Source organism: Bactrocera neohumeralis, chromosome 5, assembly GCF_024586455.1.
Source record: "Bactrocera neohumeralis isolate Rockhampton chromosome 5, APGP_CSIRO_Bneo_wtdbg2-racon-allhic-juicebox.fasta_v2, whole genome shotgun sequence".
NCBI classification, from domain to species: domain Eukaryota; kingdom Metazoa; phylum Arthropoda; class Insecta; order Diptera; family Tephritidae; genus Bactrocera; species Bactrocera neohumeralis.
Window position 1 is genome coordinate 21,150,836 of NC_065922.1, and position 144,179 is coordinate 21,295,014.

The 144,179-nt window shown below is 33.3% G+C and overlaps 1 protein-coding gene and 1 long non-coding RNA gene across 14 annotated transcripts; one reads left to right on the forward strand and one right to left on the reverse strand.

Moving 5' to 3' along the window:
* The first annotated feature begins 61,993 nt into the window (after positions 1-61,993).
* On the forward strand, positions 61,994-111,247 carry LOC126759726 (uncharacterized). 11 transcript variants are annotated; one of them, XR_007667058.1, is made up of 6 exons: positions 62,279-62,460; positions 83,752-83,937; positions 93,452-93,563; positions 102,940-103,326; positions 107,944-108,230; positions 110,986-111,247. XR_007667058.1 is itself a non-coding variant. In XM_050474768.1 (4 exons), exons 2-4 carry the CDS (start codon positions 77,835-77,837, stop codon positions 111,002-111,004), a joined length of 372 nt encoding a protein of 123 aa, XP_050330725.1. In that variant the 5' UTR covers positions 62,279-62,460; positions 77,484-77,834; the 3' UTR covers positions 111,005-111,247. The 11 variants fall into 11 exon arrangements, 1 of the variants encoding a protein (XP_050330725.1); XR_007667055.1 differs by lacking the exon at positions 102,940-103,326 and having other exon boundaries at positions 108,321-111,247; XR_007667057.1 differs by lacking the exon at positions 102,940-103,326 and having other exon boundaries at positions 108,326-111,247.
* Positions 101,305-120,750, reverse strand: LOC126759731 (uncharacterized). Of its 3 annotated transcripts, none has more exons than XR_007667068.1 (3): positions 120,660-120,750; positions 118,721-118,985; positions 101,612-102,790 (listed from the first exon to the last, which is right to left on the reverse strand). It is a non-coding gene; the product is annotated as an uncharacterized LOC126759731 (long non-coding RNA). The 3 variants fall into 3 exon arrangements; XR_007667067.1 differs by lacking the exon at positions 120,660-120,750 and having other exon boundaries at positions 101,612-102,358; positions 102,521-102,790; positions 118,721-119,027; XR_007667066.1 differs by lacking the exons at positions 101,612-102,790; positions 120,660-120,750 and adding an exon at positions 101,305-101,562 and having other exon boundaries at positions 118,721-119,027.
* Positions 120,751-144,179: the final 23,429 nt, after the last annotated feature.

Below are 144,179 nucleotides of genomic sequence, written 5' to 3' on the forward strand. Positions count from 1 at the left end.
AATTCAGAAGTTCTCTCAAACCGTTATTTGCAATAAAATGGCTATCTCTAGTTGTATTCATAACACCTTTAAGAGTTACTGAACCAATTTTAAACTTGAAAGAGTTTTTAATTTGCTTGGCCTTGAAGATGTAAATTTCTGTCTTTTACACTGTTGTAAGAATAACCTACATTACTAATTGTGTGCTTAAGATTGAAACTTTTTTTAAGCTCTAACGTCTTCGCCAGACATTCCGCTATTTTCGCGAGCAGCAATTCTTTGTATTTGTGTCTACCTGACTATGCCTACAGTTCTCCTCTTGTTTGTATATGTTGTGCAAATGCTTTCTGTTTGTTTTCAACACTATTCATGCGCGGCTGTATATTATTTGTTGTGATGAGCCACTAGGCGTATACGTAACATTAACGCTTACAGTATAAATGGCGCGTAGAAATTAAAAAATACAAACACAAAGCATAATTACAGCATGACGTTGCCATAATAGATGAAGTGATTGTCAGTGGAAATAATGCTTAAGAACTTAGTAAGCAAAAACCCACGAAACAAGTGTGAGGGAGATTTGTAAACGATTGTTAGAGATCTAAATATGAAAAATATGAATGGGTAAAGAATCTTAAGAACATTCTTATAAATATAATATTTGTATAGCTTTAATAAGGTAAAACCATATGAAATCGCGGAAAGTTGAAAAACTCCTGGACATAACACCATTAAAACACAAAATTCTCTTTTACCAAATTTTGATTCTAAAAATCTACGATTACAGTTTGTACAAAATCCAGCTTGCTGATGCGCAAAATTGCTTAATTTATATTACCTCGATGCTTCGTTTTTCTTAATATATAAAGCAGTATTTTTTATGGTGTATTACTGCTTATTCCGACTCATTTATTTTGTGTACATGAATCGCAAAAAATAAAAGAAAATACAGAAGTAATAATTGAAAAGTTGGCCACCCAAAAGCGAAGAAAGTAATTGCTAAACTTTCGATGAAATGAACATGTGGAATAAAGCACTTAATCTTAAACAATAAGCTCTTAAATTAAAAATATGAAGTGGTAACAAACAAAGTAGAGAGGCATCTAATGGCCTTATGTGAAAGCATAACAAAAGAAATATAAAAGCAAACATATGTAAGAATGTTAAATTAATTTTAAATTTAATATAAGTATATATTATTTAGGGTTAAATTTGTTAATTTTTTTTTCACTCAATCGAACAACGATTACCCATCAGGCACTTCCATTAATTTTTACAAACAACCGTGGAATCTCAGAATCTATAAAAACAAAAATAATATCGCAAGAACATTGCTTATCTTATAAACCAATAACCTTGTTTATCTTATTAAACCTCATGTTTCTGAGTTTAACTAATACCACCTCTGGGCAAAGAGTCAAAGTTTAAGTAAACATTTGTGCTGTGAAAAGCACACGTACAATATAGTATGCAAGGGTTTAATAGAGAAACAACGCGATTTAAAAGGTGAATTGTAATTTAAGCCTAAGGTTAATATAAACAAAAAACTGCAAACAACAACGTACTATAAACAAAAACTGTATTCACACATTGCTCCTGCCCTGCTGTTTTGTCAGAAACAGCAGTTTGTCGGGACCACAAAAACCACCGTAAATGGAAGTGCGAAGTGCGTAAGAAACATAAATGTTGCTTTGAGCTAATTACTCATGAAATCCAACATTTACATTTCGTTGTAAGAGAAGCACTTAAATTGGTAAATATTTGTCTAAGATGTATTATCGTTTTGGTCTTTTTTTGTAAGAATAAAAATTTTAAAATTAAAAATTTTGGAAGCATAAATGTTGGGGTTATGTTATTATTATTATAAACACTTGTGATTAAGAACTAACGCACATAAAAAAGTCGTTTCTTTTCGGTATACTGTCAATATAGTGACACTGTCACACAAAATCTCATTGCAACGCAGTGGTTAAAGACAATATCAAAACTTTCTAAAATTACTAATATTTGCAAAAGTAGGAGAACTCACCAATATTAAAAGAAATGCTAGAAAGCCGATTCTCTTTAATTCGAAAATTGATGGCACATTGGAAAATTGAAGGGAAAAATATAAAACGTATAACCGAAGAAAATTTCCCAAGCACAACCGTAACAAATGATTACAGCTTACGTTGTACAAGCGGAAGGTAGTCAAACATAATAAAGACATTGACAGCAATGTTAAGCTGAAAGTAATATTGCACAACTGCAGTGGCGAATAGTTTCTTGCCTTTCGGCCGTCATACCATCTAAGATAGGCTATAAAAATTGTGCGACTGCTTTAGCCGCAATGCGTTTCTTGCGATGGCGTATAACTTGAAATTTTAACACTAAGTGTGTTATATTTAATTTAACTAACGGAACGTGTTGTTCTTGTCACTTGGAAAATGTTAGATTACAAACTTTATTATGTAATGGTACACTTGCGTCAAAGGTCTTATAAAATTATCTCCCTCTTCTCTCTCAAATTTTTGTTTGTTACATCAGTTTAAAGAAATTCCTTGTATATTTCAAGTATTGTCATCCATTAAAAGAAAAAAGCCATGACCACAGTTTGATGAGGTTGTGTTGTGATAGAAATTATGGAATTGGATGTGAAGAATTGTTTTTAAAATTCTTAAAGACTCTATTAATATAGCTTTAAGTAGTTTACGTTTGCAGCTAAGAGAACTCATTTAATAGAGTTCATACATATATTTCTTACTTACCAAGAACTACATGTATATTAAGCAATTGATTTCAGTAAAATTTATGAATTTTCACAAGATAAAATATTTTCATACAATTAAAAATTAATTTTCCATGGTTAAAAAATCACAATGCACTTTACTGTATTAACTCTCCTGCATGTGTAATTATGTAATAAATAAATTTTCTGTGAACTAAGCAAATTAAATATTAGTTTAAATTCGTCTAGTATACTAAATTAAAGTACATTAGAATATTTAATCGTCATGCATGACCGCCACACACAAAATCCAAAGTTAAGTATACGACATGTCGAACTAGCGAATGCAGCGTGAATTTTATCGAATTCAATAATATAATATCGCTAAGCGCGTGATTTGTTTATACATTTTTATTATTATCAAAGGAAAGGCGATTTATGTGAACTACTACTTCTCACCTTCATCGCAGTTAAGGGGCTCTACCAGTGTAACCCATTAAAAATTAAGAGGATTTCGTGAATTTTTTTAAAAGAAAATTGGGAGGTGCCAAAGAAAAGTTTCCCAACTGCTGACATGATTCCGGCAAAAGTTATTAAAGTTAAAGGTATTTCCTATACAATAACCTTTGAAAAATATCAAAAATTAACAAAATGGCATAGTGTCTTATTTAGCTAAAAAATGGTCGTTTTTTTAATGCCAAATTGACAATTTGAAACCAATCAAAAAGATAGTAGCTCATTGTATAGTAAATATATTTAAGAATACTCAGTTCTCGTTAAGTTATGATGTCAGCAATTTTGAAAAATGTCGTTTCGAGAAAAACGCGTTTAAAGTTTCAACTATCCGATTTATACCTGCGAGCGTTCGCTCTCTAGAACGCTGCCATTCAAAAACTATTCAAGATATGACTTTGCCGATTTCACAAGATATTTATACCCTGAACAGGGTATATTAAGTTTGTCACGAAGTTTGTAACACCCAGAAGGAAGGGTCGGAGACCCTATAAAGTATATATATATAAATGATCAGTGTGTCGAGCTGAGTCGATTGAGCCATGTCCGTCTGTCTGTATATATACGAACTAGTCCCTCAGTTTTTAAGATATCGTTTTGAAATTTTGCAAACGTCATTTTCTTTTCAAGAAGTTGCTCATTTGTCGGAACCACTATAACATATAGCTGCCATACAAACTGAACTATCGGAATCAGGTTCTTGTATGGAAAACTTTCACATTTGACATTTGACAATTCACGATAATATAATAATAAGATATTCACGATATATTCACGAAATTTGGTCAGATTATTTTTAAGACAATCAAATGCTTGGATGGGTAACTTCCTCATTTAACGATATATCTTCACGAAATTTGGCATATATTATTGCCCAAAGCAACACTACAATCTCCGTAAAAATTATTTAGATCGGAACACCATAGCATATAGCTGTCATACAAACCGAACGATCGGAATCAAATGGAAAACTTTCGCATTTGACGTGGTACCTTCACGAAATTCGGCATGGATTACTGCTTAGGGTAACAATATAATCTCCAAAAAAATTGTTCAGAACGGATTACTATAGCATATAGCTTCCATACAAACTGAACACATAGTTACTAACAGAAATGCACCTGTGAAGGGTATTTAGCTTCGGTGCAACCGAAGTTAACGTTTTTTCTTATTTCAAAGATATATAGTACTATAAGCTATCTAAACAAGCAGGAATTTCATAAATGGTGTATGGCTGGATCGCCACAAAAGTGTCAAAATTAACATATTAAATTATAAGACTCGTACGCTTTCCTCGGTGTCTGGCACATGCAGCGCAATGCATACGAAACAAATATAAACTTGTATTGAGAACACTTTACGTACGAAGTAAATAGCCATAAACTCTAGAATGTTTTGATAGAATGGATGACTGGAACTAAACATACACCCACCAATATAACATACGTATAGTATGAAGTATAGAAATTCGATGTTCGAACTTTTATTAAATAATGTTAAATTTCAAACCTTTTTCCACATCATGCTTCTTAAATTAAAAATTAAACAAATTTCATAATTTTCTTCTCCACAGATGGAACATCATTTTTCAAAGCGAACAAAGTTGATGAACACCCGAAAGGTCAAGTAACCCAAACAAATGCACACGGCTATAAAAATTGGGAAAAAGGACGAAGGTTAAAAGACAAATTCAATTTGAACTGAAAAAATACTGTTCCTAACATTTTAAAATTGGTATAAATTAGCTGCTATAGAAAAAAAGGTAGCGAGGAGAAAAACCACGTTCGAATAGATAAAGCCAATCAAAATTTTGTGAAAAGTCATTTGCAATCAAATGAAATCATCACTGTATTCTTGTTAATATTTCTTAGCTGGATTACTATTAAAAATAAGCGCGTAGGTTATAAATTACAACCACAGCGATGTTGCAGTAGGTTTGTGTGGCTTTCATTTTACTTTCAGAAGTCATCACGCTCACTTAGTCCAATATATCATTAAGGTTTAAATTATGTCCGAATGAACCATGAATGCTAAAGGCAAAATGTTGCATATACACCATAGTGAGCAATAATCATGCTGCTATACCGAATATTTCAATTCCCTTAAAACTTACTTTTAAGGTTGATTTTTGGTAATACAAAAATCACTTTGGAACGAAATTAATAAATTCGATTTGCTCAAGAAGAGAAAAGTTTCAAAGCACTGAAAATGCACATAATAAAACTGGTTTCATTAAACTTAAATAAGAGTTAACACCATAGATAAATAAGGATGTACCCACAGATTACACGGGAATGTTCAAATTAAAGGAATATTAATAATAAACGGCTTGAAATAATCCACTTAAACTGTTGTTGTGAATAAGTGTAAGCATTATTATTAAAGTGAACATACTTCGCTTATAGGCACTACCACGCTATTAATAGATAATCTTATAAGAGTATAAGGACTAATGTTGATGAGGGAGGATAGAATTATTAGCTGATTAAACAGGTATTTACTTCAAAACAAATGAATTTAACGGCCCAATATATATAATTTGATATTACTAGTGGCTTTGAATAAGTATTCTAATATGTTTATGTATTCCAAACTTAAAAATAACAAAAGCTCAAGGAAAGCATGCTTGAAGATATGAATTGAACAATTAAGCAAATCAATACTACCTTAAATTGTAGGTATAATAGATATCTTGATTTGTGTTGCAATCAATAAATCCACTAATATATTTACAGTGGTAAAGCCGTGCGTTTTTTGTGGGTTGGGTTTTAACTTGTATAGCTTAGTTCTAAATTAACGTTGGTTATTGAGAGAATTTTCGGCTACTAGAATAAATTAATATTAATGCATATGTTAATCATTGGACTCACAGCTGTCAAGTTCTAGAAATAAAGAAATATATTCTTTATCAAACACAGAATTAAGTGTGAGTTATGTTATATACAAGGATTTAGCTTCATTAAAATTGTGTGTTTGTTATAACTTGAAAAGCTTTTGAAGAAAATTTCAGAGAATAAAGTATCTCCGCTCTAGCATAAAGCAAATAACCCTTATGTCAAACATTACTTCTCCGAACAACTGAGTGCCAATTTTGCACGTAGAAGATCTTTAAATTAATTTAATATTCTCGGTTAAAAGGTTTTTCGATTGTAGCAGCTGTGACCAATCTGAAGGGTATCACAATTTCTGCACATTTGTTTTATAATATTTTTCAACCTGAATACTAAATATGTCTAAATAATTTTCGTCCTGATTATGTATTAAAACGTAAAAGCTTTTTTACACATACTTACAGACATTTGTACATATACCCGACTGTGTATGAATATGGCAGGTGGGTCCTTGTCTACATTTTGAGTCAGGGAAGAGATGTAAAACGATATACGTATTATAGAATTGAAATCACTTAAAATATGTAAATTAGGGCGAGATTAATAAATCTAGAGAAGATTTAGAATAAATAAAATAAGTCTCAGGACCTACATTTTGTAGTGATTGAGTGACCAACACATACATATGATCAGTCTCAATTCGGTCGAAAATTGGTAATCAATCCCAACGATAGCTAAAACAAACTTGGGCAAGCCTGTCAATGAAAAAGAGGAGTAGCCTGGTTTTTCAAATACATTTGTACGGGAATTGATAGAGTATCTACGTAGCAGTATTTTCAATAAATGTCGCTAATTGAACTTTTTCTTACAATAATGTGTTAGAAATTACATGCCATTGAACCATAGAAAATGTAAAACAATGTGCTTTTCACGTAGATCTGTAGACCGTACCTCATACGCAATTCAAAACTCTAGGTGGGAGCTAGTATGCAGTTTTGTTGATCTGGGAGTAACTATGGACCCCAAACTCAATTTTAATCTTCACGCATCTTTCAGGGTTTTTAAACCTAAGGGCGCTCCTAGTTTTGTTAAACTTTGGTCTAAAGAACTTAAAGATCCGCTTACCACAAAAATTCTTTTTGGTTCTTCTTCTTTGGTGAGGGCGATCTTAGAGTATGCTTCTGTGGTTTGGAACCCTAGTTACCAAGTCCATTCGGAGAAGTTAGAGTCCGTTCAAAAACATTTTTTACTTTTTTCCTTAAATCATTTGCATTGGGATTCCAGTTTAAATCTTCCCCCTTGCACTAACCGTTTAAAACTTATAAGTCTCTCTACGCTCGTTAATCGTAGGAAGTTGTTTGGTATAATATTTCTTTAAAAACTGATGGATGGGTCAGTCTGTAGCCTCTCTCTTATCTGATATTAACTTTAACGTTCCCGCTCGCTCTAATAAGCAGTTTAGATCTTTATTTTTAATATTTCCAAGAACAAATTTTGAGTTAAACGAACCATTTCGCTGTATATGTCACGATTTCTATTCTCATTCCAGCACATTTTATCTAACAGACTTGCTCTTTACCATTTACCAAATTTACCAAATGAAACGCCCACAAGCATATTCCGTCGCTGGTTCGTTGTTATGAAAGCGCTACCAAAACTTTAGCCATCAAAGTGACAACTCGAACGTCGAGGAAAAAACTGTAACTCATGCACAACTTTTCATCTATACCAAACAGCCCAGAGGTCCTGCTGCGATTTGCTCACCCGTACGGTTGGTAAATAACGGTAGTGGTTTGAATTGCAGCAGCTTGGTCAACACAAGAAAGCAAGTTTGCTTCCAATATCTGATGCTGCTAGTTGGCCTTTTACACTTCCGTAGGAAAATCTGCTGCATTTCAAATTGGACCCTCTCGAGCGCGTTGTATCCGCCATTTCGCTAGCATATTTGTGACACAGGCCTACTCGGCAATGACTTGTTCATTTTTGGTGAATGCTAAATGAAGGATTCTGACTAATGAGTTTGCATTTACTTCTCCGTAGCGATACTTTGCGACGCCGATTTTATGATGTAACCATTTTATGAGATAATGGGCTACCAATATTTTTAGTTTTTTTGCCGACAAAAATTAACCCTATTCTTACAACAAAGCATAAAAATTAGCATTTACATTTCTATGAAAAGCGATTGAGGTTACTCAGCTTCAACTGAAGAATTTTTCTAAAAGTTTTGTACATGATTCCACATAAGATTGTAGAACTATTCATACCACTGCTCAATCAGTCGATTGTCGTCAAAGTTAAGAATATATAGACCAGTACAAACAGTCGAAGCAAAAGTGGGAGCTTATTTATATGCGAATATGAAGAAAATTTGCTTTCAATGTGGTTAATATGCTTGTTTGAGTGGTCAATGCTGCTGTATATTATATATTACTAAAGTCTTGAGTAAATGAAAATGTTTTCGATACTATATATAATATTCTAACCAAGTTCTTTATATATTCTCTACTAGGTATATGGCATAGATAAATGCAAAAATATTTGCACAAACTTCTCTTGTGTCTCTGTGGTCATCATATTATCTTATATTGACACACATGAATATTATTTTTATTTATGTGATCAAGCTGCATTAAAAGCTGACAAGTGTCCAAATTCAGCTGTGAGTAAATATACAAAAAAAAAAATAAAAAGACATGTGTTCTTTTGAAAATATATAATACTTATATAAACTTTCACAGTCCTGACGATCAATAAACATAGTCGACTGTATTTTCTATAATAAATCCATTAAATCATTTACATATAAAACAAAACCTGCTCGTAATAATCCAAGTGTCTAAATGGAGACAACGGCGGCGGTAGCAATAATCCAAGACTGCAGGTAAGCTACCCATTTTTTAATTTGTCACGCTATTCATAAATCTTGAATTTATTCTTTGTATGCTCAACATTCAAATTCAAAGAGATCACACTCATACAAATGCAAGCAGTTTACAAAGACAAAGTATATGCTAAATGACTCAAACATCTTGGTTTGCTAGCTTCCTGTCTTCACACAAGGTTAGCAGCTGCACATCGGGGATTATTTTGTTTAAGAATGAGTTTCATTGCCTCTTTAACTTTATTATATACTTGTACGTATATTAAGGAAAACGCGAATATAATACATTTCCGGACAGATAGCTCACTCATTAGTAGAAGTTCTATTTAAAGAACTCAAACAGTCAATACGTAAGCGAGTTGATCGATTTTGAAGCAAATGTACTTTTTTAAGTTAAATACTACATGCAAGAGGATACCTGTAACCTATTTAATAGTTTTTCGGCGAGGTTAGTTAGTTATTTCTATGTGTCGTGTGATATTTGTGGCAAGCAACCACATGCTATTTGCTAATTCTGAAGCTGGTTAGTTCGTTTTAACATTTTATCTTTTTAAAGTTTTGTGGCATTTTCTCTTTCATACTTTCCTTTTTTTTCACTTTCAGCGCTAGAAATTAAATGCAAAGTGCTGACAGTGTTTGTGGTTGGCCAAAGTCTCTTTTTTCTTCTTGTACTGTGTAATATGTCAGCCATTTATCATTGCATGTGTACTTGTTATATGTGCATATATTTATATTTGTTTGCTGGAGAAATTTATATGTATGTACATTTTATTGCTTCGAACTAATTTGTTGAAGTGGTCCTTTTCATTACAGTTTTATTGTCCCAATATTTTTCTTATACCATTGGATTTTCCCTCGAGGTACGCAAATACAATTTGGTTTCGGAAGTTGGGAAAGAAATGATGAAAAGTTGCATGTGACCGATGCATTATCCAATTTCAATTAACCAAAGTAAGATTTTAATTATTTATTGGCATACAATGAAGATATATTAAAGCATATAACATTTAAGGTTTAAAGAAAGTGAACAGTGTAGCAAGGTCTTAAATACAACATTTTATTAAAATACATTCTTTGATTGTAATGTAAGGTGAATTTGGATAAAGAATTAGTTTAATTATGAGAAGCGTCTACACCAAAGAGTTACTCATACACCTGGCAGTGCACAGTGCAATAAATACTTTGTTTCAGAGTAAAGCGAAATTATTCTGACAAAACTGAACCAGAATTGTTGTTATCTGCTTTCAGCATGGGCAACCAAGCACATTAGAAAGTACGAAATTTAATGGGGGATAACCATTTTACATTCCTGTAAATATTTTAATGCCTCACAGAGGCATTTAGTTCTGGAAAGTGGAGGAATCGTGTAATTTTTTGAGTTGAGTACAACATTAGAAGCATGGAAAATGTTTACTTAAGTGGGCCTAAAAATACACAGTAAGGGCATTTAGATTGACGTCACTTACGTCAGATTCTTTAATACAGCCCAAATTGAAGAAGAAAATATGTACTCTCTTTTTTGAGTATTGTTTTTAAAAAGATTATATCCCTTCTATTTACAATTAAAAATCAGGCCTTTCGTAATGTTCAATAACATTGATCAGTACTTTACTTTAGCACGCTGATAAGCAGTTTTCTATTGGAAAATATAGACCCAATCGAAACGAACTATGGAAATAATGCAATTTTCACTTTTAGTACGTGACTCAATTCAGCATCAAATATTTCATCAACACATTAAAAATATCAAAAGAACAAGGCAAAACCAAAAACGAGCAATAACAAAAACGCCAACATTTTTTGGTTAACACATTTAACTCCAAACCCACAATTTCGGTCTCGCTTCCAGCACTTTTTCGTCACGCTGACTCAGACTGACTTCAAACCATCAATCAAATGTTCGGTGTAAGAAGCAGAAAATGTCATACCGCTTTTATGGTATTTCCAAGAGCTTGAGCAGCGTTTTTTAAGGTTTGTAGAAAAAGTCAAGCTCAAAAAGGAGGGAAAGCTTTTGAGTATTAAGAGGAGTTATAAGAAAATAAAAAAAAAAAAATTTATTTGAAGACTGCGACATAAGAAAATAAAGCAAAATCATACAAGATGCCAAAAAATATGTGTTTTCTTTACTATATTCGAAGTGTTAGTGAATTTTCTCAAAATGAAATTTTGCAAAGAAAATTTAAAATTTTTCGGAAGAGCTTAAGGCGCACAAAAATTTAACAAGGGAGTGCCGAAAATGTTTTTACTTTAAAACTTTTGCTTAAGGTCAACCTCTTACTTAAACAATATTAAAATTTAATTTCTATTGGAAAAAAATTTGTGAATCTTTACTAAATGCGCTCCCTCCTGCAAAAGTGAAAGAAACGACTCAGCCGTTGGCTTTAACATAATTGTAAATATATTTCTTTCTTCAACGGTTGCCGATTCCATTACAAATTGTAAATACTACTGTGAACAAATGGAAGGGCGAATTTTGTCCATTTCATCTCCTTCAAATTACTCCCTCCCGCTGCAATACACTTATGCCAACGAATTTTGGTGCATTATCGCACTTCTTTGTTCAATAAATTCAGACATAGTAAAAATCGAAGAATTCACTTTTAGAGCCTTATAAAACGACGCGTATCTCAAATACTAAGATATCACTAACAGTACTACCAACTTACAAAAAAAAAAAAATTTACCGTTTCGAAAAACATGCGAAGTATAAATTAAAAATTCACTTTTCAATTTGATCACAGTAGTATGTATATGCATGCAAAAAATATGAAAAAGACAACAACAAGTATTATGCATAACACAACTCATTTTACGCCCCTTTGCGTGAAACAACATTAACCAAATTGAGAACACCATAAAAGAGTATTTGCAAACAACAAAACATGTGTGCTTACTTATACTTTTTACATATGTTGCAGGCATGAATTTTTATAGCAGTATATATGCATATAATTATACTTTAACGGCCTAAACACCAACATGTCGAATGGGGACGGAAATTGCGTAAGCGTGTTAACTTTTAGCACAAAAAACAGATTTCGTTTTGTGTAAGTATATGAGCTTTTGCTGGTTCCGCTCTCGCTATATATGTATTAATAGTATATATATGTATATATACAAATATAAATATAGGGTGATATGTTTCAAACCTCAAATTTAATGGGGAATGTTTATTATCATTCGCAAGAACATTCTTTGAAATTATTTGAAGATTCTCTCTTTCAAATCTTGACGTCTACTATGACTACGTCTCAGATGGCCAATCCGTTGAAGATTCAAAGACTCGTTCAAGCATTTCGACTGGTAACAATCACATGACATGGGTGATGTTTTCCAACAAGACCTGAATCCAAGGGACTGTCCGCATAGACTTTAGTCTTCACATATCCCCATTGGAAAAAGTCCGGCCCACAAACCACACCAAACCGTTATTTTTTCTGGATGAAATGGGTGTGCTTGAATCTCTTCAGGTTACTTTTTGTTACAAATGAGACAATCTTTTTTGCTTACTACCCATTGAGCCATAAATGGGCCTGATTGTTGAACAAAATTTCACTCGAAAACGTCAGATCTTCTTGGAACTTTTCAACATCCCCATCCCATGGAACGAAATGATGTCGCTTGGAAAAGTGCTTCTTGAACAAGCTATATTTTGTACGCTTTCAATTTAAGGTCTCGATGTAAAATTCGGCAAGTCGTTCCATATATCAGTCCGAGTTGCTGCAAACGGCGCCGGACCGATTCTCCACGGTCCTCGTCAATACTCTCAGCTACGGCTGCTATAATTTCTTCACTGCGAGCTGGAGATGGTCTATTCGTTCGAATATCAATAATGAATATTGGGTATCAAGATGGGTGATAGTATTGCGAATAGTATGCACAGAATGCTGATTATGTTGACCATAAGGTGATGAGCGCTAAACACATTCCTTACAGAACGTGAATTTTTCTAATAAAGCTGAAAATTTGTAATCGTTGGTCAAACGTAAGTCTTTCCATAATGAAATGCCAAACAAGCCTGAACAAAAAAACAACACAGTTTGAAACGACTAAATTGCAATATGTCAAAAAGGTCTATTGAAAAAAGTACCTGGATCACCCGTTATAACATAATTTTATTAAATTGATAGGAACTCTCCGATCGCAAACAAAGACTTAATGGTTATCAATCCCTCAACATTAAGATTTGCATCACTTTCTTAACTTTAACGAAAAAATGGTAATAAGTTTAGGTAAAGGTGATTACCATATACTTGATATAAGAATATTAATAGAAATTTAAAATCTACTCAGAGCAATATATAAACTATTATATTTAGATTTTTTTCTATCTATAACAGCTTACGAACCACCAATAACCATAACAGCTGTCACAGTTTCAGGTTTCCCTAAAATTGTAAATTTGAAACCTCAAAAGAAACAATATGTTGAGGCACAGTGCCTTTGCAAAAACAACACAGGAACAAAAACAGAGGCTAAAATGTGTAAATGTAAGTATTTTAGAGACACCTGATATAACAAAAAGAACAGCATTTGCCAGCCGCCAAACGACAATCCGATTAGGAAAGTTGCGTATACGCAGTGGACGCCAGCAACATTTAAAGTGCCACTAACATACAAATGAGCAAAAGCCTTTCGAAGTAGGTGTGAATGAGTCCCATGATAATTTAAAGACGAAACACGAGAAGTTTACATTTCTTTTTACTCAGCAGATTTGTGTGTATACATACAAACATACTACCGCACGACAGACTGATTGTGGCAAATGATTTCATTTAATTTACAATTTATAGACTAACTAAGTCAGATAAAATTGAGCACATGCTGTTCATAAAAAATAAGGTGAGAAATATAACTTGCGTTAATGGAGAGATTATGTGAGAATTTCTACAGAAATAATACCAAGTTCGGTTAATTACTTCCCAGGGAGTACCTCCACGATTGCAGGTAAGTGACATAAATACAAGTGTAATTGTGGAATATTGGTGAAATAATTTGATTGAAACTTGAATTCTAAAAACAAAGTTTACTTTGGAAACTTTTCCTTAAAGACAGTGAATATATATGATAAAAATTATTTCACTAAAATAAACCTTGATGTAGAAGTATGAATAATTTAATTTACTCAACATTTTCTGAACTGAAAGTTTTCAGCCAATAAGAAATTGTCTTTACATATTGAGAAATATCATTTTCACTTTTAGCGACATGTGTAAACAAAGTGTGGATTCAAAAGTAATTTTTCATTTTGACAATATTAATTTGCCATAATTTTCAGGTTTTCTTCAGGCAATAATTTACAAAATTACAATGTTAATAATTAGGGTTACGTATACACGTAAGGGTCACAATTTAATGTACATGTTTATATCAATGGTATGTGATATAAAGTTAAACGTCGACCGAGCTAACAATTTTGCCCATACTTCTTTCTTGTTGCACTTCTGTTTTGACTTTCTTACTTTTCCTAACTAAGTAGGAACTATCGTGGATTATTTAATATCATAATTTTATGATAGATATTTCACTGTGTTGTGAATCACCCATATTATTGAAAAAAGAGGCACGATTATAAATTTGCATATCTATATTATATGTAGTACATGCATTATTCCCATTATTTAAATGTGTCAAATAGATGTGACTGACTTCTAAAACAGTCTACTTCATGGCGAAGATAGATCATAAGTAACTCGTTGATTATAAGCATCTGCAAAATAAATAGAATTTACTCACTCATTTACCCACTCAAATTTATCTTTTCTGTTGCACACGTGCATTTAGCTTGTAGTAATAACATTAAGTAACTCAATCATCTAGTAATAAACATGATTGAAGCTGCCAATAAGCTGGCAGTGAAATTTATAGGCTGGCTAGACGATGATATGAAGAACGAAAAATAAGGTATCGAACAGAATTGGGCCATAATATCATAACCAATAAAAATGTAAGTGAACCAAAGTTCGATTACACCGTTCTGATTTCTTTCATATAAATGATAATATCTAACATGAAAGCAAGTGAGTTTGGTCATCGTTAGATGTAGGTGATTGGTGAACATTAGTTCAATTTCTTATTATTATTTCTCAGACATCAGTGAAGTACCCAGAATAAGCATAATACGGCTACCACGTATAACAAAAATATAAATATTTGTTGACAAAATGCGTAGTTGCAAGTATTCAATTTGCTAATAATATTGTATTATGTTTACATATATTTTATTTAAATTTCTTGTAAACTATAACAAGAGTATGCGGTTGTGTGTTTTAAAGCATAATTATAATTCTCTTTAGAATATTGTGGTCCACCTACAGTTAGAACTTTTAATGAGGTACACAAGAAATGCTTGCGTTTGATAAAGCAACTTAATTGGCAATCAATCCGAAAAAGACATGTTGCCTTGAAATATGTGTGGGTTTAACAAAATTGAAGGTGATAGAGGACGAAAAAAACTTATACAAAAATGTATATTTCATATATATAAATTATTTTCTAAAACATTATTTTCCAATAAAGGTTTGGTCTTATTCAAAATAAATTTTTTTATAATTTTTATGCTTTCTTTATCTAACCGTTTGCATTTTTCAACAAAGAACATTATTTTTACACACATAAAACACTATACAAGAGATTTTTTGAACTATATATATGTACTTATTCATTGTTTTTATTTATTAAACACAAGCGAAAATATCTAACTAAATATAAATAACACTGTATATGTATTTACCATATATATTTATATATGTGCATACTCGTATGTATATATGGATGGTCAATATTAATAAATCAAGTAACAGAAAAGATTCTTCTAGTTATTAATAAAATATTAAGGTAACAGTAGATTTACTGCTCGGAAAAACAGACTACTTTAGTAAAGTGACCATCCACTCAGATAGCAGCGCGGCGATACTAGCCTTGAACTCATTAACAGTCCGTTCAGCGTTGGTCAAGGAGTGCCTAACCTCGCTATCAATAGTATCGAATGTTTTTGTGATAAGACTGATATGAGTGCCAGGCCACAGCGGAATAGCAGGAAATTGTAAAGCTGATGAGGCTAGTAAGGAAAGGCACCCTAGAACCGCTATCAGTAGATTGGTAATTTTATTAACAATATTCTAAAGATGTTTAAGAATTTATTAAGACAATAAAAATTCGATGTTTGAAACCCGTAAACCATGTGACCCCTCGATCTTGTATACTAATTGGCGTACCTTAATATCAAAATGCCTTAATCGTTTTGTACTAATGTTAGTAATTATAGCATCTTAACCACATCGTCAAATATCATATTGGCATACAAGTGCCTCAAATTGTTTGTAATGATATAGCTACCACACTTCTACTCGTATAACCACAATTGCCCTAACCACAAGAAAATGTTTAGGACGACCAATTAGTATCCACATATCACGCATACACATTTATCTCCTACTTTCACTCACATTCACATTTAATATCATTAGTACTTCAGATTGTTATTCCTACTCTCAAAAGTAACAAATAAGAAAAATTTTATACAAATTACCATCCTACATTTTCGACATGTGTTAGATAATACGAGCAATAGCCCAAAAAGATCAAATTGTCCACATTTCATGAAAGATTTTAAATGGCACAAGAACTGAGTGCATAAACAAGCAACAATTTTTATCTTTCGTCACTTTGTCATACCTCAATTTACATTTCTTAATAACCACCAAAGCAAAAACCGCAGTACCAGAGATGCCACTAACGGCACAGCCCTGTGGAATCGTATGCTTTATGCAATGAATCTCTCGATAATTTAAAACAAACAACAAAGTGAGTTTGGATATATGTAAATTTCCAACAAATATTTTTTTGCACGTGTTAACGTGTCGGTTTGGGATAATGGAACAATCTAAAATAGCGACTTAAATTCAGAGAGTAGTATTTAATAAAGCGAAGTGAGTTTCGGGTTTTTTTTTAATTTTGGGAAGAATATAATTTTTTCTAAACACCTTTTAATATGCAGAAAACAACTGTTTTCTGAGAAAAAAACTGATTTAGCTTCCTCCGTACTATCAGATGCGCATAAAATAAACATAATTTTCTTTAAATATTTACAATGGTGAATTCGCAGTGGAATAACTAATATTTTCACAGATAATCTAAAGGCAGTATAATTAAATCCCAGTCGTGGACTGTCGGCTGATTGTTACTAGGCAGATGCTGCCCACGTTGCTTATCTGGCTCTTTAGACGGCGTTTGTTTTCATTATTATGATTATTTGCTTTATCGTTTGTTGGCTTCAGTCATCGCAGCTGTTGCGATCAGGAATGCAAAATTATTTTACTTGAGTTCGAAATGATTCTAATTATCATGCATTTGGCGTATTAAAAATAATTGGAAATATGAAGACACCGGGTGTCGAAAAAAGGCTGCAATAACCTTTGTTATAAACCATAGTCGCTGAATTGCAATAAGTATAGTAAGATACATATTTTTAACTGGTTCATATATTTTAATGGAATACTTTTCCAGAGTTACTTTAAAAGTACAAAATGAAGCATATACCAATTGAATACTTTCTGCAAAAGTCAACTCTAAAGCAACGTCTAAGTCTAATTGGATATTTTATTCGTAATATCGATTTAATGTGGGTCATTTTTATGTCTTTACAATGAAAAAAACACAGGTTTGCAAAATTGACTCTTTACGCATCAATTATCGAACTCCTTTCAGGAAAACAATATTTCTGTTGTCCCTAGGCAGATAAATTTATAGTTATTTTAGTAGATATGTTACAAAGCAATTCCTAAGTTTTGGCAGTCTATCGGCAAATATTATCAAAAAGGCTGTTTATACGTATTATAGCTAAAATATTTAAAAGCAAAGCTTGATTGCATAAGATATTTCAAAATCATCTTATATAAACATATGTATGTATTAAGAAAAATTTGTAAGGACAATACTCCAGCTTTTTACCATTTTGTTTTTCAAATAAAAACGCATTTGTTGATCAAATTTATCGAAATGTAGTGCAAACATATACAGAGAGCTTACCGTAGCATGTTATTTTCAAAACATAAATGCATGTACAAGGTCTGTCGCAAAAGAAACAGGACTGTTAAAAAAAAAAAACAAAAGATTAATATTTTTCAAAAGTTATATTTTTTTATTCAAAGTAGTTTCCTTGTGCTTCGATACAGCGTTTAGCCCGGTCAATTAGCATTTCAAATGAGTGTTTAAGGTAATTTTTCGGAATGCTCTTGAGAATATCGGTCGTCGCCTTTTGGATAGCTGAAATGTCCTGAAACCAGTGTCCTTTCAAAGGCAAATGAAGTTTTTCAAATAGGTAAAAATCACAGGGTGCCAGATCAGGTGAGTAGGGTGAGTGATTAATGGTTAATATGGAGTTTTTTGTCAAAAAATCAGTGACAAGCGTCGATTATCGTGCAACAGACGCCAGGACCCTGCCTCACAGTGTTGTGGTCGAGCACGACGAATGTGTGACAAAAGACGCTTCATAACACCAAGGTAAAACACAGCATTAATCGTTTGGACAGGTGGGACGAACTCTCGGTGTACAATACCCTCGGAATCGTAAAAACAAATCAGCATTGTCTTTATTTTTGACTTCTGCAGACGACTGACTTCTGATCGTCACAGAGGTCCTCACGACCTTCTTGGAATCGCTTAAACCACTCATGCACATTACTACGGGATAGGCACTGATCACCATGAACTTTTTTCATCATTTGAAATGTTTCAGTAAACATTTTCCCAAGTTTAAAACAAAATTTAATATTTGCTCTTTGTTCAAAATACATTTTACGACCGATGACCAAAAGCTGCTGTCACTTTGTGATCGATAACATCGATTGTAGTTATCCAATTGTATTAAAATTTTTACGAAATGTCAACAAGAGATCAAACTTTTTATTTCATATACCCACCAATAGGTGGCGCCACCAGAAACAGTTATATTTAAAAAGTTCTGTTTCTTTTGCGACAGACCTTTTATATGAGCTTCAGTTAAAATTGCATTTTTATATAAATTCTCTATTCTATATGCCTATAAAAATTAGATAAGCAAATCCTTTTGTGTGTTTATGGCATTCGTTTTAGGATATTTCTGCAAATTTCTCGCTATATATTATCTTTAAATATGGCTTCTGTAAAAATAATTTAGCAACCGACGCATAAGAAGGAAGTTCATAAATGTTTGTACAAGCGAAGACTTCTAGCCCAAAGGGCTTAATTAATATTTACATTAATTAAATGTATATGGAACCCTTTCAAGGCTATTTACGTTTAAGAATGCAATTCTCTTTGACTTTCCTTCTTTTGTTTTGTTCGTAGAAAAGTGGCAACGGTTTATAAGCGATGTACACTGTATATTCGTTTTTGTGGTTTCGTACTCTAATTTTTCCTTTTCATTCGCTTTGGTTCTCTAACATAATGCAGCTTCTGGAAGTTCTAAGTTTATTATCTTCTGTTTTTTTCCATCTTGCCATCTACTCTGCGCTTCCTGCAACAACTAATAGTTAACGGCAGTTACTGAAGCGTGAGTTGTCACCATCGGTGTCACTAGGCGTATAAGTAATATAGTACATATTCATTCATAGGAGGGGAAAAGCCGACAACACTTGACCAACAGTATAAGCAATATACAAAACTTCCGTGAAATAATACAAAAAGGAATATAATCAATTTCTGGGCTAAAAGCGTATGGGCGTAAGCCCGAAATAGAGAAAGAAAAATAATTAGAGCAATAGAAAAAATTAGCTTATTAACTACATTAAGATAAATTGTGCTGAAAATGTAATTACTTGCTGCTGGTTCCATACGCAAGATACGGTAGATTAATTTATTTTATGCGTTTAATTTTAGTTAAGAATTTATATATAGTAATAGTTTCCTCTACTGTCGAAAATAATAAATCAACAGGCTAATCCAATGTGTTGAAATTCAGGTAATAGAGTTTGTGGCTAATTGGTCTATAAAAGATGAACGCAGGCCGAAAACAAAGAAAATCAAGAATAATGATCTATAACTATGCAAAATCAAAAAAGTCGTGAACTCCTCAACTATACTTCGTTCTACGGTAAAAATCACTTTTCTTAAAGGAAGTCTAGTTCATGAAATTTTATGATAAAGAAAGATTTTTATGTTAAGCTTGATGTAATTTCGACTAATGCTAATAAATGATATATCCTTAAATACAAACTACTTCCACATTATGTACTTTCTTTGAACGTTTTGGAATCATATTGCTCGAAAAAATTCAATAGGATTAAACTTCAAATTGAATAACTTATTTTCGTTATCTTATTCTAATCAATTGTAATTTTATATGTTGTATCCATCATAAGGCAGCGCGTCATTTAGGCGATAAAGTTTGGTCTGGTATATTCGTCTGTGACATTTTTAAATTTATGGTATTTAAAAGAGAGAAAACAAGTAAAATAATTATTACCCTTGCGAATCTACATTTGGGTACATAATTATACATAAAAGATGATAACCTATCCGGCGATGTTGCAGGTAATAATCTCTATGAAAGCTTTCATAAATGCTCAAATACTTTTATTAAACAAATTTTCAAATATTTAAGTACGATACCACTATAGAAATATCCTGTACAGGTCAACACAGAGAGGTGGTCAATGGTTGAATTTGATCACAATGTGAGTGTTAGTGGAAAATTTCTATGCAGTTATCTAAGAAGTTTTTAAAATTAGGAAATCAGTATTGCAAGAAAATGGTTTTAAACTGACTTCGTACCTTATCCTACCTTCACCTAACTTACTACCTTGCAGAATTTAAGCCAAAGAGACGCTTTTTAGCATGATAAACCAAGCACATTAAGAAATACCAAATTTAATGGCGGATAACGGTTTTACATTCGTGTAAATATTTTATTGCTCCACAAAGGCATTTAGTTCCGCCAAGTCGAAGAAACGTGTAATTTTTTGAGTTGAGTGCAACATTAGAAGCATGGAAAATGTTTACATAAATATATGATTAGCGTAAAAATATACGGTAATGGAAGATTTCCGGTAAAATAATAACATCAAATAACTGTTCTTGGATTAAAATGAAGGAAAATATATGCAACATTTTAAAGTATTATTTTTAAAAAGATTATATCATTACTATACACAACTACAATTTAGGATTTTTGTAATGTTTAATAACCTTGATCAGTACCTTACTTTCGCACACTGATAAGCAGCGTTCTACTGGAAAATACAAACCCAATCTTAATGAACTGTTGAAATAAAGCAATTTTCTCTTTGAGTGACGTTGAACATCAAATATTTCATCAACACATTAGGAATGTCAAAAGAAAAAGGTCAAACCAACAGCGAGCAATAACAAAAATGCTAACATTTTTTGGTTTAACACATTTAACTCCAAACCCACAATTTGATTGTCGCTTCCAGCACTTTTTTCGTCACGCTGTCAGACTTACTTCAAACCATCAATCAAAGGCTCGGAGTAAAAAGCAGAAAATATTACACCACTGTTCTGGTATTTGCAAGAGCTTGGGCAGCGCAGTTATAAAATGTACGTTTTTTAAGATTTGAAGAAAACGTGAAGCTCAGAAAGAGGGAAAGCATTTGAGTATTAAGAAGAGTTATAAAAAATATTTAAAATTTGTATTTGAGACTACCACACAAGAAAACAAAACAAAATCATTTCTTCGCAAATTTTCTCAAAATGAAATTTTGTAAAGAAAGTCTTAACTTTTTCGTAAGAGTTTAAGCCGCTCAAAAATTTAATTGGCGAATGGCGAAAATATTTTCGCTTAAAAATGCTTGCTTAAAGTAAACATGTTATTTGAGTGATGTTAAAATTTAACTACGATTAAAAAAAGTTTAAATATTTAATACAAGAGCTCCCTCCTGCAAAATTGAGAGAAAAGACTCAGCCTTTGGCTTTAATAGAATTCTAAATATATTTCTTTCTCCATCAGTTGCTGAATCCCTATAAAATTGTGTATAGTATGTATGTATGAGCATGTAAAAAATATTATATGTAAAAGACAACAAGAAACATTGAGCATAACACAACTCATTTTACGCCTCTTTGCGTGAAATAACAACATTAACCAAATTAAGAAAACCATAAAAATGTATATGCAAACAACACAACATGTGTGTTTTCTCATACTTTTTAACGACTAGGAAACGACTTTTATCGAAAAAAAAACAGATTTCGTAGTGGGTAAGTATATGAGCCTTATCTGGTTGCGGTATCAGTGTCTACTGCTGTGATCAAATTGAATAGTGAAATTTGTTCATTTCATCTCCTTCAAAGTAATCCACTCCCGCTGCAATACACTTATGCCAACGAATTTTCCAGTCATCATAGCACTTGGAAAAATCCTCCGTCGTGATGGCCATCAGAGCCTTTTCGATTCAGCTTTTATATCCTCAATTGAGTCAAAACGGTGTCTTCGGAGTGGTCATGTGAATTTGCTGAATAGCCAGAAGTTACACGAAGGTAAATCAGGCAAATGCGGTGGTTGCGGCCGATATTAGTTAAAAATGTGGCGAAATAATCACGAATAACCATTACAGTATGAAATGGTGCATTATCGCACTTTTTTGTTCAATAAATTCAGATATAGTAAGAATCGAAGAATTCATTTCTAGAGCCTCACAAACCGAAGCGCATCTCAAATACTAATAATATTTTGACGTGAAATTTATCATAAGTGTCACTAACAGTACTACAAACTTACAGAAAAAAAAGTAGAAATTAAAAATTCACCCTTCAGTTGGGTCTCAGTAGTATGTATAGTATATATATAGAAATATAACCCAATTTTATTAAATTCATAGGGAACAAGTCCCTAGCTGCAGTTCAAGTTAATAAAATTTCTCCGATCGCAAACAAAAGCTTAAATGTTATCAATAATGGTTATTAACCCCCCCGACATTAAGAGATGGTTATTTCTTAGAGACGAGAAACGATTCGAAAAGATTTAACAGAATTTTACATAAGCTTATCTTTTCTAATTAAATAATTAGATTGGTTGCTGTCCTTTTTATAAAAGTTTAAAATTCCTTTGAGATACAATTAATATATCGTAATTAATTGTCAATTATATATAGGGGACTATTTTCAGATATTCTAAAGCCAAGGCTCTAACCAAGTCCTCATAATAATGGCTCCTTTTCATAACTTTAACAGAAATGTGACAATAAGTTTAGGTACAAGTGATTACCAAAGAGAGTAATTAAGCCAACTCATATCGGTATATAAACTATTACATTTAGATTCTTTTTCCTATCAACAAAAGCTTACTAACAAGCAATGTCAAGTTTCATTAAAGCTTTTAAAGGCAGAAGAAAGACCAAACAGGCAATTTACGTTTCCCAAGGACCATCGAAGCAAACACCGCAGCACCACCAATGCTAGTAATGGCACAGCTCTGTGGAATTTTGCGCTTTGAGCAATAGAGCTCTCTATAGTTTACAACAAAAAACAAAGTAAGTGTGGGTTTTAATTTCGCGCAAATGTGTGTTGCTTGTGTGTACACACCGGTTTGGGATAATGATTGATATAGAACTTTAAATTCAATGAGCAATATTTAATAAAGCGAATTGGTATTCGATATTTTTAATTTTGTGGAGAATATAATTTATTTCAAACGCCTCTATATATGCTATTTTCCCTGAAATCACCGATTTAGCTTGCATATTGCTCCCACCATATAATCAGATGCGCATAATATTAATATATTCATTAAACATTCCAATAGCGAATTCTCTGTGGAATAACGAATATTCTCACGGTTAATCAAAAAGCAATATAATTAAATCCCAGTCGTGGACTGTCGGCTGATTGTTACTAGGCAGATGCTGTCATCGCTTCTTATCTAGTTCTTTAAACGTTCTCATTATTATGATTATTGGCTTTAATGTTTGTTGGCTTCAGTCAACGCAGCTGTTGCAATCACCAATGCAAAATTATTTTACATTGAGCTAGAAATACTCAATAGTGAAATACTCATCTAAAGTTACTTAAAAAGTACGAAATGAAGCATATTCCGATTGAATTCTTTCTGCAAGAATCAACTATAAAACAACGTCTAAGTCTAGTTGGATAATTTATTCATAATATTGATTTAACGTAAGTCATTTGTAAGTATTTATAATGAAAAACACGGGTTGGCAAAATTTATATCTTTTTCGCCTCAAGTATTAGCTCGACCTCCTTTCAGGAAAAAAAATAATAATTCTGTTTGCCTGGGCACCGTTTTCATAAGCAGACAGTTAAAATTTGAAGTAATTTCAATGGATATGTTCCATAGCAAGTTGGCTAAGTTTTGGCAGTCTATGCTCAAATATATTCAAAAAAGCATTTTACACGCGTTATAACAATAATATTTAAAGCAAAGCTTTATGGTAAAGATATTTCAAAATTATCTTATGTAAACATGAATTAGGCAAAATTGACAAGCATGTCTATAAATGTGCATGCCAATACTCCAGCTTTTTACCATTTTCTTTTTCAAATAAAAATGAATTTGTTGATCAAATTTGTCGAAATCGAATGCAAACAAATTGTACAAATACAGACAGTTTATCGTAGCATGTCATCTAATAAACATAAATGCATGAATATGAGCATCAGTTAAAATTTGCATTTTTATATAAATTCTCTATAATATAGGCCTATAAAAAGTAGATAAGCAAATCCTTATATACTATATATATGTTTATAATTTTCGCGTTTTTTTTTTGATTTGATAAGCCATTATTACCCTTTAACGTGGCTTCTGTAAATAGTAATCTAGCGTAAGAAAGAAGTTCATACGAATATTTACAAACAAAGGTTTTACTTACAAGTCAAAAGGTCTTACTGAACATATAATATACATTAAATAAATGTACATGTATGGAACCCTTATTACACTGTCTGCATTGGGAATGCAATTTTGTTAAGCCTTTCTTCTTCTACTGGGTTTGAAAAGAAGAAGCCACGGCGTGTGAGCGATTAATACTTATGTACGCTCATGTGGTTTCGTATTCTAATTTTCCCTTTACTTTCGCCATGGTTCTCTAATTTATATGCGGTTTCTGGAAGTTCTAAGTTTGTTTTTTTCTGTTAACTCCTTCCTGCTTGCGCTCCCTACAACAACTAATACTTAGCAACAACTACTGAAGCGTGAGCTGTCACCATCGGTGTCCCTAGGCGTATACGTAATGTAGTTCATATTCATTCATAGGTGGGAAAAGCCTACAACAATTGACCAACAGTAAAAGCGATCTACAAAACTTAGCTTAAGTAATAAAAAAAAGAATATAACTAAGCAATTTCCGGGCGAAAAATCTATAGGCGTAAGCCCGAAATAAGGAAATTAATTAAAGCAAAAAATAGCCTACTAAATTAAAATAAATTGTGCAGAAAATGTTATTGTAGTAGTCGTTGCCAAATAAATCAACAGGCTAATCCAATGTGTTGAAATTCAGCCAATAGAGTTTGATGATATAAATAGAAGAGCGAAGGCGAAGAAAAAGAAAAAGAAAAACAAGAACAATGGTCTAAAACTATGCAGACAGAAAGAGTCAGAAATCCCTCCAACGATAATTGTATCTACGGTATAAATAACTGTTTCTTAAAAGAAGTCTAGTTCATGTGAAGTTTATGATAAATATGGAGTTTTAATAAGGATGAGGTAAGTTCGAATCATACTGTTTAATGATGTATCCTTACACGCAAACTACTATTATATTATATACTTTTTTTCAAACTCGTTTTCTCATTTTGCTCAAAAACATTCAATAAAATTGAATTTCAAGCGAAAAATGGAATAATTTGGGGATGCAGAGTAGTATAGAAATATATCTTATTTTTAATCTTTAAACCTAATCAAATGTAATTTTTTATAGTGGTAGTAGTATATCTCAATATTTCTGAAAGTTAAATGAAAGAATTTATTGTTTGACTTGATTTTTATTGCCATTGAATTTTTGATCACAATTCAATTAAATCTGAAAATATTAAGCCGGAAAGCAGAGAAAACAATTCTTTCTAAATCATATACCCAATATATTTCCAAAAAATGCGAAATAAAGTTTTAAACTTTCCCCAATTATTAAAAAATGTGTATTTGCTAGGAAAGGGACCCTTTTCAACCGGCAATTTACATCGTTTTGCACAATTTAAATTGTTTCTGAATTTATATAAATGCGTGAATGGGTGCCACGAACTCGAGAAGGAGTTTGTAAAAAGGAATAGGAGAGAAATAAGAAGGTAGCTATTTCAAGCGAGTTGTCAGGTTATAGTTACAACAACAAACTCATAGTGTCAACACGAAAAGTATTAAACCGATTTATAGTGAAGTTAGCTACACCCTTTCAACAGCTGTCACAGTACAACAACAATATCAAAACAAAGGGAAAAAGTTAACTGAACACAAAAACTTATCCTCTATAGTCGAGTTATGAGTAAAGAAGCATGATGGTGGGGGTTTATTTAAGTACAACCGAATTCAGTACAAACTTGCCATCATCGTTTGTGTATCCATCGTAAAGCAACGCGGCATTGAGTCGATAAAGTTTGGTCCAAGCTTATGTTCAACGTCTATAGAGAGCTATTTTGGAGAAAAAAGTAGTACACATTCATCATGTTGGAGAGGCAGGGACATAGTCATATGAACAATAGGTTAGGCTAAAGACACTTAATTGGGAAAATTATATATAGCGGTTTTCAATAAGAGCGCTACACAAGTTTTTTAAATAAAACAAAAACGGTTTGGATGTCAATGAAATTCTGTATTCCTGTGAAACTACATTCAATGCCATAATGTCTCGAATTCGATTTCTTTTGCATTGACCCAATTTTCGACTGTTTTCAAGCATAAATCGGCCGATATTGCTGCAATTTCACGTTCGTACGAAGTTCATCAATCGTCGCTGGTTTGTTGGTATAGACCATAGACTTGACGTGGCCTCACAGGAAATAGTCTAACGGCGTCAAATCGCACGACCGAGGCAGCCTATTGACTGGACCATTATTTACTTATTGACGCCATTCAGCCAAAAATGATCCTCATCGCTGAAGATGATTTTTCGATGAAAATCTGGATCATTTTCAAGTTATTGCTCATACCAATTCACGAACATTTTACGATTCTGGTGGTCAAGTGGCTTCAGTTCTTGCGTCAATTTGATCTTTTAAGAATAAAGGCCAGATATTTTCGCAAAATTTGCACAGTGACGTCACAGAGATGACCAACGCATGAGAACGACGTTTGAGAGATTGATTTGAGTCTTCTTTCATTGTTTCGTTGGCGGCAGCAATATTCTCGACACTACGGGCATTTCCCTGTTTCAAATTCTTCTAATTTATTCAATTATTATCTAATTCACTTTATTAATATTTTTCTTAAAATATTTGATTTTAGATTTATAAAGGCGCTTGACGCAACAAGCGCCAAAATGATTTGCATAACATTGTTTTGTTTGAATTATTCAATTAATTCAAATTAAAAAAGAAAAAAAAAATAACAAACACATGCGGGAGATGTAGCACATGAAAATTTTCATTTGCTCTGCTGTGCTACCGCTCCCAATTCTTTGCTACCGCTACGCCAGAGCATAGTGTAGATCTTAATTTTTTGCTCCCGCTCCAGCTATAGTTTTTTACCTTACAAAACTCGGAGCAGAGTAGAGCACATGCTTTACATTGTTATGCTAAAGCCACGCTGTGGCTCCCGACAAAGTGAGAGCGGTAGCGATAGCATAGCAATAATTTTAGAAATTTTGCTGCTACGGAGTAGTAAATGAGAACCCTGGAAATAAGAGCATTGCTTGTAAGTGACGGATATGTCACTCAAGTTACATAAAGTTACGGGAAGAATACTGACAGCCACTTATACTCACCAGTTTTGTGAATCGACGTAATAGTATAAAAATCGATTGCATCATTGTGGTCGTGGTCTACCACAATTTTCAATCAAATTAATCGGCACTTGACCGTCTAGAAATTTGACCTTAACAACAGTTATGCCACTGAAAGGAACAAAAACATAAACTTTAACATATTGGTTCTTGCTCACTACATAAACTTTTATAAATGTTAGGGGCACACACAAATACAGTAACTTTCTTAAACATGGCATTAACAGAGTTTACTTGAAATTTTATACCGGCAAGTATTAAGAGAGTTAAGGCACAAAGTGAAAAGGCAGCTGCGAAAAGTCTGAACAGTTTCGTTGAACCAAAATTGGTTAAAATATTCTTTCTTTGCTAAAGCATCTTGATGCAATACTTCCCACCTGCAAGCACAAACCACCACATGTGGTGACCAAAAGTGTAGCAAAAGTAAGACAGAGAATGTGATATGAGAAACTTTTGTGAAAGTATCTTAAACATTTATTTTGCAAGTAATGACAGTGAGTGTAAAATACAATCCTTTTTTTTAATTCCATAAAAGCAGAGTTGTGTCCGCTTCAAAGCTGTCGAAATAAGTTTTTTAAACATTCGAGAAAATATATTTAAAACCAATTAAATAGCTTTAATAATGTAATTTTCTTAAGATATCAAGAGCAGCGTAATTTCAGCGCTTCAGTGTCCTGGTCCACACCATCAATTCATATCCATCTATATGGGCTGACACTGCTTTTGTTATTTCTACAACTGTTCAGGAGAATATGCTTATCATAAAATTTTCGTCGGCATGAATAATATGGCTAGCTCACCGTAGTCTTTTTAATTTAATTGTCGTCACAATATCGGGGTGCTTATACAAAGTTTGTAGCTCATGATTATACCGCTTTCTCCATACAACACCAGCACTAATAGTTCCAATAATTTTGCACACACCCTTTGTCCAAAGTCTTATAGCTTTTCAAGATTATGGTCGCCAATACTTTAGTTTTGTCCAATAATACTGTGGTGCACTGATTACGCCGTTGAAACTATTAACACTTTCTTTTCTTCACTTAATATAAGACACTAAATTTTTCCAGCTCTTTCTCGTTGTATAAATGCAGTTTTTAAATCGTCAATAGGTGTCGCAATGTCTATATCGTCAGCCTAAACCAAAATTAGGGAGAATAGAGTCATGCGTAGAAGTTCCCTCAAGTGAGGAAAGTTCTGTGATTGCCATTTACGTGGGAGTGGCCAGAAACAATTCTTTTAGATATGGCTCATGGGTGCCGGTGTTAGACCAAGTATCCCATTGGTAGTCAAATGAACATCAATTTGAAGGCAGTTAAAGTGAGAAGGCAAACCATCCCTCCCCAAGATTTTGCGCTAGGTTTGAGACCTGCTACGTAAAAAAAGCTCCCGGTGGAAACAAGACAACAGCCTCAGAAGATAAAGTCCTCTCCCGACGAACAAAAACCAAACTCTGTAAGTCACTCATTATTCCCGTCCTTCTATCTTGCACAGGTATGGACGGTGACAGCATCTGATGAGTTCGTTTCCAGTTTTAGGGAGGAAGGTTATGCGGAAGATTTATGGTCCTTTGTGCATTGGAAACGGCGAATACCGCATACGATGGAGCGAAGAGTTGTATAAGATATACAACGGCATTGACGAATTAAAAGACAGTGGCTACGCTAGCTTGATCGTGTCGTCCGTATGAATTGGTTCTTCGACACAGAGGAAGAAGAAAACCTCCACCTACTGTATGGTTAATGAGACCTATTAATTTATTGAGTATCCCAAACTTAAATACGGCTTCGCAGAGAAGCGATCTATTTATTTCAAAAATTTCTCTTACTATAAATATCTGACCGTTGGCACCTCTTCCTGTTATAAATACCGCTTGGTAGTCCCCCACAATTTGGTTCAGGAATAGGCGTAATCATACATCAAAAATGTGTTTTGTAGTTGCTTAAAAACAGGTTAAACAAGTAAGGAAGGGCTAAGTTCGGGTGTCACCGAACATTTTATACTCTCGCATGGTAAAGTGATAATCGAGATTTCATAATACTTCATTTACATATTTTTCAAATACCGTATTTTTGTAAAGTTTTATTCCGCTATCATCATTGGTTCCTAATGTTTATATGTACTCGTATTATACAGAGAAGGCATCAGATGGAATTCAAAATAGCTTTATATTGGAAGAAGGCGTGGTTGTGAACCGATTTCACCCATATTTCGTACATGTCATCAGGGTGTTAATAAGTGGGCGGCGCCACGCCTGGGTGCAGCTTCCTTCTGCCACTTCTTCCGTAAAATTTAGTGTTTCTGACGTTTTTTGTTAGTCGGTTAACGCACTTTTAGTGAGTGTGGTTGTTATCCGATTTCTTGTATTTTTGAAATGTATATGGAAATGCCTGAAGGAAACGACTCTGTAGAGTTTGGTTGACATAGCTATAGTAGTTTCCGAGATATGTACAAAAAACTTAGTAGGGGGCGGGGCCACGACCACTTTTCCAAAACAATTGCGTCCAAATATGCCCCTCCCTAATGCCATCCTTTGTGCCAAATTTCACTTTAATATCTTTATTTATGGCTTAGTTATGTCACTTTATTGGTTTTCGGTTTCCGCCATTTTGTGGGCGTAGCAGTAGGCCGATTTTGCCCATCTTCGAACTTAACCTTCTTATAGAGCCAAGGAATACGTGTACCAAGTTTCATCATGATATCTCAATTTTTACTCAAGTTACAGCTTGCACGGACGGACGGACGGACGGACGGACAGACGGACGGACGGACAGACGGACGGACGGACAGACAGACATCCGGATTTCGACTCTACTCGTCACCCTGATCACTTTGGTATATATAACCTATATCTGACTCTTTTAGTTTTAGGACTTACAAACAACCGTTATGTGAACAAAACTATAATACTCTCCTTAGAAACATTGTTGCGAGAGTATAAAAAGTAAGGGAGGGCTAAGTTTCAAGAACATTTTATACTCTTGCAACTTGCAGGAATCAAAGCCAGTGTAAAATATGAATCTGATTTTGTCTATTAAGCCACATACCAAAAAAAGTTCAGTGGGTTTCATTAAGGTACCTAACATACAATCAACAATCAATTGGAGCAAAGTCGGATGTTCGAAAATCCTGGTAAAAGTTATATGGGGGGTAGGTCAAGTTTTCGCCCGATTGTATCTATTTTAGGCACAAAGATATACAGTTGAGGGTAAAAGACGTTCTGCAATTTTCATTGAGATAACCCAAATATTGGTCGCTATATCCAGCATATAGTCACCCGGAAGTTCAAAAATCTTTACATTAGTTATCTGATAACTCAAGTAAGTATTGACTCGATTCAACCCATTTTGGATAACATAGATAATATTACCAGGAGCGGATTCTCTCTGAATTTGAATTGTATATCCAATACATTGACCCATATTGAACCTATTAGAGGGCGGGGCTACGCCTAATTTTTCAAAATTTTGGTTCACAAGTGACCCTTACTACCGCGACCCCTTGTGCCACATTACAGTTGTATATTTTTATTTACTGCTTAGTTAATAGCTTTTGTGAGCGTGAAAATGGTAAATTTTTTTCTACCAAGAAATCCGTAGGCCAAGTTTCATTAAGACATCTCAAATTTTACTCAACTATTTGTTGCAGCTAATAGCTTTTTTCACATTTTTCAATAATGATGCGCTGTTAGCTTAAAATTGCTTCATTATAAAATAATTTCACAGCTTGAGTTTAATTGAATTGCCATGCCACATGCAGCTCGCGCCATAACAGTCGCCGCTAATTTCCTTTGAACAAACAATAATAGAAATATCGAATGTCCTATATATGTATGTGTCTAAAGCTCAATTTTCCGGATTGCATGGCTAGCTGAATGGCTCAGCGGGATACTTGAGCATTGAAAAGAAGCAAGACATTGAAAATGATATGAAACAGAAGTTGTGGTTGCAAGAAAATATTATATACAATATGCAATGTTTTTAAAAAGTTCAAAGTGGTCCCCAGTATGTAAGCAAAATGCGTTTATTTGTAGTTGATACATCACACTTCGAATGTAAATTAACTAAGCATTTAAGTCACAATATGAATATAGTTAAATATTTGTATACAAATGTTCCAACACGGAACCACATATAAACTCATATGCATGTATTTTATGTACTTACGAACTTAGGTAAGTCCAGTACTTGTGCATCATGCTGACGTCAATTATAATGTATTTTTGCTAAGTAATCTCTAAGCGCAACTACACTGTACATTGTGCGTAGATAAGCTTCAAATACACATGTTCACACATATATGTATGTATATGTGAGTTGTGGAGAAGTTTTGTACAGTTTGCCACAATAAACAAGAATTTAGATGCATAATTATTCCGGTAGTGAGCGTATAATGAGGACAATGTGAGAAGCTAACACATTTCGAAAAGCATTTTCATTCCATCATTATCCGTGACCTATCCGTATGCTTTGCTAGTTAGCATAGAGTTGCAGTTTTATAGTGGGGTGTTTAAGCTGTTGAAAGTTCAGCAGTAAGCTTGAATATGGATAAGTGGTGAGGAAAGTACCACAAGAGCTTATACCAACAATGCTATGAAGTCGAAACAATTATTTAAGTCAACGGATTATCACTAATTATGGATGCAGGTACGCTAATGTGAATACATATGTATGTATATGTACATATGTAAATGTTTTATACATAGGCGTTAAGTAATCAAGAATCTTGACTGTCAGTTGGCTCGGAAGCTGACACCTTGTCTAAGAGCGATCGGACTGAGAAAAATCATGCTATAAGAAAAGAAGAATGTTTTCAAGCAAAAGGAAATGAAACCAAGAATTTTTTTTCCAGTTCATTCAATGAAACTTTTTAAAAGCGATTTAAGGATAATGGAATAATTTACCTCTGATTCTTATGCATTTAGGCGTTGTAAACGCATATGCGTTTTAGCGTTTGTCTGTTATTTCGCATATATGGTAAAAAATGTGTGAATCATAAAATCACAAAAATGTATGAAAAAGAAAATAGGCCAAATGAACTGAAATAAGAGATTTTACAAATCTATCAAATGTTCATAGTTCAAAGTTTTAAATAGAATTTTATGAGTAATTTTTTCCAAAAAAAAATATTTTTATATTCCATTGCAATACAATATATTCAAGTCAAAAAATAAGTTAACTATGCATACTTAAATTGGAGAATAAATTAATTGCTAGATTGACAAATAATTGAAACCCTTGCTACGTAAGCTAGCACTAATACTAGGTTGGAAAATATCTCCCTTCCCTTTTTTTGCTCTTTATTCAAGGCTTTATAAAAAGTGTTGCAGTGATCGGATTTCATTCGATAATCTGTTTCCATCTAGATCGCAACTTCATAATACCCCCTCGTAGAAGCCCTCCTCCTTATTTGCGAAGAACTCGGACAGCCACTTTTCACAAGCCTCCTTTGAGTTCAACTTTACACCAACAAGGGCTTTCGCCATGGACAGGAGCAGGTGGTAATCACTTGGCGCTATGTCCGGGCTATATGGTGGATGCGTTAAAACCTCTCATCCGAGCTCCCGTAGCTTCTGACGAGTCATCAACGAAGTGTGCAGCTCATAGTGGTAGATTCCCTTCCAATCCCACCAAACACACACCTTCCTTCTGCAGACGGTTTAAAAAGGTTAGGTGACTAACTCCCATCTTCTGGGCAATGTCACGAGTTGTCACATGACGGTCTAACTCGATGTTTTCCATGACTTGATCTTTATTCGTCGTTCCAGGCCTTCCGCCGGCTAGCTTATCCATGTTGTCGTTTTCACCCGTTCTGAATCATCGAAACCATTCCTCCGCAGTTCGAAGTGATAGAGTACCATCCCCCAAAACACCATTAATCTCACGGAACATTTCTCTATCGGATTTGCCTTTAACGAAGGAAAACTTTAAAATAACGCGAATTTCGGCGTTAGTGAACTCCATTTTTACACGTAACTGTTGAACGCAATATCCAAACTAATTATGCATAGCTTCGTATTGTAGGTTATGTCAAGACCTTTCCAAAGATGTATAGTATTGCCAGATAAGAGCTTTGTAGCGCTTTATACATAGCCGCGAAATTCAAAAGACAAAGAGGCGGAAAGGAGATATTTTCCAACCTAATAATTTGGGCTTATGTAATGTTATTCGTATGATTATGACAATATTTTGAACAGAACTCTGGATACATTAATACAGTACTACAACATTTTAGAGCAGCTGTTATTATAATTTACGGAAATTTTTTATTCTCATTTACTAAGAATGTACTTCATTTCGCTTACAAAAGTGATACGATGGCTGTTGGCAATTAATATTTTTACCATATATTGGATTCCACTGGAACCTATTGCCCTTAACTAAGTGCTGACAACAGTTGTTTGTGTACATAACTGCACCATAAAAAGAATTCAGTAATATGAGAAAAATAAATCCTAAGTATTTACCATGACCTTACACTTGCACTACGCTACTTCGGTAACGCCACAAAAAACTTTAAGTAGTTATATCCCATTGGAACCATAGTACACATCTGGCTAGTTGCAAACAGCAAAACAGCGACAATACCATCAAAAAGGGACATGTTACTGTAGAGCTGTCATATTAATTTTTTTGTTCACAAGTTGCCTCTTTTACTATTTTCTGCCACTTGATCGATACTGTCCAATTTTACTCTCACATTTGTTTTTAATCCCGTCAATCACATGCAATTTTTATTGACTGTGTTTACATTAATGGGCACTGCAACGAGTGAAGCGTTAAAAGCCACATTCAAAACACATTAGAAGAGTGCCCAATGCATTTGCTTTCGAACGATTAATGGACTTTGGACGAAAATATCATGTGGCCAAATAATGTTTGAATTAAATTGGTATTGCATCTTTCATATGCCGCTGAAAAATTATAGAAGGCCATGTGAATGTGTTGAATTGGTATGTTGGTTAAATATATGCCTGAAATTGAAGCTTGTGATCTCGGCGACATTTGGTTTCAACAAGGTTTATTGAGAGAACACTTCGGTGAGCAGATAATTTCAAGTTTTGGGCCGGTCGATTGGCCACCGAGATCGCGTGACATACCACCGGTAGACTTTTCCCTGTAGGGATACGTAAAGTCTGAAGTCTATGCGGAGAATCCCGCTTCGATTCAGTCCTTGAAGTAAAACATCACACGTGTCATTAGCCATTTACCAGTCGAAATGTTCGAACGAGTCATCGAAAATTAACCATCTGAGACATAGCCGCGGCCAACATTTGAAAGAGATAATCCTCAAAAAATAAATGTGAAAGAATGTTCTTTCGAATCATAATACACATGTTCCACTAAATTTAACGTTACTAAGTTTTTTCATAAAAAAAAAATGGGGAACATCGAAATGGATCACCGCTTACATTATTTTAATAATTTTAATATTGTTATAAAAATTAAATTTATAATTTTTAAACTACAAGTAAAGTCAACTTTTTATTCGGTTTGACTACAAAAGCCGACTTATTGTTGAACATTTTGAAATGCTTTTTGTAAAAAATTAGCTTATTTTATGGTACAAGTCATAAAGCTGCACGTGTCATTTGAAACAATTAGATCATTAAACAAAGGATAACATAAACAATACCACAATTTAATTAATTTTTTGTGCGGCTAACGTAATTGGAATTAGTTACACTGTCATGTATTTTCTACTAACATATAGTTAATTAAAATATTAGCAAAGGCAAATTTCGTTGATAAAAAATAAATTAAACTAAAACCAAAAACATGTTTGATATATACAAACAAATACACTGTTATGTGAACTCAATAAAATTGTAAACCACATGGAGCATAAAAAAGCAGTTTACGAATATTGTTTTTTCACACACCCAAAAATGCTAAAAGGAATGCGATTGCAAAGTGACTTAAACGTCGAACCGCAAATATGTAAATAATTTCCATTTAATACACCCAAAGAGAATGTGTCACTTAAAGGCGAAGCTGTGAAATTTATGAAAAGGAAAATAATGTGGCAATGCAAATTGACTGCGGTTGCATGCCACAAACATTTTTTGTACTCATTGTTTAATTTAGTTTTAGATATGTGTGTATATGTAAATTATACACATATAGAAACCATTTATATTGGTAGTCGAAAAATTATTTTCGTATTTTGTCAATAGATGTCATTGCAGTCGTATATCTCCAGTGCTAGCAATCACATTATGTCATACCATAAGTATTGGAAAGGCGAGATTGTCAGCTTCATTTCACAAAAAAAATTCGGGGAAGTTGAAAAAAGTTACAGCTATTCAAAAATGAGTGATAATTATAAAGAAATTTGCTATATTTTGAAATTTTTGTATAAAAAAAGAAAATATTGCCACGCAAGCCACCAATAAAATTTGTGAACTTTACTGAGACGATGCTGTGTCAGTTCGTGTAGCACAAGAATGGTTTGCTCGCTTCCGGCAAATGGCAAAAAGTGGTCGACCAAATGGTACATATTTGCTTACAATAAATAATATAATAATATTATTACTAATATAAAAAAAAAAGTTAAAATTTAATTAGAAATACAAAGTTTTTCGACTACCGAATATATTATAGCAAGTAGCAGTAGCAAGATATAAGGACTGGGCAACATATGTTAAAATTCGAAAACAAGGCAAACACTCAAAGCGCCAATACTTGGTGTTATTTTCTTCACAACCCTTTTACGCAAAGCTGCAAAATATTAGTGTTCCAGAAATTCTGGAGGCAGAGAATAAAGAGCTGAAGATAAGCCAGCTTACTGAAGTAAGAAGATAGGTTTACCAACATTGTGCGAAATTCCTGTATTATCAGGCATAAATAAATATAATGCAGCTAATGTAAGCTGCGTTATTTAGCTTTTTCAAACAATTTTATTCCGTAACTCGTATGCGGAGTGCATTAAGTGCTGTCGAAGTAAGTCAAATTGCAGTAAAGTATAAATCGATTTCTGCGAAAGTGGCCTTGTATTCTTCTGAGGCGAATCGAACACCACTTATATATTTGACATTGAATTCCTCTTATCGCAGATATATCTTTGAGCGCATGAAACTTAGCGGACACAAAAAATTTATGAGTGATTGTTAGGAGCAAGAAAAATGTGCTAACTTGAAAATCAAATTGTTTTAATCTAAATTTTATTTAATGATTGGAGAATGTATGGGACGAAGTATACAAGATCATAATTAATTACGAGCAAAATACAATTTTTTATGTACTCAGTCACAGCAACGGTTCCGATTATTTAATATTTGATCTAGTCCCTAGTGTGAACTCACAGCCTTCTAATATTAACAATCTTATTTATTCTTCTGTTCAGGCCGTGTATTTTATATCTAGACATACCAAAGTTAACAGAGCATTATTTTTTGTAATACAGTTCTTCTTAACATGATCAGGGACCGTATCACAACCACACATGCAACAATTATTTGAACAATTTAGGTAAAGAAAATTAACAAACTTGATGAACTATAGATATAGCTAGATGACAATTTCTTTCAATCAATTTTTTTACATCAATTGTTAAAAAATTAATTTTAATTAGTGTATTTAAAATGGTTTACTTAACCATTTGACTAGTAATAAAACATATAAAAAGTACTTGGATGTAAAATATTTCACAATATTATTTTCTTCCTTTACGGAAAAACGCATTTGTCCATGAAAGGAAAACGTTATGCAGACGTAGAGGCCATTCTAAAGGCTTGCACCGGCATACTGGCGGCCATACCGGCCAATGATCTAAAACACTCGTTCGGCATGCTTTAGGAACATGTAAAAAGCTATACTGAAGCAGAAGGAGACTATTTTGAATAAAATAAATTGATTTTGCCGAACAAACCATTTGTTCTGTTTTTTTTTAAGTCCTGTTTACTTTGGAACGCACCTTGTGCTATTATAAAATCAAACCCTCTGAACTAAAAACATTAGAAAATATTTCAAACCAAAGTAGAAAATTAAAAAAATTATGAAAAAGGAGAAAATGTAAAACATTTATATTTTCTATAATTCATTTTATAAAAAAAGAAGCCATATAAAAAATAATGGCATGCAAGTTAAAATAAATTCAATTTGTCTTCATTAACATTTTATACATTTCGCAAAACAAATCTAAACTTTTTTATTTTCTACCCCAAATATGCATTATCACGCAGCTTCAATTATCATCACCTCTGGAAAATAGAGTTTAAGTGGAATCTGCAAACAGTCGTCATCAGTTGTGATTGTTCGAAAGGATTAAATGAGAAAATTAGAGAATTTGCGAAAAGGAGCAGCTGTCACAATGTAAAGAAGCCAAATGTTGGGAAAGTGAACCCCTTTATATCGTCTGTCTTAATATTTAACCGCATGCGTTTATGTTTTCGTATATTTCAAATGCATACCAAATTTAATAGAAAATTGTAATGCAATTTTAGTTGGAAGACATTACCCAAATAGATGTTTGAAAAGTAATTCAAAGAGGAAAACTTAATGCTTGTTGCCGAGCAGGTGAATATAGTACGTACATATGTACGTACGTATGGTATATTTTATGTCAACGAAGGAAACAATAATATAAAAAATATAAAATAAGTCTGTATAAATAAGCAACTCTGTACGATTGAATGGAATATAATTAAATGCCCCGGGTAAATGACCATTAAATTTCTAACCACCAATTCATTGTAGAATAATAATTGATGGAAAGCACTAGTTTGTTTCAAAATTATTTAGAGGCTAAAATAATTTTCTGCCAGATCACATTCTAAATCATGGTCTGACTGAGGTTCTTCAAAAATTTACCTCATACGTTCTTTTAGAAAAATGTAAATTAGCTGATGCTAATCCAACGAGTTTTTGTTTTGTTGAAAAAAATATCTTTTGGAGCCGGAACTTTCAAACAACTACTATTTGAATAAATTGCATACCATTTTGGAAGCACTTTTTATCAACAAAATTAAAATGTTGATTATTTCCAAGCTCTTAAGTACTTCATAAACACATTTTATGGTTCTCATTCGGTTTCACCACCTGCTATTCTGTTTACAATTCACCTGCTTCTTACTTTATATTCAGTTTCATTGACTTTTGATTCCATTCTCATTTATTTATAATGCCCTGCTGTCCACTCTTCACCACGTCCAGCAACTATCAATAAATAGCAAGTGGTGAAATGCTGTGGCCAATGGGCGTATACGTAGCACTATCTCAATTACAGTGGCGAAGAAGCTGGCAAAGATATATGTATACGTATACCACATCACAGCAAAGAGAAATGTGAATAATTAATTCTACACAGAAATATACACAACTGTCCACTATTAAATAATTGCAAAATATGTGAGCGATAGATCATTATCGTATTCGTAGTACCAACACTTTCGAACTAAAAGGAAAACAGGAAAAGTACTTAAACAATTTGTGGGCAATAATTTTTTAGGTGTCTACTAGCAAACAAATGCTAAGAATACCATATCAAATTGAGAACAATGAAATCAATGACTGTGCTAAATTAAGTTAAATGGTGCGGCAAGATCAAGGGCAGAAGACTTCGCAAGTCGCAGAAGTACGTATGCTATGGAAGGACAAATTGATACAAGTATAACTGCATTAACTGCAGTAAGTCTGTGAGTGAAATAAAGCTATAAAGAAGTGTATGTGACCTACCTAAATAAATTTTACTCATAATCACTTTAAATAATAATATTTTTTAGTTTATTAACAATGGTTTATTTTGTGCACCCATCCATTCAATTTTTATCTTGGCCATAAAGTATACGTATTATTTCCAAAGCATTTTTTCTACTTATTTTACACACTTGAGATTGACAAAAAAGAAGCAATTTGTGGTGGTAGCCTTCACAATTTTGCGGGACACTTATGGTATGTAGCTAGCCAGCGAGACATGACTCAAGAGGGCGTACTGGCTTAATGAATCTACTTAAAATCGAAAATAAAGTGCTAGATAGAAATAAACCTTATTAGTTTAGATTTCATATGAATCTATGCGACTTCTTAACTTTACCACTCTTTCTTTTTAATCAGAAAAGATATCTTAAGATTAAGAAAATGTTTAAATAAAACAAAATATAAAGTTCCAGCGGCATTTTTGTTGAACTACGTAGTTATTATATATGTCTTTTGATTCAACCTTAATCCCTTTGATGGTTGTTTCACTTTCGTTTGCAATCGTCATTTATATATTCGAAGACTCTGCTCTTTTGCTTCAATAACTGTAAATGTTTAACCTTTGACTCGTTGGCTTGATTTTTGCCCTTTATTTTGTTAATATTTATACTTTTAATTCAAAGCGTTTGTTACTTTACAAGTTCTTCTTGAAACACTGATTATTGCAAATCAAATAAGTTTCCTTCTTCTACTTGATTGTGTTTGAAAAGGAAAATAATTGGAAAGGAAACGGGAACCTGACAAAAAGGAATGTATGAAAATTTGGAACTTATGCAGGTGAAAATATAGCTGAATTTTTCTCATATTTAAAAAAAATCTATTATAACTACGAGCATAGCTTGATTACCATAACAGCTTAGGGTAGAGGAGATCTTTCAGAATTTTGAAGAAAACTGCTATTCTCAGTAGTACCCATACATTTTTCAACACCCATTTGTAGAACAAAAGTGATTTCTAATCTCTTTCTGTTCTTAGAAACTTATGATTTTAACGGATTTGTTTGTTAAAAATATATAAATTGTTTGCAAAAATTCCATCACGCTTACCAGTTTCCTTACATAACGGGTTTTAATACGAGCGCTAGAAAATTTACATTCTTTATTCCTGTGAAAGTACATTCGATACCATTATGTATGGAACTCGAATCCTTTTGCATGGCCACCACGGGCACGCCTGCAGAAGTCCAGAAGCTGAAGCCAATTTTCGACGGTTGGTATTGACTATCGACTTGACGTAGGCCCACATGAAATAGTCCAACGTCGTCAAATCGCACGACCGAGGCGGCCAATTGAGGGGGCCATTTCGTCAGATAACACGTTCACCAAACTTGGTTTTCAATAAATCGATTGTGAAATTCGCTGTGTGGCTTGTGGCGCTGTCCTGTTCATGTGGTTCGATTGTCCAAGTTCATATCATCCAAGATACAAAGATGCCCAACGCTTGAAAACTACGAGTGCTTTGGGTCCTCCTCAATTGATGCGCTAGCGGCAGCAATATTCTCGACACTACGGGCATTCACTGGCGTGGAAACATTTTGTACGTGCCTTTGGTTAAAATTTTTTCACTAGACGTCCAACTCAATTGCTGATCTCACAGGTCGATTATGCCGACCATAAATTGGACGTAGCGCTTTTAAAGTTGAGGCCACTGACTCCGAATTTCGGGAGTAAATTTCTATAATTTCGACTCGTTGTACCGTATATATTTTCATGATGAAATGGCAAATCTTATTGAAGAGAAATGTCAAAAGAGCGGGGGGAAAATATGGCGTCGTTTACTGTCGGTCTACTTTTGTTGCGTCTGTATTGAAAAACCGAGTTAAAGAATAAAAATTTAACTCTTTCTCTTCGTTCAAACTAAAAAAAATGAACTTCTTTAAATAAATATTTAAATATTGAAATTATTGTTAACGAATGAAACAATAAATTGTTAATGCTGTATGTGTGTATGTATGTGTTGCGAGCGACCCTTTTTAAGCTGACAATCTGTACTATTTTCAAGTTGTGACAAATGGTTTTCAAATTAATTGAAATTAATGGGCGGACCCTATAAACTCGACAAGATATTGGGTAAACTATGCATACATATTTGCTTAGGGTAGAGGAAAAAGTATACAAATGAAGAAAAAGAGTAGTAAATGGTTACCACACACAAGTAAAATCACTCTTCAAGCTATCTGTTTTGTGTAAACAAGAAAAGTATTAAAACGATTTATTGTGGAATTTGCTACTAACTTTCGACAGCTGTTGTGGTGTGACATTACAAAAATAACAATAAAGTAAAGGGATATAATAAAGAAGAGACAGGAAATTTCACGCTTCAGCAAATTTATAGAGTGTAAGAAATAATGTAACTGAATCGTAGAGTAGTTGAATTCAATACACACAAATTCAAAATGATAAGATTATCTTATGGACTTTATTCGCCTGTTCAAAGTACGACGACACATCAATTAGGTGATAAAATTCTGCTCAGTCCTACGGCTAAATGTGACCGACGGCTACGAACTGCTTTGTATAAATGCTGATAGTTGCCGTTTGGTGTGCAATTTTATATTATTATAAGATATTAATTTAATTAGACTCATACTTGATACTAGCTAGACCGCTTTTCAAATAATACCCTTTACTTTGCTGCTATTTAATAACGAAATTTTGTGAATAAATACATTGGATGCAATCCAAATATTTACTGAAGAGTCAAGTAATGCAGAAAAAGTGAATATTTCACCGATAACTACTTAAAATGTGCTTTGCGCCTTCAACTCATAAAATACCGACCAATAAAATTACTTATTTTAAAAATATATTCATATGAGTTATGAGTCTTCAATGTAGGAAGGCCATTTGAAAATCCGTGTTTTTCAATATTCTAAACCAGGCGTGTTCACGAATTTCTTTTTGTTGCTGGAAGAAAATACTTGCAAGTAGGATACCATGAACACGGCTATGTGACACATAATTGGCATCCAAGGCTCACAAATCCACCCATAACCAGTTTCTGTGTATTACAAGCGTAAAAGCCTTATTTTTGTGACAATTTTCCAGTTCCACGAACTTCTCATATTTATCAATTTTTCTTTACAATGAACAGTAAGTACATTTTTAACAGAGATGCTTGCCTAGTTTGAGCTTAAGTATGTTTACTATGCAGGCAACAGAGCAAATAAAAGAATTACATTCTTTAGCAAGTGAAATCATTTTAACGAGTATGTGACGGTATGTGTACTTATATACATAGAAATATGTGAACACATAAAATTTTCTTTTGTATGAAGTGAACCACGTTTATAAACAGTAGGCGTCCAGAAAATTGAAATTTCGTAAAGAATAGAAAAACCCAAATCCTTTGTTATTTTGCTGTATGTTTTAGAAGCGTAGAAGTCGGCGAATAAAATTTGCAATGGATGTAAAACTAGGGGATGAGCAGCCATACAACTAATACTGCGCGATACACATGATTTCGAGAAAAGACAATGTAACGAATATCAGCAGGGTTTCAGCACAGTTAACACACATATATAGTAGATTAAAAATATTTCAAATGAATCAAAGAAAAAAAGTCGTTAAATACTATGTCGTATTATCCTTAAAGGTTAGATTAGTCGAAAGCGTTTGGTGGTTACCGGATTGATTATCATAATTAATAAATTAAATTTGGGACTCTACGCGATGTATATATACATCTATCATAATAAATAGGTATATGTATTAAAAAGTAAAATAACACACAAAACCTTTCACCACTCTATTTCTTTTATGATAATATTCCCCATTTTATAAAGTAAAGAATCACGTAGGACATTTTGTAAACTCGCTTTTGTTCACTTGCCAATATAAAAATATGAAATAAAAGCAAAACACATGGTCTTTTAGTCTTATGATTGGTTAACAATAGCATTTAGTAGTTGGCATGAGAACTAAATGCCTGTTAAAAGCCAATTTCAAACACAATAATAGATACTCGAGGAGCACATTATTGTGTGTTAGCCAACAATAGACAGAGTTTTAAAGTAGCGTATGAAAGGACTGGAAACATGTGTTGAAAATTTTTTATATGGTGTAGTACTAATGTATTTTTTTCAATGAAATATGACATGTATGTGAACGAATCTCTTCTCTTCGTAATTTTTAATATACCTATACACAAATTGGCTCAATTCCAAGCCGGAAATGTACGTTATTTCATTTTTGTCTACTGTTTTTTTAATAAAGTTATAAAAATGAGAGTGATAGAAACGCAAATATTAATATAACTCTATATGTCGCGCCGTTAGTTCTGCTTTCTCCAGAATGAATAAAGATGCGAAGCAAATGGGTCTGATAGTGAACTACGGCAAGACGAAATATCTCTTATCATCAAAAAAACGACTAGGCTCCCACGTCACTGTTGACAGTCATAACTTTGAAGTCGTAGATAACTTCGTCTATTTCTAAAAGGGACTCATTATTCTCATCCTGCAGTATGGTTTAGAGGCATGGACGATGTTAACATCTGATAAGTTGACGTTACGAATTTTCGGGAGAAAAGTTCTGCGAAAGATGCGCCTTGGCCACGGCGAATACGATGGAACGATGAGCTGAATGAGATATACGACGACATTGAAATAGTTCAGCGAATTAAAAGACAGCGGCTACGCTGGCTAAGCCATGTCATCCGAATGGACGAAAAAACTCCAGCTATGAAAGTATTCGACATAGTACCCGCCGAAGAGGAAGACCTCTACTTCGTTGGAAAGAACAGGTGGAGAAGGACCTGACTTCGCTTGGAATCACCAATTGGCGCCACATTTCGAAAAAAGGAAACGACTGGCGCGCTGTTGTTAACTCGGCTATAATCGCGTAATCGCTGTCAACGCCAATAGAGAAGAAGAAGATCAGACACAAAAAACCATCAACCTTTCAATGGCATTTTAGGGCCATCCATGTTGAAGAAAAACCTCGTGCAAATGTACCCTCGCTTGTCTATGTTTACAATTCTACCTACGTTTAAAAGCACAGGAATCGTAACGACTTTCCGTCATCTCTTTTAGAAATTTTCGACTTGATAAATTCTCTTAACACAACATAGTACCCCAGGCTAATAAACAAATACGAGTATATACTATATAGTTCGATATATCATAGTACATAAACAACATAAACAATCCTATGTCAGATGATATTCAACAATGTCGGAAGAAATCCTTCAATAACAGTTCGTCCTGCCACCAATAGCCTTGTTCAGCAAATAAAATTATTGGTTGTATATAATACTATATACACGTCCTTCAAGTTGAACGAAATTGTAGAAACGATATTGGAATACATTTGAGGGAAAAACCAATAGTATTAAGAATTCTGACAGCCACTTACACCTACTACTTTAGTGAGTCACCATACAAATGAACACATAAATTGCATTTCTTCTGGCTGATTGTGTCGTCCGACAACTTTTTCAATCAGTTTAAATTACTTCGAAAAATTAACCGACACTTGACCGTCTAGGAAGTCTACGCTAACAAATATCATAATGTACGAGCAAATAACTCTCACAAGCACATAGCACACATATTCACACACTCTGACGGTTATATGTTTGGTTTCCGAAATTTTGCAGTGTTGGCATACAACGTGGTCACTTGTCCAACTCAGTTCCCAATTCATACTCTTACACATAAAGTCGCTTATGTTACATACTTTTCTATGTCTTAGAAATAGCGCTATTTTTCTTTCTTGCGATGGAAAGAGTTCACAATGAAAGTTTACAGAGCTTTATATTAAAGTGCTAAAACACAAGTGGTGATCAAAATTGTAGAAGCCAGATAAATTATGTGTGTAAATGTGGTAAAAGTTTTTAAAGCAAAGATATAGTATGGGAAATACTTTGTTCATTGGAAGAAGCGATAATCAGAAATGTTTAAGAATTTGCACTGCAGTGTAACACTGCCTGGGTTTAGAACTACAGCCGTTGGAATATTCGTGTAAATTTCTGCCAGTTTAAGTATTAAATTGCATCTTTTACAATATACATATATATATGATCATAAAGCCTTTTACTGCTGGCAGGAGTCATTATCTGAGAGATTTTTTCAGATCGCAAGAAAAAACTTTATTCCGACCATTCACTTTGTAAGGCAGCTATATGCTATATATGTACAAGGGGCGTTCCAAAGTCAACAGGACTTAAAAAAAAAACAGAGGAAATGGTTTTCAATTGAGTCAAAACGATGTCCTCGGAGTGGGCATGTGAATTTGCTGAATAGCCAGAAGTTACACGAAGGTAAATCAGGCGAATGCGGTGGTTGCGGCACGATTACGAATAACCAATGCAGTATGAGATGGTGCATTATCGCACTTCTTTGTTCAATAAATTCAGATATAGTAAAAATCGAAGAATTCGCCGCTTATCTGAAATATTTTGACGTGAAATTTAGCATAGGTGTCACTACAGTGTTACCAACTTACACAAAAAAAAGTTTCTGATTCGAAAAACTCGCGAAGTATAAATTAAAAATTCACCTTTCAATTTGATCACAGTAGTATATACATATATGTATAGGTACTGTATGGTCTCCTACGTTACCATCTGAGTGTTACAACCTTCGTGGCAAACTTATTATTTATATCCTGTTCAGGGTATACAAATATCTGTGGCAACTATTAAACGATGTCAGAAGTGAAAGTAATATAAATATCTAAGTCTTCATGACCACCGAAAAAGCGTCAGGTGTCATTGAATATTCATCAGCAAGTGACAAGTGAGAATGTGAGAAGATATTTGAGTGTACTATAGGAACAAAATGCTGAACCAAATACGCTGTAAAATGCTACTTCACGTCATAAACACAATTTTGTATGTTTCGATATTCATAAGCTTGCAAGCCATAATTGGAAGTAAAGGTTCTCCTGCTAATGATTGAAAATGATAACCAAAAGAAGTATCAACAGCGCAACCGTAAATCTTAAAGAGTTCTTTGAATATGTTAATTCCAATGGGTGAGTGTATATACTTTTAAACATTTCAGAAAAATATTTTGCAGGATTTTCGTTCTAAAATTTTTGTTCCTAAATATTACATTTCAATCAAAAGGCATTTATAACGTTCTGTTAAGTTGTTAAACTAATAGCTCCATGTATTTATTTTTTCAATTGCCTTTGGTATTCCGTCGCACCAATTTATGGGCAGGAAATTGAAAATTATGTGGCATCAAATGCAAGCACAGCGTGATTTTAAGTGAATTGCAATATATCACGGACATTGTGCATATAAAAGCGGTCTTGGCCAACAATAACAAAATTAGTGTTTGTGGAAATAAAATGAAATTTCTATTTAAATAACCCAGCACGATATCAAAGTGTTGAGAACAAGTACAACACTGGAAATTGTTATGTATATGTGTGAGTTTTTATTCTCGCGCTGAATTGATTGGAGCTATAAATGAAAATCAGCTACTTAAAACTTAAATTGGAAAATTCAATTAAGAGGGAGAGTGTATTTGCGAAAACTATGAAGGAGAACATTTACTAAAATCCAAAGATCAAAAACAGAGCAAGCCACATTAAATTATGTCATATTAATGAGTTATTTTAATTAGGCTGCCCCATTTACCGACGTTGATCTAAACGCTGGCCTCTTTCCGTAGAACTGATAAAGCTGGTCATACTTTTTCTTTGTGTTTTTTTTTTAAGAAAAGGAAGTCTCGAAAGCCTTAATATATCCATTTGGCCTACTCGGTTTTTAGGCGTTGGGTCTATAAAAAATGTATTCCTGTTCGTATTGCGGATAGTGGAGCAATGTATGCTCTACATCCTGAAATGAATTGCCTCCGCAAATGTCGTATATGCCATCGATCTCCTATTTGAATCGTTTCAAATAAATTTTGAAACAGCCATGCCTTGTGAGAATTTGGGTTAAACAAAAATCTATGTCGCCATGCGGTCTTTTAGCATAGACTAAACGTTGGGGATCAGCCGGAATGTACAAAGCCAAGTTTGACTGACTTCCCATCGTCGTCTTTACTTGAACATTTACCATGTTTCGAACAATAATCCTTAACCCACTCACATTAGCAATGAGTTGATGTAAGTAATTTGAAAAACCAAATTGAACTTATGTTGGAGTAGTAGCAACAAATAAAGTAACACACAGCAAAACTAAATTATTGGACCAGTAAGCAAATTGTGCATAGTCGAAGTTGATGCAGCACACTTGGTAACTATCAACAAAGTTTTAAAGGCTACAATATGATTAAGGTTAAACACATGTATGTATACAAATCTTTAAATGCGGAAGGGCACACAAAACTCGCATATACAGGTACAACAAAAGTGTAGTTGGTCTATATTAGACCAGTTTTCAGATACTAATCTCAAAGCGGAACAATTCACTCTACAAAGTATGTAGAAAAGCCACAGCAATACATGTATGAGCGAGCGAAAACTTTTCCGTTACAAGCGTTTAGATGCATATTTATTCCGGCAATGAGGGCACAATGAGGACAAAGTGAGCTTTTAAAACGCGATTTACATTTCACTATTTGCCGCGACCTCGTCTTCGCTAATGTGGTAAAGTAGCAGTGCAGACGAAAGTTCAGCAAAGAGCATAAGTGTGGATAAGTAGTACACAAAGTGCAGCGAACGCTTATACTATTTAAGCTAGGATTATCACAAATTATGCTTGCAGGTGCGCAGATGTAAACATGCATATGTGAGCGCACTTAAGTAGCTAAAGAAAATATTTGTCGAGATAAAACTAGTTTGTGACTCAAATGTTTCTTTTAAAATTATTTAGTGATTATTTTTTTAAAAACTAAAAAAACATCTAAATTCTTTTATCTACTAAGAATCTTCTTCCGAAATTTTATTAATGTTCGCCATTGCGTATACGTAACCAAAAATAGATGTAATTTGAGTTGCCCACGTAAGTTAGAAATATAAATGGATATTATATTGAATAGTGTAACGCCTAAGCAGAAATGTATTTGCATTTGTAGAACAACAAAAACTCAAACCTTCTATATTGAAATAAATAAATGCTTTAAATATTTAAAACTGTCATTACATAACAGAAATTCCAAGAATATTATTAATGATAATACTTAAAATTGTTTCACTAAAACTTTGCGAAAGCACTTACTGACATAATAATCATATTTAGAGATTCCGAGCAATTAGCTAAATAACCACCAAGCATACTTATTTCTAATGCCATCGAAATTCTTCGGAAATATTTTGTAAATATACGTATTTCTATACAAAAGAAAGAATTTTTGATTGCCATTTAGTTTACAATATTATGAAACCAGATTTACCAGAAGTGTGAAAAATTAAAGATTTTGGCCGAAATTTGGTTATAGATTGCAATTTAGTGTAAATATTTTAGAAAGAACAAAAATGCGTAGTATCAAATGAGTTGACGGATTTTATTAAGAAGACATATTTGGCACATTCTTCGATGAAACATACGGCTAAATACTAAAAAGTTTGCATTATACAAGCTTAAGTAAGACTTTCAAGATCAACGGGAATTATATTTGCTATCCCGTTAACGGAATTGGATATATTCAATTATCTTTCGAATTTCGCTTAACTTTAATTTATAAAGCTTGATATTGGCCTTTGCAATATTTTTTCATTGAACTATTAAACTAAAGCATGCGACAAAGTAAACAAGCTCATATACCCTCCACAGGTGCATTTCTTTTAGTAACTATGTGTTCAGTTCATATGGAAGCTATATGCTATAGTAAGCCGATCTGAACAATCTTTTCGGAGATTACATTATTACCATAAGCAGTAATCCATGCCAAATTTCGTGAAGATACCACGTCAAATGCGAAAGTCTTCCATACAAGCCCTTGATTCCGATCGTTCGGTTTGTATGGAAGCTGTATGTTATAGTAAGCCGATCTGAACAATTTCTTCGGAGATTACATTATTTCTATGAACAATAACTCATACCGATTTTCGTGAATATATCTTGCCAAATACAAAAGTTTGCCATACCAGCACTAGATTCCGGTCGTTCAGTTTGTATAGCAGCTATATGTTATAGTGGTCCGATATCGGCCGTTCCGACAAATGGGCAGCTTCTTGAAGAGAAAATGAAGTTTGCAAAATTTCAAAACGATATCTTAAAACCTGAGGGACTAGTTCGTATATATACAGACAGACTGACGGACAGACAGACAGACAGACGAACATGTCTAAATCGACTCAGCTCAACATACTGATTATTTATATATATACTTTATAGGGTCTCCGACGCTTCCTTCTGGGTGGTTCAAACTTCCTGACAAACTTAATATACCCTGTTCAGGGCATAAAAAATGGCATAATGGTCACGAGAGCTGAAAGCGGGCAAAGAAACTATTTTTTATTATTAAGTGAACTTTCAGGTACTAGCTTATTATATATCCACAAAGGGAAATATCTTTCATTTAAACTATTGTTGAAACTAAATTAATAACGTTAATCCATCACCAACATTTATATCCAGCTGAAGCTGATATTAGCTAATCAAAAGAGTTTTGTAGTCGCAGTGTATTACTCAGTTCGAATAGCAATTAACCGCCTGAAGAACAACAAAGCGGTGGGGGCCGATGGATTACCGGTCCAGCTATTCAAACACGGCGACGGAGAACTGATAAGAAGCATACATCAGCTTCTTTGTAAGATATGGTCGGACGAAAGCATGCCCAATGATTGGAGTTTAAGTGCGCTATGCCCAATCCATAAAAAAGGAGACCCCACAATCTGCGCCAACTATCGTGGGATAAGCCTCCTCAACATCGCATATAAGGTTCTATCGAGCGTATTGTGTGAAAGATTAAAGCCCACCGTTAACAAACTGATTGGACCTTATCAGTGTGGCTTTAGATCTGGAAAATCAACGCACGACCAGATATTCACCATGCGCCAAATCTTGGGAAAAGACCCGTGAAAGAAGAATAGACACACACCACCTCTTCGTCGATTTCAAAGCTGCTTTCGACAGCACGAAAAGGGGCTGCCTTTATGCCGTGATGTCTGAATTTGGTATCCCCGCAAAACTAATACGGCTGTGTAAACTGACGTTAAGCAACACCAAAAGCTCCGTCCGGATCGGGAAGGACCTCTGCGAGCCGTTCGATACCAAACGAGGTTTCAGACAAGGCGATTCCCTATCGTGTGACTTTTTCAACCTGCTTCTGGAGAAAATAGTTCGAGCTGCAGAACTTAAGTAGAGAAGGTACCATCTTTTAAAAGAGTGTACAGCTGCTGGCGTATGCCGATGATATTGATATCATAACTTTGAAGTTGTAGATAATTTCGTCTATCTTGAAACCAGCGTAAACACCATTAACAATGTCAGCCTGGAAATCTAACCATGAAGAAGTTCGAATAGCGATGATGATGATATTGATATCATCGGCCTCAACACCCGCGCCGTTAGTCTGCTTTCTCCAGGCTGCTTGTCCAGCACAGAAAATGGGTCTGGCCGTGAACGAGGGCAAGACGAAATATCTCCTGTCATCAAACAAACAGTCGTCGCACTCGCGACTTGGCTCTCACGTCACTGTTGACAGTCATAACTTTGAAGTTGTAGATAATTTCGTCTATTTAGGAACCAGTATTAACACCACCAACAATGTCAGCCTGGAAATCCAACGCAGGATTGCTCTTGCCACCAGGTGCTACTTCGGACTGAGTAGGCAATTGAAAAGTAAAGTCTTCTCTCGACGAACAAAAGCCAAACTCTATATGATGGGCTGTACGAAAAATACGACGACATTGACATAGTTCAGCGAATTAAAAGACAACGGATACGCTGGCTAGGTCATGTTATCCGGATGGACGAAAACACTCCAGCCCGAATAGTATTCGACACAGTACCCGCCTGGGGAAGCAGAGGAAGAGGAAGACCTCCACTCCGTTGGAAGGACCAGGTGGAGAAGGACCTGGCTTCGCTTGGAATATCCAGTTGGCGCCACGTAGCGAAAAGAAGAAACGACTGCCGCGCTGTTGTTAGCTCGGCTATAATCGCGTAAGCGGTGTCTACGCCAATTAAGAAGAAGAAGAAGAAGTGTATTACTCACCAGAACAAAACAAATTTCTTGCCGTAAAAAAACTGCTCCACATGTCTATTTCTAAAATATTGTTGGTATAAAGACGGTGTATGTATATACATAGTTATATACACATGATAAGGGGGTATACATAAAATAGGGTATTTTCATATTTGAAGAACTTCACCAATAAATTACTTCCAGGCGACTCTTTTGGATAACACCCTAAATGCGTTAATTTGATGAATTACCAACACGCATACACATAGCATATAAATTTCAGGTGAAGGTCTCGTAATCGTAGCATGTGGTTAGTGTATGCTCACATGCAAATATTTATAAAATTACACTTGTGGTTTAGCAAGTGTACAATTTTAATTAGTTTAATTATATTTATTTTTACCGAGGCCACTTAATTACCACGTAAAAATAGGTAAAGGATATGAAATGTTTACCAATTTTCATTAAAAAATTTAAAATATGCGGTTTCATACGAAAAAAAAATTGTATATACACACCTATACATTTTTAGCTTGAAAGAGTTTACAAATTTATATCTATTTTTTAAACTTCTATTAAAAATTTAAAATGGATTTTTTAAAAAACATTAATATTTTGTTAAAATTTATTTCAACATTTTGCTTGTTGCTGTAACAAAATTCACTACGGAAACCAGCAAAATTTTGAGAAGCTCTGTTTTTAACCATTTCTTTCCACAACACAACTCAAAGGTAATAAAACACAGAAATTTGAAACTACGCAGGTACTTATTACTGTGAGCCAAAAATAGAAAGAAAAATAAAATGCCAAATACAGGAAATGAGTCTCCGGTGAAGAAAAATAAATTATTCATGCGAAAGAATTATGCAGAAGGGTTGTAATTAAAAATAAATGAAGAATTTAATGAAAACATAATTATAAATATTTTGTGGAGAAGATACTTTAACTTCAAAATTTATTTAACAAAAAATATTTTAATTGCAAAATCTAAATTTTAAACGCTTAAAATCTCTAAAAATCCAAAAGTTGCGTACACTACGGTATTTATGCACTTTCAAATTATAGTATTAATATTACTAAACTGATCAAAACTATTCCAAATGCTTCTTTTGCACTTCTTATATTAAAATCGGCTACGCAAATTCTATTCAAAAATTTAAGGGCAATTAGTAATGACTCTAGAAAAATTATAGTAAAGAAGCGGCTTGAGTACGAAGTAACGTTCATCAGATTTCACCTTAAGTACGCGCTTCTCGTACAAATAAATGACATACATGAGCTTACAACGGGTTGTCTTGGCAGCTTGTTTTAAGCACGCTCAAGCTAATTTGCCACTTAACTTGTTTTCTGAGAAAAATTATCTAAAATTTTTGTGTAACCAGAAAACATTAGTCGACATCAGCAAAAGTCCTTTATTTTTTATATTTTGAATGGCTTTTTCTTTATGTTTATAGCACTCAATTATTATTCAATGATATATTTTGAAAGTGGAAAATTTATAGCAGAAAGTTGAATGTTACAAAGAACAGTTGAGGAAATGTTGACTAAGAACTCTTGTTTTATTTTTACGATGAATTGTTATGGCTTGGTAACTAATTAAAGTGTGCCTTAATATTTATAAACTAAAAAATTTCAGGAAAATCAGAGGATTGAAGGTGAACTCTGCTGTATTCCTTTGGCAAGTAGATATTAAAGAATAATTCCATAAAATGGTGCATATGCATGAAATTTTTTCATATATTTACTTCAGATTACTATGACTCTGGGTAATTCTATATTGTGTTCTGGATGTGTACAGTAAATACCATTACGTGCATTAAATGCTTATTGTTCACGTAAGTACATATGGTATATTTATTTGGATAACATTAATATTTATGTACCTCTTAACAAGCTGTTAACTTGAACCTTTCTAATAGAACGTGACTACTTTAAGCCTAAGGCAGGGCCACTTTATTTTAGACGTAATATCATGAATTTATTGAAGCAATGGAAATTTATATACACTTATTGTCAGTATTTGCTAATTGTCTAATAGTAGTTCGTATTTTCGACCAAATTTCACAATTTTCGTACACGCCGTGCCGGACAAAATAAATAAAAGAAAAAAAAATAATACTGCAATAAATAGGGATGATACAAATACTAATGTTGCAAGATAATGTTGCTGACTTCAGCCGTATTAAAATTACGGAAAAAGCAAACTTCATAAAAATATATAATAGTTATAATTACATATGCCAATCTAACCATAATTTTGGCATTGTACTATTCCAGTTTAATTGATAGTTTAATTAGCTATTCAATTCTATGATAAATTTTCTTGTTGCTATTAAATGCAAGTAACATAATTTTAGTTAGTTTGTGTATACAAAACTCATAGAGCTTTAGTATTGCTACTTTACTTAATTACGGTTGGGATTTACGCCCCAGGTGGCATTAAGTTAAAGTTTCATGTTAATAATTGGGCAATATTGATATGTATTAATTAACCGTCACATGTTTGTCTGTAGTTTCCTTTATAATAAGCTTTATTTTAATTTTTATGGCGAATGTTATTAAACATGTTTTTGAGTTTATATTACATTTTTTTTGAGAAACCGTCGTTTTGTCAAAAGATTTTATTTGCTATAATATAGTTAAAAGATACCATAATATGTTTATTTATTGTAACTGAATCCAACTATCTTAAACTTTAACTACCGTTTTTGTTAAATGCTATTTATTTGCGTTAATGGTGAACAAAAGATATGCGGCATTGGCATACAAAAATTTCGAAACATATATTTTGCTCTCCTTATTCTTTAGTTTTATTTTACCTACGAACTCATCAGTAATACCTATTATAATTTGCTATTCTCCTTTTTGTACATTCTCCTTAATAATTCTCAAATTCTTTAATTTCTTCCACAAATGTGCAAAATCACGCACCGATCCATTTGAGGTTATTTGAAGGAATTAAATGGAGATACATGTAGCAACAGTAAAGCTGAAATCTTTACTATCCAACAGTTCATACTTGTAGTGTATTCGTGTAGCTACTTTGCAATGTAAAGTAAATTGTAATACCATTTTAATTAAAAAGCGTTAACGAGACAGAACTTTTAAATGCTATGTAAAGAGAAAGGCTAATTATTTCTATACAACTGATAGAGGAAGGTACATTTTAGGGTGGTGAACAACAAAATTTTTTTTCGCTTCGTATTTCGAAAAAAATTTTGCATCTCTGTACTGTGTACAAATTTAGAACGCTTTTTTGTAGCCAATTCATATAAACACAATAAGTAGCAGTAAGTACTTATTTTGTACGCAAACAAACATTTAACGATGTTGAATCTTGCTAACGAGTCGGTTACACGATTCACAGTAATGAACATATGTGGATCATAAAGGATGCAAAGCTAAATAAAGAACTTTTAACAGCACTTAATAAAACTAGGTGACCTCTTAGTAGATGAGGTCTACGATAACTGGCTTAATAAGATTTTTGGTTTATAAAAATATTTAAAGCATACTATTATTTTTATATTTAATATAAAGCAGATCAATATATATACAAGTAGAAATTTTTTTGTGATTTGCTTACTTAGCACTGAATCCAGCCTTACCACAACATTAAACTCCTGCACGCTTACACTTGTTTTAGATATTTCGTCAGTCAATAAAAGTTACTCTCCATTTTTGTTTGCAAAGAAAACGTTGAAACCTTTTGCAAATAATAATAGGGCAATCAATCTAGCATACAATAATTGTGCAAGTAAAACAAAATATTATACAAATCGCTGACTCGATTTCATCAATAATGCACGTAAGTTAGCTTAATCAACAAAATAAGTAGTCACTCAAATGTGTCTGGAAAATCAGCAAGCTAGGCAGATGGCGATGCTGAATAAGGCCCATACTGCATAAATAGATCATAAGGAGTATGCATATTGTTATAAACCAGTTGCAACTCACACACGCTTAACAAACTAAAAGAAAAATGAATTATTATTTGCGCATTTTTTGATTGAAAAACTCAGCGCCACAATTGATTCAATATGCAAAATTTATTAAGAAGTTTGTCTAGCCAAATACACATTTTTAATTCAGTTCTTACTCAAGAGATTTACCATTTTCACTTTAAGAGCCTTTTCGACCATAGACCTGGTTATTGTGTAGGTCCTACTTGCAAGTGATCTAATTCGAAACGAATTGTGTCTAGGTAAGAAATTAGCATAATGGTAACATAACGTTATTGAATTATTACGATACTGTATATATTTGCATAAGCAATTCACAAGCATATTGTTTTGACTCTTTACTTGCTTAATCGCTGCAACAAAAAACACAAACCGTTGTTCGGTAAGCCATAACACCCTAAACTTAAAACCAGTTGTTGAATAAGCAATCTTATACAAGATGCACTACAAAGTAAACAGGACTTTTTGAATCTAGTGCCCCTGGTGGCGCCATCTATATGTCGACTGGTGCGTAAGAATTGTCCAGTGAGAATTTCATGACAATTCATGTTGTTTCATGGAAGTGAAGTCATTGCGTTTTAAGTGTCAGTATGTCTGTGTTATCAGTGCGAAAATGAGCTTCGAACAAAGAGCCAACAATAAATTATTGGTAAAACTTTTACCGAAACGTTTTAATTGATGAAACAAGTTTTTGGCGATGATTGCCTACCCCGTAGCACAGTGCACGAGTGGTTCCAACGTTTTCAAAGTGGTCATGAGGACAAAAATGACGATCAACATGTGGGCCAATCAAAATTCGTTATCACCGGAAATTCCAGCGAAACTGTGCGTGAATTCATCAAAAATCCGCCGAGATCATCATTGAAATTCATGAAAATGGAATTGAACAACTGCAAAATATCGATTTATCGCATTTTGACCGAACATTTGGGCTTACGAAAAGTGTGTGCACGGTTTGCTCCGCACAAATTGACTGACGACCAAAAATTGCTCAAAATCCAACATTCGAAGGACATCATTGTGACCGATTATTTGACCAAAAATCACATTTTAACCATTAAACACTCTCCGTATTCATCTGATATGGCACCGTGCGACTTCTTCCTTTTCGGCAAACTGCATTTGCCCATCACAGGAAAGCGCTATGCAGACGTAGAGACCATTCAAAAGGCTTTTACCCGCATGCTGGCGGCCATACCGGCCAACGAGTTAAAACACTCGTTCGATATGCTTTTGGACCGTGCAAAAAGCTGTATTGAAGCAGAAGGAAACTATTTTGAATAAAATAAATTCATTTTGCCGAAAAAATCATTTGTTCTGTTTTTTTTTTTTTTTAAAGTCCTGTGTACTTAGGAACGCACCTTGTAGTAAAAAGTAGCCATGTTAATTAGACTCAAAGTCTACTATCTTCAGAATGATTGATCAAAGTGATTTTCTACAAACATGTCTAAATTGGTACTTTATAGGTTTCCGGTTAATGGCGATTTGTGGGCGTGGCAGTGGTTCGATTACGCCAATCTACAAACTCCAAGTTTCATCAAGATGTGCCAAGTTTTACTCAAGTTACATCTTGCACGGACGGACAGGCTGATGGTCATCCGAATTTCAACTTTTCTCGTCACCTTGATCATTTATATATCCACATATACATATATCTCGCTTTGTTTTATGTGATACGTACAACCGTTTGGTAAATAAAACTATTATACACTGTAGAAACTGGTTGCAAAAGTATAATGATATAATATTTTTTTAATGGAAGAGCTGTGTAGAGAAAGCCATACAAGATTATAAGAATATAAGCTATTTTCTGACCTTAACAATTTAATTGAAAGCAATTAACATATGAGGGCACAACAGATCTCAGTTCACGGTGCAACCCTCATTTATGTATATTGTATTTATCTAATTATTAAATGCCTCCACTTTTGCTTTTACTAAGGCCTTGTTACTAATTATGGGTAATTATCAACCCACAGGCGAGGAAAAGTGATAAAAAGGGAAGGGCGGCAAATAAAAGAAGTGTCACTAAACAAATATGCCAACAGCTCAAAGGTTGGATGTTAATCTGCAAAAAAGCAAAAGGGCAGTCAACAATAATTAATCTGGAATAGTTGCAACGCAATTAGTTTAGTAAATATATGACACTCTGGAAATTTAATTAAAACATTTAATTTTTTTTTATACTAAAATATCAGTTGTATAAAAGGCTTTTACAAAAGGAAATAAAAAGTAAAAATTTTGAAAATAAAAGCTTATATTAATAAAAAACAAAGTCGTGATTTATATATAAATATAACCTTATATCTTATTATTATAGGTTTGTTTTATTTCTATAAGTAACTCTTATTAAAATTATGAGAGACACAAAGCAATAATTATTATCACAAAGCAAGAGGTGGATAAGAAACTCAACTTAAAATTTTTTTTCTAGCGCGCACATTCTTTCCATTCAATTTTATTTAATTTTATACTTTTCCTTATAGTTTCACAGCCCTTTAAGTCTTCATGTTTTGCAGTTATATCTCCCCACCATTAACGTAATTGCACACAACTCTCCCATGGGTATAAACGTTAATGCCAGGAAATGCAAACAATTTCCTCTTTAACATATATTTTTATTCGACTATTTTTTATAAGGCCTCTGTGGATATTTTTTACAAGCATGGAAATGCGAGAAATTTTCAACTATATGAGTATTTGTGTTGTGCAATGGTAAATAGTGAAGAGTTTAATTTGACGTGAAAAGTTGCTCAGGACTTTTGAGTAGAAAGTTCTTTATGTCCGTCACATTATTCAGTTTGGAAAATGAACTCACATACCTGAAAGCAACATGTTGTTGAAAAACACATAACGTTACCATGGTTTGTATATACTATACATACAATTGTGTATGTATTGTTATCTTTATGTAGTGATGACCTTCATGGGTCAAGCACCATTACGGTACAAACCAATTTCCATTTCTCTTTTTTACTTCGCATTCACTTAAACCACCTATTTATATACTTGCAATTCCGCTACTAAGTGCACTACCAGCTATCCGATGCCACAGCAACAACAGACAAGTAAATTGAATAAAAAGTGCACAAAGAAAATTATGGTGAAAGGTCATTGTTTTATTGCTGTAACAAGTTACTGTTAGCTTTTATACAATGGAATAAATGTGTGCCAGTTTGCCAGCAAAAGGATAGTTTTGCTTAGTAATTTGATATAAGGACAATGTTACGAAAGAAAATGCTTTGCATAGGCTTCCTGAATGCAGTGAAAATGAAGAATGTATATACATATGTACATGTAAGAATGTAGGCCACAAGCAATGAAGACTATTCAAATGCTGAATGTTTTCTGATCCAGTGCCAGTAATAAATAAAGGTATAGATACGGAAGGATAATTATCATCAATATGATTTATTTAGCGATCACACGCTGGTTACGTATACGCAGTGTATAAGATACGTTAATGTTAGTTTGTATAATATCAATTAATATATAAAGTTTTATTGTACAATTTTCTTCTAAATTATAGGCTACATATTTATTGTTACCGATGCATTGAAAGTTTACAATAATTCGGCAATCAGCTTACCCAAAACTTAACTTGGTAAGACAACGAAATCTTCGTTTTCAAAAACGAGACCAGAGAGAATTTAGTACTAAGCCTCAAAACCAATTCTGTCATAGATAGAAATCATTGTTGAAACGAAGGATAACAACAGCACATTTTTTACAAAAACAGCACTTCCTTAAAAATTAAAACAAATACTTCTACTCACCCAATAACCCTTGCAATACGCTTCATCTGTCAAAAGTTCTGGACAGGTGTGATTAAAAATGAGTCCTAAATAAACAAACTTTAGATGCAAATGTGTGACAAATTCGATGGAAAATTAAGGATGGGTTTTTAATTAACATTTAATATCCAATTAACAACGTTAAGAGCACGAGCGCCAACGTGTTCAAATATTATGGAAAAGTTTGTTGAATATATACTAAATTATAGAATATATGAATTGATTATCCCATACTAGCTGAGGTAAAGTGTAAAAAATAAGCATTAATCATTACGGTAATGTCCTTGTAGTGCTCTTTTTATATACATTAGCAGACACACTATTTACAAATATTTGTTTTCAAATTAAAGTGGGATAATGGAAGTAACTAGTTTGCAACTTTTAATGACATATAAAGCACCCTCGTATTTCATTTGAGGAAACAAACAAGAATTAAAATACTATTATATATTATGCAATTAACATGGAAAGGTTTTATTTATTAAGCATTATGAGAATAAGTTTGTATAAACAAGTATATACTATGTACTTACTATCACTATGGCGATACATTTCTTTTCACTTCTTGTTAATGACATGAAATAAATGAAACTTTCTAAAAGCCAAGCCTCAAATAATTTTAAATGTGTGTGATATGCTTTCTTCTGCAATTTCTGCCGCAAATAGGAGACTTTCTTCTGCAACCGGCGGATACAATGAAATATCTAGGGCTCATCCTGGATAGGAAGCTTTCATGGAAGCCGAATATCAAAGAAAAACAAAGAAGGCATTTTGACTTCATACCGGATCACTTGGATCATGGAGTCGCCAAACCGAACTCTGCTAGCTCCTTCTCTGCCCATATACCGACGAGGGAGTTTTTAGTGAGAAGAAGCCGTTGGAGGAGAGGGGCAGTGCGCTATTTCAAAGCTTGGCGGGAAGGTTGGTGAAAGGGTTCATTATCAGGAGCTCTTTATCAAATCCAACTTCAGACTTTCTGACTATTGCAGTATCTTCCAAGCGGAGGTTGCAGTTATTAAGGTAACAGAAGATCTACTGCTTCAGATTGCAGCCTCCTTCAGAGAAGTCCACTCATATAACAAAGCGGAGATACTGACGGTTGAACTCATTAGCAGTGCGTTCAAGGTTAGTCGAAGAGTGCCTAATCTCGCTATCAATAGCATCGAGTGAAAAGACTGGAATGGATGCCAGGCCATAGCGGTATCGCAGAAAATTGCAAAGCTGATGAGCTATCCTGTTGTGGGCTACTATTAGATAGCTGGGCTTTGCGGAAGCCAAAGCCTTTTGGCCCAAGATCGCTGGCAAGAGATCAGCCGATTTTTTTAGCTTTAATATAGAATACCATATAGGTACAGTCACATTACATGTATGAAAGAAAAAAATTTAGGCAATATATGCTTTTTCACTTTTTTAAAGGAAAAACTAAATGCAATGACTTTTCTAACTATTTTATGTAATCACCCGGTATAGAGTACATGTACTTGTATAAGTAATCAAAAAACGTTGAGACTCAGCTGATTAAGGCCAGCTTCTATTGGTATAGAAAAACAGCTTTCAACAGGTACATACCAGTTACTTCATTCATAAAAATTGTGCGAAAGTTGGGTGATGCGCATGCGTTCTTCAACAGAGAGACGCAGGTTTTACTAGCATAATAAGCATAATACTATATATACGAACCTTACCCTCTTGCCATAAATAAAAGCGAAACTTATCAAGCAACATGTGGTTCTTACACAGTAAGATTGTTAGGTGTTGCCATCAACATGTTTATAAGCAATGAATACACGTTTATATACTACATTTAGCTTCTTCTGTGAAAAACTGCTATTATGGGAAACATTGAATTTATTTCGGGAGATATTTTTATGGTAAAGTTTACTTCAAATAAGTGACAAAATAAAAAAAAAAATTAAAAATATGTAGTTATGCTGTACGTTAAATTTTTTTTAATATAATTTTTGATTTGGTGTTATAATAACATTTTTTTGTTATATTCAGAAATTGTATTTAAAATTATTTTTTATTTTTGAACAGCTCTATAGCATATGAAAAAAATCAAATTACACCTTTTTAGGTCTATGATAATATCTAATTTATTCGACATTATCTTAAGGCAAATTTGCTTTTGAAAACAGTCTTTAAGTGCATTTAAGATTTTCCTATATTTCTCAAAAATATGGAAAAATATTTAAAGCGACCTCTAACTTGCTGATAATGGTTTTTTTATAGTAGGAGGCAGCATCGAAAACCGGAGTGCGGGACTTTGATCTTTTAAACCTAACCTACTTCCATCTCATGTCTCCTCCACAGGACTACTGGACTAAGTATTACTTCATAGGATATAATGGTTTATAAAAAATTTGATGTGGATACTCTATCAAATCACGGAGAAAAATCATTGTCTCTTTATCTCATTAATATTTTTTCTCTTTTTCGGGCTAATACTCACAACATGAGAATATTCATTCAAAAAACTCAAATTAGAAATAAAATGTACTCACCATTCTCTTTATAAAGCCAATGTTGAGTATAATCCCTTTATCTCGTTCCACACTCACACCTGTAAACTTTCTCTTCGTTGTTGCTACTCAAGCGCTCTGTGTCCTAAAGGATATGTGGAAATTATGTGCGTCCCAAAAGGACTCTTTAACGCACGTAGTCCTCAGCATAACTGTGCATTATTTAGTTTCTTTTCGTTTGTCTCACTAAGCGGATGTGCAAAGACTAGTTTAACGGTAAAATTTATATCAAATAAATTAACAACTCGCTGAAGTGATTACGATTCAAGTACAAAAAAAAAAAACAAAATACAGCTATACATCACCATTCGGCGCGCGTGTTGACTTGGCAATGAGAAAGTGAATATTCTGAAAATCCTGTAAATGAAGTGGGGAAAATTTTAATTTAAGTTGTAATATTATACTCAATTGTGAAAAAATAAATATAAATTTACAAGTGTTTGGAATCGACATATATATGTGAATATATATTGTATTTAAATTCAATTAATTTGGTGAAAGTTGAATTTTATACTGTGGATTAAGAAAAGAATATTAAACGCTCAAATAGTTTAAAAATCAAATTCAACTTATTAAAAATTAAAAAAAGTTGTGTGCCAGTTCAACTTAAACATAGTAGCTGAAAACTTCTTTTAAGTTTCTATAGCAGTGAAGGTACTAAAGTTTTAAGATCACAGTGGTTATTTGTAAAACAGATATCCCCAAAAAAAAAATAATAATAATCCAAGTGAGCTTAGTTATAATAAATTGTGACTAATATGACAAACTCGGTACATTTTTTTTTTTCAAAAAATAAAATACGAATTTGAATATTTAGTTAAAACAATATTTTGAAGTATAATGTTTTAAAAAAAGATAATACTTTTTTAAATCTCTTAGGTGCAGAAACTTTCTTTAGACTAAACAAACTCTTTCGCTGTTGCTCTTTATTTACTCATATACATACATATATTACCGCGCTTGGCTTCCTTTCTGCTGGCAGTTGGTTTTCTTGTGTAATCAATAAACCCAAAATGCGGTGAAGATGCAAAACTTTTTGTTTTCAGATTAAACAAACTTTATACAGTATTTTAAGTATAGCATGCTTGAATGTACTTGCGTACATACTATAGATAAGCTATGTAAAATCAGTTATTATTTGGTATTAAGAAAAAAGGATGCTAAGATGAGTCGCAGTTGAAATGAAAATGTTGCCGAAAGGCATTTATAAATCCAAAATATTTTCTTACCTTTGAGCCGTATAGCTGACCACATTGTCATATAAGTACAAAAATACAAGAAAAAATTTGCTTAAAAATTTAGTAGAAAATGATTTAGCTCGCATATTATCCCAGCAAACAAGCCCAATTAAAATTCATTAAATTATTTAAGAAAAGCAAACCATTTTCATATCCAACATATACATCGTTTTTATATGAACTGTTGTCAAAAAAATTTAATTTTATTTTATTATATGCAAGTTAAAATATATATCGTCACCTAAAATGCAAAACCACCTGACATCGAAAAAATCGAAATTGTATTTTATATTGCTTACGATTCACCATTCATATTACATATACATATGTAGTACAAAATTTTCAACGTCCACTGACAGATATAACCAATATACATATAACCATTTTATAACCAAAACTCAAATTTTGTTTCAATGTAAGCGGTTTCTTTATATCATTTTTCGTTCGCCTGTAAACTTAAGAAAAGTGATGTTACGTTATTTTGCATTTTAGATGACGATATACACTTGAACAAATCTCTTCACGTTCTGGTTATATGAAATTTTCTTCACACATAACTTTTAACTTTATACATATACCTATTAAGTATTTAAATACTAACGCCCAAAGAAATGTGCCTTTTTTATTTTATGTGCCAATACGAATTCCTTTTTCATAGCACTTATAAATCCAATTTTAATAAAAACAATTCTCTTAAAAAATCACGTTAAATTAAATGACGTGTTTCAATGGCTCTTAAGACACTTTGCAAGTACTACTTATGAATTGTTTTTTACAGTTTAGCTAAAGTGAAGTGGTTTAGTGAGTGAAGTATATGACGAAGAATGTAGAAATAAGGAAATACCTTATAAAACAAAGGAATACTTAAAGTATTTTTAAAAAAGTAAAGAAGGGCTAACTTCAGGTGTAACCAACCATTTCAAACTATTGCAACTTGCAGAAATCAAAGCAGATGAACTTCTTTCAGGTGCTGGCAAAACTTTACATTGAAATAAAAACAAGTTGCTTTTATACTTCGAATATATGCTCACATCGTGAATAAATTACAATCAAATTTAGTATCTTCTTGATATATTGTAGGGCATAAATTTAGACCTAGTTTTATTACTATATTAAACTTCGCGTCAGCTAAAATTACATTAAATATGTCTTCAAACGAGATATGTTTGATATGAAATATTAACTGGAACGAAGAGGCTAAATTTAAAATATTGAATTAAAGAGGAAAATGTCAACCAGAGGATCACAACTCTTTATATTACGCATATGAGGCTTATATCAAAGTCTGGACAATTTAAATCTAGTTTAGCGCCAAATCACATAATTTTGAAAAAATATTGTTCATTTAGTTGAATTAAAATATCATTTAATTTGACCAACTTGGGCGGCTTAAATAAGGGTGGAAAGGCGGAAAGCATTTCGTGGGGAATATTGGATGCAGATAAAGGGACGGGCTGATTAATTGATTTGACATTGGTCAAGTACACTCGAGAACATAATTTGAAGCAGTTTTATTTATAACCGACCGTATTCGGCACAAAATTTGTTAGAATAAGGAAAATCTTTATAAGTAATATTTGGATGTTGAGGGAAGTATTGACACGATTTTATCTATTTTGCCAATACTACATATAGTACAATTAGATGCCACAAACTAATAAATGCGATCAGGGTTTCATAAAAGTACCTTAAATACAATCTCCAATTATATGGGGTAAAACTAGCCAGATGTTCAAAAATGTTTATATTAGTTACAAGAGAGGGGTCAAGCTTTCTCCCATTTTACTCATATTAGCCACAAAGATGTACCGTTATAAGTAGAACACGCTCTCTCATTTCTATTTAGTGAAGTCAAATATTAGCCAATATATGTGGTATAAAGTCACCTGGAAGTTCGAAAATCTTTATATTAGGTTTAAGGGGTCAATAGAAGTATTGATCGAATTCAACCCATTTTTGACACACAGACATAATATTATAACGAAAGGATTTTCTCTGACTTTCAATTTTAAATCTCACACACAGACCGATACTTCCGGTCAAAAGTCAACATAGAGAATGGTGTCCAAATATTCGGTACTTAGGAGCTTAAACAGTTTGGGTTGAAATTGGGTATATTTTGATCACAGGATGGTATACTTCAAGGACATTATTCATACAAAGTCTTATCTCTTCATATTAAATACATTTGAAAGAATCAAATGGAATTTAAAATTGTATTGTTTTGAAAGTAGACGCGGTTGTGATCCGATTCCTCCACTTTCACACTGCCGCTTACAAATGTCAGAAAATTTTTAATTATCGAATTTCAATGAAATAGGTCGGGTAGGTCCCGAGATATGCAACATCACCTAAATGTGGGCGGTGACAAATTCATCGTCCAATTTTGACATCGGCTCCTACAGAGCCGTCTCCCGCAAAGATGGTATGAGCCATGTCGGGAGTTAAATTCAACGCTAACGTATTTAATTATCGATTTAGTGCACTTTTAGTAGTTTTTCAGTACCGTTATAAGGGGGGTTGGCGGGGTTATCATCAGATTTCATCCATTTTTGCAGTGCCGATAGGAGTCTTTAAGAAATTTGTCCTGCGCGAATTTTGTTTTTAGCGTGAACTATTTGGGAGATATTTGCATTAAATCTATTAGCATGCGTGCACCGCCAACTTTTTAAAAAACTTTAGTCTACAGGTGCCTTTAGCTACTGCTAAGAACAGTTCTATATATTAATATAGTTGTGAGTTATGAAACTCTATAGGTTTACGTTTAATGACATTTTTTGGAAGTGGCAGTGGTTCGATTACGCCCATCTACTACCAACTCATTCTACATGTTTCGCCAAAGAGCCGTGTACCAAGTTTCATTACGATATCTCAATGTTTAATCAGACTAAAAATTTGCTTATAAAATAAATTGAATAAATTTAACGTATTATTCATAGAACGTAAACTCGGCTATAACCTCGTAAGCGATGTCGACGTCAATAAAGAAGATTTCACATTGGAAAGCTGAAAAAATCGTAAATGTTAAGCTCTCTAATAATTTTTTTTAATGAAATACTTTTTGTCGAATCCGCAAATGTTTAAATGTTTTTCGAGCTTTCTAAAAATCGTTTTCTAAAATTTTTCAGATTGTGTCGAAATAGAAACATACGTGTTCAATATTTTTCGTCAAAAAACAAGAAAAAAATGTTTTGCACAACAAAAAATAACCATGTAAATTTTGGATGAAATGACCCGAATTTTTATTTATATTTCGAGTGTTTTCTGTAAGTTGGTAGTACTGTTAGTGACATTTATATTTCACGTCAAAATATTCATTAGTATTTGAGATCGTTTTGTGAGGCTCCAAAATTGGTGTCTTCGATTATGTCTGATCCATCTCATACTGCATTGGTTAATCGTGATCATTTCGTCACATTTTGAAATAATATCGAGCTGCAACCATCCCATTCGGCTGATTTACCTTCGTGTAACTTCTGGCTATTCAGAAAATTTACATGACCACTCCGAGGACACCCTTTTAACTCAATTAAGAATATAAGGGCTGAATCGAAGAAGGCTCTGATAGCCATCACGTTCACCGTCATTCCAAGTGCTATGATGACTGGAAAATTCGTTGGCGTAAGTGAATTGAAGGACTTTTCAATTTGATCACCGTTTTAACGCGTACTAAAATGGAAACCTAAAAGGCCTCTTCCGGACTCTACCAACTCTGTATTTCAGACTTGCAAATTACTTTTTTTACACAATAGACATTAAATCGTCTGAGATCTATTTTTACTTGTATTGGAAAATTTGAAATATTCAGAATTCAAATTGGATACAATTTCTATAGGTCAACTTTGCTGTTGTTGCTTCTGTTGTGGCGTCTGGTTTACTTTTGCCCAACTACATGTAAATTGTCAAACAAAAACAAGGATTAATCTCAGTGCTGTTCATAATTTTATAAGTGTGTATGAGTTTAAATGTTTCAGACAGCCTGAACAGCTTTTGTATTTTGCTCAAATAAGTTCATGAGTACACTTTACACTTGACACTTGGCGGTTAGTATTGCACTCTAAATTTTAGTATTTTTTTCGAAAATATTTTTTTCAGAGTAAGAATTTATCACACTAGATCTAACCGCATATAAGTTAGCATGCAAATACAGCAATTCATACATACAAACTTTAAACTCACTGAGTTTTATACCGGATGCTCTTTGTTTGCTTTTGAATTTAATTGCGATTTATACGCTACTTTAAATAGCGAAAGTAAAAACTGAATTTGAAAACTTTTCTGGGAAGCTTTTTGTGTTAAATAACAGTATTTTCTGTATTTTATACGAATATGCGTGTGCTAATAAGGGCCAGCTGTGCAGTGAGCACATGCAAATTAGTTCTAATAAATTGAATGTAATCTGCGCTACACAAGGTCTTTCGCTACTGCAGCAATCACTTATAAAACAGAATTTAGCCGGAAAAATTTTACTCAGCGTCAGAAAATATAACTATATTTCTTACTCGCAAAATATAAAGGAGGTTTGTTACGTGAAGAAAAATAATATCTTTTTCTGGCGGATGGCATTATATATACACTTGCAATTTTGCACTGAATTAAAGCTAAAAAACAATTTCCTCAAACTATGTTAAGCATTCATGATTTCCCATAGGCTACCCACGGCGTATACATAACCTAGTAACCGAGATATGTGCAGAGGAGCAGTTAGCGAGTCATAAGAAATGTTTATAAATTTTATTTTAATCTACATTTACCTATCTGTTTGAACGCTCAGAGTTATATTCTTAGGGGGTGCATTTTTTACCCACAATATTTACAGTGTGTATGCGTAACTTCCAAACAAAGCTAATGACTGAGGAGAGCATGCGTTCTGAATTCTTACATAATCTGTGAATATGAATATGAATACTAATACGAGCAAAAAATAGTAAGACTTTGTGCATTATTTTAAATTCTTAATTTATTCTTCTGTGTGTCGTCTCTCTCAAAGTAATCTTCTTTGGCCCCAATACGCCAACACTTTTAAAATCCTCCAAGCTGTTGTAAAAGTCAATTACCGTAATAACCTTCAATGCGCATAGCCGTTTAATGTTTTCAATTGACTCCAAACGGTTTCCTCGGAGCGGTCGATTAAGTTTGCTGATTAGCCAGAAGTCATACGGAGCTAAATCAGGCGAATACGGTGATTACTGCACGATATTGGTTGAATATTTTGAAAAATATTTTAAACTCGACAATTGCGACTTTCATCTGGTGAACCCTTGGAAAAAACGGCCGCGTTGGTAGGAAAATTCCTTAAAGGACTTGGACGAAGGAAAAAAACTGAAAATTGGATTTTGGCAAGCATTTTTACCAGGAAAATTAAAATTTCAGTGAATATTTAGCGATATTCTTTTTTCAAATAGTTGTAATCTATTAAAAACCTTGTCTTTAAGAAATACGTTTAAATACGGTGCACGTAGCCTAGCTAGCCTCGAGTACATAAGCTCTCAAGGCTGTATCTCCGAAACTATTACTGGAAGCAACTTGAAAATTTAGGACAATATTGCAGAATTAAATAAGACAATAAAACAATTCGATTTTATGAAACCTGTAAACCCATTTAATCCTTTAATCGTCAATTCCCAAACACCAATTGCTTTTTATACCCTGAAACAGGGTATATTAAGTTTGTCACGAAGTTTGTAACTCCCAGAAGGAAGCGTCGGAGACCCTATAAAGTACATATATAAATGATAAGTATTTTGAGCTGAGTCGATTTAGCCATGTCCGTCTGTCTGTCTGTCCGTCCGTCCGTCTGTATATATACGAACTAGTCCCTCAGTTTTTAAGATATCGTTTTGAAATTTTGCAAACGTCATTTTCTCTTCAAGAAGCTGCTCATTTGTCGGAACTGCTGATATCGGATCACTAGAACATATAGCTGCCATACAAACTGAACTATCGAAATCAAGTTCTTGTATGGAAAACTTTCACATTTGACAATGTATCTTCACAAAAGTTGGCACAGGTTATTTGTTAGGGCAACAATGTAATGTCCGAAAAAATTGTTCAGATCGGATTACTATAGCATATAGTTTCCATATAAATTGAACACATAGTTACTAAAAGAAATAAAGAAATGCACCTGTGAAGGGTATATTAGCTTAGGCGCAGCTGAAGTTAAAGTTTTTTCTTGTTTTAATTGACATGTTGATCATCAGTTGATGTTGATGGCCGTTCTGGTTGTGTTTCGTCGTCAACGCGTTCTCGACTCTTTGGATAATTTTCACCAATCAAAAACACTTTCTCGCGACAAACAATTATCACCGAAAACCTTTCCCAACATTCTGAACATTTCTGCGCCAGAAATTTGATTCCGCCCACAAATTTAATGAAACTTCTTTGTTGAATGATTTTATTTATCGCAAAAATCACCGAATGCACTTTATGTACTTCAGAAAGACAAGTGTATACTAAACACTAAAGATTATTTTGATGTGTCCTTTCGCACAGATTTCACCGACAGTCATACCAACCTAGAAAAAAATATTTCGACAAATGAGCGCAAAATTTAAATTAAAAAGTCTTACTATTTTTTGCCCACAATAGTATGTTGAAAAATTATTAACTAATGAAACGTGGCTATAATATTACACTGTCTTTTAATTTAATAATTAATAAGTAAATTAACATCCATTTAAAACGGGAACAAAAACTGCCGACAATTATGTAAAGGAGTGCAATTTGCCTTCATAATTAAATAAAAGATTAATTACTTAATGTAATCACTGAGCAAACAGCGGGATATATGAATTGTGTCGTTTGATTACATGAGAAATGTAGTGTAAAGATATTTTTTAAATGAAAGTTTCAAGCGATAATGATTTCTTTAATTTTAAGTACAACCAAGCAATTGTTTGATCCACAACAACACAATGCTGTAAAAGCACAAAAATTTGTTTGCCAATTTATAGAATTATGTGGGAACAATAATGAAGAAAAACTCAAAACGTGGATAACTGTAAGAGGATTATGAAAGGTTACTGTGAGGATGGTAATCAAGCACTTTGAATTTTCTATAAACAATCAATTATAATTGAAATAAACACCAATCAGGATTAATTTTTCAGTTTATAAGGCTTTTGGTTATCGATTAGCTTTTTTATTCAGAGTTCAAAAACCAGATTTTCCAATAACGGTGAAACACAGTTTATCTAAATCGTCAGAAGCTCAGTCATTCATACTATCTATATTTATGTGCGATTAATGGACACCAGCACCAGCACGATAATTGCTCCTATGTTAATACATACAAACACCTACATTGATATTAGCGCATATGCAACACTTCATTTGCTTGTCAATTATACTTAGTAGAACTGCATTTCATTTACTAGATATGTATGCGTGTACACTACTTCACGAGCATTTATAACGGTACATTTATAAAAGCAACTGCCAGTTTATATAACTGCTGAAAACGCACTGACAATATATTTTAAAAACTTTTCACATTTTGTTCACGCCATTTACTGCTGAGCTCACATCGAAACGTGTTGGCAACTCATTTATCATGCAAATGGGAATTTTAAAATATATTCATGTCTATTTGTGATAGAAAGCTCGTTTGTGTTAAATTTTAAAACTTATTGTATGGCTTTAACAGAGAGGTGGGGGAACTTTATGTAAAACGAAAAAATTTATGTGCATACTCTAAAAAAAAACTCACAGAGTAAAATATTAATATTTCATTAAAAGTGTCAAATTCAAGGACTTTCAATGCACTTTGAACTATAATATTGCTTACTGAAAAGCTCAAAATATTTTTCCTGGAATTTATTGGAGAAAAATTACTATAGTTTTTAATGAAAAATATGTTTAAATATAATTTAGTTAACATAAGTACTATATCAAATATATCAAATATTCATGCTATAATTTTTTCAGCGAAGGGTGCATTTTTGCATAGTTTTCTGCCAATTACAGCAATTTATAGCATTTCAATACTATTTTTGTGAAATCTCAACTATTTATAATTTAAACTTTAATTAAATTTTGTGAGACACAGTCCAACAGGTATGTTGGCAGTTATGTGTACACTTTTATCAGCTGTTGAAATTTTCCTGTCATAGTTAAAGGTTATAAAGAGAAATCACTCCATCATCAATCTATCAGTTTATTTTTTTGAATGTTGAGTTTAGAAATTCAAATGTTATTTCATCATATTATCCTACTAATGTCACTTATTTCGTTACGAGAGTGTCTGTCAGATATGTCTATTCAACTTTTATACGCTGTCGTGTCGGTGAGATAAGACATTGCACACTTGCATTTCTTGCAGTTGCGTATACGCACTGTTGTATTGTGTTGGAGCAAACCAGCATTGTACTTATCGAATTTAAAAACTTGAATCAAAGCAATTTGTTGGCATATCATTTTGTCGCTTCATTCTCTTTTGTCGACACTTTTAAATCTGTTTTCTTTCCTTTGTATATCATTGTTTTTATTTAATTTTTTGTAACGCTAAACATAAGTCATACACATAATCCCTTTTGTCAGTAAAGCCATCTCTAAAAGTACAAGCTGCGTGACAATTGTTGGTCTGGGGCGCCGTTTGTTAAAGTCATTACCACTCAGATATTTAAGCGGCAATTTCACAAGAAAAAGGGGAGAAATTTAATTAACATTCTCTCTTACTGAAGTTCAGATATATGTATATACACATGTACCTATTAAAATATACCCCACCAATTGTGGCAATTAAAGATACTATCAAACTATGAGATAAACTTACATAAGAAAAGCAATTTCCGGAGTGAAATCGTAGAAGTTCGCACACAATTTTAACAGAATCAGTGAAGCAGTCAAAACACATGAGTTTCTCTGTTACATAACATATACACATTCATGGTTGCATACAACTACAACAGGATACGTCTTTTTGCGAAAGCGTTAAGACATAAATACATTTGCATGTATGAGCACAGAAATCTGTTTTCAAGTATATCATGTATGAATGTACATATGTATGTATATACATATACATATATGCACTATATACTAAACATTCGTGTTGACTTTTGCACGCACTATCACCTTAAATAAGTAACCGCGTGCTTTAACCAAAGTATTCTAGTGCCGACGATCTGTGGCAACTTCTCCGCTAGCTAACCGAGTATTTCACCACTTTATGTGTTATGAACACTTGGCTGACCACTAATTGGTGTTTCCGCTGCAACAAAATTCGCTACAAAAGCACTAGCATTCTAAAGCATAGACACACAAGCACATAATTAAATATAACACACAAACAAACACACTCATATGAAGAGATGTTTATGTCTGGGTTAGACTTATCTCCGTTTCTATTTTCCTTTTTACCTGGACTGAAAAGAGAACGAACCTGTCACGCTTCCTTCTTTACAACAATACATCGAAACCAATTTATGTAAAATGTACTCGCATATCTTGAAAGAAAATTCAGCTTGTGCACAAATTATTTAAATAGGAGAGGATGGTTTTACAAAGTTCGAATGTTTAGCGTAAAAAGCTATCTTGCATGATAGACACTGGTTTATAGGTGCCGGTATACTTGTGTTGAATACCTTCTTCTTCTTCTTTACTGGCATAGACAAAGCTTACACAATTATAGCCGAGTTAACAGTTAACAACTCGCCAGTCGCTTTTTCTTTTCGCTTTTTGGCCCCAATTCGAGATACCAAGTGCAGCCAGGTCCTTCTCCACCTGAACCGAGTGGAGATCTTCCTCTTCCTATGCTTCCACCGGCGGGTACTAAATTGAAAACCTTCAAATAAAGTGTTCTCTTCCATCCAAACAACATGACTTAGCCAGCGCATCCGCTTTCTCTTGATTCGCTAAATTATGTCAATGTCGCTCTATATCTCGTAAAGCTCATCGTTTCACCGACTGCGGGACTCGATTTGAACGTGTTGCTATGGGTTTCAAGGCTGATATTGTTGTTGGTATAGGCATTGGTACATTTTCACTGCCGTTCAGCAAGATGTAGAAGTGCTTCTTCTATAATTTTAGTATGCTCTGAACAACAGCCACTAGGTCACCACTTTGGGTTCTAAAAGAACATGCTCCGGTCTTGAAACCCTCCGTTTGTCGTCGCATCTTTTAGTAGAATTTTCGAGCATTACCCCTGTCCATATTCTCAAGCTCTTCATACTCACGTATTTCATCTATCTTTTTTTGCCTGTATATGCGTCTCGCTTCCCTCTTCAACTCTCGGTATCTATGCCATCCTGCACGGGTTGTGGTCGATCGCAACATTACGAGGTAGGCTGTCCTCTTTCTCTCCACTGCGTCAAGACAGTCCGCATCGTACCAACTGTTCTTTCGAACTTTACGAAAACCAATAGTGTCGCTTGCAGCTGTACGAAAGAAGTTTGAAATGCCGTCCCACAATTCACATCGACCACATCGCCTTTCTCTTCTCCCGAGGCATAGGGACAAATCAGTGTTATGTTGAAAAGTTATGCACTGATGCGGATTCTAGTCAGACGCTTATTCAACGGACTGAGTTCCAGGACTCGACAACTGAGTCTTTCTCCCACCACGAATCTCACACCGATTCTAGTCATTCTTTATTTTCCATAAATTGATATCCCAGTCAAGTATGAATATCCACCTATAGAATGACGCCTTAAAATTTTAAATAACTGTATCCGTGCTCCGGGGTATCCTCACAAAATCTGTCCTAAGAATTCTTAAGGAAAGTGGGCGAAAGCCATAATCTCTGTAAATCTTCGTAAATCTTGAGAAACATAATGAGCATCTAGAATGAAATTTTACTTAATTACCCATAAATTATGTAAATGAATATTAAAGTTGTATAAACCTTCAACAGAGTATACCCAACTAACAGCCACATAGAAACTACCGATAGGAAGGCGAACATTCTTTTAATACAAAAATGTCAGAGCTTTTACAAGTTCTTTTATTATTTTTATCTTGGAAACATTGAAGCCTTTTGAAGCCATAAAGCATTCTATAAGAAATGTTTTTCGAAAGTAATTTTCTAAAATAGTCAAAATAAAAAGTTCTTTACTATCAACTGCGCTATCTATTTTATTGTGTGCTTATAATTGGCATTGCAATTAACAGTATGGTTAAATGAGTTAGCTCAAAATTTTGCTCTCTAACTAAAATTGCTATGTACAACAATGATTTCAACAGCATCATTATGCTTCCTGCTAATTTTGCACCTAGTTGCAATAATTGCACAATTTGCTTGCTACAGTTTTCTAAATTACTGTGTGTGTGCGGGCAGCCTGGTATACGTTGATGTAAATATATTTCAGTATAGAAGTAGTATATCAATGCGGATCTAAATTGCATATGTGAACCCGGCTATCAGCGAGTGTAACTAATTTATTCATAAATGCAACTCGCCACTGTGATGAACAACAAAATGGCTTAATGAAACCGTTTGTGATTAGTTAATGTGTAATAATTTTGCAGGTAGAGACCAGGCTTCCAAAATAGTAGTATGCTATAATTGCTCAATTGACACTTAAGCGGTATTTCTACAACAGAACACAGGTCGCAGCTACCACGACTACTGTTCTTTCACTGTCATCGAAAACCATTTTTAGTATTTTCATATTCACAGTTCACCATATCTTTAGAAAATTTGTATGCCATTTTAGCCTTAAATTAGCATAATGGTTATTTTCGAAATCCGGAAAAATTTTCAGGTGACATGACACAGTACCTATAGACTTGATAAAAAAATATACAAAGGTCTTATTCTTATGAAAAAATGCAAAAAAGCAAACAGTTACAAACATATTAAATTAAATAAATCTACAAAAATGTCTCCACTGAACCTAGAATTTTTAATATTAAGCGTATACAAAAAATTTTTGAAGAAATTTATGCAAATGGAAGGTGGGAAGAAATGAAATTCAAAGATGTGTAAATAAAAAACGATTCACAGGCAAATATTTACAGTGAGTTCTTTTTAATTTTTCGCCCCACAACGCTATGGGCGATTCTCGACTACCTCTATTTATCTAAACAACAAAGGCAACAAGAAAGAACATAATAAATGCATGACGGAATGCCAAAAGAACAACATTATTTACTTTGCCGAATTTTTTTCATTCAGATATAACTTATTCGTGTATATCTTCATTTGTGGGATTCAAAGCAGTCGGTATGCATTTTATTTTACTTTGCTGAATGTTTGTATTAATTTTCTTTCTTAAAATGTTTAGTATTTATTACATTAGGTAAATTCATTTCTTACTGTCTGTTTGTTTGCACTATATCCGCCCCAAAATTTTTTTGTTTAAAATGTAATTAAATATTAGAATTTTCTCTAAAAAGTAATTACAACGTAATAAGGGGGTACTAACACATATACGCATATTCTGACAACAAATAGGTATAATGCTAATATCTACCCTTTTCATACAAAAGGGCCAGAGTTCGGTTTGGCGACTCCATGATCCAAGAGATCCGGTATGAAATCAAAGTTACGTTTTCAGACCCTTGTATTGTGTATGTTGAGAGCAAATGGGAAAGCAAAAAATAAATCTCAGCTGTTATTGGACCAAACAGAACAATGAAAAAAAAAGCTCAGCAGTCATGACAATTGGAATTGACTAATTGAAATTATTACATCGAAATGACAACTGAGCTAAACCGATGAAGACAATGAGGCAGCAAACAATTAAGTTAACACGCGCTTGTGTGAAAGACTCGTAAAATGTCAATCATTTCACTCAAATGAGCGTCAACGGCAGCCACTAAAAATCACAATAAAATCCGCAGCTTGTTCAATTTGCGGAGGAATTTTTGCTCAAAAAAGATGTGTAGAAACGCACTGGCAACAATTTAATTATTTCAACGAACACACATTCACACTACTGCTACCCAGGCACCAAAAAAATTTGAAATTATATAACTAACCCAGTTTGTTATTCAACTGGGTTAAACAGATCTTAGTAAATTAAAAATATCAGCTTTAAAAATGTTTGGAAACCTGTTCATACTTTTCAGGGATTGTTCGGAAAATAATAGGGCTGTTTTAGATTTCGCTGTGACTGTATCCTTCGAGCAAACTGGTAAAGTCAGGACAAACATTTTCGCGCGACGTATTTCTGTGCGTTGTGCAAGCCGTCTGCAGCGTTCATTAAAAACTTACACAGATTAAATTCTGTGTGTAAATTCAGTAATATCTACGTACACCTTAGTCGACGTTCTAAATGATTAAGTAGGCTTAAAACTGTTGTTTTTATTATTTTAGAAATTCTACAACATTTTGGAAGAATAAGAGGTCGCTGATGAAGACGGTGCTGGGAGACCTGCGACTTCGACAAACACTGACAATGTAACTCGTGTGCGCAAAGTTTTGAACTCAGACCGTCGACTAAGTATACGTTTAATTGCCAAGATGTTAAATTTCATCAAATCAATGCCAAGTTTTGCGTGAAAGCTCTCTAGATTCTCAAACGAAGGGTCAATCGTGTCCGACAGAAGTAGCACCAAAACAACACCCCGGCTCACACCGCCTTTATTGTGAACAGGTACCTAACCACGGCCGGCATCCCAACGCTTCTGCATAATTTTAAGCCCAGATTTGTGGCCCCTGGACTTTTTGTTTCACCTTGCCTGAAAAGGCCGATGAAAAGGGATCTTCCAACGCAGCATGCATCGGCTCTCAAGGCTATTCCGGAAAATGCCTTCCGCTTCAATGCTTAGAAATCGCGCTGGCAGCGCTGTATCGACGCAGAAGGAGCCTATTTTGAAAGTTTTTAATTAATTGCAACGGTAAAAAAAATTATTGAACCAATTTTTTTTAAATCGACTCAGTTCTATTACTTTCCGGACGAACCCTATAGGCAATTTGGCTCCAGGGCCCCTTATCTGAACCCCAATTCCATCAACCTGCGAATGTACACTTCAGGAATGGCCCTAGGCAAGAGTGACATAGCTTAATTCTCCCCAATAATGACATGCCTTTAAACGCTTACCAACCTTTCTTTTGGAGGGTCCCCCCAGGGATCATATCCCCTTTTATGGATTTTCCAGAGCTCAAGATGGAAACAAGGTTTCAAAGATTTACATTAACCAAACGATTTACTATTTCTTTCAATACTTTTCAGCCTATGAATATATAAAACAGCACAACATCAATAAAAGTACATTAATTAATCACTTGGAATAATAAACTTTTAATCACCACCGACCCCCTACATTTCATATAAGTGATTCAAAATGAACGTCCCATTAATCTCCAGCGAAATTTATTTCTAGCGTCCATTTCAACATTTAACGTGACAGTGAAAGTCAAAATATGTTTATTGCCTACATTCGTTTAAAAAATATTTATAATACATAGTATATTGATTATTGCACGATTTAATGCCTCTTTACAGAAGATTAATCTTATTTACTGTTTTCTCCCATGGCTTTTTTTCACAGAAAAATAAAATTGGATAACAGAAAACCAAACAAAATCTGCTCTTCACACATACTACGGAAATTTGTCGTAATTATCAATTCTGGTCACGACGCAGACCCGACGAAAACACACAACCAACTAAGCATTGAGTTCCAGCGGTCTAACGCTCCCACTATCACAAATATCTTTAGGCATATTTTCGCATTACTTTGTGCCCAAATGCAAACAAAGCACCATCAAATACGAGGAATACACGAGTAAACGAAATATGCTACACAATCAGAGCGTCGCACCCACACTGAGTCCGACGGCGCCCGTTATGGTCGCGCTGCCGGGAGCCTGCCCGCCCAATTGGAGCAGCAACAACACCTATGACTGTATTAACGAGACTTTGGACAATACTGTGGGCATGTAGCACTAACGCAAGTTTTACCGGACTCCTTGGACAAGATGGCGCAGAGGTGGGATATGATGGAAATTACTCTTTGCCACGAGACGGTCTCTTGGAATTTGAAATGGACCCACTGGTGCACGTTGTGTCAACCATTGTGTCCGTATTTTTCGGCATCATCGGCCTTGCAGGCCTTTTGGGAAATGCGCTCGTCATTTTAGGTGAGTACAATAATGTAAATCAAATGTGTACAGCATACAAAATGTGCGTACGTGTGTTTACTGACTGAATCTATTTGCTTGTGCTCATTTGGATAACTGACCCCGCAAATACTCATATCTATGTAGCCATATGCTTGTATAGTTAACAAATAAGTGCAGGCAGTGGGTGTGTGAGATAACTGCTTAATGGGTTTGCGGATGCCAGCACAAATCCAAAATCAGTGCAAAATATTGTCCCGCTCTGATTGTGTTAAAATAGTAAATTTGCGAAAACGTTCATGATTTGCCATAATTGTAAGAATTACTTTTAACCGGTGATGCAAGGAGAGGTACTTCTTTCAATAGTCTTTTTTCGACAGATCGCAAATGCCTAAAGAAGTAACTTAAAAATTATTATAAAATGCAGCCAAATTATTATCCTTCGGTTTTTAATTTCTTCCGTTCGCAATCATCGTTGCTCAGCAACAAAAGTGAATATAATGATTGTTGCAGTAAGATATGTGTAATAAATGAGTGCTTACGTAAAACGCAGGTGTAAAAGTGTAGCAAAAGTGTTCAGACGTGTACAAGCGTGCCGACGTTGAGTGCTCTTCACGTGTAGAATCTGCAAGTACTCTGGTAAAATAGAATGTATACTACGGCTTGAACGACTATCAGCATGTGGGGTATACATATGTGTACTTATGAACGCATGTGTACAAGATTGAGTACGTGAACGGGCTAGTCAGGTGACAGGCTGCATATCAAACGCGTTTTGTTGAGCACCTACGTTATTTTGGTGGCAAGTGGGAAGTCAAGGCCATGCAGTAGTAGTAGTCTCTTTGCAATTTCCTTTCTTTTGCAAACCACTTCATCCGATAGCCATTGTGTCTTGCAATTGCATGTAGTTCACCATGGTATATCGACTAGCCTGGTACTTAGCACAGTTGTTGTTTTCTGCTATTCAATGGAATCTTTTGTTGTAATTGCATTCTTACGTTCACACAAGAATATAAGTTTTATATGCACAATTGTAGCTTGATAAGTCGGGAAATTTTATTTTTTTTTTCAAATCGAAAATTTAGTTCAGATGGCTTCAAGGTAACTTTGAAGTTAATTCCTTTAGAAAGGTGTTCTTCATTTACCTCAAAATTATATTTACTACAATTTTAGATTTTATATAAGTCTCTCAGATTTTCTATATCCTATAACCACCCATATAACCAATTTTATACTAGTTTATTGAATTATTTTTCTTTTTTAAGAAGAAGCCTAGGTATAAATATTTTTCAACGAAAGTCAGTTAAAGCCAAAGAAAGTTAGTGAATACACGAGAGATCCCGGTAGACTCGTGGAGATAAGAGAAAAGCCACTAAGAAACGCGGAGAGCAAGTGGAAGTTAAGAGACAAGAAAAATACCAATAAGAAATGAGGACATAGCTCACTGTACGCGATCCAATGACAGCAAAGTAGGGTGAGCGAGAGCAGGTAAGGGCCTACAAAAAAATATATATAAAGACAGTAAGAAGTTCAGAGAGCCAGGATAGGCAATAAAAATCGATAAGGGCAATGAGAGTCGCTAAATGGCAATAAATGAAGAGTGGTGTGAGAGGGACTCTCTTTTTATGGTAGGATGCAAATTTACCAAATTCGAGCGCAGTGAAAACCGAGAATAGCCAGTGGGAACCGGGAAATCCAAGAAGAGGTATCTCAAAAGCCATTTTTGACAGATCACTCTGTCCAATACGCAGTGAAGAAAATATAGCAGCCTTAACTGAGAGTGTATACGAAGACCGTGCAGAGTCGATTCAGCGCCGTTTGCAGCAACTCGGACAGACGTATGAACAACTTGGCAAATTTTACATCGAGTTTTTAAATTGAAAGCGTACAAAATACAGCTTGTGCAAGAACTGAAGCCGCTCGACCTTTCCAAGCGACATCGCTTCGCTCTATGGGCTTTTGAAAAGTTCCTAGAAGTTCCGACGTTTTCGAGCCAAATTTTGTTCAGCGATGAGGTCCATTTCTGGCTCAATGGGTATGTAAACAAGCAGAATTGCCGCATTTGGAACGAAAAGTAAAGAGTTGTCATTTCACCCAGAAAAAAACAAAGGTTTGGTATGGTTTGTGCCCGGTTCATACAAGACTGCGTCACTTCCAACACATTGCATCAATCAATGGATTTATTGAGAGAACACTTCGGTGAGCAAATGTTTACAAGTTTTGAGCCAGTCGATTGGCCACCAAGATCGTGTGATATCGCACCGTTGGACTTTCTCCTATGGGGATATGTAAAGTCTAAAGTATATTCAAATAATCACGCTTCGATTCAGGCCTTGGACCGAAACATCACGCGTGTCATTCGCCAGTTGCTAGTTGAAATGCTCGAGGGAGTCATCGAATGATAATCAACATTCACCACTAAATTTGAAGTATTTATGTTTTTTCTTTAGAAAAATAGAAAACTTAGAAATGAATTACCCATATATTAAAACCCGTTTCGGTTTTATTTTTATGACATAGACTGTTTCATTTACATTTTCAACCGAAACACGTGTTTTATTTTTTTTTTAATGATACACATTTTAGAGCAGCACTTGCTTTTGCATTGCTTTCACACCTACATATAAGCAAGTGGATGTATTCTTGCTATTTCTGCTGATGTTACAATTAAACGCACACCTTGAGACAGTTAGTGATGCATAGTACACATGTGTGTTAATATAAATGTTGAAGGACTTAGCCATGTGCGAGTAGTTGCTTTAACTTAAATGACTTACAACTTTGTTTTCATACTATCTGGTTCTACTAAGTATCAGGAAAAAGTTAAAAATAAATTGAGTTTTGTAATTCGGGATAAGCGAAGAGTTGCAAAATGTTGCTTTAATTTATATAAAATTCGTCACATATCTATAGAGGCCCTACATACAATATATAAAATTAATATATGCAGTATATAACGGAACATGGATTAATTTGTATACATGCAACGAAAGATCTGTGGGATTTGTAAACCACAACTTTGACATGGCTTAGCTTGTTTTTCACTCATGTCCCCTTAATGAAACCTTTCGCCAATATACATATGTTCGTATGTCGTTTGTCGTGTTTGCAACATCCAACATATTTGCGTAACAGATTACAACAACGCAAAAAGTTTAAATTCGTGTCAAACTGGGTTGAAATGAGTATGTTTGTGTGGATGTGATCGAGGACACAACTAAGCCCAAATAAAAAACTGCCAACGCAAAAGTAAAGAAAGCGTTTTGTTCTCTCTAAGCACTCTTTAAAACTCGTATGACTTTGTTTACAATGGCACTGAAGATGTGTCACTCAACGCAGCATTTTTTATGCGCTCTCTAGGAAAAAAATTAGCATTTGGTAAGAGGAAAAGTGGCTCCATTTCATCAAGTAGAGTGGTTGTATGGTAAATGACACCTCGACTTAAAAATCCTAGTATCTACGAATATTTGTATACACTGACCTAATGAACATACCACTGTGAATAAAAAATGTTACTACTTTGTTCATAATTTTAAAATTCCTAATTTATTCTTCAAAATCTATATCGTCACCATTAAAAGTAATCCCCCTTGGCAATAATACACTTGTGCAAATGAATAGCGTTCAATGCGCATAGTGACTCACGTTTAATGTCTTCTATTGACTAAAAACAGTTTCCCCGGAGCGGCCATTTGAGTTTGCTGAATAGCCAGAAGTCACAAGGAGCTAAATCAGACGAATACGGTGGTTGTGGCACGATAGTGGTTAAAAATTCGGCGAAAAACTTACGAAGAATCAATGCAGTAAGCGACAGAGCACCATCGTGGTGCAAAAATCAATTGTTTTTGTGGTTTGACGTGGTTTTTTCGTCTTCGACTCATCTTTGCCACGATATTTGGCGGATTGAGCGGCTGATCCTGGTCATAAGCATAGATCTAAGGCAAGTCGCCATTAATAATACCTTTCTCCTGGTAGTCGTAAAGCATCATTTCACAGTCTTTAGCGCGACGCTGCTTTTCGAAAAAAATTTAGTGATTTTGGAACCAATCGTGATTTCACATTGTTTAGGCGCAAATATTCTTTCAAAATAGTTTTCACTAATCCTTTCGATATTTCAACGATGCCAGTAAAATCTCTGACTGTTAGTAGTCGATTTTCAAATATCAATTCTTTTAATTTATTGACGTGTTGATCATCAGTCGATCTTAATCGCCGTCCTGCACGTGGTCGTCCGTCAACGCGTTATCGACCCTCTTTGAATAATTTGTAATAATCAAAAACTGTTTGCTCGCAACAAACAATTATCACGAAAGACCTTTTCCAACTTCTGAACGTTTCGACACCAGAAATTTGATTTCGAACCTAAAATTTAATCGACCTTATTTTTTGAATAATTGCACTCATGCACGAATGCACTTTATATGTACTTCAGAAAGAAATAGGTTTAGTTAAAGCCTAGTCTTAACTACAAATATTCAATATAGGTGGTATTAACGGGCACGGAAGGAAAGTTCTGAGAAAGATTTAGTACGTTGCTCTCATGAGTGAATCGGGAAAATTTGGAGAAAATTAGGTTAGGGGTGACTAAGATATGCCATATTCACAATTAAAGTATAGATTATTCTTACCAACCTTAATCTGGTTTCAAATGTCTTCGAATCTTGTTATATTAAAATCGGTTAAAGAATTACCATATATACACAGGTACATAGCTGAATTGCGACGTCTGACAGGTCCGATTCTTTTTTGATTAAAACTAAAAATTTAAATGAAAGGGTGCACACGTAGGTTGCTTTTTATATTTCGGGATTAAAGAGCAAAAACAAATTTTTATCATCGAAAATCGCTTGACGATTTTTTCCAAAATATTCCACATTAAGATCTATACACTTGCGCATGCGTTTGAACCAATTTTCGAAGCACTTTCGGCACTCTGATTGAGTTACCTCCAAAACATTAGTTTATAACTTTTTCCTACGGGAATAAAAAAAGTCATTTTAGTGTCAAGTCAAGACTTTACGGTGAACCAATCATTAAGTCGATGTTTAAAGTGCTCAAAAATGCAGTTTTTTCCTTCGATGTGGGAGAGCTCGTATTGTCATGATGAAAAATTATCCATTTTCTGCGGTTAGTTTTCCTGATTTCTTGCAATACAACCAGCAAACAGATGGTTTTGTATCCCTCAGATTTTATCGTTCTGCGTTGTTTTAGTAATTTGGGTGCGATATATCCAGTTGTTCCAAGAAAACAAGCAAGCAACTATTCTCTCTGTTGTATTATCTCTCACAATTTCAAATACCTGTTTCGAAAAACAGTTATCGTATTTTTCTAACATTTCACTCAACTATGGAGCCTTGTTTTGAGCAATCGACAAATTGTATGGGACTCAACGTGAAATTTTTTTTTACTGTCAAGTGTCCATGCAATATTGAATGTATTCTGGTGCCACTAATGACTATAGTTGTTTCAATTCGCCCTCAATTGTATTCACCGTACCACCAACCAACTCCTGTCATCGTCAAAAATTGAATTAAGCTCATCTATACACTCTTGTCAATCCACTCCGAAAATAATAACAGTAGAGTTCATATACTAGTATATTACGTAGAATTAAAAGTAATGCATTTCTAATTTAAATTACTAATACCTTGAACAATTATTGAATCAATTTTAAATTCATCTTATATTTTTTCACAGTGGTCGTCGCCAACCAGCAGATGCATTCCACCATCAACCTGCTAATTATCAATCTAGCCATTTCCGATAAACTCTGCTTGGGTGGCCATTGTGACATCGGCCATACCCGTGGCGTTATCGCACTCCATTCAACTATACTATTTCAAAGGACGCAATTACACAGCGTGTGACTTTTCATCGCACGAGGTAATCTGGAATCTCGTTGCTTTCCAGGCAAGTGACACACTTTTTGTAACAGGCTCCTTTCACTGAACATGAAGTGAATTCGACACATTGTTCTTGCGATAGTGTCAGTTTTCTTTTAGTCAAGTTAGAAATAATAGATATACACTTTATTTTATTGGTGAATGGCACAAGCCGGGGAAAAAAACGTTGTTTTTTCCATGAATTTTCTAAATATGTCGGTCTGAAAGTTAAAATTATGTATGCCATAGAATATTCTACCTACGAACCCGACATCTCATTAGTTCTACACTTATGACATACATCGGGATTTTAAGTTGTAGATAATTCTTTCAAAGAGTAGGTCAGGATGATAGTTTTCATGAATGTGAAGAATATACCAGGCCGCGTGTGTGAAGATGTAATCTCCGTGTCATCTACATCTCAGAATGAACGTCTGTCAACTACGTCCAATTCGTACATAGGCGACTAAAATATCGATCAGCTGAGCATAATGGGACTAATGAGGGCGGAATGGCGACCACTGGCGAAAAAAGGAAAATAGGTGTCCTCGGAAAAATGGCGATAATACTTTAAGGATATCAAATTTTTATTGGCGTAGACACCGCTTACGTGGTTATAACCGAGTTTATAACAGCGCGTCAGTCGTTCTTCCTTTTCACTGTTCGGAGCCAATTGGAGATTCCAAGTGGAGCCAGGTCCTTCCCAACCTGTTCTTTTCAAGTAGAGTGAAAGTCTTCCTCTACCTCTGCTTTATCCGGCGGGTACTGTGTTGAATACTATTAGGGCTGGAGTGTGTTCATCCGTTAGGACGACATGACCTAGCCAGCATAGAAGTCGTCTCTTAATTCGTTGAACTATGTCAATGCCATAAATCTAACGCAGAACCTTTCTCTCGAAAACTCGTAACATTAGCTGTCGTCATCGTCCAAGCCTATGCACCGTATAGTAGGACAAGGATGATGAGTGACTTATAGAGTTTGGTTTTGGCAAGAGTTATTCTGCGTTGGATTTCGGGGCTGACGTCTCTGACTTCACAGTTATGAATGGCAACAGTCGTTTGATTAATTACAGGAGATATTTCGACCTATTTTCGTTCACAACCAAACCCGTATCAGACCAGATTTTGTCTACCTTGGAACCAACATTAACACCAACAACAACGTCAGCCAACTCGTAGGATTAAAATATCGATCAAATGGGCACAATGGAGCTAGTGAGGGCCGGTGTCGAAAAAAGAAAAAGGAGTCCTCGCCAAATAGCGTAAGACCTTTTGAAAATTTTTCGATGGGAAAGTTAACTCTGCAGGGATATCAGGTAGAATAGAATAGTTTACAAGATCACTCGGATTCATCGCGCATGACGCCGTAACTTTTAACCAACGCATAATATGTAAAAAATGTGTGGAGCTACTGAAGAAAAAACATTCATCATGCACATTTCTATACACTCTAACCTATAACAAGTAAATAGGACGAAATATTGCTCCATGTAGAAATCAAAGTATTACAGATAAATATATTGACTGAATTGCTAAGAGCACTTGCTACTTACTACTACTTCAAGGCACTGGCACAGCTGCGGTAGCCACTTGTATGTATGCATTTATACGCATATACTATACAAGTACTTATGTATAAAGGGATTTGTGTCAAAGAAGCATACTGTAAGCATCATGGCATTTTTACAGATTATTCCCACAATTGTCGTGTTGATATCGCTCTTCTCAGCAGATCAGTAAATGGTCTACGATAAATATATTTTATATAAAAAGTGTTGGCTTTTCATTGAAATGTGAAGTTTGCCGAAAGCACTTACAACTCTTAACGTAGAGCTTATTCGTGGTCGGTGTGACCCAATCATGCAGTTGTGTGGTAGACAAAACACTTTAAAATACTTGCGGATGGTAAGGGTCAATACGAGAAAATCTAGAACCCTTATATAGTTAGGTGCTAATGCATGTCATTCGACCAAAGCTTATTCTAGTTTTAGTTTTCTCTTTCTTATATTTAAGCTAATTTTCGAATTTTAGAAACTATACGTAGCCTATTATGGGGCCAGTTAGTAATAAGTTTGTGCTAGTCGAACATAGCAATTCTTAGAATTACAAGGAGCGTTCCAAAGTAAACAGAACTTTTTGAATCTAGCGCCCCCTGGTGGCGCCATCTATATGTCGACTGATGCGTTAGAATCTGCTTTCTTTATCGATTGTCCAGTGAGAATTTCATGACATTTCATTAATTGGAAGTGAAGTTATTGCGTTTTAAGTGTCCATATGTTTGTGTTATCGTTGCGAAAATGAGCTTCGAACAAAGAGCCAACATTAAATTTTGTTTTAAAATTGGTAAAACTTTTACCAAAACGTTTCAATTTATGAAACAAGTTTATGGAGATGATTGCTTATCACGTAGCAGAGTGCACGAGTGGTTTCAACGTTTTCAAAGTTGTCCAAATCCGTGATCACCGGAAACTCGATCAAAACTGTGCCTGAATTCATCAAAAATTTGCCGAAATCATCATTGAAATTCATGGAAATGGAATTGAACATCTTCAGAACATCGATTTATTGCATTTTGACTGAAAATTTGGGCTTACGAAAGTTGTGTTCACGATTAGTTCCGCACAAATTGACTGAAGGCCAAAAATTGCTCAGACTCCAACATTCGAAGGACTGATTGTGACCGATTATTGGACCAAAAATCACATTTTAACCATTAACCACTCCCCGAATTCACCTGATATGGCACCGTGCAACTTTTTCCTTTTCGAAGAAATGCATTTGCCCATGAAAGGAAAGCATTATGCAGACGAAGAGGCCATTCAAAAGGCTTGCACCGGCATACTGGCGGCCATACCAGCCAACGAGCTAAAACACTCGTTCGACATGCTGTTGGACCGTGCAAGAAGCTATATTGAAGCTGAAGGAGACTATTTTGAATAAAATATATTGATTTTTCCGAAAAAACCATTTGTTCTGTTTTTTTAAGTCCTGTTTACTTTGGAACGCAACTTGTATACCAAAGGTAATTAACCAATCAATCAAAAATAAATGCTAGCTTAATTTTAAGTAAGCAAATACCTACAAGACTATCAACAATGCGCTGCAAATACGTTTATAATACTTTTCAAATGTTCATATTCTTCTTTGACAATTTACATATTTATAACTTTGCCGGAAGCATACTTGCGGAATTGCTTTTATGTTTGCGAGCTAAACAAACATCCGGTGCGAGGAAATGAAGCGCAGCGAGGATAATAAGACAGACATTCTAACTATTGCCACAAGACGAACGTTTGATGGATTTCAATAATAAAAATAGTAGAGTGCCTGACATACCGGAACATATAGGTGTCATTACCAAAAGCGAGCCAGCTAATGCAATGACTGTACATTTTTCTTACAAGCAGCCAACATCTTTATATCTATTCTAGATGCCAAACGTCAAATTTGTGTATGAAGTTTTCAAGTTTTATACCAGATATACTACTCTGTGGTTGGCTTTCTATTGTAAGAAACACTTTCAAAGTGCCGTTTTTCAAGTCTCCATATTTTTAGTGAAAATCTTACTTAAGTATTCGAATCGGTAGGGTATATAAATCGATAGCATACTTAAGTAAGCTTTTCATCTGAATCTGCTTTCTAAAAATCAGCTTAAAAATATCGCTACATCACAATCATCGATGCACAGACAACACACAAATCTATAAATACACGCGCAAACGCCTGAAGGACAGTTCAGCATTCAAGCATATCGAACTTATCGAAGCATGGCATCTTTTGCTCAGCAATCGTTCACTTTTAAGAAGGTGACAGGCTTAATAAGCTATAAATTTTTGTAATACCACAATTTTTGACACTATGTTGCATCATGTCACTATTAAACTGCAACTCAAGAGCTTTTTGCGACAAATTGCTAGCGCAATCGGGCACTCATCTGCTTATAAATATAAAATTATCCATTTTAAGTTGAAAGGTAGTAAATTTAACATGTGATACTACTATTTCTTACTTTTAGAACCGTTTTGAAATCATTGGACTGAAGTTGTCATAAAGAAAGGAATTGATCGTCGGAAGAGTTTTATTTCTCTTCTGGCCTGGCTCACACTGCCTTTTGTGATAACCACTTTTTTTCTTTTTTGTTTTGTTCTGATGACCTTGAACTTGCATTGCGTTTCCCTTTTAATCGTTGCCAAGTTTATGTTATTTATTTGCTATTTATTGTTATTTATTTGCTAGTGAAGTTCTTAGTATATTCCACAAGCACGTTAATATAAAATTTCTTGAAATAGGTCTGAATATTGAGCAGAGAACAAACTTTTGCCATATGCAAGATTTGCAACCATTCGACGAACCTTTGGAGACCTAATTCTGTAAAATAATTTGTTTATGAACAAGTATTGTTACCCACCCAACTTTATTCTTTTCTGTGAAGTGAACTGGGTATATACTCACGGTGAACTTATTCCTTGTTATTATTAGATCTTATTCCTATCAAAGTCTTCATATTTCATTGAAAATAAATAAATTTAGAAATTTTTAGAGTCTGTGTGATATCTAATCCCTTTTATATATCTTATCTTGAGCACATGGAGCATGGAAATTAGCATGAGAGAGCTTACGAATACTCCAAGGCTGGAATATCATTTATGTTTGAAAGGTCTGATTAAGAGAAAGCAAAGCCCGAACTCATCATAAAAAGGCTTAAGCTTGAAATTAGTAATCTGTCAAAATAAGATATACTGAATTTGTTTCTCGGAAAAGTGTGTGTTTAAGTACCCGAATCAGATTAAGCAAAAATATTGCTAATTATACTGCAAAAAACATAAATTGAAAAAAGTTGAATTCTTCCTAAAATTTAAAATAATTAACGAGAAAGTATTTGACAGGTTGTGAAAGTAAATTATTATAAACTCTGTAAGCACTTTACTTCCCGCGTGTGTTCTTGCCTTAATGGTAATAATATTATCTGATACAACAGTTTATGATTTAAGAACTAAATAATTTACATTTCAAAAAATATAACAACAGTAAAACATTATGGGTATATTCGTTATTAATTTTTTTCACTCAAGTCCATAGGATTTCAGGTCATAATTCAATTAAACAACTTCTTGCTGAGCCTTGATGATTTCTAAAAGTTTATCCTAAAACTTTCGGCAATGAATATATTTATTTGTATTCTACACTCGAAGTCATATACATTTTTTCATATCCACATAACTGTATATTTGAATATACAAACGACAGCCAAATGCAATGAACTCGGAAAGTTATTGGCAAGTGTTGACAAAGGAAATAAGTTGACATAACTTGCTTATTTATTATTGACATTTATATATGTATAACTGTCATTAATACATATACTGGTAAACTCGCAAACATTTATGAATATTTACTTGTATTGTTATTTATCCGCGAATGTGTCGCTAATGAGCTTTCACTTTCAATTAACCCCAGAAGCCGCCAATCTTTTAAAAAGTCTCAAAAAGTTTTTGGAAACCAAAATTATTATTATTTGATGGTTTGGAAAGAAAGGTGACTGCACGCGATTTGTATGCATGTGAGAGAGCATGTTAAAAAGGAATATGGTAGGACGAATTTTGAAATGAAGAAAGAATGACTCATGTAATATCGTGCGGAATTATTTTAGAATCTAACTAAGAAAACCTTACTTCCTAAACAATACAAAAAAATTGATTCAATCATAGAAAATATATTAAAGCGGATTTTGAAAGCCTCAGGAAGTTTTTCGATAGTAGAAGGGGTGTTCCATTATCTACCGAGGGGCTATCACCATTCATGTAAAATACGAATCCGATTTTACTATTTTTCCTTCTGCCTAGTCGACACACATTAAATCTAAATAACTGTAAAATATATATGGCTCTCTTCGGAAATCGGGTTATTTAATTTAGCTGGGTTTTAAGGACAAAGAAATACATTCAGCCATAAAATTCAGTGTAATGTCAAAAATAAAAAATAAGTAGAATAAAGCAAGCCAGCAATCGTCAACATTTCGGATTCGAAAACAAAATGACAATATCAAATTCAGTGAATTGGGAAACGAAACTCCACGAAAGCCATAAAGGCGTGAATAAAGAGCGAACGAGCAAGCGTATTGACGCTTACAACATCAGACGAATAAAACAGAAATGCAAATGGAACGGCACATGCATCCATATTGGCTACGAGTTGTTAAGCAGAGGAGAAGGAGGCAACATTCAAAATCACTTGTATGTTTTCACGTTATTATTGCTGAATTGCAAGCGAACAAAAGTATTGTGAAGCAATAAATTTTGCAGTAAGAAATAACAAGCGTATAGTCAAGTTAACTGCCATGGTAACTGTAAATAAATTGAGTTTGAAAACGTTAAGGGAAATACTTTTCAAAAATTCAGATAAATTGGTGTATTGAAGTAAACATGGAGTAAGTACGAATACTCGACTTAAGGCAAATAAAAGCGACAAAGCTTCTATTTTGCTATTCCACTAAAATGTTTTTGTACAGGCCTTTTTTCTTTTTTTTTTAATAAGTACGGTTACACAACCTTTTTAAGTGACCCTTTATGTCCCTTTTAAAAGGAATAGTAACTTGGCCGCGTTAGTTTTATATATGGGACAGAACTCTCTTTCAAGAACCGTACCAAGTACCTTGCGGTAGTCCTGGACAGCAAACTGCTGTGGAAGCACAATGTGGAAAAAAGAGTGAAAAAGTAATGCTTTTTATGCGTGTAGGCAGATACTCGGTACAACCTGGGTAAAACCTATTCTGGTTTACGGTGCAGCAGTATGGTGGACAGGCTTACGGAAATTCATTTACCAGAAGCCAATGGGAGGGGTTCAGAGGCTCGCTGCGCTGTGCACAACCGGAGCTTTAAGAACAACTCCATCGGCGGCTGTTGAACTGGTACTAAGCCTGCCACCTTTGCGCTGGGTAATAGCGGTTTGGCAAGCTCTGACCTGGGAAAAAGGTTCAAAGTAAACATAAAAAAAGATGGTAAAAGTATGTTAGCTGCGCGCCACACCCAAAAAATTTAACGGACGACTCGAAAATGGACTACAGTGAAGAGTTAAACACAAGGCGGCCTTTTAAGTTGCCGAAGCACTGCAGTATATTTTAAGCTGAGGTCTTTGCTATTGCGAAAGCCGCGGAGATTGCTTCCAATGTACCTGCAGGCAAATCCAGAGTTAACTGTTGGCGTAACACGCCTGCAAAATAAGGCTGATAGATCGAGAAGACTGCCGGAAATGTCTACAGCAAGGTACCAGGTGAAAAATGGAGCTCTTCCCGCATTAGCAAGCATCTGGGTTGCCCACGGTATGATACACTGGAGGAGGTATCGATGGTGAGGTCTCAGAGTACGTTGGAGTTCACATCACCCGCAGGCATCCTAAAATATGACTACTCCTCAAAGACCTAGTAACTGAACTCCATCTGGTTTCGCAATGGACCAAAACTGATCTATGCGTGGCTCATTGGCCTACCACACTAACCAAACCTAACATAATCTTTATATGAGGTTTGTTCAAAGCCCATTTACTTTTCGGAACAAAAGAACTGCTATTTCTCAGATTATTTGCTACCTAAATCATTCGTCCATAACAAAATGCGTATTTAATCATTGGGTTGATATCAAAAATTAATTTACTCCGGTTACAATATATACAATAAATACTAGAGCCAATCGTATCGTAGAACTTTGATTTACGAAGCATGTCAGCTTAATTTAACACTGTTCAAATTGTGTTTTCTTTTATTGAATTAAATTGGATTACGTCAGATTTGTCAGCGTGTTTGAATGCTGCGTTAATTACACAACAGTTAGCTGTTAACTAATAAATGAGCGTGCAAATGACTGGCAATAAAAGTGGCTAGCGATTAACTAGAACAACAACTTAGAACATATACATATATATATATATATATCGGGTGATTTTTTAAGAGCTTGATAACTTTTTTAAAAAAAAAACGCATAAAATTTGCAAAATCTCATCGGTTCTTTATTTGAAACGTTAGATTGGTTCATGACATTTACTTTTTGAAGATAATTTCATTTAAATGTTGACCGCGGCTGCGTCTTAGGTGGTCCATTCGGAAAGTCCAATTTTGGGCAACTTTTTCGAGCATTTCGGCCGGAATAGCCCGAATTTCTTCGGAAATGTTGTCTTCCAAAGCTGGAATAGTTGCTGGCTTATTTCTGTAGACTTTAGACTTGACGTAGCCCCACAAAAAATAGTCTAAAGGCGTTAAATCGCATGATCTTGGTGGCCAACTTACGGGTCCATTTCTTGAGATGAATTGTTCTCCGAAGTTTTCCCTCAAAATGGCCATAGAATCGCGAGCTGTGTGGCATGTAGCGCCATCTTGTTGAAACCACATGTCAACCAAGTTCAGTTCTTCCATTTTTGGCAACAAAAAGTTTGTTAGCATCGAACACGTTGCGTCCAACAGCATCTTTGAAAAAATACGGTCCAATGATTCCACCAGCGTACAAACCACACCAAACAGTGCATTTTTCGGGATGCATGGGCAGTTCTTGAACGGCTTCTGGTTGCTCTTCACCCCAAATGCGACAATTTTGCTTATTTACGTAGCCATTCAACCAGAAATGAGCCTCATCGCTGAACAAAATTTGTCGATAAAAAAGCGGATTTTCTGCCAACTTTTCTAGGGCCCATTCACTGAAAATTCGACGTTGTGGCAGATCGTTCGGCTTCAGTTCTTGCACGAGCTGTATTTTATACGGTTTTACACCAAGATCTTTGCGTAAAATCTTCCATGTGGTCGAATAACACAAACCCAATTGCTGCGAACGGCGACGAATCGACATTTCACGGTCTTCAGCCATAGAAACAGACGCAATATTCTCTTCTGTATCGCACTGTACGCATTCGTGTGGTTGGTTTAATGTCCAATAAAGTAAACTGAGTGCGAAACTTGGTCACAATCGCATTAATTGTTTGCTCACTTGGTCGATTATGTAGACCATAAATCGGACGTAAAGCGCGAAACACATTTCGAACCGAACACTGATTTTGGTAATAAAATTCAATGATTTGCAAGCGTTGCTCGTTAGTAAGTCTATTCATGATGAAATGTCAAAGCATACTGAGCATCTTTCTCTTTGACACCATGTCTGAAATCCCACGTGATCTGTCAAATACTAATGCATGAAGATCCTAACCTCAAAAAAATCACCCGATATATACCTGTCTGTGTTTACATAATCTTCAAAGCTTCCAAGCGATAAAATGTCTGGCTATCAATTTACAATACAATACAAACACATAAGGTAATGAGTAAATGAATGAACTTCCGGAAATATGCCATGAACATTTATGTACCACGCACACAAGTAAAAATTTAATATGTGTGTATATACATAGAATTAGTTATCTGACAAATTTTGTTAATGATATTTAATTCAAATGTCTGCTTCTACAGTGTTTTATGTAAGAAAAACGTTTCTGCAGCAAATCTGTTTCATAGAAGATACATATTTTCCACTCTTGCAGCTCTCTTTTGCCGCGTCATCATTCGTTACACCACTAACGCTGATTTTCTTCTTGTACATGTGCCTCGCCTATGGAAGAGCACGCCCGGCTGTAAGCCATCGGCAGAATCAAGGTAAGCAAAAGAGATTTAAACCAAAAAAAAAAAGATTAAATCAATGAAAGCTTTTGAGTAGCCTGCTTTAATTACACACACACATTCGTGCACACACATACATAAATCGGAAAGTTATAAGCAAAAGTTACGCAGGAAGATTCTTAACTCATTCAATCATTCCATCTTTCACACATTTACTCCGTCACGTCGGTATGTACGCGATAGACTGACATTCAAATGAAACGTGCCTACGCATCAAATTAAATTACTTAACTACTGATGTACAGCATGTAAATATATATAACATCATTAATCGGTAGATAATTGCGCGTTTCGCTTAAATCCCATCAAACCAACGCTATTATGTGCATAAGAAAACCGCGAAAATTTTGCGCGCTCATGCTTGCAACGGAAAATTTAATTATAGAATTGTTGAAATGAATCGCCTTACAGTTTATCGGCGGTGTTTGAACTGAACGAAAAATTTGTTGGTCTATCTGCCACCTTTTCAGCTTTCAATATTTAATTGTTTAAGTATGTTCATAGTTTTTTAAGTGCAGAAGGCAACTTTCGAACCAAGTTTATCGTTAAAAATTATTTTATGCACTGAACCATTTGTTGCATTTCGTTGTAGAAGAGATTTTTGCTAGTAACTCAATGTGAATTTGACTGAAACGCATGAATAATATAGATCAGCTTTTAACAGCAAATTTTTAAAAGCTTCTAGACGTTTTCAAGGTTATATCTTTCTGAGATATCCAACTTCAAGCAACTCGCAAAATTAAACTTACTTACAGAGTCAGCGAACCAAAACTGCTACCAACAGAAAAACAGAGTGAATCAACAGAAACATAAATAAACTGAATAAAAATGAGAAGGTAAAGCATAAGAGAATTACGAGAAGAACATTGAAAACCAAAGGTATAGTCAGTGAAAAACAAATTAAAAATACACAAAAAATTACTGAAGAAGAAAGTGGAAAACGGTGATGAAAAAATAATAGTTAAGAGAATGAAAAAGTGGAAAAAACATAGGTAGATTAGTGGAGGGAAGGAAACCGAAGCTATAGCAAAGATATAAAAAAATCAACAGAGAAGAAAAGGAGAAAATGGTGAATGCTTAAATGTTTTGAGCAAGATTTTTTAAGAACATACAAGGCAGTTTTTAGCACTTAAGATCAAATTTGACTTGGACTCGGATAAACATTTTTTCTAGATTAGTCAAACTTTTTCTTCAATACAATGTTGTGTTTTGCGGCTGTTTGTTTACGACGCCAAAAGCGGCGATTTTTATATATAGTGTCACCTAGGAGAGAGCCACATCTGGCGAATATGGTGACTGGGCGATGACTTTGGTTTCGTGTTTCACCAAAAACTCAGTCTTTTGTCATGAACCTATTGTTGACATGCTTCCTATCCAAAACATTTCCTATATTGAGTCGAACCGAAAGAGATCTTGAGATTCTTTTCATGACACATATGTCACACGTTAATTGACATATAGTGAGCACATTTATAAAATTTATTTTTTATTGTCGCAGTGGAGATAAAAAAGACTGCCTGAGAAAGTTTAATGACCGAAGCATACTTTTGTAGAACCCCCATAGGAAATCTAGTGACTGATGCCCAGAGCATACGAAAATTATAGAGGTTACACTTCTCCAGCCTGCTGAATGGCAGTGAAAGCATAACGTCAGCCGATTCTCCAACCGATTACGATGGAGCAGAACTTCCTCTACCCGACCGTGAAGAAGTTCGAATTGCAATAACCCGTCCGAAGAACCACAACGTGGCGGGGGAAATGGATTGCCAGCCGAGCTCTTCAAATATCATAACAAGCAAGCATCAGCTTCTTTGTAAAATATGATCGGACGAAAGCATACTCAACGATTGGAATATAAGTGTGCTCTGCCCAATCCACAAAAAGAGAGACCCCAATCAATCTGCGTTAACCACAACATCGCGTCCATCCATCAACAAACTGATTGGACCTTATCTGTGGCTTTAGACCTGGCAAATCAACAATCAACCAGATATTCAGTATGCGACAAATCTTGGAAAAGACCCGTGAAAAGATAATCGACACACACCACCTCTTCGTCAATTTCAAAGCTGCTTTCGATAGCACGAAAAGAAGCTGCCTTTACGCCGCGATGTCTGAATTTCGTATCCCCGCAAACTAATACGGCTGTGTAAACTGACGTTGAGCAACACTAAAAGCTCCGTCAGGATCGGGAAGGACCTCTCTGAGCCGTTCAATACCAAACGAGGTTTCAGACAAGGCGACTCCCTATCGTGCGACTTCTGCAATCTGCTGCAGGTACAATCTTCTATAAGAGTATACAGCTGCTGGCGTATGTCGATGATATTGATATTGTTAGTTCTGCTTTCTCCAGAATAGATAAGGAAGCGAAGTAAATGGGTCTGGTGGATAACGAGGGCAAGACGAAATATCTCCTGCCATCAAACAAACAGTCGTCGCACTCGCGACGTACAGTCTTAACTTCGAAGTCGTAGATAATTTCGTCTATTTTGGAACCAGCATTAACACTAACAAATACATACGTCAGTCTCAAAATCCAACACAAAATAACTCTTGCCGACAGGGGCAACTTCAACGAACAAAAACCAAACTCTACACGTCATTAATCATTCCCGTTCTGCTATATGGTGCAGAGGCTTAGATCTTTCGGGAGAAAAGTTCTGAGAAAGATGTAAGGTCCTTTGCGCGATGGACCAATGAGATGTATGAGATATACGACGATTTTGGCAGTTCAGCGAATGGACGAAAACAATCTAGCTCTGAAAGTATTCGACGCAGTACCCGCCGGTGGGAGCAGAGCAAGAAGAGGACCTCCACTCAGTTGGAAAGACCAGGTGGAGAAGGACCTGGCTTTGCAAAAACGATAAATTCTTTGTTATTTATTGTAAAACAGATGCAAAATATTATATTCCTTTAAAAAAAAAGTGGAAAAATTTTTCTTTTTTTGTATAACATTTGTTCTTACAGGGTACATACATATATAATGCATGCATAGTAAATATCAATATGATATATAAATATCGTGTTGGTAGACATGTTTGCAAATATTTATATTAAACAACGGAAGCATTAATATTTTGTAAACAAACAAAATGTGTGGTATGTATGTATGTCGGTGCTTATTTGGTATATACGTTTATAGTTTTCCGTCTGTCTATTGTGTATTTGTCATATGCAATTTTTGCAATTTACTTTGTATATGGTTGCATTAGGTATGCTACTGAAAAATTAATACTGTTCCTAAATAAATACTTATATTTACAGACACGTGTAGGAAAGACATAACTGGTTTGATTTCCAGTAGTTGATAAATTTATATGTCTGTGTTGTATGTATATGAAGATAGATTTTTTGTATGAAAATACTGCTTTTATTTCTTTTCATAAACGCAAATAAACTTATGTTTGTGATTTACTATATCTGAAGAAATTAGTGCATTTTTTCAAACTATTTTTTAAACTAAATAAATATTTTCTAAACTCAATTTTAATTATTTTGAAATTTCTCCATAAGAATTTCTTTCAAAAGAAATTTCATAAAATTAAAAAATAAAGTTTTTTTGCTTACGAAATATATGAAGCAAAAATTCATAGAAAGCGAAGAACACGGCAGATAATAGCCAACCACTCAATTCGACTGATTCAATTTCATATTACTATAGAGGCAGATTTTACCAGCAACACTCGATTTGAAGAAGTTTTAAAAAGTTTATTTCGAGGAGGAATTAATTCAAACAAGACAAAATGATAACAGTGGTGGAAATGGAAATAAGTCCGCATGTTATGCATACAGACATACGGACTTGGCTAAATCGATCATCCTGAGCATTTAAATAAACATTTTATAAGTTCTCCGTGATTTTCATCTGCTGGCTTAAGATAATGTGTAATGTAATGCATATACACAAGTCAACTAATAAAGGTTTATACTAGTTTTAAGCTAAGACCATAATGACTTTTATAAAAGGTATTTTCAGTGTATAAATACACTTGGTACTTGGCGAAACAGTTATAGATTTACATTTCAGTATACGACAGAGCCAAGCCACTTTTAGCTCAACCAAAGTAGTATTTCGCGTCCTTCAAAAATTTTATTGGCTCAGTGAGCTTAGTGCCGCTGACAGTGAGATCGTTACTCATTCACATGAAAATTTTCAAATTACAGGGAATTGTCTACGTTATAACAGCAAAGAATGTCAAATAATAAATGCCGATCCATTGTTGTGTATACGAGAAACAAAACAAGAAAATAAACCACTAATACAAGCCATGTAGATGTTAACTCATTAGGTATATACTATGTACTATATGTTTCTGATCAATTTCTTTCACTTGCTGTATGTGGTGTTAGGATGAACTGTGTGATATTTACATATAGTATGAATTTATTCACTCTTCTTTAGAAGAAATTTGTTATAAAAAACATTTTTTCACAAAAATTTGGATTAAATTTCACTAAGTTAGTACTTTAAACATTGAATTAAATACTTTCATAGTAAGATGTGTAATTGCTTTAATTTGAGTATAAATATTTAAGGTCAATATCGAAGCTTCATTTGTTGTAAATTTACATGCTACGTATGTATTTATTTTTGGAAACGTAAACCAATTGTGACCTTGTGAATTTCACACCATATTTGTAAATAATCATATATTGGTTGTGAATTTTATTATTTGTGTGTATTCATTTTCAATCAATTTATTTTATATATTTTGTGGTTTTAATTTATTTAGAACCTCGAACTATTTATGCTGATATTGCTCATATTAGTATCTAATCAAACATCGGAGTAAATTCTAGTATATTTTTAATTAATGTTTGTTTTATTTATTTTAATTGTTTTCTCTTTACGTTCTATTGATTACAGTTTTGCAATACCATAACCGCTATGCTGTAAAGTGGAAAATTAAATGCGCGGGGGACATTTGCATTTACATACAGTTACATGAATTTCAGTTAACATACTTTGTCGTAAATTGACCATCAGAGGTTCAATGAAAACTTTATTTACCATTTAGCGAATAACGTTTGTTGATAAAACACTTAGGCTTAAAATGTTAGTGCAGCCACAAAAGTAAATAAAATTTTTTAATTCGATTTGTACAGGGAAAATTTGAAATATTCTTTCTGAATATACTTGGTAACTTTCAAATATTAATATACATATGTATCAACAATAAATAAATGGCTTCCGATTTTCATATCAGAATAATCTTAGCGATTACTATTCAGGCGTCACTGTTTCACTATTTGTTTAGCCTTAGTACTCCCGCATAGTTAAAGTTGTTAACAGATAAAGAAACTATGTTTATAAATAATTCTGGGCAAATGTAAGACAAACCAATCCCAACATCAGCATAAAACTTTATCAGACTCCGTATCCTTAATAAAATTAACGTTACATTAAGGTCTCCAAAGGAGCTTCCACTTCACTGCTTTTTGTTATATCTATGGTAAACTTTCTGAAACTGCATAGAGAAAACTTTCTGTATTTCTAAAATAAGAATCAGTTGTATGAGGATGATGCCGAACCCTCTACAACCAAGCATTTTTGTCTATGACCTCAACTGCAAGGGGCGCTAAGTTATAACACCCCTTAAACTAAGTATGTTCTGTATATCAAAATCTCTTTTGATGACGATTTCTGTAAATAGTTTTAAGACTATAACTTTAGGACTTACACCTAGGCAAAAATACACTAACATCAGTAACATTCTAGAGATATTTCAGATATTAAGAAAAATACAGTAATGGTTGTGAAAAAATATTTGACATTATTTCACTAATAAGTCATCCAAATGGAAATATTTTGATATATTCTTTGTGCTATAACTTTACTTTCAAATACACATAGTGGTTTTCCCTTACTTACCTTGGGTAATTATCAATTTGTTTGTTGGGGTTTTACAAGCCTTTTCACGTTTCACTTTTATTTTTAACCTTTTCCACACGCATATTCTGCTGTAACGCATGCTTATGAAATACTTTAGCTTGAAATTCAGTTATGTACAAATGTAAGCAAATTTTATTCTATTTCACAACACACTTTTTTACTCATTTATTTTTTACTTTTGTGGTATGTATTTTTATTCAAATTACATTATGTTAAATAATTTATTATATTAAATTATACCATACTTTTGTAAATATTTCTCACTATTTTATTTTACACAATATCCATTTTCAATAATTCTTTTCACATAATAACAATTTTCTCTTCCACAACAACGAATGCACTTATTCTTACTCGGCTCCACAACTTGTTTACATTCAATTGACACGAACAGCGGCAGCCTTCGCTGTTTATCACATCATGTCACTGCATGCTACTGGTGTGTGCTGTTGGTTTTTTGCATGCTGAGGTGAGCAAGTGAGAACAATGAGAAGTGTAAAATCGAACTCGTGCTCCTGCAAGAATAGAGTGACCACAATAAAAATAATTTATTGTACTAAAAATACATATATTATTGAAAAATAAAATAAATTGCAAATAGTATGTTTGAATAAGAGTAACTTGTATGTACATACATATGTTCATTTACATGCATGTACGCCCATACGTCCTGTTCATTTCGCACCAAAAAGACAATATACATACATATGTTAGGATTGTAAGAATTAAGAAAATATCACATCTGGTCACCTTCACATGCTTCTTCGATTTTGGGTAAAACTCTTAATCATCAGATTTGTTAATGCATATCCTCGAGGCGCACAACCAACTACTGTAACTAGTAGATATAGCAGTGCCATTAATTTATTCAGTATAACTTCTGAAAAAATTTACTGATTTCAATGAATTTGGTGTCAGTTAAAAGATAAAAAGGGTAGAATGGAACAAGTGAGCTGCGCATACTTTCACAACGCATGCAAGCGTGATAGTTTAACGATAAGTAAGTGGAGCAAAAAACGTAAATTTTAGCTGAATTTAGGGAACCTGTAGTGCTACTATATAACAGCAAATACATATGGAGCGTATTTCTAGAGAACAGTTATACGATCGTCTTTCCATATTGCTTTAAATTATAAAATTATTAAATATTACCAAAAAGTTGATATGTCGCATTTTCTTTCAAAATATTTCTTCTATTTGTGGCTTGTAAATATTAGTTAATAGCTTGCTGTAAAGCTGCAGACTTGTTCTTTCATTTACCTTTCGCGGACACAAAATCGGTTCTATTTCAATGAAGTTATTCCTCTAAATGCGCCGCAGCTTTTACTTCCGGTTATCCTGCGCCTGTCGCTAAGGTAGTTTCATTTCACCTGCGCCTTTGAGGTATGCAACAGAAAATTCAATTTCCTCGCGGCGGCTACCTCCTAGCCAGCTTTGCGTGCCTGGTAGAAATCGACTATTTGTGCTTCAGCGATTGTGCGCCTCCGCGTGACTGGGGTGACCAGATCAAATTTTTACGTCTCTTTAGAAAAAGGCTGTTGAGGTTTCGTTTTTATTTGTAAACTTTGGGTTTTAAGGCCAGAATTTAAGATTTTATATTTATAATAATTAATATTATTATATACATTATCTATAAATGTAAAAAAATGTAAATCTATAAATGTAAAACCCACTAACTCAATCGATTTTAAATGAAACAAGTTTTTGGTGTTTATGTTTCTTTATTTCAATTTTTTTAGTTATTAACAGAACCTTCCTTTTACTTTACTTACTTATTTAGCTCAGGTTATTTACTTTCCTTTTATATTAATTAACTTTAATTACTTATATATGTATGTTCTATACTTTATTTGTCTTTATTAATAATATATACAAGTATATATTCATATAATGGAAATTGGAATGTGAATGGTTTTTGAATTAGTTTCGGATCCCACATGATCATTAGTTCTCGTCATACGTCAACAATAAAGTTCTGACTATTAAATTTCTGTTCCGTTTCTCCGCCTGTTGGCCTGGACATAGCTTAATTATTTTTATTTAGTTAGATTCCCAGGGTAAAGGTTACAAAAGTTTCAGGAGCTAAAAGAAAAAATAAATAAATTATATATTAATAGACATATTATCTTTTTTATATTATCTATCATTTATTTTATTTATCCCAAAAGAAATATTGAAATATTTTATATTCTATACCCATAAGTAAACCTAGAATAGTTGGAGCGGGTTGAAATATACTTAAAAAGACTTTTATAAATAATTAAAACGGAAGAACTTCTACGTAAATTGTTACGCAATCTAACTGACAATCTAAACAAGTAAAATCTTTTTTCTACAAATTCTTCATTGCAAATAAGTATACTTATTCAACTGGCTACTTCAGGCATTCGATATCCTGTTGCAAAAATGTTATGAGTACTATGAGTACTCTCAACTTACTTAAGGACATTTGCACAGATGCCAATTGAAAGCAAAACATATAAGCATTTATGTATATATACAAGTATGTATTTATTTCTTCGAATTTAGCTTTCTGGTAGCTTCTTTACATCATTCACACATTAATCGAAATATTTTCGTGCTGATGGCACAATTTACAGAAAATCTGTTAATAATCCATAGACTATCTGCCAGCAGGAAAACGAATAAACGAATATATATATATTGGAGATTCCTCACTGAAGCTAGTTTTTGCTAAAACGATTGCAATTTTTTGTAAATAAATAATTTGTACTCGATTGCTCACAATCGTTCAGCTGTGAGTGATCAGAATTCCTCATGCAAATAAGCAATGTGCGTAATCCTCACAATATTCAAGCCGGTAAATTATTTGGACATTCATGGAACACATACAAATAAAATATTGAGTAGCAAATACCTGGAATTGATAATGTAAATATATCATCAAAACTCATATGTATTTTAAAATGGTTATGAAATTGACGTATGTGCTAATACCAAGGATTGTTATAGTTAGTAGTTTTTTTACATACTGTTAAACAAGAGCTAATTGTTAATAGTTTTAGAGCACTGTTATTACCTATTGTTGTTACTTTTGCGTGACTCACTAGCTACTATATCAAGCGTCCGATTCATCTTATTTATAGGTCATCAGCCGAATCAAGATAAGCAGCACAGCAGAGTAATTGAGTTGTATGCTTTAATTATGCACAAACATGTATGAATGATAATTTATCACAAGCAACACATATCTTCGATTGACTTTATTTATGTTTTACATATGTACTTGGAAATCAAAACTGGTGAGGATAATTGACGTGAACACCAACTAGTTAATTGTACTAGCAACCTGGAAAATGGGTTAAACTGTTAATTTTTAGCAATTTATAAGATCCGTGAAATTTAAGGTCATAAGAAATGAAAGTTGCCTAAGATAGTCTTTAGAAAATTTTAAAGCAATAAATTTAAATTTTTTTATTATTTAGGTCCAAATTGTAGCAAAAGGTTGTAGAACAACTAATTTGACAGTTGACTGACACGAATATTAAAGCGCACATAAGCTCTGACTTAATAGGCAACCACACACGCCGCAATTTGTGTACAATATATTTGCTCCAAGTACGTCGCCGACACTCCCATGGGTGTCACCAAAAAAATTACTTTATAGGCCAAGAGCGAAATAATGAAATTCCAACACAATTCCTGGAAAAGCTCCAAATTAATCACGTTTACCGGACAATGTGTGCACACAAAATTCTTGTTGTTTTTGCTATAGATACAAGCAGCCAGAGAGGCAGGTCAGCTAGTAAAGGTCGCACCTATTACGCATGGATAATGAAAAGCAAACAGTAACATGTTAACGAAGGCAAAGGAAAGACACGAAAGGTGGGTTCTAAAACACCCTCGAAATGGGAAAAAATAAATCGTACATATGTTCTTCGAATCAAATACCCCCTTGCTTGGGTTTTGTTCGGTTTTGCTGTAGTTAAGCTGAAATGATTCCGAATTTAAAATTTTTTTATTATTTTAGTTATAATGTGATAAATATAATGAGTTTAATGACACTAACGTAGAAGACTATGATCTTAATTACATTTTGGATTTTTATGTAAGGTACTAAATTCTTTATTCTCAAAACTATATCCATAACTTATTAAAATGGATTTCACTTTTATGTTAACTGTCCTCGAATGATGTTCGATCAAAAATCTTAAACAATATGATATTTTAATTGGAGTATTCTAGCTCTACTATAGAAAGTTCAATAAAACGAAAATCAGGATACGAAACTTCACTACTTTAACATATCTTGTAATGTTGCGAAAACGTTCACTAGTAATATCTCAAGACTTCTTTTATTAGCTGTTACTTCATTGGGAGAGGCAGATGTCAATTCTCAGCTTTGCAAAGACCGTAGATTTACTATCACACTTTCAACTAAAAAATATTAGTTACAACCTAAGCGAACTAAAATATAAATACTTGAATTAAGTAAACACGACAAATCTAATATTATTGCCTTTAAAATAGAGAAAATAATTTTATTTAAAATGTAAGAAGAAAATTTTAATTCATTATATGTAAATTTACCGGATTTTTATACCTATAACATCTGAAAAGGTTTTCTATTTTTTTAAGTCTTGTTGACTAACTTTAATTTTATAGAATTTGTAAAATAATAACCATAAAATCAGATAAAATATATTTTAAAATATTGGGCCGTTCTGTAGAAAATTTCGGTTGATGACAACAGCTGAACGTATCGAATTTTCACAGCCAATTTTACATTTAACCATTTGAACATTTGAATATCTAATAACTTAATGTTTGTAAAACACATTCTTAAGATTAAAAACAGCATTCTCGGCACATTTTGGTGTTTTACTATCAAAAGAGTAAAAAAGCAGTTCAAGAAAGGGGAAACTTATGCGATTTGTAAGAAGAAGATGAGTTGACCGATCGCCAATGCCAAAATTGGTTTACAGAATTTCGTTCCGGCAATTTCGATCTTGAGTGTGCACATAATGATAGGACTTTTGAAGCCGATGTGGATAAAATAAAGTTGTCGGTCGATTAAGGTCGTTAAATAACAACTCCGGATATTGCTGAAAGATTTGTCTAATTTGACCATTCATATACACCTGTAAAGTCTAAAAATTATTTTGTAGCTGGACATCTGACCCCAAATGTAAGCAGAGGTTGCTGTCTTGGCTAAATGTTAACAAAGGGGTCTTTGACCTCAATAAACGTAAAGAAAGAGGTGATTGACCTAGACAATATCGCAATTACTCCAACTATTTTCAAAATAATTTTAAAAAAAAAATATAAATTTCATTTTTCCAACTTACAAGAACCGCCAATATCAGACCAAACTTGAACATGCCGCTTAATTCAGGACATATTTTTTCTAAAGTGGCATTTAACTCTCATATCTGATTGTGATGTCTCAAGTTGCAAATAAATAATACATCAATTTATTTATTTACCTACATCAAGAAGTGACATTAAATCGGTCTCTTAAAATCACAGTTGAAATATGAAACTGATTCAACAAATTATCAAAATAAATGTAAAAGGCATCCTTCTTGGTAAATAAGAAAAATATGTTTATGCCTCTGTGCGCTCTATTTCTTCTCTTCTTGGCCACAGAATAGAAATAAATTTTCGACTAGCAGATATTCATAGAGGATGCGTTGTGCTTAAGTTGTTTGTAAATTCCCTTTCAATTGCGATGGACTTTTCTTGTTCAATTTGAACTGTAAATGTGCGTACATGGGTATATGCTTACAAACTTTTGCGGTGATACTATTTTACACATTTGTTAGTAGGTTTGGTTTACTTTGCTCTTTTTTATCAAACAGACAAAACTTTTTCTACTCTGAACAAGGATATTAAGTTTGCAACGAAACCTGTAACAACGAGAAGAAAATGTATGTATGTATTCTAAAAAAATACATAAATTATCAGAGAGTTTGTCTGTTCGCCTGAATATTTTCGGAATATATTTTTCAGATAAAAAATAATAACATAAAGCTATCATACTAACTCACCGATAAAATTTAATTCTGGTAAAGAAAATTTGAATCTGTGAAGGGTATTATATGTCAACTTCCATGCAGCTGAAAATAAGCGTTTTTTCTTGTTTAACTTAATTTGCCAGTTGAAAACTTATGCGAAATTTTTGTGTTCTTCCAGGAAGGATTTACAGTAAGAAAGAGAAATTTTAAGTTTTGATTATAGTTCAATCAAGAATTATAAAATTCATACTAATGAGAAATCAGGCATGCATTCTGGGGGTTTTCTTTGCTTCACAAATACATAAAATAAAGTAAAAATGCATCCAACTATAGCCTTAAATTTATTCGGTTTAATTTTTTATATATAAAAAGCTTACTCTACTTTTTATAGCAGCTGCTATGATTTAACTAAAAGATGTAAATGAAAGTGGATGTGTATATTCAAAAGTCTTTGTACCAATGCCACTCATTTATTTACACACTATAATTTGTCTAAAAAAATTATGGTTCAGCGAGCGCAGAAGTGTAGGAACATACTTTGGTAGAAAAAAGAATGAAATTATGAGCATCCGACAAAATGACAACATTACTATATGAAGAAAAGCAGTTGCACAGCAACATGAAACTGTAACTTCTCTTCTTTGGAGATTTCATAATACCTAATGCATGTGATAACATTCGAGTTTAATGCTGGGTCTATCCAAAAGAACTTAAACCTTTCAAGAAACTGTCAATTAAATTACTCAATAAATTGCCACCCATCTTAGACAACAAAAAAAAATATTTGCCAATTGTAGACTTTGCTATTGCTGTTGGACTTAAAAGAGCTTTCATAAAATATTCAGCCATTAAACAACAAGCTGAAATATTTATTTAAGGTAAAGTGAATTTAGACTCTAACTCTAACTCTAACAAAAGTTGTACATAAAATAATTCAAGCAAGAAAAGGATTATGGTCGTAAACTCTTTCACGTGCCAAAAGGAACTAAATCGAAATTGTGTAAGTGTCAAAAGCTTATATGCACTACGTTTGAATGTTTGCAACTTTTTAGGATTTGAAAGAAACTACCCTAAATAAACAATGCACCTGACCAGTAAATATTTGTTGTAAGCAGGGTAGCAAAGGAAGCGCAAATTTTTTATTGTTTACAGTCGGTGGAGTTCAGCTGTATTCACATATAAACACAGTGTCGCAATGTCAAACAAAAATTAATATATTTTTTAGAATGGCTGCATTGGTTTTAGAATTGCAAGTACATTTTCTGACGGTCCCTATCACGTGCCAAATGGTCACTGAACTGCAATTAGTAAAGTCAAACCCTCCCTTTCCGCCTTGAACTTTTTAAGTTTACAAGCTTTATGGTCTCCAGTGCAACAAATGACACTAAACAAGCTATTTTATATTGTTAACACTGCAGATTGGTTTTCAAAAAATGCAAATACAAGCTACCTTGCTCATATACTCGTATTCTTACATTTTTTTATCACCGTTAATATATATACACTTACATTTGTTTGTAGCAGCGCCATTAATTTGTTGCTAGCAAGTGCCACTCAACTTCAATGGTTTAATGAATGGATCTTTGGTATTTATCTTAAGTTGACTATTGCGAGTTATTGCTGTTAATCAACTACTTTCACCAAATTTCTTGGCCATTACATGACTACTGACCGTGTGAAAATACTTGGAAGCACGTTTATTAGCAAAGTGCGTGAACACTAAGATGACCATTTATTTGAAATCGAAACAACCAATCTGAATGCTAAATTAATTTGAAAAGTAAATTATTTTAGTGCTTGCAGAATTTTATTCCACGCCAAGGCGATGTTCATTTAAGAAGTGGTATTTGATTCACTGACGAATGTATAAATATATTCTGTAGAGATGCGTAATACATTTAGTTACAAATACCGCACTACCATGTCATACGTATACAAACATAAATACTTGGGTTTCCTTTTAAATGCAGTTCGTGTTACGCTTCAGAAACTGTTCAGCTATTAGTCAACATTTGCACGTTATTTCATTAGTGCATTCTTAGGTAATTAATATACCAAAAACTTCCATTACGACGTCATTCATGAATGGGTATCGTTCGTTGCGAAGGATGCGTTCATTAAATATAATAATTATAATGAACGCATGTTGCTTCTAATTTGACATTTGTACTGACATGCTTACAAATATAGACAACGAATATTGAGAGCAGTTATGATGAGATCAGAGTACCCATTAGTATATGAATAACAGGTGAACTGAATGTATTTATGTTGTGTCACTGTATAATATACAGAAATGTTGGACTGTAATCGCTCTCTTTGCATTTGATGATGATTTTGTGGTTATATAGCTGCATCTTTACAACAATCTTTTGTAATTTTACTTTCCAAAGCGAAAAAAAATTAAACTTTTATTGTAATTCCTTTCCTACATCATTCTTATTAAATAAATTAAATAAATCTTGCAATTTTCTTCGTTTTACAGATGAAAAATTATTACGGAGACGGTGACCTCTCACAAGGAGGAAAGTGTCGGAATTTTTTAGACTGCTCCAGTATCGTGTATAACAGCACTGAATAATGCAAATCAATTTAGGGGATTGTGACAACATCGTATGTCAAGGTCAACCAAGGTCAACAACGTGAATAGTTGAAATCATTCATCCTTTCCAGCCAACTGAAGTGTGAAATGTGTGAGACGGCTGCACTTCTGTTTTGTGTGATCCCTATGACTGATTTGACTCGTGATATTGATACGACTGATAAAACTTGGTAAACACTTATAAATGTAAAAATAATATATAGCAGCTTTTATTACTATTATGTTTATAGCCATTGAGAAATTAGGATTATTTTTTTAAGCGAAGGATTAACTGAGTTCGGTGTATATTATCATATCAAAATCAATCTGTACTACATATTCAGAGGAGTTCTTCACCGACAAGCAGCTATTAGGACTTAAGGAATGTTTCCAGAACCTTCATCGTTGTTCCAGCACCGCCAAAGCAGCCTCGTGTTTTATATTTGGACAATGCTATAGCGAATTGAGAACCGTTATATTCATTATTTTTTAAAGAAATTTATTTCAGTTGATTTTGAGCGCAGAAGTTACTAGAACTGAAAATTTAACAAGCCACTGCTGCATTCATATACTTTTTACTCACGTCTGTCCAATGTAGTGTAATTCCCCACTATTTCATTTTCATTTTTATTTTCTTTATCTTATTCACACGTATCACTACTCTTTGGTCGTAATAAATTCTATGCCTAAAGAGGTTTATTTTGAGACCGCCGGAATCCAAGAGCATTACAGCTTTCAGGCTTACAATATTTATTACGGACATTTTATATTTATACAACTGAAGCAATCATATAATAAAGCGAAAAGGAAAAAAAATTAATATAAAATGTGGAAAAAAATATTCTAAAGGATTACTAAATTCAATTCACTGTTTAATAAACACCTTGACGTAATCCACACACATACACGTATATTTAAATGACATGGCTTCTTAACAGTAGACTTTGACATTATATCAAGTCGCTAACTACTACACCTCATATCGTACTGCATATGTCGGTTTCATATAGAAACTATAATTCCACAAAACCAAATCTCAGATCAAAGCAACAAAAACCAATTTTGAACTTAACCACCTGAGGTGAAACTAACTTACGTCTAATCAATGTGAGGTAGTATGCATTTTCATAGATGTTGTTGCTTCGGAGTCAGATGTGTCAAATTCGAAATCACCTGCCATTAAAATGCACAATTGCACACCAACTATATTGCACTGCAGTCAGTAGGCTGAAACTTTCATTCATTCAGTCGTGTATAATCATATATTCACCTACGTACTATATATCTCAAAATACTAATTTGAGTTCAACAATATTTGGTGTGATTTATTAACAATATCTGTCAAAATATGATGTGCTTGTCACAGAAACTGTGTTTTCAATCCAATTTTGGAACTAACGCTGTAGCCTGGTTAGTTATTATGATGATTGTGATTCAGACCGAATTGACTTTCCTAGTTGGTTTACGATTTATTGCTGTAGTTATTAATTGGCTTTGTTGGAACTGAACAGGTGACTTGATTGTCTGACACATGCAACTACTACTGATTACTAAACTTTTTCTAAATCAGTAAGTCATCACCGTCCAATATTCCCATGAATGCATTCAGCTTTAAATTATACAAATGAGCAATGAAAGCGGTACGCAAAATGTTGCTCATACGCCAGAGCGAGCAATATTCATTGAAAATCGCAAGTCCCTTAGGACGCACCTTCATTACAAATACTTCGAATTTTCACGTGGATTATGCAGACGGATTTGATTTTTAATCAGACAATTGAAAAAGGCCTTTCTTGAAAGAATGATAAATTTAATGTTAATACTAATCAAAGATTTAATTAATATATTCCGGATGTTTGTGGAGAAAAGGGAATATTATTTCATTTATGTAAAATTATACTCACTAACTAACACCGCGGAAAAATAAAAGATCATATACGGATATGTGTACGAATGTCCAATTAAGAGAATGTTAAAAATAAAGTACATAGTACACTCGAGCTTAAAATTCGAAAACTATTAATTAGTTGGTGAGGTTTTTTGTATGAATTGCTCTAATGGATTATATTCACCATATACACTTTTGAACTGATAATTTTATATGCAAAGATGGAGTTACTCGCTTATTAAACCACTATTTATTTTAACATAATTCAATTTCACTGTCAAATTAATTGAACTAAATTTGATATTTTAATATTTTGGTTAACGAATTGTGGTCCTAAGCAAATACTCAAAACTTGTTTTATGATTCGCAGCTAAAATAATTTTCTAAAATCCCATGGAGGCAAACATTCCGCCTGATATGAATTGAACATTAAAGCAAATCAATATTTGAACAACTATAAAGCACATGTACATACATTGATATTCAATCTGTATGTCCACAAATATACATATTTACAAAAGGGTAGAAATGCACACCGGAAAATGTAATTAGAAAGGTATTAAATCTTATTTATAAATAGACATCTGCGTAAGGATGTGTTTCGCATGTGCGTCAATAGAATTAATTACTTTGTTGTTAGTGACACGAACATAAATAGGGCTATTTAACAAATTTCTCTTTTCACTTGGAGAGACTAATATTCTGAAAATTTCCGAAATCAGCATTTAAATTGACAAATTAAAAATACATTTCAAATTATTTTATATTTGTAAAAATAGTAGACAGAAAGTACAGAAACGAAGATTCGTAAAAGTTCACAAACCTGGATCTCCTGTTTCTGTAAAACTATTTTCACAACTTTTTTCTAAATGTCAGCTGTAAATATGGAACAATTGGCGGAAGCTGTTTGGTTGTTTATACATATTAAATGAGTAAAAATAAATATATCAAATGACAAATGAATGTACATATATCCTGCTAAAATAAATATAAAAATTATATTATAAAGCATTTTTTATTTTTCTAGTCAAGCATTGAAGTTTTTGTCTTATTTACAGAATACACTTGAAGGAATAAGTACATTAGCTGTTTAAATCTGGGCTAACAAATCATACTGCATCATATCGTAACATTTGTGGATTATATGATACATATTCTCTTTGTATAAGTACATATGTAACAAATAAAACAGGAATCAGAAGACCTTGCATATAGGTTAAAGTGAAATTGATTGTGATATTTATATGATACTAGTACAAACTTGATAAGCGTGAAATGACCTAAAAGTTAAACTTATTAAAATAAAATTGAAAAACTCAATCTTTTGTGTTTATAAATATTTGTTGTAAGGTCAAAAGTTTACACAAATACGTAAGTAATCTCTCTTTGGTCTCAAAAATTCTGAATTTTCATTTAAGTCAAAATAAATGTTTTCCTCAAAAATAAGATTTCATTTTTGTATGGTTACTAGAGACATTTCAACTATCGTGTTGGTCATTGCAGAAAGACTGTGTTTTATTTTTGATTTTCAAAGAGTGAAAAACTTCTTTTCAATAAATTTTATTGCATAAATGACAATATAAAAAAATATTCAACACAATAATTTCACCCACATTTTATTATTATTACAATATTAAGGTACCTCTTTACTTAAAATACAATTTAGTATTTCTTGAAAATATAATTAATACCAAAATGTCTCTTTACAGTAACTCCAGTAGTTTAAAAAAGATTATGGAGAATCGGTCAAATCTCCTAAGGCTTTGTAGTCAATGAATTATTTGTATGAAACTCCACTGAATAATAGAGCACAAACTAAATCAAATTTAAATGTAAATTTTTAATTCAAATTCGTATGACGACAATGAAATTAAAAAGTTTGGTTGTGTTTATTGATGTTACATTTTAGGTTTAAGTAGCTAACTTTTGAATAAATAAATATAATGCATATATTGATGAGTGGACCTTCTGCCAATACATATTCAGGGGGGAGATATTTAATTACGAAACTTTCTTTAGAAAGAATGAAGCTACTAGCCCTTTACGTATATTTATATGCTTATATACATATTAATCTGATGGCTTTTACGGCACTTGCATCCACAATATGTACATACTGGAACGCACCTTGTAGTAAACAGGACTGCAAAAAAAAAACAGAACTTGTGGTTTTTAGGCAAAATCAATTTAGTTTATTCAAAATAGTCTCCTTCTGCTTTAATACAGCGTTTTGCACGGTCCAAAAGCATGTCGAACGAGTGTTTTAGCTCGTTGGCCGGTATGGCCGTCAGTATGCCGATGCAAGCCTTTTGAATGGCCTCTACGTCTGCATAACGCTGTCCTTTCATGGGCAAATGCATTTTCTCGAAAAGGAAGAAGTCGGACGTTGCCACATCAGGTGAATACGAGGAATGGTAAATGGTTAAAATGTGATTTTGGTAAAATAAACCTCTTTAATGATGTCCTTCGTATATTGGATTCTGAGCAATTTTTGGTCGTCAGTCAATTTGTGCGTAACAAAACCGTGCACACACCTTTCGTAAGCCCAAATGTTCGGTCAAAATGCGATAAATCGATATTTTGGAAATGTTCAATTCCATTTCCATGAATTTCAATGATGATTTCGGCTGATTTTTGATGAATTCATGCACAGTTTCGATGGAATTTCCGGTGATCAAGGATTTTGATTGGCACACATGTTGATCGTCATTTATGTCCTCACGACCACATTGAAAACGTTGAAACCACTCGTGCACTCTGCTACGGGATAGGCAATTATCGAAATAAACTTGTTTCATCAATTGAAACGTTTCGGTAAAAGTTTTACCAATTTTAAAACAAAATTTAATGTTGGCTCTTTGTTCGAAGCTCATTTTCGCACCGATAACACAAACATACTGACACTTAAAACGAAAAAACTTCACTTCCAATCAATGAAATGTCATTAAATTCTCTCTGGACAATCGATAAAGATAGCAGATTCTAACGCACTAGTCGACATGTAGATGGCGGGGGCGCTAGATTCAGAAAGTCCTGTTTACTTTGGAACGCGCCTTGTATATAAGCAAACTTTCTCTGCCATATTAACGGCCGGCAAATAATGGCTGTGATCTTGATTGCAGCAGCTTGGTCAACACAAGAGATGAGTTTGCTTCCAATATCTGATACAGTTGCGAATGGAAATTTCACACTTCCGCTGGACAATCTGCTTCATTTCGAGCATGATTCACTCGAGCATGTTGTATTCGCCATTGCGTCAGCATGTTTGAATCACAGGCCACCTCTGCAATTCATTGGTCACATTTAGTGAATGTGAAATAAAAGGCTCTGACACAGTTTATATTTAGTGTGCAGCAGGGATACCAGGCTAGAAGGAGTTTGCTAGATTTTAAATATTTTTAGTTTCCTTCAGCGAAGTGCTTCAACTATTTTTGGTTGATTGCGCTACTATTGTTTTCAACTTTTCTGGCGGCAAAAGTTAATTATTATTTTACTACTTTTTAAGCCTGTATAAATAAAATTTTGGTTACACATAACAGTTTAATAATTAAATAAATAATAAAGTAATGATATCTCCGAAGAAAACGATTCAGATTACTGTTAGATATTGCTTATATAATATAATAAATATACTACGAGTATAAGTATACAGTAAAGCGAATGTTTGAGAAAATATTTTGCATGCATCCAAAATTAAGACTTATTTTACCTTTACTGAAAGCTGAGCTTTTTTTAAAAGCCTTAAATGGAATGATTGTGCACACACATCCCTTTAGAGCTATTTGCCCTCTCAAGTTAAATTGCAGCTTAGCTAAGAAGCTGAGTTATTTCAGTCAAAGCACTTCTTGGCGTAATTATGTTGGGCAGAATTTCGCTATTCCATAGCTCAAAACTGCACTAAAAGATGAGTTTTTGAGATCTTGAAGTTGGTGCTTTCTTATGAGCATACAAATATACAAGTAATAATGCTACATTCATATTTTGTAATATCTTAAAATCATAAACGTTTGCACATGTTTTAAAAACATGTTTTTGTATTACTTACAAAATAAGTTAACGCAATTAAAATTCTCAACGCTATGTTTTCGGTTCGTTTTATTTTTAACTGAGATCCATAAACGTTTACTGACTGCTTTCCTTCTTGCATTTTAGTAAATTTTTCCTTTAAGCTGTTATGCTTAAGTAGAAAAAATTAAATCGAATTAAGTTTTTGCATGTGTTTAGGTAATTTACAAATTCATTTAAGTAAGCTAAAATCGACTTGAGCAACGTCGAAAGCTCTATTTATTTGCTTTAGAACACGGTTATATTTAAAGCTGCAGTTATAAGGACGTAAGGATCTTTTGAACACACTTTTACTGTCAGCGACGCCAAAGGGAACTAGTAGAGGCTTGAAACTCGTAATTTGTAGAGAAACTTTTATTTTCTGATATAACAATATAACACCTTTTAATATTTATAATTTTTTAACTTATGCCTTAATTGGATCAACATCGCAGTTAAGCGCATTATACTAAACTATTGCGGATTCATAAATATTACAATTCAACAGAGTGATAATGTACCTTTTGGGCTTAAAACTTGCTACGATATAATCCATCCTGAATGTTCTTATACTAGAAATATTATATATTTTAATCGAGAATTTAATCAAAGTATCGCTAATTTTATAATCTTAAGTTGCTATGGGTTAAGTAAGTAAGTTTAAATAAATATTGTGCGCTTTTATTAAATAAAAATTAATAAACATATTAGTACCACAAATATATTTGATATAACTATAATTCAAAATATAAAAGTGAGAGCAAGTACTAAAAAAACAGAACCAAACCTTTAAGTACAGAATATTTTATACAGGTATGGTATGTATTTTCTGAATGGACAGTTTTAAATTAACTTTAAATCAAGAAAAATTGTTCGACAGCTTTGTCGAATATACATTTTTACAAACACTTGTTAATTAAAATCAGTTCGTGGAGCTTCAATAAAACTTAAAAAATAACTCAACCATGTTACTTTTACCTCTGCCAACATTTTAAGGGGCTATAACAGTGACACTTTCAAAAAAAAAATTTTATTTGCTTTTTCGATAGTTTATATTTCCAAAAGTATCCTGTGAAATCGACAAAGTCGTATTTTGAATAGTTTTTGGATAGCAGCGTTCTAAAGAGCGACCGCTCGCAGGTGCAAATATATATAAGTGAAACTTTAAACGCGTTTTTCTCGAAACGACATTTTTCAAAATTGCTGAAATCACAACCCAACGAGAAATTGACAGATCGACTTCAAACTAAAACTTAGTTTTGTTGAATACATTTACTATACAATGACCTACGATCTTTTGATTGCTTGAAAATTGGCAATTTGGCATTAAAAAAATGACAATTTTTTACCTAAAAAAACAATTTTTTTTTTTCAACATTACGCCATTTTATTAATTTTTGATATTTTTCAAAGATCGTAGATCATTGTGTAGAAAATATCTTTAGGTTTAATAAACTTTTTGAGCTTTTTTTCAGTTACTCATTCGGCCGGAATAATGTCAGCAGTTTGGGCACTTTTTTTGGCACTTCCGAAGACAGCCCATAACTCCATTACTTTTCAACATTTTTGTAAAAAATATATAAAATATAGCTCAAAATATAACTTATGACTTACAAAGAAGTTCCAAATATTCAATTGCGTACTTTCTCTGAAAAAATTTACGAAAATCGCTTAATTTTTCATGCGTTACGCTGGTACATACCCTTAAGTGAAAAGCTAAAGTATTATAAAATGGATGCCTTAAGTTTTTTCCTACGTTCAGCGAAAAGCATATTTGGTCATTTCGAACATTCCCACCAATTATCCAAAAGAAATCAAAATATTATTGTGATTCAAAACATGCTGAATCATGTTATTCACAATATGCCACAAAAATGTCAATTTCTTCTTTACACATGACTCGGTTAGGTCATGAAATGTGGATTATATCCGCTTAGCAAGCAGTGAACAACAAATACATATGAAACATCACACAACAATCAACGACCGACGATAAGGAAAATAAGTAAAGAAGGGCTATGTTCGGGTTTAACCGAAAATTCCAAACTAAGGGCAAAAATCAACCAGAGGATCGGAACCAAATAAATTTTTATATATGCAACTCATTCAATGACCGCGTGACAACCAGGTTCAATTTAGCACTTACAGTCGTCGATTTAATTGTTTCTCTATGGCATTGTTTCTTCTACTTACTAAATGTATGTAAAAGAACTACCCGACGGTAAAAATTTATATCACATAAAGTTTATATTTTGAAATCACAGCAAATAAAATTAATACTTTTTTAAATAAAAACCTTAAGCAAAATACAGGAAATTTTTCAAAAATTTATGTGTAGTGCAAGAAAGGGTTTTAATTTAATATAAAAAAATGTATTAATCTCATAGGTACAACATAGTGGGAGTTAAACAAGAACAACTAAATTCCACATTTCGAAAAAAACAAATATATGTACATATTAAACATATACTATATTTGATAAATATGCATTTGATTTGTGATAAAATGGATATCATTGAAAACATATTACACATTTGCTGCGAAAGAACTGAGGGATAAGCCGTGAAGGCCGTTGAAATATCTGTTATAAAGTTGGTAAAAAGTTTTGCTGAGATTTTGCTTTTAAGGCAAACATGTTATTTATACATACTTCTTTTATAATAGAAAAAAGGGTAATATAAAAGAAACTAATTTAAAAAAATTATTTAAATTTAAAATCATGTGGTGAACTTTTTCAACTTGTTTACATATAAATTTTCAGTCTGAAATGAACAACCATGAACATTAATAGAATAGCTGAAAGGCTTATCAGCTGTAGCTAGAACTATTTTGAAAGCTAAATGTATCCTCAGATGAATTTTTTTATATAATAAAAAAAGAGGGACAAGAAGGACTGAATTTCAGTGACAAGTCTTTGTCATTTATCGATATTTTGCCAATATTTGAACAAAAGAAAAACAGTGAGGTTGGGATTGTGAACTAGGTATAAGATTTTTATTATTTTACAACCAATTTTGCCTAAGTGCCGTTACCAAATCTTGCATAAATAGTAAGCAATATAAATAGTCTCCACACAAGCAATTCCGTTACTGCAGAACTACATTACGCTGCATCGAAGTTGCACAAATACCAAGTAATATTAGTAGTCCGCATACATGTAGACTTCATTGAAATGCCCAAGTGCCGGTTAATTCATCGAAGGAATTCAATCTGATCGAGAGTGGCCACATATCAACCAATCATCAATCAAGCATGTACTCACAACCATTCTATGTCATTTTATTTTTAGATTATTTTCTGTTTCTCTCTTTTATCTTTCTTTTGTCCTTTCCACAATGTGAGTGTCCGACAGATATGTTTATTATCCATTCACACCATGTCAGTGTCAGGAAAATACATGGTCGCTTTTAAATTCCATGGATAGGTATACGTAGACGTATTTTACTATACACTAAAAAGTCTGCAGAGCAGGATTTTAAAGATTGAATGAAAATACGAAAGTGCATGTAAAAGTCTAAACATGAGATGCCAAAGTGAGCTCTCTAATAATTTCAAATGATATTCCAATATGATAAATGTATCACTAAAATTGTTACTTAATGTCAATATAATTAAGTTTATTAAATTTTCCGTATCTCCTGCTTTTCAGTTTAAGTCTATATATGTCTTCTCAGATCTCACAGTTTTTATTTTACAATTGCTTTAAAAAAGTAGAATAGCCAAGTCCAGCTTTACCCTAGTTCCCTCATTGTGGTTCTTGTACTTTGTCAGCACTAATACAAATATTTACTAATCTCTTACTAAATATTCGAAACATGTCTCTCCTTTTAGTCAAACATTTGTTCATGATAAGTCAACTAAAGGTATTGGGGTCCGCATATCTGGTACCTAGGAACATTAAGTAAATTATTTTATTGTAGCTTAGCTGGCTTAGGAGATATGTGCATTAAACCAATTAGCGGCGGGCCATTTTTTCATAATCTTTAACCCATAGACGACATTTGCTACTGTGATCCTCTGTGCCAAATTTCAGTTCTACATCTTAATTTGGTGCTTAGTTATGGCACTTTACATTTTTTCTATTAATGACGTTTTGTGTGCGTGGCAGTTGTCAGATTACCCCATCTATGAACTCATACTTTTGTTCTTGACAAGGAATGCGCCTACCAAGCTCCACAAAAATATCTCAATTTTTACTCAAGTTACAGCTTGTACGGAAAAAAACTTTTTCAAAAAAAAAATTATAAATTATAATATAAAAGTAACAATGACCCCAAAATAAAAATAACAGCATATTTGATGTTTTCAGACAGGGTTAGCTCCGCAGCTTGTTCGGCATACAGAAAGCTCAATAAAAATTATTTAAGAAGTTGCCTTTCTGGTGTGTTTATATATTATTTGTTTAAAATAAATAATAATACTAAGAGTTCAATTAAGAATTATCAATACTGTGTACAGACTGTGAAATTAAAGTCGATGACTTGAGAGAAAATATGAATGCTCTAAAAGTCAGTTAGTTCTTTAGGAAATTGCTTAGTTAAGTACTTCCATCATCGGTATAGATTAATCATTGCAAAGAAATTTTTTAGATTTTTTCATCGATGAAACAAATCGCCATTTGAAATTCCAGTTTTTCTTAATTTTAATTCAAGTCAACAATCAAAATTTTGAACACAATCATATTTTATATACACCTTACATAAATTCTCTACCCAAAAGTGAAAATCGTTTGATATTTATTTTACTTACATTTGATTACTAATATGCATAGGAATTATAAGTGATCTTTCCTCACCTTCTGCAATATTTTTATTTTTACTCACTTACTTTTTATCAATCACTTTTCTCTATATTTATACTTTTACTTATTGAAAACTAATTTATTTTAAACACAATAACTCTTCACTTATTTTTCACTCATCAACAATTTTGCATACTTCATCGAATGCACTGCTATTTCGTTCGGCTCCACATGTTGTTTACGTTCATTTGGCATGAATGTCGGCAGTCTTCGCTGTTTATCAAATCATATGAACAAAAGAGAATATTGAGTCGTCTAAACATCAACTCGTGCTTATACAAGAATAACATGAATAGAAGTGAAATAGTAATAAATATGCATATTTACATACTCATGTTTTCTACGAAATAACAATTTCAAGGTGTGAGAGAGTGAGCTGTGAGAGCCACATTGGAAAGCTGGAAGGAGAATCAAAGCTTTAGAAAAAGCAGGAAAGGTAGAGAAACATACACTGAGAGCTAGCTACCAGTGAAGGTTAGTGAAACTTGCTGAGATCGAGTAGAGTAGAGTATTTCTAATAAACAAGGAGAGCCGTGGCGATCCAGAAGCTGATAAGCAAGGAGAACGAGTGAGCGCACTCCTTTATGTACTGTCAACAGTTCATTTGTATATACGCAGTTTTTGCCATTTCTGCTGGTGTGACAATAACACCGAGCGATTCAGCTTGAAACAGTTGATGATAAAAATAGTTGACATAGGTATTGAAGGATAGCACCATTACTAAGTAGTCAAATTAACTACATAACAATGTTAATTTTTACACATTGTGTTATATATTATACCTGTAAAAATAGTAAATATGTGAATGTGTAACATCCGATATTTGCATAGCGAACTAAAGAAAATCGAAAACTTGTTTGCTTAAAAGCAATCGTTTTGTACTATCTTAGTACACTTCAAAACAGCTACATCCGTCTCAAACTGAAATAAATTGTAAGTCATTTATGGGTCAGTGATCAAAATATATTCTTATTTCCCCACAAAAACTACTCATTTGAAACCAAAAAGAGCAAAATGGTTAAGATTTACCTGAATTAAAAAAAAAAATACTTCTGGTCACCCTAACAGACTGTGACAATAAATAGTTTTCCGTTGCATAGCCCCGAGGCGCACACGCAACTCCTGTAATCGGTGGATATAGCAGTGCTCTTCATATATTTGGTATAACTCTTGAAAAACTCAACCGATTGTGAAGCTTGTGGTGTCACCCGAAAGGTTACTCTCTTAGCATAGTACTTGTGTGATGCACTTGCTTTCAACTCACATACAAGCGTCGTGGCTTAACGATAAAAAAGTGGTAAAGACACGTTCAATGCTGTTTAACTTAGGGAATTTTAAGTGCTGATTATCAACAGATAACGCTTCTAAAGAGTAACTCAAGAGATTAGAAAGACAAACGTCCTTTCATCTTGCATTGAAAACATAAAATTCCTAGTATTCACCAGAAAGCTGTTATATCAAACTTTTTACCATAATATTTGCTCCAATTGTTGTTTGTTAATATTTGCTAGTAGCTTATTGTACTGCTGCACGTTTGCACTTTCATTTGCTAGTAAAATGCGCCTAACCGGTTCTATTTTAAAGAAGTTATGCCTTTGAACGTGTCACCAGCCAATGCTTCCGGTTATCCTGCAGCTGCCGGTAAAGTAGGTTTCACTTGCGCCTTGAGGGTATGCAATAAGGAAAGTAGTTTTTTCGCGGCAGTTGCTTACTGGGCAATTTTGCGCGCCTGGTAGAAATCGTCAATTTGGAATTCGACTTGAAAGCGACGCCGCGTGGCTGGGGTGACCAGATTATAATTTTTTAATATATTTAGATTGGATTTATTGTGGATGGTTTTTCTTTCTAAAATCAATGTGTATAATTTTGAGAAGAGAATTTGCATACAATTTGGATGATGTATGTATGTGCATACTGGTAAAATCCACTTTCCTTTAATCTTCTTCAATATATTTTTTAGTAAAAGAGTTTTTTGGTGCTGATGTTCCTTATGATTCGGTCAGCAAAATTTATTATTTTATAGTCTTTTTATTTACATATTTCACATTTTTTTCAAATATTTCATTATTTTTTTCGCTTTTAAGTTTATTAAAGTTATTTTTACTGCTCTTATAGCAATACTTGTATTAACTATTAGTAAGGCTTCTAAAGTATACTCATCGTCTAGTTAACAGCCATCTGTCAGTTAGGTGTTGGTTAACTTCACTAAGATTTTTCTTTCGGTAAAGAATTTCTTTAAATTAGAACTTGACTGACAGATGACTGTTAACCAGTAATTGAGAAGGCGGCCCCTCGTTTGTAAAATTAAATAAAAATTAATTTCTTAAACAAGGTTTTGTACTGTATTATGAGCTTTATTTATGATCTCTACAATTTCGTGTATTTTTCAGTTAATGATACATAAATGATTAAACGGTTTTAATATTAAGAAGTTTCGTTGGCGCAAAGTCATTTGCTGTTGCATTCTTTATTGTGTTGCGTCATTCGTCTCCACTCAGTCTACACCTGGCGAATTCCAATTTTTTCAATCGTTTGCTTCTTGCGTTGAAGTGGTTGTTTACCACAGGTTATGGCAAAACTACTTTTGATTATGTTACTTGATCAAAATCGGTGAGTTGTTCTGCCCCTGAAAGAAGAAAGTAAAATGGATATTTAATTAATTATTTTTTGTAAACTAAAGAAGTATGAGGCTTCTTTGTAATATATAAATGCATCATTCAAACCGTATGCTAATAGTGGAAAAGTACACGAAAATATATTGTTAACATATTTAGGAATTAAGGAAACGCGGTACTCTCTTTGAGTGCTATGCCAAGTTCACAAGTTTTCTTATTTTTGTAATTTAAAATTCAGATGCGGGGTAAGTAAAGCTATTAAAATCTAACAGGTAATCAATTCTCACATTTCATGAGAGCTGGCGGAAAATGACACTTTTGAGTCCTATAAATGCCAAAACAGTAAACTCCATAAACACAATTAAGTTAATGTTTGAAAAGGAATTAAAGCAATAAATTAAATAATTTTAATATATGCTTCAAAATTTTGCAGAGAAATGTAAAAAATATACGCTTTGAGTTAACTAATCTGTGTAAAATACTTTGGTTCACGACACGTTCTAGCACTCCCATGGGTTCTATGAAAAATTGCTTTATTAGTCTACAGCTAATGTTCAAAATTCCAACAAAATTCTTGGAAATGCTCAAATGTAACTATTTATGTTGACCGGTGGTGTGCACGTTATGCGCCAAAATAATCTTTTTGTTTTTTACATAAATGCAAGAAGTCAGAGAGATAGCTCAACTGGTGAAGACTAGTACGTATGCGTAATAAGAAGCAAAAAATAAAATAAAGTGCTTGGGAAGACTTTTTAGTATCAAAAACATGTAGAAACATGGGCGAAAATAATTCTGCTTTCACTAACATACTACAAAATTCCACAAGATTTTGGAAACATAAATTATGGGGTTATTTTATTATTATTAATATTTGACGTTAAGATTTTATGCAAATAACTTACTAAATTTTTTGTCTGCATCGAAAATTACTAATATTTACAAAAGTAGAAGAACTCACAAAAATTAAAGGAAATGCGATCAAGCCGAATCACTTTAAGCTTCAAAATGATGCACATTGAAAAAAATTAAAGGAAAAATATAAAATTATAAAGAAAGAAGTTTGTTGACGATGGCAGTCAAGATACAACCGTAGCAAATGGTTACAGCTTACGTTCTATACGCCGAGTGTAATCAAATCTAATAAGAGCATTAACAGCAACGTCAAGGTGAAAGTTATAATACACAATATCTACTCCGGTGGCGAATAGTTTCTTGCTTTCGGTGGTCATATCATTTAAGATGGGCTATAAAAATGGTGCGATTGCCTTAGCCGTAATGCGGCTCTTGCGGTATAACTTCCAATTTTCCCACTTATTGTCGCATCTTTAATTTAACTTACAATCAATTGTACGGCACGGCTTCCTCTTATCACTTTGCAAATGTCGCAAACTATTATATTGCTCATTAATGTAACTATGGAACGGTATACGAGTATCACAAACGTCTATACAATTTTTTACTTCTTTTCTCCCAAACTTTTCATTGTTACATAGGCCAAAATCCAGCGCTAATTGAGCCTAAAAGGGCAGTACTACTACCTACTTACACAAGCCTTTGAATAATGGCCACAGTCAGAAATTGTTGTGAGATAGAAGTGATAAATTGGGTGTAACGGACTGTGTATACAATTCTCTTAAAGACTCTATATATATTGCCTTTAGTTGTTTACGTTTACAGCTAAGTGAACTCATTTAATACAGTCCGTGCATATATGTATTTCATATATACAAAAACTAAAAATTAATAAAGCAATTGATTCCAATAAAAATTATGCATTCCCGACAAATAAGATATTTTTCCTTACAACTGAATATTTTAAATTTTTAAATGGGGTCTATCAATGCAATTTAATGTGTTAAATAATACCCTGGTGCGTATGTATAATTACGTAATAAATAAATTTGCTGTAAACCTAGCAAATGAAATATTAGCGTGCGTTCGACATGACAAACGATTTCGCTAAGAGCGTGATTTGTTTTCAAAGGTTTACTAATTTCAAAGGAAAAGTGAATCAACTTTCATAGTTGATGTATTGCCAACCAGCATGCTAATTCATATATGCAAATACACGTGTTCACTTATACGCCAATGAAGGAAATTTGGTGCATTTTTTTCACGAAGACTGCCTGGAATTATATATGTTTTTGTTATATGGATTATATGCAGTCTGAATTCAGCTATTAACCCACAAGTTTTATCTCAAACTGTGTGGTGCTTTAAAAGTTATGTATTCATATAATTATATTACGTCATCACATCACAGTTAAAAAATTCAGCAAGTAATTATAAATCGTGCTGTCCTGCAAATTTCCTCTTCCTGATATTTGTAGTATAATGACACGAACACCAACTTGTATTAGCGAATTTCTCTCGCTCAATTACTAGCCATGTAATTTAATTTTAAACACATGCTGTCTAACTTTTAGTTTTTTTTCTAAGTTACCAATATTTTGCTACTTTATAAAACAAACTTTTAGTAAGGTTTGAGCAGCCAACCCCAATTCCTATTCAATTTCAACTCTAAATGGGGGTGGGTACATTCATTTGCATATGTATATCTGTAAATCTATTTAAATGATTATAGTTTGGAAATTCCTTAGAATCATTTGAATTTTGATAGTTTGGTGAGTACTTTGTAGTTACTATACGCTTTCATACTAAATAGACAATACAAATTTACTTCACTTTGATACCAAGAAGAATACTAATGACAACTTTTTCTATCTTCCAAGAAGGCTCTAAAAAGGGAAAAGTTTAAACTTTTCATTAAAGACTCATCACATTCATACTAATGAAGTATCCGGCACGTGTACAGAAGGATTTCGCTACTTCATATGCATATATCTTAAAGAAAATATTACCACCTACAATATAAAGTTCTAGTTTTCCTTTCGTTACAAATGCACAATACATATTTCGAGTGGATTCCTAACACTCAGATGCTTTCTTATATTATAAACATACATATTATTTTTTAAGGATTTTATCAAATAGTTTCTGCATTCAAAAATAATTTTTTCTTTCTCTTTGTCAGGGGTTTTTCTTTGTCAGGGGTTTTCCAGAGAGTAATAGGATTGAATCGATTTAAAAAAAATTTATTGAACCAATCGTCACAATTCTTTAAAAACTTTTAAAATAGGCTCCTTCTGCGTCGATGTAGCGCTCTCAGAGCGATTTTCAAGCATTGAAGGCGTCCCGAAATGCATTCTGCAGAATACCCTTGAGAGCCGAGGTGGATGCTGCTTGGATTTGCTCATACATCAGCGACCTCTTCCCAGCCCTCCAAAGGGGCTTGGTGCTACTGAAACACACCACTTCTTCCTTAAGCAACTTTTGGATAAGCCTGCTTATTTACCGAGTTTTATAGACAATTTAATCGGGTGTGTCTGCTCTAATGAACGCTGCATTTTCGGCTTGCACCGCTCACAGAAACACGTCGCAAAAAAATGTTTGTCTTGACTATGCATGTGTTCGGAGACATCTGACCAGCCGCTCGTTCCAGTCGAATCCAGTCGGTGCGCGCACTCTCCGAAACACAGTTCCGGCGGTAGAAAATCAGTCCTATTACTTTCCGGACAAACCTTGTACTGAAGTCAATCGCATACGTATTCTTCTCACTTAAGGGGGTACTCTCATGTGAACGCATACATTTTACCACTTTTTCGGAAATTTGTTTTTTATGCGACAACAATATTCAATCATTTTAATTTTTTAATATATTTTTATTTGTATTTTGAAATGTACAAAAAAAATTTTTTTTCGTTTTTTACATTTTTAATATATATTTTTTTTTTTTAAATCAAAGTAGTCCCCAACTAAAAAAAAAGTAGTTCACTGGTCATAGTGATAGCGGCTGTTCATGTTGTCTGAAATAAAAAAATCTAATGGATTATTATTCAGTAGTTCTGCGGCTATCGTCCCTACCAAACGTAATCAATTTCATTAAAAACAAGTAAGGAAGAAGTTCGGGTGTCACCGAACATTTTATACTCTCGCATGATAAAGTGATAATCGAGATTTCATTATCCGTTATTTACGTTATTTACATATTTTTCAAATACCGTATTTGTGTAAAGTTTTATTCCGCTATCATCATTGGTTCCTAATGTATATATTATACAGAGAAGGCATCAGATGGAATTCAAAATAGCGTTATATTGGAAGAAAGCGTGGTTGTGAACCGATTTCACCCATATTTCGTACATGTCATCAGGGTGTTAAGAAAATATTATATACCGAATTTCATTGAAATCGGTTGAGTAGTTCCTGAGATATGGTTTTTGGTCCATAAGTGGGCGAGGCCACGCCCATTTTCAATTTTTCAAGAAAGTCTGGGTGCAGCTTCCTTCTGCAATTTCTTCCGTAAAATTTAGTGTTTCTGACGTTTTTTGTTAGTCCGTTAACGCACTTTTAGTGATTTTCAACATAATTTCTTCCATTTTTGAACTGTATATGGAAATGCCTGAAGAAAACGACTCTGTAGAGTTTGGTTGGCATAGCTATAGTAGTTTCCGAGATACGTACAAAAAACTTAGTAGGGGGCGGGGCCACGCCCACTTTTCCAAAAAAATTACGTCCAAATATGCCCCTCCCTAATGCGATCCCTAGTGCCAAATTTCACTTTAATATCTTTATTTATGGCTTAGTTATGACACTTTATAGGTTTTCGGTTTCCGCCATTTTGTGGGCGTGGCAGTGGGCCGATTTTGCCCATCTTCGAACTTCTTATGGAGCCAAGGAATACGTGTACCAAGTTTCATCATGATATCTCAATTTTTACTCAAGTTACAGCTTGCACGGACGGACAGACGGACGGACAGACGGACGGACGGACAGACAGACATCCGGATTTCGACTCTACTCGTCACCCTGATCACTTTGGTATACATAACCCTATATCTGACTCTTTTAGTTTTAGGACTTACAAACAACCGTTATGTGAACAAAACTATAATACTCTCCTTAGCAACATTGTTGCGAGAGTATAAAAATGTCGAACTTCAAAAAAAAAGTCACGAAAATCTTGTTTTTTTCGTTAAAAATCGTTTAAAAAAATATGAAAATATTTTCGAAAATAAACAATTCTGGTACGGACGATAACTATAAATGAGTAGAAAAACATATGTAAATTTTAAAGCAATTTTTTTAGAACCATGACAGTTTCAGAAAATGATGATTCGAGAAAAATGCGTTTAGAAACGTAGCAGCCGCAGACTTGTCATGGCGCCTGGTAGACAGTCGCTTACGACACGTCGGCGACTATGAGCTGTAACTTATCAAATACTATGAATTTCGGTCTGAATTTTTCACAGCATATTTTTAATAGGTTTTACTGTCAAAATATAAAAAAAAATCGATTTTTCGAAGTGATTACATGAGAATTCCCCCTTAATTCTTATAAATCAAATAAGTTGTTAATTAACTTGTTCTTCGAAAGTTTTTGGATATCACGTCGCCACTGATTGTATATTATATATCGTGGAACTCCTTTTAATTATTCACAATCTTTCAGAATTCATTCTTGCTTAGAGAACGTTGCAGTTGATTCCCAAACGAATGTACAGTTCTTATTAAGGCAAATAAGATAGTGCTGCAAATACTATTTTTTTTAACTGTGGAATACATTGTATTTTAATTTCGTAAGAGAAAAAGTAATGAATAAATCTGCAGGCAGGTCGTACCAAGTATCAGATGCAAATAATGCCAACGTTTGGAAACAATTAATAATGCGTTCGCTGCTACATTAAAATTCTAAATTTATCGTTATAACAGTATACACCAATGCTTAATGAGCAATGCGAAAAATGGTTTAATTAAATATAATGAACGCAAGTTGGCTCTAATTGGGCACTTGTACTTGTACTCTGTACTAACTAAGCTAACTTCGTAAGAAGTAACACGATTAAATTGAAGGCGTAAATTGTATTGGCTTTCAAGTCGTATATCATTGTATTATACTTTATTCACTATTTGACCACGCAAATCAGAGGATCTGATGTGAAATAGCACACAGAAGCAAACTACTGCGGTGGGCAGACAAAAACAGTAATTAACATTGTTGCATGTAATTATATTTAAACCCCTAAACTTATTCTCAAAAGTGCAATGACAATAATTTGAATGATATATTAAAAATATTTCACACCGAATGATATGCTTTTTATAAGAATTCCATTTTCATTCCAGTTTTGCAATCATTTTGGAAATCTGGTTAATTTTTTATAGCTGGAATATAGGTTATTTAAGTTGCAATAGGATTTTATGGCTGTCAATTTGATTTTTATGAAGGTAAAATTCAATATGATGCTTGAATTGCATAAGTATCAATTATGGCCACTCGACTAGTCCAATTAATACTCGACTCTACTCTAAAGGTTAAAGACGATAAATTTTATTTTTACAAATATGTGCTTTATATTGAAAAGTATAGGTAACCAATTTTTCAATTCTTCGCTATTTCTAACATTTTTTTTTCTAAGTCTGTAAGGCACCAACACCATTGTAAGGCTTAACACACACAGTTAGATTTAAATTATGCCCGATTGAGCGATGACTGCAGAGCACAAATGTTGCTCATACGCCAAAGTGAACAATAATCATGCGGCAAAACTGAATATTGCAATTCCCATACGCCGTAGCTTCATCACAATTGCTTCGAGTTTTCACTTGAAACAATTTTACAGACGGTTATGAATGACTAACACTTACAAAAAGAATTTAGTTAAGGAATGAAGAAAAGAACAGAAAACCATGAAAGAGGTTAAGATCAGAAATTCTCTTTATATACTAGGCAGAGGCTTTTTGAACAAAATTTATCAACAGAAATATCTTTGAAAAAATACATTAATATCATATCTCTCTAAACAAATTACACACAATTCTATTAATCATTTAAAAAACAAACAAATAAGAGCCTCAGTGGACCTTTAATAATACCGAAATCATTTAAAACCGTAACTGATAAATTCGAGGCATTCAAGTGAGGGAAAGTGCAAATGCATGGAAAATACAAAGAGTAAAAATGCTTTCATTAGCGCGCTAATTAACTACATATTCAAACAAAACTGCAGCTGAGGATATGCACAGTCTGCCTAAATTAACATAATATTAATAATAAGACGCATATTCCGGAGGCTTAAAAATACACAAATCCATTTAAAGAGTTTTTTCGGATTAGAGATTGAATTAATGTTGGGTGGGTTCGTGTTTATTTTATAAATAATCGACTGTCGACTGACTATCGTTTGCAAAGTCTTCGTTACACATTTCTTCGTCACTACTCGTTGTCTATTGCCATCGGTGTTGCATGTTACAGTCCGAATGTTCGCCCACTTCTGTCCTTTCTTCAATATGCATGAATTTTAGGCTATTAGACTATTGCCTTTTAAGAGCATAAAGTTACACGTATATCATCAAATACAAAGTTATTAACTGATTAAAGTAGTATTTACTTAAAAACAATTCAAGTTTGCAGCCAAATGAATTTAATTAAATTTGATAGTTCTGGCGGTTCTGAGTGAATATTCGAAAATGTTTATGTATTGCTAACTAAATCTTTGCTAAAATACATTTAAACAATCTCTTAAAAGGTAAATATGCTCAAACATATGCGTTGAACATTAACGAAAATCAGTGTACGAAACATCTTGGATTGTAAGTGCAACACAGAGATATCCTGCTTTCTTTGGCATTCAAAATACGCATAAATATATTTACAAAAAGTTTGAGCTACACTCCAGAAAATCGAATAAGTTGATAAATGAATAATATGAAGTGCATCGTATCCTCGTCAATAGAAGCTATTGCTTTGTTTTTGGAGACCTAAAAGAAAATTTAACGAATTTTTTTTTTTTTGCTTAGAAAGAATCATTTTCTGGATATGTGCTAAAATTCCAAATACATTTTTTATTATTTTATGTTCTTACAAATAGAAACACACACTTCAATGTTATTGATAAACCGAAAATTAATGCAGGTTCGGAAATTTTCAAAAATATATATACTATATATATATATTTTTATTTCCGATATATGTAAGAGATAATGTTCTGAATTTCGTATGTTTAACATTAAAATACCAGGTAGTAAATTTAGTGACGTGGATAAAGTTAACATAAACAAGAAAAAAGGTTAACTTCGGCTGCACCGAGGCTAATATACCCTTCACAGGTGTGAAGGGTAACTATGTGTTCAGTTTGTATGGAAGCTATATGCTATAGTAATCCGATCTGAACAATTTTTTCGGAGAATATATTATTACCTAAGGCAGTAATCTATGTCAAATTTCGTGAAGATACCACTTAAATGCGATAGTTTTCCATACAAGCACTTGGTTCTGATCGTTCGGCCGTATGACAGCTATATGCTATATTGAACCGATCTGAACAATTTCTCCTGATATTACTTTGTTTCTATGAACAATAACTCATACCAAATTTCGTAAAGATATATCGTCAACTAAGGAAGTTTCCCTTGCAAGCATTTGATTCTGATCGTTAAGTTTGTATGGCAGCTGTATGTTATAGTGGTCCGAAATGGACAGTTCCGACAAATGAGCAGCTTCTTGCAGAAAAAATGATGTTTGCTAAATTTCAAATCGATATCTTCTGATAGACAGACGGACATGGCTAAATCGACTCAGCTCAACATACTGATCATTTATATATATACTTTATAGGGTCACCGACGCTTTCTTCTGTGTGCTACAAACTTCGCGACAAACTTAATATACTTTGTTCAGGGTATAACAGGAAAATTGCATCAACAAGCATTTTTTGCATTTCCAAGAAACAATTTTTTTCTGTGTTTTCCAAGCCTCATAGGGGCTTTTACAAACTAAATCGATACCTGGAGAGAATACAAGTATGACATTTTGCACCTGGCGGATAAGGGGTCACATAAAGCATAAATTATTATTTATATAATTTACCACACATAAAGAGTGAAAGATTTTAATATAGTATAATGCGAATATGCTTCCATCTTACTTAAGAAATTTAGAGTTTCCGTCCAGGGAAATAAAAATTTCTCTCGAATTACAAATTTATAAATTAAAAAGAATTTACATACTTGGTTTTCAATGATGCACACATTTTTGACAGTCTTTTTTGTAAAGATTGGAAAAATTTAGTGGTAATAGAGCCCTAAAAGTATAAATGTAATCAGTGTTTGAATGGAAAGTCGTACAATAGCATTATTCTTATATAAAAAAAATTTAAATTGTGTAACTTTAAGGATAAAGTTAAGGATTTTCTAAAAACGTCTCAGCCAAGTATTAAGCTTGCGTACCCATATCTTTGCAGATTGCGTGTACGAGCGTATTGAATCACTACAAAACTCAATGAATTAATATTTTTACATTTGAAAATTGACCATAAAACATATGGTAAAAGCAAATGAGTAGCAGCTAATATGTAAAACCACAGATTATAAATAAAAATTAAATTTTATGTTATAACTAAATGTTATAACCAAAAATGTCGGTATGAATAGATGGCGATCCCATATATTAAGGCGAAGTGTTCAAAAAATAAATTTTAAATAGCTAGGCAAATAGCTATTAACTTTAGCAGTTAAAGTATTTATATACATGTCTAAATATAACCTTATATATAAAAACGAATCGCAAAATGTGTTGCTAAGCGCATAACTCAACAACGCCATTTTGCCAATTCTTCTTTTAAAAGGTTCGTTGAGGTTCAAGGATGGTTTTTACCCCTAACAACAGCCCTTTTCTTTTTCCCATACAAACGAATAAATGTTTGTTTGTTAGTAACGCTAAGAGAATGGCTGCACCAATCTTAATGAAAACTTCACAGGTTGTTCGTTGTGGATCGGGGAAGGTTTGGAAATAAAATACCTACCTTTTACTTTTCATGAGGAAAAGTCGGAAAATTTGATGATTCCGAAAAGTAACTTTTTTCCATACAAATTTTTTTCAATTTTTGTTTGTTTTGTTTCTCAATATTTTGATTTGTAAATTATTTGAATCGTTCAATTTCGGCCGCTTGCTTTTTCATTCCGGCTATTCAAAAGAAAAATTATTGAAAATTATTTAGGGAAACCTTAACGTGTGTTTCACACAAAGTGATCAATGCGAAGAGCCCTAATATCGGTCGGCGTTCTTTTTGCCATCAACGTATGGCAGCCCAAGCCAAGGCAAGGCAAGAAGTACTCCCAAGATGCGGTGAAATACGTGCGGAATTATGGATCGCGGTCAATCAGCATGCGATCGTCACGATGTCACAGCACGACTTTTCAAACAGCAGTTACGATGTTTGATGGACTCTATCTTGAAGCAACCTATGGTATATATGGTGCTGTTAGATGCTAGATCTACTCTGTTGAGTGGCAAAAGAGAGGTTTGTAGCACGCACACATTACATTTTTGATTGTGGTTACACAAGATCAAATTGATGAAATCATTTCTGCGGAAATTCCTGATGCAGAGAAAGACCCAGTATTATACGAAGTGATGAAAACCAATATGGTTCATGGGCCTAGCGGAAACCACAATCCCACTTCGGTTTGTATGTCTGACAATAAATGCACCAAACACTACCCACGTGCTTTTCTTTCGAAAACATAAACTAGCAATGATGGACAGAGTGGATATCGGATATCGAGAATATCGGCGTCGCTCACCAGACGACAATGGCAGAACATTCAGCATTCAATTTGGAATAGTGAATATCGAAGTTGACAACCCAAGGATCGTACTATATTTACCATTATTGTCTAGTTCACATTCAAAACTTATATCAATGTTGAGTATTGCAGTTTGGTGAAGCAAATAACTGTTATTGGTCTTGAAAGATACGCTCGATGCGTGAACTGCAATAAAGCGCTTTGTAGGATTTACTTTTGCAATTCATGAACGTTTTCCGACTGTTGTGCGTCTCGCAGTTAATTTGGAGAATGGCCAAAGAGTGTATTTCAGCCCAGTACAGCCAGTAGAAACACCGCCAGCAACAAAATTAACATTGACGAGTTTTTTCTCAACTTTCGTCAGTAATCCGTTTGCGAGAACATTGCTCTATTCGGAAATACCTTGATATTATACCTGGAATGCATCGTCAAAGAAATCGTTACGCAGAAAGCAAAGCCAACCAGTAGATGGACATTCAGGTGTGTTATCAACTAATGCATTAGGACGAATTTACACAATCCACCCGAAAAACAACGATTGTTTCTACCTTCGGTTGCTATTGATTAATGTACGCGCTTCAACTTTATTAGAGTCATTGCCTTCTGTGAATGGTACAGTGTGTGCACGTTTTGGAGAAGTAAGCCAGCAATTACAATTGCTGGAACACGTTAATCACTGGAATGAAAATGAAGTTCGCGATTTTTCGCGATAAACATTTCGACATACTATATCAGCCTTCAAATCCGAATACCGATGTTGTTGACTTAAACTGGAAGATTCAAAGTCAAATTCTGGGAGACTTGCGCTCATACAAATCGATCGATTGTCTTGACAATGAAGACGACGCCGTGATCCAGTGGAATTTCTAAAATCTTTGGACAGGCTTGGTTTGCCACCGCATCATTTGCGTCTCAAAGTTGGATCTGCGCTATCGAATACAAGGAAATGCTTGACTCTAAGAATTTCTTTGAGTTCTAACGATTTGCCATTTCAGTCCAAACGTATTCCGTTTCCAGTGAAAATTTCATTTGAGATGACAATCAACAGGACACAAGGATATTCGCATAGTGTGTGGCATAAATTTGGTAATTCCACGCTTTTCACACGGCCAGATATACATACGTGGCTGCGTTACATTGAAAAAAAAAAACTTAAATGATAAATTTAACTTTCTTTTCTTTTCAAAACACATAATTTCACGCAGGACAACGGCTGCGGGGTCAGCTAGTGTATAATAAAAATATTCAAAAATATTAAAGTCCTGTCGTAAATACAGCAACAGTTGACATATCAACTCTGGATGTTTAACAGTAAATACCTTTTACTAACAACGTGTCATAAATTTTTGTTTACTGCAAATTATTGTAAATCTGGAAATGAATTAAGTGCTACAGGTGAAATCCGCTATGCCTTTGTTAACACTGAATTATGCATGCGGAATTCTACGGGACGCCAAATTAGAAAGTGCCAATTCCATTTAATTTAAATGGAAATTTATAATTCAAATTCGTACGAAGAGACCACATTGCGTAAAAGAACTGTGATTGACTTTGTTGTTGCTAGATTTTAAAATTCAGTAGAATTTATATTTGGTTTTAGTGTTCTTAATTTAATTTTTCTCTTATAAAAATGGGTATTTAAATGCTGTGTGTAGAGAAATATATTTTCAATAAACATAACACATGTAAAGCGGTGAGTTAGTAAGCTTCCGAACTTACTTTAAAATTATGTATGTAAGTAAGGAAAGGCAAACTTTTTGCTCATAAACTGAATGCCCACTTGGCACGTAGACATTATTTTTACTAATATAATGTCTCGGTTAAAAGGTTTTTCGTTTGTGCCAGCTATGACTAATATGAAGAGACCGCAATTTCAGCACGTTATTTTTACAAAAAAAATTTCAACTAGAATATTAACTAAGTGTAAAGGAGTTGTATGCTTATTATGTAACAAAACGTAACCGCTTTAGTGCAGACGTATGTACATGGATATAGCCGCCAGTGTCAAAAATGTGAAAAATTTGGGAAAGAAGTAAGTCCATACCAGCATTTTGAGTCAGAGAAGGAATGTAAATGCTATGTACTATATGTGCGTATTACAGAAATGAAATCACTTAATAAAGGGATGTAGGAGTGAAATTTGTAAATTTAGAAAGGATTTATAAAAAAAAAGTTGTATAGCGCAAAATTTTGTATTTATTGAGTGACCAACACATAAAATCATCGAATTGTGTGCTCAACCGCAAAGATAGCCAAAACTAAATTGGACGAGCTCTCTCAACGGCCTGGGTTTTCAAATAAATATTTAAGGGAATTGATATAAATTATACCAGGCAATACCAAAAAACTTGAGAGCTTTACTTTTCTGCTAAGGACTACGAACGGAATATTAATAATAAGGACCTAAAAGTCTTCAAATGTCACTTTGTTAGTAGTTGAACCCTTTGTCAATTATTGAATTTTGTGTGATTATGAAAGTAATTTTCAAATATATAATTTATATAAGTTTATAAATGTATTTATAAATTTAGCAATAATTAAATTTGTGTGCATCAAATAACTAACAAGAAATAAATAGCACATCAAATGAAACGCCCGCAAGCACATTCCGTCACTAGCTATTACGAAAACACCAACAAAACTTTAGCAATCAAAGTGACAGCTCGAAGTTTCGAAGAAAATACTTCAACATATAATATAGAAATAATTTTTTATTTCTTAAAAAAAACAAAACAACTACGATGAAATCGGACAGTCAAAAGTGGTAAACTTGATATCAGATATTAGCTTTTAGTATCTACATTAAAACGCTAATGCCAGTTATTGAATAGAATAACGCATGTATAAAGGTTTTAAAATATTGTAAAATAAATAAATATATTAATTATAGTTAGTTAAAAAGCTATGTTATATAAAAAATGGGTTCATAAAGTATGTAAGCTAATATGTATGCCTTACTGAAGCTCAATCAACTTTTTTAATAAACTTTTTATAAATATATATACCAATATTAACTGCGCCAATTTTTTAAACGAAAAATCAAAAATATTTGTGAAAAAATTAATTCGATATGTTCAGTGAATAGTATTAAAACAGACATGTAAAATGCTTAATACAAACATGTCGCTGTGCACTTATTGCAATAAAAAAATGTTCACGCTTTAAAAAATTTACTTGGCACTTCCCAGAAATATATTTCATGTGAACATATTTACCAATTAAAGACCTACATTCACATTGAATAAAAAATTTATATTGGTAATACTGAATATTTGTTTCATATGGACCAACAGATTCGACATAACCTACCAAAATAACAAATTTCTTTTTTCGATTGGTGGCTACTTCATATATATACATAAAGTTAAGATCAGAAAAGCAGTAGTATTTATTTATATTTGATTATTGTAAGTTATTTGTGGTGGCATCTTTACTAGATCAATTTGACAAATGAGGAGTTTTTATCCTTTACAATATTCTCCTCAAAAATATGCTGTCACTGCAAGTCAGTGCGCCTTGTTGAATGGTTGATCGCACACAAGCTATGACTCATGAATTCATTTCATAGTTTTACTTTATACTTGTATAAGAGAAGATTTCATGGACAAAAGATTTGTACACTTAAACTTGTACATACTGCTAATGACTTACTCAGTCACTTTGGTTGGAAATATTTGTCGATAATTTCGAATAGTAGAGATATACAGATTGTATATCTATCAGCAAAACAAGGCGTGAAGGAAAATAAAAACAATTGCTTATTCTTTCCCAGTATGAAGCTACGAAGGTTGAAAAAGTAAAAAAGTTAAATCTAAATTATATACCGAGAGAAAAAAGAAACGGAAATAAGGAAGAAATGATGGACCAGCCTTATTAAACAAAAAAATGAAATATTTTAAAATCTTGAGAGAAATTTGATAACTGGTCAATCAGTCAGTTGCAGTGAAAGTGAAGTCTGTATACATGAGACAAACATTAATACAAAAGTTAGTGCTTATTTATTTATCAATATGAAAAAAGTTTGTTATGATTGTTTGAGTGGTTAACTGACCTGTACATATTACTAAAGTTTTAAACAAATCGAAATGTTTTAAATTGGTTAAAAAAGTTTTTAGCCGATCTACTAAGAATAAATAATAAAGATATACGTAATATAATTGTTGCAAATATAAATACTCATTTCGCAAGGCGGATGTGCATCATACACCTGTATATAGAAAGTGATAAAATGGTTTTTAAGAAATATTGAATTAAAAGAAAAAATATTAATTTTGTTGTTTATTAAAAAAAGCAACATATTTCAAAAGAATATACCATAAACATACAGCAAAATATATTTCTTCAAATGATGCTTACACAAACTTAATAGCGCTTTGCGAAAGCTGTCAGCATATTATCTCGTTTATCGACAAACCTGAATATTTTCTAACTTATATATGCTAGAGACAAGCACATGTCTAAACTAAATCCTGGGTTTAAATATAAGCGAAAAATTAGAAACACGTGTGTTCTTTTGCACATAAACTCATGCCAACTTTTAATATGCCGACATTTCTTTAACATAGTTGATGTCATTTTGTTTGATGAGTCCATAAAATCATAAATCTGTATTATATTTCTTTATACTTCATAATTCAAAGTTTTGCGTAAAGAAAGCGGAGGCAACAACAACTTGTGTGTGCATATGATTTCAGATAAGTATTAATATTTCAAAGGTTGCAAGTAAGCTATCAATTTATCACTTTTGCACGCTAAACGTAAGCTTTCAAGAAGTAAGTAAGTTGATTCCATAGCGCAAAACTCAAGAAGATCACACTCGAAAAGAGTAGGTATTATATTTTTTCCCCTATGACTTTATATAAATGTTATAAATAATGGTTCAAGGTTTGAAGAGTTCTACATTGAGTTAACAGCCTGACTGATCGGCTTTTCAGAATCATAAAAATGGCTGCATTAATGGCTTATTTAACAGTTCTTTTTTGTTAAAGATGACTCATACAATGAGATCTAAGAAATGTATACAGTGAGCCAATCCCAAAATCATATTAATCTATAAACAATTATGAATATAAAAAAAGGATATTTATACATTTTTTTATTTTTGCATAGATATGATATCACTTAATCATTACCAGTTTTATACTGGAAATGACAAGCAAATTTTTTCCAAGTGTTTGCTTTGTATCCATTATTTTCACATTTTATTAACCACAAAGTAGATATGTAGAAGTGGAGTCATTTTCTCCATAGGTTAAATAACAAATGTAAGATGACTTATTTTAATATGTGTATGTATATGTATGTTAACTATTTCTCCATCGTATTTAGAAAACAAACAGTTTTTACTTTTTATTTTTTCACAGTTTTATTGCATTTTCTCTTTTTTACTTGTTTTCCTGTTGCAGAACTAAATATAAATTGCTGCCAAAGTACAAACACTTTTGGTTAACCAAAGTAACTTTTTTTCTCTTGTCTTGCCAATATGTCAGCCATTTTTCATGGCAACTCTGCAATGGTGTATGCGACGAATATTTATATTTGTTCGTCCGAGCAATGTATGTGTGCACGAATACCGGATGTACACTTAATTGCTTCGAACTGATTTATTTAAGTGTTAGCTTTCACTGAAAATGTATTCTTTCAAATTTTCTTTTATATTGTTAGTTTTCTCTTCGAAGTATATAAATATAATTTGCTTTTGAAATTTAGAAAAAACAAACTGCAAAATTATATATGTCATAATATTTTAATAGCGCACTGTGAGAGTTTTATTTAGTATACTATATTATTCATTTGCTTTTAACCATAGTGAAAATTTCGTTTTCTTCTCATTATTGCAGTTAGGTGAAAGTCAACAAAAATTAAATACCAAAACTTTTTTTTACAAATCTTAAACGAAAGGTGGAAGCTTTTTTGCTCTTTTAGTGAAACAATAAACAAACCAAAAAAAACAACCTATTTTTAAGCTAATAATGTTATTCTCTGATTAAGAAGAAAACATGTAAAAACAAGATTTTTATGAGAGTAAAGAGGAAGAAAAAGAAGAGCGACTCTCTTCTACCTGTAGTTTTCTAAGTTAATATTGAACGATCTTTTTATGACATTTGACTTCATTAAGTAGAAAAAGTGCTCGAAAATTATGTTCATACAAAAGAAGTCGTGGAGGCCATTTGAATGATGTTTTATTCAGAAGATATTGTATCGATTGCACCTCACATTATATAAAATACAGTTGAATTTCCTTAATTTGTTTTTTAATTAATATGTTTTTTTCCTTGAAATGAAATCATATCTTTAGCTATTTAGAAATACGAAAATATTATTTCCATATTCTCCGCTGTGTAAATTAAAGCCTTGCTATAAAAGTGTAAACTAAAATTAGCACCCAACATATTATTAAATGAAAATAGGCTATTAAATATAAAACATATTAATTGATGTGATCTGTTCCCTAATGAGCGCTTATTACAACAGTTTTTTGAAAGGATTTGTAAAAATAAAACAGCTTGGCTTTCCAACAAAAGGTTAACTGCTTTCCAATAACTTTATGAGCGTCTCAAAAAGATTTATTACACACATGCATTTAGTTGATTTAGTTGGCGTTATTATGGTAATAATATTTAGTGATCCAATCATCTAGTAATAAATAAGATTTAGGCTGTCAATAAACTGGCTGAACTACCAATGAACATTAGACAAAATGATATGAAAAACGAAGAAATTAAAGATAAAGCGCAAATGAAAGATAAATACATCATAACAAGTTCACACAAGTACGTTCACACCGTTCAGATTTCATTTATATAAAAAAATGCGCGTAAGCGTTTGCTTATGGTTCTAAGTAGGTAGTTGGTGACCACGAAATGTTTTTTATAGACGCAGCTCAGATATGCCGAAAATAATCGTAAATGAACTAGACAACACAAATGTTAGTATTTTGATTTTAACTTTCCTTCTAACTGATTTTCTAAACATAAGCGATTTAAGGCAAATTTAATCCGGTTTTTGCTTCTTTTCAATTTGCACCCCACAAGTTTCTACAACATAGTGACAAAAAAATGCAGATAAAATGAGGGAACGTTTTTATTAAGAGATACCTGGCAAAAAACGATGGCCAACATTTGCCGGTCGAAAAACAATCTGATTACGTATGTTGCGTATACGCAACGGCCACCAGACACCATTGTAATGGAAATAACTAACACAAGTGCATAGGCATTACGTTAAAAGGTAAGCTTGAGAGACGCGTGATAACTAAATATTTGAATATTCTTTTGTATTCAGCACATATGTACATATGCACTAACGACACAGATTATGGAAATGATTTCATTTGATCTGCATTTTCGAGACCTCGAATAGTTATTGCAGAATGGTAGCACGTGATGTGGTGTTTATGTGTGCATATTAAAATAATGCCAACTAATGGGCTGTTTATTCCTTCCCAGTAAGGTGAATATTGCCGAACTTAATTTTCATAAAATTTTAACTTCAAAACCATTGAAAAGTCGGAAAAAACTTAAAATCACGGGACTGATGACAATAAAGCATTCTTTTAACAATGCTCTCTCAGGTGCGTATAGGCCAAGGGATTCTACTTGATATGCTTGTAGTTATGTATATAGTAAGAAGAAATTTTCATAACGCAAGTATATAATAAAATGAACTTATAAAAAAACAGAGCAAAAAAATCAAATGCATCGAATGCAGTAGATCTAATATACAACTGATATATTTTATTTTCTTACAGTTTAAATCATATTAAAGTATCTGTTCTTCTTCATATTGTTATTCGTATTTTGCTTTATCTGGTCTATTTCCTTATATACAAGCTTTATCGCGGATTATTGCCGAGATTAACAAGTCAACATCCGCTTAAGAATGGCGCATGCCTTAATTGACAATACCAGACAGCTGAAGAGAGATTATAAGGTTTCGCTTTTCTAATCACTGTTTTGTTGCTACGCAATGTTTGTAATTATCCCGACCAATTAGGTTCAGCTTATTATTATTTATGGTCCCTATTAGTGACAAAAGCTATCTAATAACAATCAATATACAAGTAGCAATAAAAAACTTAAATTTAATTTTTTCTTACATAAACATAAGAATTTATGTATTTTGATAATACATAATTATATCTTTTAAATATATTTTCAAGCAAATAACTTTACAAAAAAATATATAGAATATAGCAGCAATATGAATTACTAGAGAAGAGAATATATGTATAACTTTACTTTTTTTAAGAGCCTCCTCGGTTTATTACCAAACTATATGGAAATGTTGTAACACAATAACTAAAAGCAGGAAACAGAAACACTTGGTGTGGGCTTGATTACCCACCCAAGCAACTAATCATTCACAAAAGTCTAGAAAGATTTGTAGGCGTAAACGGAAGTCAAAAAGGAAGGCAGTTTAATGTAATGAGAAGCAATCAGAGAGAATAAGCATAAATACAAATAAAAATACAGACTTGATTTAGCAATGAATATACACCAGTGTTTCAAACGTTGTGTTTTTCTCTTGTTGGGCGTTTGTTAACCTACTTTTAGTTTTATTTAGAAAAATTGCTGTACTTTACATTTCAAATGGCATTAATGAGCTTATTTTTGGGTGGAAACTAAACTACTGTCTAAAAGCTTTATGAACATTAGCGCATTCAACTGGTAACAATAACATTTATCATAGCAATCATCCTAATAATAAATAGGTTTTGACTGCCAATAAACTGCATTTGCTGGCTAGACAAACTACTGTGAAGAGAACAAAAACACAAGCGCAACTGAGTCGTAAATATACCATAAGCTTGAAACAATAGGTTCACACCAATTCATTTACACTGTTATGACTTCGCGTTTGCTCGTGATTTAAGTAGGTTGTTGATAAACATGAGATATGTATCAAATATTCTCCCATAATAGTAGTTAGATGCCAAAAATAGTCATAAATAAAATATTGAACACATTTGTAATTTGAAATATGAATATCTAGAGTTAGACATGTCGTATACGCAACTTACATAAAATGCAATGGCATTTTGGGTTACATCTGTAATTCCTTTTAAAGTACACCAATAGCATGTGGTTTTGTGTTTTGAGATATAACTGTATTCTGTAGTTAACTGTGGTCCTCTCAAGCTTTGATTTAATGAGATGAAAATACTAGCTTTAATAATATAACATTTGCCTATTTATGCACATTCGATATACATATGTATATATATTTACATATTTTCCAGTATTTCCTATTCTTCCTTTTCAAGGTACATTTAATGGTGTTTACATTATTTCATGAAGCTCATCTGCTAATACTTGTATCATTTAATTTATTTATTTATTACACACGTGTGGAAATAACGACCTAAGTATAAATATGACTGACCTGAATTTCCATTCAATCTTATTCAAGCAAATCGTAAGCAGTTGTCGTTTAATTGAAACATACGACTAAATGTAGGCGATGTACAATACTTGTAAACACCGATAATGGCTAGCTGCCTCATAGAATCTAACATACCCTAACCTAGTGCCCCACCTGCGTTTATTGGGTTGCTTAAATAATATTTGTTTAATTACATTTTTTCGGTTGTTAAGTGTAACTTGAGTAAAAATTGAGATATCATGATGAAACTTGGGTACACGTATTCCTGGCCCGTAAGAAGGTTTTTACGTGTAGGTATGTCGATTTATGGTTCAGAGGATATTTCGTGTAGATCTTGGCGTTGCTCTGATAATGTATTCCATATTCACAATTTCGTCGAATATATATTTGGGACAAATAAATACATAGAAGTGAATGGTCAATATTAATAAGTAAGGTAAGACAAAAACGAAAAAAATAGTAAAAAGGATATAAAGTACTTCTTTAAAAAATATAAAATAACATATCTTTGTTAAAATGAAAAATATGTTACTCTCATGCCTGAATTAAAATGGGCAAAGCTAAAACATTTTTTAGAACATATACCTATTAATTTTCTTAGCTCAAGTATGAAGTGATAAAAATTTCAAAGTCCTTAGTGTCCTGGTTCGTTAGTTACAAGATGTTGCCCATAGGCAACAGCGCTTTTATAAAATTATTGTAAACAAACTAAACACTTTTTCAATTAATTATTTTTTTTAATAACTATCTTGATTTATTTATGTTGTTCCCTCGGTTTTAAAATAAAACAGCTATTTTAATCATTTAAACACTTTTGCGTAAACGCCTTTTTTCGCGATCATGACAATTTCACTCTACGGAAAACGCCTACTGAATGAACCCTTCCATAGCTTACATCAGAACAATTCACTGTAAGCATACACAATACACCAGACTAAATAATGAAAAAACCGCTCGTCAAAAAAATATAAATAACGGAACTTAGAAGCATACAAGGCATGAAAGGGTTAAAACTGTGTGTGCGAGAAAAAGGGGCAACTGGGCTTATATACATATTGTACATTTGTGACATGAAATTGCAAGTTTTAAATATATATATTTTTTTTTAATGGAACACTTGAAAAAGAAAAAAATTTGCTTTTATTTTTTATTAATTTATTTTTACCAAAACGAAGGAACAGTTTAAAAAAAAGCTAGCTAGTAATATTAATAGTGAACTAATTCAAGTCTTTTGTTCAATTTTAGTAGTTCTTATTAAAACTGTGTTCGTAAGGTAGCATAACACAATGCAACTTTCAAGCTACAAGTTGCATACAAAACTGTATAAAGTAAACAATAGGACTATGACCGATTTTTAAAAGAAACAGTTTTTTTTTACATTGTAAACTTTCAGAATTACTAAATATTCAAGATAATGTGTATCTCAAATCAGGAGTCGCAAATTTAAAATTGTATTCTTACCATGAAAGAATGTTTCAAATATAATCTAAAACACAAGTCCGTACGGAAAAGTAGCACACATACTTTCATAAATGCACATGCGCATACTTCAGCTTCAAATATATCTTGGTTTAGCAATTTTGAGGAAATTGAATGCAAACAAACTGTAAAAATAAAAACAAAAAAAAATAAAAAATTAATTACCTTTTTCAATTTTTAATAAATAAATAATAATAAATATAATAAAAACATCATCTCATATCATATTGTTGTCTAATGAACATAATACAAAGATATAAGCATAAATTCAAATATGTTTGACCTAACATATCTATATCATACACATGCACAAAAAGTTCACAAGCAAATACTTGTACACAAGTTTGTATTTATGATATTTGGTTTAGGTAATTTCTGCGAATTTCTTGTCATGATACGCTATTATCACCGTTCAATGTGGTTATTGCAAACGATATTCTAAGCAACCGATGTGACTGAATTGGGAGTTCATACGAACATAAAATGTATGTACATCATGTTTAAAAGCCTTACCAAAAAGACAGCACAGCATTTAAGAATGCTAAGTTCTTTTTTCTAAATGGTTGGAAGAAAAGACGCCACGGTGCATGAGCGATGGTCATGCTGTATTCATCACAAGAATTTTGTATAATAATATTTTTTCACCTACATTATTTAATTTATGAGCCATTTCTTGAAAGTCTTTCTTTGTTATCTTCGATGCGTTATGCGTTATCCTGCCATCTACTCTACGATCCATATGCATAATAAAACCATCGTTTGCTAAAGCTACTAAAGCATGTACTGTAATCGCTATGACTAGTCGTATACGTAATACAAATTCAATCAGTCATAACCCCACAAAACCTGATCGTTGGAATGGCGCAAAAGCAAGAAAATTACTTAAGTTCTTGCTTCGTGCAAAAAGTGCGGGTGTACAGAAGTAAACTCAAATGAATATGTAATGGCAATTAAAACAATCTTAATAAATAGTGGCATGCAAAAAAGTCCACGGATTAAAACTTCTTATTCTACAAATATACGTTTTCGGTTTCTATTTCCATGCTTAACGAATTATATTTATTTATAGTTTACAAACAACGAACAAATAAGATGGACAAGCCATCAAATTGAGGTTTAAGGAGTAAAGTTTGCGGAAAAAGGACTACAAATAGAAAATAAATGTAAATTTAAATATAAACAATAATGACTGCTGCGTCCAAAGCACAAAAAGTGGCAAGTATTCATTTTCTACTACCCTTTCTGTTATATAAATAAAGCCCACAATATACAACCCTTAAAT

What these genes read in the sequence shown, in the direction of transcription:
- LOC126759726 (XM_050474768.1), top strand. Translation starts at nt 77,835, where the DNA reads ATGACTGTATTAACGAGACTTTGGACAATACTGTGGGCATGTAGCACT. An exon ending in AAATGCGCTCGTCATTTTAG is followed by an intron (nt 78,076 to 93,451) that starts GTGAGTACAATA and finishes CCACTCTTGCAG; the next exon opens with CTCTCTTTTGCCGCGTCATC.